The sequence below is a fragment of the Carcharodon carcharias genome, chromosome 9 (assembly GCF_017639515.1).
Source record: "Carcharodon carcharias isolate sCarCar2 chromosome 9, sCarCar2.pri, whole genome shotgun sequence".
NCBI classification, from domain to species: domain Eukaryota; kingdom Metazoa; phylum Chordata; class Chondrichthyes; order Lamniformes; family Lamnidae; genus Carcharodon; species Carcharodon carcharias.
The window spans coordinates 132,965,662-133,109,840 of NC_054475.1; the positions used below are offsets into that span (position 1 = coordinate 132,965,662).

The window sequence follows — 144,179 nt, forward strand, 5'->3', positions numbered from 1 at the left end:
ATGGTGGCGATAACAAGCAACCTTCACATTCACAAATGTTCTTCCCGCAAGAATGAGGTTATTAAACGGAAAGAAACATTGGAATGCAGGGATTGCTAAACAAAAAATGAGAAAGCTGCACCTAGTCCTTCTACCACCATCCTGGTAGTCACATAAATGCAACAATAATGGAGCTGCCGACTAATTCTAACAATTAAAGTCAGAATCATTGCAGCACAGGTGGTAGCCATTTGGTCCATCAAGTCAATGTTTGCTCTCTATAGAGCAATCCAGTCAGTCCCGTTCCATTGTAAACCCGAAGCAAGTTTATTCACTCATTATTAACAATTAATCTCTATCAATTGATCTACAATAGACCCAAGCGAATGTGGAAAATATGGGACGGTCTTTCGGGAACCATTAGTCCACAGCCACCTATCCCTCCCAAACATGCAACACTTACCATATATGTCTCAAATTACTCATATTCTGGATCCTTAAATGTTATTTGTGAAATAAATTTGTCTAATTTATATCTGAATTAATAAATACTATATTTCCACCATCTCCTATGTAGCCTGTTCCACAGTTTGACCCCTCACGCTGAAGTAATTGTTCCTACAGATCCAGAAAATCTAGAATTTACCTCATTTCAAATACAGGTCAGGTTCTCTGGCTCTTCTGTTATGGACAAACCAAAATAACTAGTCATGGTCTACATTATGTAGAATTCTCAAAATATTTCTAATGTGAAAAAATAGTTTTCAATTCTGATACTAAAGGATTACATTCATGCAGCGAGTGTATATAATGCTTCAATTTGAGGCATCACAAAACACTTTGAACACAATTTAACTGACAGGGCAAATGGGACCCACAACAGAAATACTAGCTCATACTCGGGCACCAGATCTGGAGTAGCCAGACCCAGAAAGACCATAAGACATAGGAGCAGAAATAGGCCATTCGGCTCAATGAGTCTGCTCTGCCATTCAATGAGATCATGGCTGATCTGATAATCCCTGACTCCACTTTCCTGCCTTTTACCCATAATCCTTGATTCCTTTACTGATTAAAAATCTGTCTCTCAGCTTTGAATATACTTAACAACCCAGCCTCTACAGCCCTCTGCAGTAAAGAATTTGACAGATTCACTACCCTCTGAAAGGAGAAATTCGTTCTCATCTCTATCTTAAATAGATGACCCCTTATCCTTACTCTTATGCCCTCTGGTCCTAGACTCTCCCACAAGGGGAAACAACCTCTCAGCATCTCTCCTGTCAAGCCATCTAGGAATCTTATATATTTCAATAAGATTGCCTCTCATTCTTCTGAACTCCCAACCTACTTAACCTCTTCTCATAAGAAAATGCCTCATACCCAGGATCAACCTAGTGAACCTTCTCTGGACTACCTCCAATGCCAGTATATCTTTCCTTAGATAAGGGGACCAAAACTGTTCACAGTATTCCAGGTGTGTTCTAACCAGTGCCTTGTATAGTTTTATAAGTTCTATATTCCCTTCCCTTTGAAATAAAGGCCAACATTCCATTTGCCTTCTCTATTACCTGCTGAACTTGTATGCTAACTTTTTGTGATTTATGTACAAGGACTCCCAAATCCCTCAGACTGCAGAAAGCTGCAGCATTCTCCATTTAAATAATATTCAGTTCCTCTATTCTTCCTGCCAAAGCGCATAACCTCAGTTTTTCCCACATTATATGCCATCTGCCAAGTTTTTATCCACTCACTTAACCTGTCTGTATCCTCTGTAGAATGTCATCCCCACCACTTGCTTTCCCACCTATTTTTGTGTCATCTGCAAACTTGGTGATAGTATATTCACTTCCCTCATCCAAGTCATTAATATATATTGTAAATAATTGTAGCCCCAGCACTGATCCCTGAGGCATTCCACTAGTTAGTTACAGGTTGCCATCGTGAAAATGCCCCCCTTAACCCAACAATCTGTCTTCCCATAGTTAGTCAATCCTCTATCCATGCTAATATACTACCCCAAACACTATGGGCTCTTATCTTATTAAGTAGCTTTATGTGAGGCACCTTATGAAACACTTTTTGGAAATCCAAAGATATTACATCTACTGGTTTCCCTTTATCTATCCTGCTTGTTACCTCCTCAAGAAATTCTAATAAATTTATCAGGCAGGATTTCCCCTTTATGAAGTCATGCTCACTGCTTGATTATATTATGCATTTTGAAATGCTCTGCCATTACATCCTTTATAATAGATTCTAACATTTTCTCAATGATGGATGTCAAGCTAACTGGCCTATAGTTACGTTTTTTGTCTCCCTCCCTTTTTGAATAAGGGTATTATATTGACAGTTTTCCAATCCTCTGGGACTTTTCCAGAATCTAAGGATTCTTGGGAGGTTACTACCAGCAAATCCACTATCTCTGTAGCTACTTCCTTTAATATCCTAGGATCCAACCCATCAGGTCCAGGGGGCTTATTGTCCTTTAACCCCATTAGTTTTCCTAGTACTTTTTCACTAGTGATAGTTATTGTAAAGATTGCACAGCTGCCAGTTGGAAGCACAGTAGGGATTCCACAGCAAAGTAAATAGTCAGCAACAATTGTCAGGAAGCACAATTGCAGGCAGAAGCAACCAATTTTGCACAAAAAGCAGAGAAGAAGCCTTGATATTTTTATATAGGGAGCATTTCAGAGGTGCTGGAGAGGAGGAAGCATAACTAAATGATCCCTGACCTTTGGGTGGGGTCCCAGAGTGGTTTCATGCAATTCCTTTCGAGCAAAATCCTGAAATTCTATATTTGTTTTCATATTTTGAGCCATCCTCTATTCGCAGCTCACAAGAAATGTCTCTTTTTTTTAAAATAAAGAGCAAGTATCACTAATCATCATAATCTGAACCCCACACAAACTCAACTATTATTCATGCCACAAAGTCTATTTCCTTCTCAACTTGTTTGTTGGTCCTTTTCTGTTCCCCCTCCCCTTTCTCTTTCCTTACACCAATTCTGTCCACTCCTCCCTTCTTTCCCTCGCTCTTCCATTTCACGTCACACTGGGGCAGCCTTAAACACTCAGGAAGAGCAGTAAAGTATGTGGATGGGCAGGACAGGAAGCTCTCAGGATGGGGAAGAACACTAACAGAAGGCAAATAGGCAAGTTCCTTCATCACTAAAAATCCTGTAAACTGCCTCTCTAACACTGTCAGAGTGCCTTCAACACACTGAACGCAGCAGTTCAAAATGGCAGCTTACTGCCTTCAAAGGAAACTAAGGATCGGTAACAAATGGTGGTCTTTCTAGCAATGTCCATCACCTTTTCAAAAAACACGCAACTGTGCAATCTGGTGCTACAACTGCACCAACCCTATAACCCAGTATGATGCAGTTACATCACACTGTCAGCATCATGCATGATGATTTTGAATTTGTTTCACTGTTAACTGTGGCATAATTCAGGTGTGAAATTGCCTAAAGCACAATTATCAAGTAGCATGGAACATTGCCATATATTTGTATGGCAGTCAAGGCAGAGGTAGGAAGGAAACTGGAGTTGAGGCCACAATCAGATCAGTCATGGCTTTATCAAATGGCGAAGCAAGCTCGAGGGACCAAATGGCCTACTCTTGCTCCAATGTTTATTCTGGTCAGGAGATAATCTTGGCTTCTACAATGCTGTACAAGGCTGCAGCTGGGCAAAAGTTTAGGCCAGAAGTCGGCAAGTATTGAAACAACAAATGAAACGGGTTGTGCTGTTGAAACAGTTTGATGCTGTGGTAGAAAGATTTATGACCATATCTAGAATATAACAAACCCAACACGTGGCCAGGTTTTGCAAGTTCCAAAGGCTCTCAAATAAATGTCCAAGTTAATAGTTCATGGTTTGTAGAAGGTGGGACCTGCAGCTCTATAAACGTTAAAGCTTAACTGGCATTTGGATACTGTGAACAAACCTTTGTTATAAAAGGACTTCTGAATGAAGAGATTAACTGTGTTGTAACATACTTACAAATTAGCAGTTGTCACAATGTGAGTGCAGTGCAACTTGTTTATTACAGCTACCCACAGGTCTGCCTTGATTGGATACCAATGCAAGGTACTTTACTGAAAGTGTGTCTGGGGAGAGGAAACAATAGGAATTCTACCACCAAACACTTCAGTTGGTGTCTCACATTAATTTTGCACACAATAGATTTCTTTCAAATAGGCCATATTGGTTAGGCAATTTACCTACATTATATGTTCAAGAGTTTAGATTTCTCACTAATTTGAGTATCTCAAGCTGCTGCTGAATACCCCTATTCTTCCTAAACTTGAGGCATTTTTGCAATAAAAGATATAAGCTAACGGTTTATATGGCAACTTTGAAGAATATAGGGCAAAAAGGCAGAACAGAATAGAAATGAAATGCTTAAATCAAGTTTAATCACTTAAGCTTCCATTTTGTAACGTCTGATATCAAATTGAGGGTACTCATGAGACATAGATTACTGTATTAAAGGACTTTCATTGTTAGTGAATGGGAGTTGATGTTTTAAATTTTAGAAATGTATAGCCTAAAGCTGTAAAAGATCTTGCAAATACTGAATTCATCATTTTTTGATTGGTTGATTCTATCCATCTCAGGTTTCAGCAATTAGAATGTTTATATGTTCAGACCAAAGGTTTGCAAAGCTTTCAAAATTTAAATTAAAATCAAATTAGGATGAAGAAAGACACTTCATTTTTCAGTTGGATACCTTTATAGAATTTTTACACACATATTGGCTTCCATTTATAATCACATTTGAAATAGATGTGTTTTTTCCCTTTCATTCAATTTTAAAAAAGACACCCAGCTGACAGAATTGCTTCTCTGAACAAATATTGAAAAGGGGGAGGCCTTCAAATAAAAATTTTAAAAAAGGTATAATCAACAGCTAGAAATTTGAAACAATAGCATATTTTGTCATCTACAATTTCAATTCTTGAAGGTAAAAATTGTAACCATTTCTTCTCCTCTTCCCCAACAAAACCATTGTGTAGTTCTGATGCAGCACCTTCAAGCCTTTATGAATTTATCAGCAATTTTCATAGAAATGCTCCTTGTTTTTGTTCATACATTCCTACCTCAGAAAATCAGAATTGAACATTTCACTTTCAATCAAAATGTGGTCAAAAGAAACAAGTTGTACCCAATAGTAACTTCATGCTAAGGATGATACCAGAACTGAAAGGATACTTAACAGAAAGGGCACAACCGGTTGGGCCTCTTCTCTGAGAGAGAGAAGATGGAGGGTGACCCGAACAAAATCCTTCAGAGAATAAAATGATTTGATAGTATGAAGGGAGATATGTTCCCACATCTGAGGGTGTCTGAAGTATATCTAGAGAGTTGTTAATATATCTAAAGGATTCAGTCGAAACTTGTTCATCTCCCCCTTCTTAATAAAACATGGAATGTGCTACCACAAATAGCCAAAGCAAATAGAAAAGTTGTATTTAAGGGGCACTTAGGGAGAAAAAGAATTTATGCTGATAAGATTAGAAGAGGAGGGCTGAGAGAAGACTCATGTGGAGCATAAACAACAGCACCGGCAAGTTGGGTCGAATGACCTGCTACTGTGCTGTAGACTGTGTAACTATAAACAGAGTAGAAATTGTGCCTTAAAAAAATGTAATTTAAGAAATTCTTTTGTGTTTGTACCCACTAGGTCACCAATGTATTCAATGTTTCGTGATAGGATAGTAACTGAAAGGAAAGCAGCCAAAGGTTCGTGTTCCTGGTCACCCAATTATACAGTCACCCAATGATAGATTTACGTACACTATGGACAGTACTGAAACTTGAACTTGTTGCCAAATCAAAGGCATTCCACTACTACTCACTTAAGCAACACCTCAAAGTACTCCAGCACCTTCAGGGCACAAAGGAAAAGTTTTTATAAGGATGAAAAGTTGAAGTTTGATACTCCACATCATTCAGATACGCTGTCGAAGTAATCCTTTGCCGAATGCAGATCACGAGGACAACCTGCTCCATGTTGTCCTAGATCCAACAGAGCTAGAGTCTTCAACAGCTGTGCCTAAGTGCAGCCTGTCCTAAAAGGCAAAGCTGTTGAAGTGCACGGCAAACCAAATTTATTCTAGATAAATTGTTCCGAACCATGCTAAATCCTTTCCTAACCTAGCTAAGCACATAAAGCTTAATGGCCTATTGACGGTGAGTCTAGTTAGAGGTATGTAACTTCTTGTACAGTTTCTCTGTTGCAATTTGGACCACGCTGATTGGGGGCCCTAGTAGTAGGGAACATGCATCATCTCCAGAAGCCATTCATTTTTGATTCTTTTTCCAGCAAACGTCAGAGGAGATTAAATTATAACAGATGAAGGTGTCATGCAACTTTTTGCATATCAGGTTGAGATGTACAAGATCCTAATTGCTGTGATACAGTGTAAGTGCTTCCATAGCTGAAGTGAGCACTGAAAAGAAACATGAGGGCCATTGACTGCACCCTAGATTTTGGGAAGCCAACAACCCTCATAAAGCTGCAAGGCCCTATATCTGCTGCTGTGCTACAATTCAAATCAAGAATTGACCTGCTTTCTTGCTAATAGCAGTCAACTAACAATGAGTGTCTGTAATGCTCCCTGACAAATGCCTGAAATGATTGATGAACCACAGAAGATGAAGATGGTGGTTACCATCATAACTACAAGACAGCAATACAGGCTGAAGAATGTAGCTCATCACAAGCGATGCCCTACTGCCCCCTGAGTGAAGTGTACTCTTTGCACAACTCATCCAATGTGGTCCTCATGTTATTATGCTGCCTGTTTATTCCATGGAGGACGATAATATTGTCACATCTCAGACTGAGAACTGTTGTAGAGTGGCCGAGTTGTACTATTAATGATAGAGTTGATCTGCAGACACTTCTTGGGTGGAAACATTAAGTTTATTTATAATATACTCAGCAGCAACTACACGTGTGCTTTCGACTCCAACTCTACACTGTCTGTGGATGTAGCCTATGCTACTCGCCTCTTGGTTACTACAGGTCATGTGATCACTCCTAACAAGTATTATTCTTAAAGGTACATTACACACTAAATAAAACCATAATTACTGCAGAACACAACACTCAAAGCCACACAAGTTTAACTGCAAGATCACTTAACCTACTATGCTAACTCCGACATGTGTTATTTGACCCTCAACCTCCCTCAGATCAGGTGACCCCATATGTAGTGCAGGGTGTATCTTTTGAGTATAGTATCGAATACACAAGTTCACAAACACAACCAGCTATCATGACATCCCTCCCTTATTAGATCAAAAACTTGTCCATTATTTTCTGCTCAGTATATGTAGTTAAAACTCCATCCCTTACTAAACATACTCCAATAACTTTTGCAAACAAACAAACTTAAAATCATTTCCCCAACTCACTGGAGTGAATGAATTCTTAAGTTCAGTATACAGTTCAATATAGTTTCAGTCTGAAGTATTTCATTTTCTGGACTGTTATTTCTCTTTCATTACTTAACTGTGGCATCTCTTGTAATAATCAGTAAGTAATTTGATGCTCCCCCATGATTCAATCCAATTGTTTTCTTGTGTACTTGCAAACATCACAAACAGGAACTTCAAGATTAAAGGCAATGTTTAGTGTACAGGCTTTTTGTTTTGAAAATTTAAAAATCACACCTAGGAGTATGTTTTGTATCAAGATTTGCTGATTTTCAGCTTAAGTTTATTTTTAAAATTTGTAGCTAAATCACGCAAAATCTTCATATCACTTTGGAGGTCTCCTCTCGTGCAGTGGTCTGCCTGCTGTCTCAGGATTAGGGAGTGTCATCTCTCCCTCTGGAAAGCAAGCCATCTGCCTGCCATCAGCATCACTTACTTGAACTTCTGGGTTCTGGATGTCAGCTTTGCTTCAGCCTCTACATCTGCAGCTGTGTCTGTCACCATAATACTTTTGACATGAAGAATTTCTGTCATACAATACTGCTTCTGGGGACTGCACGGTTATTGTTTCTCTTACTATTGACAACATACAGCTTGGGCAAAATGGTGTATTCGTCTTAGTTGGGCTCTCCTATCTCAGTGGTACTTCATCACCAGATCTCAGACTGTCTAGCTTCCTGTGGTCTACATAAAACTTTGCAGCGCCCTTTTTTTCAGCATCATGATCTTGAGCCTTCTGATCAACACTCATGTCCCTCAGCTCTGGTACCTTGTGTCCAAATAGCAGTTCAGCTGTTTCCATCGTAGTATAGAGCAACTTTATACACATGGCCACATGTGTCAGCAATGCCACCGTCCAATCTTTGCCCTCAGCCGGAACAATCCTAAATTGTAGCTCATTGTCTGAATACAGCTAGACTGGTAGACCGTGCCTTGCAAATGTGTCACTGCAGACACCATTTTCAGAGTATGTTTGATTAAATTCTACAACAGCACAGTAACAGCTAGTCAATCATTGCTAATGGGAGTGGGCCTAAGAAGTCAACTACTACATCCTCCCATGGTCCAGGTGGTAAGTGTGCTGCGTTAATGGTTCTAGTGGACTGGGTCTGCTGATGGAGGAATCAACATCTGACTTTTTAAAAAAAAATAAAAATAAATGGCTCCACATCGTTCTCTATCCTTGGCCACCATACTTTTGTTCACGGGAGTGGTTCCCATACTTTAGTACCAACCACTCCCATGAACCAAACAAAACCTAAGCAACATTCATGAGCTAGCATCACCAGTCTAGGCCTAAGATTTTGTGGTACTACCTGTGCCACAACTCTGCCATCTCTGAGAACACATTTCCCAATTGTGCACAGTTCATCATGTAAAGCAATGCAAGTCTTGACTGGGTAATTCTCCCAGTTTCCAGCTTGGATTGTGTCAGATATCATACAATTCTGGATCCTTGCCTGGCTCTCACCATCATTGCTCTGGGTATAGCATGAACTGCCACAAACCACAAATGATTCAGCTTCATTCTCTAGCGAGGATTGGTGTTTGATCCTCCCTGTAGTTGTGACAGGCCAGCAACATTCACCTTTCCAGCAAGGTGAACCACCTTGTACATGTATTTCTAGAGTCTCAAAACCCATTCTTTGACTCTGGCACATTGTTTGGATATGGGAAAATAAATCTTTAATGGACTGTGATTAGTTACTAATTCAAACTCAATGCTGAAGTATGCGTGTAATCTTTCCCCTGTCCACACCAATCCCAAGGCATCTTTGTTTCAGAGTAACCTCCTCCTCACACCTGTTAGAGATCCGCTTGCATAAGCAATGATTCTCAGGCCATCACTGTCCATTTGCCCCAGTAGTGCTCCTTATCGTATTGGACTGGGATCTGCCATGACTTTTGTTGACACATTTGGATCATAGTATTCCAGCTTCAAACACTTATCATGCTGTCTTTCAAAGCTTCAAAGGGTAGCTTTCTGTTCATCATATTTGAACCGTTCATTTTTTTCTGGTCAACTGCCTCAAATGAATCAGCCAGGGTAGAGAAGTTTGGGATATACCTCACAATAGTTCACAAGTCCCAGAAAACTTCTCACTTCAGTGGAATTTTTGGTTCACACATCTTCGCTATTGCTGCTATATTGTCTTTAGCTGGATTGATTCAACCACTCGAGAGTTAATGCCCAAACACTTGACTGCATTTACCACAAATCCTGCTGACTGCAATCTAGCCAATACTAATATCTCAGGCTCCTATTATGTTCTTTTCTTTTAGCTCCATGAATAATGATGCCATCAGGGACCGTCTCAGCTCTGCTACTTTCATCTATTTCCTATGTGGTTGGGCTTCTCTCCCTGTTCAGCTTTGCTTCTGCACTTCTTGGCAAAATAGTTTCTGCCCCCAGGTTTTCTTCTGATCCTTTCCTTGGCAGGGCAGCATACATCTCTTCCATACTGCCAAGTTGCCACATCTGAAACACACACAGACTTTTGACTGTTTCCATTTGGAACCTAGACATGTGGATTCTGTTGTGCCATTGGCAAAGGTGGGACCAGGTTTTATGCTGTGAAAATGTCCATTCATTGCTCCCAATGCAGCTCCTATTTTCAAAGTGTCATCCAAAGTCTTCTCTTTCCAGCAGCTTACACCTCAACTTATCCAATTTGTAATGTTGGACCACCTGATTCATTCTGATTATTGAGATCTGTCACATGATTGTATCCATTCAACAACGCCTGCCTCAAACCGGTCACAAATTGGGTTACTGTTTCCTCCCTTCTGTCTCATCTGACAGAAAACATTCCTTTGGAACATGGCATTTGACATCACCACATAACGGTCCTTCAAAGCTTTCACTAGATGTTCATAAGTTGCTTTTTCTCCTGTGTGAGGTAATATCTCCAACTACCTCATTGAAGTATATCAAAGGCCCATTGCTGTGCTTTCCATACCATTGTCACCCCATCCAAAAACAGACTGACAGTCAGCATACGCTTCAAACTCCTCCAGTCTCACTTTCCATTTCACCTTGACGGTACTGGTAACCCTATTGGATCAAACAGCTCAATTCCCCAGACTTCCGCCATATCAGCTCTAGAAAATGCTATGACACAATCCTAAATATCTCTTATTTTTACACTCATTGCCACATCTCGGGCTGAAAGAGCAACACAATGCCACAAATTAAAATTGTTGATTTTGCAGTTAAATATGCTTTACTAGCTAACTCCCTAACACGTGATATTTCATCCTCAACCACCTGATCCCTCAGGTCAGGGTGACTCCATATGTAGCGCAGAGCATACTGTACATTATCTAAAACTCAAATCCACCACACACAAAACCAGCCATCATGATGGAAAACTAGTGGGGTAGATCCTCCTCAAATGGTGCCTGACTGTCTGCAGCTCCATGTGCTCCTCGTCCTCCTCTGAGGATGGCACAATGGTATGCCATACTTGCTCCCAAGAAGCCCCAGTTCTAGCAAGGGGGAAAAGGAGATGAAAATGTCTGATCTGATGAGCATGCGGTGCAAAATGCGAGCATTTTCAAGTTTTAAATCCAATTAAAAGAACATTTCAAAATGTTTTTCTTAAAATACAGCTTGGAAGTAATATTTAAACTTGCAGATGTTTTAGGGTTACACACTGCTCACTTTCACCTGGATTAACAGCTGCTGCACACCTTAGTCTAATGTGCACAAAGTTCATTGCAGTACAAAGCCCCCCAGGAGACATGGGGTTCCCATTCCCCTGCTTCTCACTGGGGGATGCATGGAAGAGGCAGAAGGGACTCTTGTGGGCAGAATTTGGGAAGGATCAAAGAGATACTGGGAACAAAGCAGACCTCCACAAGATTTTCCTGGTTTTGAACATTTCCTGTACCGTCTGTGCATTGAGCAGTGAAGAAATTTAGCCCCCCAAATAAAACATCATTATTCTGCCAGCTAATTATTCAGGGTGAGTTTAGAATAAAGATTTTTTACTGCAAAATAGCAATTGGATTTCCTAACTGGGGTGGGTCTGCAAGGAGATCAAATCCTTTAAGTTCAATTACTTTATTTTGTCAACTTATAAATTTCTGGTTACTGTATTAATAAAAGCATATTTAGCATCAATAGCACTGTTTCCTTTTGGATGTCTAGCCAACACTGTCCTTTGGAAATTAAAGGAGCTACCAGACTGTCAATATTTGTAAGAGCTCCCCCACAGAGAAAACACATGAAAACCACTTTACTAGGACAGAGGATTCAAAAATCTACCGAAAAGGAGTAGTAAAAAAAGCAACCAAAACTAATGCAGAAATATGAAAATTTATTAGAGCAAAAGACCAAACTGAATACAAACCCCAAAAACAGCAAATAGTTTGTTACCGAGATCCCATTTGTTAATTGTTAAATAGGGAGTAGATTTCACTAGTGCAGAAGAAATTTACACTGGCCAACTTTCTATGTAATGTATAGAAAATATTCAAACCACTGAGAATGAGATCAAGCAGCTTTTCTCAATGAGCTGAAGAGCTCCATTATTATTGACCAAAGTTTCCCATTTCACAAAGTCATTGCAATGGATACCATGAAAGATCAACACTTGACTTGAACAGTTGTCTCCTTAATATAATACTGCACATTTCTTATAATCAATTATCCTGCAAAATACATGATGCATGGTTACATGATAAGTCTGCAAACCAATAATCTGGTTACAAAAAATAATTCTGCTCTTCCTACTTTGCATAGTTAAAGTCCAAAGTAACTACATCAAGTACATAATACTATTTAGAAAACAAAAAGCAACCAACTGCACAAGGAGTGATCTTGGTTGCAAATAAAATAGACATAGGCACGTAACAGATTTTTTTTGGCACTTTCATTTCTATATAAAAAAAGATTATTCAGCATTAAATGATAGCCCTTGGCAAGAGGTTCAGTTAGGAATATGAAGCTCAATAAAGTATGCATTAGCCATATCTCAAGTACTTCTGACCTTAATGTACAACTTAAAAAGGATTTCAGTTGAAGTTGAACAAATTTGAAATCTTGACATATACTTTAGAGCCATGAAATTAGGAGGGAAGCATTTTATTATAAATTTGTACATTTTTCCAAAATTAACTCTATTCACATGAAATGTGGGATTGCAATTACCCAGTGAAATATATGGTAGCACCATATCCTCCCAGGTACTGTGGACATTAAGGCGAAAACCCCCCTACAAGCTTAGCAATTTCTTATGAATTTAAAATTTTAGTGCAATGTACTCCAGTCACAGCTGAATTTTTTCAGCTTGAAAAAAATCGGAGGCCGAACCTCACTAATTTCAGCCAACTAAGTGAGGTGTGCATATAAATCTTTTAAAGCTGAATGTAAATTACCTCAGAAATGCAGGGATCTCTCCCCAAGTATTACTTACTTACTATAATATTGAATAAGAATTAGTTTCACAAGAATGGTTTTTGTTTGATACTTTTTTGTGATGGCATAACTTATCCAATCAAAGATATTAGATCTTGATAATCACTTGGCAATAATCATCGATTAAAGATGGTGAATACCAGTTAGATTCGCCAACTGTGAAAACCAACCTACAGGCTAAAGTGAGAAGACGAACACAACAGTTGTAAGCTCCCCATTCCAGGAGCTGTACATCTTTTGTGGTGAGGACCGCTTCTGTGAATCAACATCAACATCCTACCTAACTTGTATAATCTTTTTCCAATGCTTTTTTCTTAAATTAAATAGAGCTTAGGATTGTGAAGATTCTCATATCAAAGATGAGCCAAAATACATTACTTAAAATAACAAGCAGTACAAAAACAGTGGGAATAAAGCAAAGGCTTTGATAAAATTCTAATTTGTGTAATGGAGAGGAGGACGACAATCTTTCTGAACTTCATAACCAAAGATTACATTTGTGCCACACAAGAACTGAAACAACAATTTAATACATCTCTGTTGCTGATCTGCACAAGCTATATATTAATAAAAAAAAAAAGGGCTTCTCGGCAACTCCTAAATGGAACCAAATTCATTCCCATGTAGTGGCTTACACAGGTCACAGGAAATGGGGATTTACATGGATTCAAATTCGTCAATCCGCTGCTTGGTGTTGCCCTGCCGAATCTGTCTCAGGGTTTTGTATTTGTCTCGTCCTGCCTTCATGTTCTCTGCATGTAGCAGGTCATTCCGTGTTTTCTTGGTCTCATCTCGTGCCTGGGCCAGCTCAGAAGTCAATGCCTATGGGTGAAGTAGCGTTTCAGTCATCATGAAAAATTGTTGCACGTAACCGTTTCTCAGGTTAAATTTCTAGCCTGCCCCCACCCCAGAAAGTGTAAAATTAATTGAACCACTCCAGGATGCTTTGAATTATTGACCTTCCTAGTGTACAGTCTTGTGGTGAGGGAGACTTGAGCCATCTATACAGCTCAGAAAGCCACTGATTTCAATGATGAACAAGTCCAAATTTTCACGTTTAAAATGATAATGTAAAAGGTCTCATTTATATAAAAATATTTGACGATATTAATAATATACCCAAAATATAAAATTGGGCAGTAGCACTTAAAAGTAGTCTTAAAAGAGCACCATCCTAGGTGGTCCTCCCCATTTAGATGCGCTTGATCATAAAAAAATTCTGATTGGAATTCCATACAAGTTAAGCAGGAATCCAAACTGAAACCAAGCAACTCACTTTGAATCTAATTAACCCACAGTTGATTTCAAGTTATCACGTTACTGAAGCTTTAAGCTAAAAACACACTTTGCAAAAACTCCTTCGTAACATTTTCACACACATGTCTAGTCCAGGGCTTGGATCCAGCACACCGTTCCATCCATAGAGAAGATTGTATAATCAAACAAAGATTTAGGGATCAGGGTATGCGTTTAGAAGCTTGGTCAGGGAGGCATAAAAAAAAAGGCTAATGATATGCCAGCTTCATCACAAGCATATAAAAGCAATGAAGTATTTCCATTTACACAGCACTGTCAATCCCCACTGAGTAGCACTCAATTTTGGGCACCCTACCATATGAATACACTGACTTTGGAAAATTCAGCAATGATCATGATGAGAATATGACCCACGCTTACCCAAAAAGTAAGATTAAGGTAATCTAATTGTGGGACATAAAGAATGAGAATGGAAAGGACAGATAACATAGTTTTTCCACACAGGAAGAGGTGTATCAGGAAATAAAAAATGGACAGAATCTTAAATATAAAACCAATTAAATAAAGATCAAGAAAAAATTCATACCAAAAAGGGCTGAGCGTACAAATGTTGCACAAGCTTGGAAAACTAAAAGATGCAAAATCAAATGCTTTTAAAAAGTAAATACGGCATTGGGAAGCGCGATTACAAAAGGCAGAACAGCCCAAGTGGAATAGCTTTCTCTTGTTCCTGTGTTCATAAGTGGGTGGTGCTAGTAACTGCAGTCAACAAGAGAGTTTAACAAAAGACAAAAAAGCAAGAACATTCTCTCCACATTAGCTTTGCCATCTCCCCAAAAGTCCAAAATCAGACAGGTGTCTTCTGGTTCTTTGGTGGTGAGAATGTGACATAAACCTTATCCTTATCATTTAATACCTTCACATCAAAAATAGATGTAGAGGGAAAGAGGGATAAACAAACCTTTGTTTTACCATTTAGAAAAGCTCTAAACCCCAACTATAGGTCAGATTGGCAAGTGTACATACCTGTAGCTGTTTCTGTACACGCTGGTTTTTCTCTGCCTCAGTCAACCTCTCCTCCTCACTGCGATCTTGAACGGTCCCCTCCGAGCTGAGTTCAGCACTAGCCTCTGCACTATTCTCATCGTGCTCATCTGCATGCTCATTTTCTGCTTGTAGGATGGTCACTTGGATGGGTGGGGTTGTTGTGGCCATTTTAAGTTCCTCTTTGGTCTTTTCCAGATCTTGTTGTGCTAATGCAGCCTGTACAACAGTGCACAATTACAATTACTACCACTTCATCATATTTGACTTAACCATGAACTTTGATTATGCCCATTCTGGAGTCACAATCACAAGCATGACAATTTTATGATCTATACACATTTCCTGACTAAAGCAATGAGAAAACATGCATATTTTTGTGGAAGACTATTTTATTTGCTTGATTAGATTGCCCAAAAGCAAGAGACACTAAAAATGGAAAGGAAAACAAACTTGTAGAAAACTAGTTTTAGGGTGTATGGACCCTACATGTTTGGTGTTAGTGCTGAGTGGCTTTGGCATAATAATAAACTTGCAAAGCGGAAACCAGGTGCTGAGGCCTGAATTGATCTCAAAATGGGAGTGAGGACATGGCAGGTCAGGCCTAGACATTTGTGCAGTAAAACCACTGTCATCACTACAGTTGTATTGTAAAAATACACCTTTGAAAAGAGATGACTGCCCAAGCAGTGAAAGATACCAGATTCAAAAAATTGAAACAGTTGATTCATAATGCAACCAAGTAAATCTGGACAGGATTATTTGACTGCAAGTCACGAGCAAGCTTGCTGACAATCTCCCAAGAGATTCAAGCCAAAAAGAGACAATATGTTGCAGATGGTTTTAAAGACCAAAACAAAAACAGACGCAGCTCAGCCAGTATCATGCTGCAGACAATAAACTCCCGTGAGATAGTGTTTTTCCAGTGATGTTAAATGAATTGGTATTGATAAGAATTTGCTGAAAACTCACTCGGACAAAGGAAAGAGCCGATGCTTAATTGTACCATTCTTGAGCAAGTAACAGCATAGTAGCAAATGGGTACAATGTGGTGGGTGTGGGGGCAGGGGCAGGAGTGTGAAGAGCCCTCCATCTGTGGAATCCTTTTCAAGCTCACCTCCCATGTAGAAATCCCAGAGTCAATTATTTTCCCTACTCTAGAATTGCATAGCATGCCCACTGCCTCAGCTGAACCATTGCTCCTTATGTTTGGGAAGGGGGTGGGGGAAGAGTTTACAAAATAAAATCAGCTGCACCCATCAATACTCATATGCGCTTTATAAATTAGAATGAAGATAATGCAAACCAAATAACCCAACAATGCACAGACAATAAACAAGATTTTCAAATGAGCAGTTTGCGAACCCCAGTTATCACCTTGTTTCAATTATGAGGATTAAAAGATTATTCGTTTTGGGATTCTTTTTCACATTTAGGGTAAATGAGGAGTCACTCAGGGACTGTTCTGAAGTCTGCCTGATAGTAAGCCTCGGTGGTTTGAATGTTAGTGGGGGGGGTGAGGAGAATTAGATTTTTTGCCTGGAGGAGCAGCAGCAGGGTATTTACACTTGGTAAACCAGAGTTTGCTGCCATGGTCTCCATGAGCAGACTGAATCTCCCAAAGCCCCAGAAAGGGTGTTATAGCTATCTGGTTAGACAGTCTACTGCACAACTATTTACTTCTAAAGGTGAAAGGGAATTGAGATAAAAGATAGCTAATTAACATTTCTATCAGCATACAAGTTGTTTCACGTTGCCGTGCAGAGGAACATCGAGAAAGCCATTTTTGAGATCAGCGTACATGCTTTCCTATAAATCAATAAGTGCCACAGAAAGATATCAGAGGCTGTGTGGTCAGCAGACAGAAAAAGCTGCTTGACTTTGAGAGCTGCCACAGCCAGTTACAGGAGGGAGATGGTCTCTTATCGAAGAGACATATCCTTCTACATGTTCTGTTCTAATGTGGCTGGGGAGGAAATCATCAGGACAGGCTTTACTACTGATGGTGGATTTAAGAAACTCTGAGAATGTCTCTGACTATAGTTGAAGTACAAGTTGCCTACAAAGAAGAAGTAGTGTTTAGAAAAAAAGGTGTTTATTTTAATAAATGACTAAAATAAAAGTTTTTTTAGGTCTGATTAAGTGGAAGTTTGAATTTCTGTCTAAACATTATTGGCCTCTAGAGATTGTAACAACCTATTCTAGTGACAGAACAACCCACTTATTATCAACTTACATGATACTCACTAAAACTTTGTAATAATCAAATCTAGATTGTAACCATGCCCAATTTTCTTCTAGGTTGGAATCAGGGGCCCTACCCATCAAGCTGCAATATGACTACGGAAGCCCCTACATTCAATAGAACATTTCCCAGCAGGGAGAACTGTTTTGAGATTGGAATTTGGAACTTTGGCTGTTATCTCCGCACTGCTCTATTGCAAGTGTATATCCCAACTGCAGCTCTAGTTGACAGAGCTGCCTGTGAAAGGAGGGGCAGGAACATACTGTTTTTCTTGAAAAGAAAAAAAAACAGTATCTATACACAAAAAAATGAAGCGAAATAATGATGTATCATTTGCAAGGACCAGGCAGGAAAGCCAAACAATCCATTAATAGAATCACAGTAATATCCTTATAAGGGAAGAACAAATATTTGCCTTCCAAGTATTCTCTCCCATTCCAAATCTTATGCAGAATTCACAAACCACACCTATACTTCTAGTCACAATTGGCATATAAAATGAGACTCAACATTTAATCTAGAAACTGCTTATGCCAACATTTAAAATGGGAAACCCCTATATTAACATCACCATTCCACTGACTCTTCCGTGAAGGGGCTCCTGTTGGAAAGTCCCTACATGTAGGCATCGCAACAGGATGAGATTTGGTAGCACAGACACCTTCTGGTCAACCAGCATCCATTGTCTGCACTCATGAAGAACTGTATTTGGGCATGTACTGCTGGTTCACATGGAACTGTATCTCAGCAACTTTCAGGAAGGAGACAGGAAAAATATACCAGCACTTATGGTATTCTAATACCTCTGAATCATATAGCCTTACCTTCTGCTGCCACTCAGTGGCCTCCTCTTCCTTAATCTTCTTCGTTCTCTCTAATAGATTTATTTTAGAAGTGAGCTCTTCAAGTTCAGAGGCCTACAAATAAAAGGTAAAGTGTCATGGAGTGATAGTCCCATCACCTCTTTCAAAATGGAAGGAATGAACTTAATAAATCAAATAGTTTGTTTTAGTTTTATACTTTCTCTTTCCAAAAAGAAAACAGGAACAATAATGTTGCATCAACTCAATTAATGTTTGGGAAGCTAGAAGAAAGCAGGTGAATTTAAAATATACAGGAGTAGAGTTACTGCTTTGGGTTCAATCTGCAACCAGGACCCAAATTGCATTCGTTTGGAGAAGTGTTTTTTTGCCGAGTTCCCACTCACTCATTGCATACCACCGAACACAAAATCTGCAGACTCTGCTAGCTCAGCATTTTAGAATGTAATCTTTTTCAATTTTGCTTTAAAAATATTCCTAAATACTTGAACAGTAACCTAAAGCAATTTCATAACACAGCTGAAAAAGGATTTACCACAAAAAAAATTGAATTGGTGTCTAGTCCACTCGTGACTAATCAGATGTTAAATAATAAATGACAATAAAAAGTTATACAGAACCATTTGCCAGTTATATTGTATAATAGCCTATTTCTTACTAAATTAAAAAATGTATTCAAAAGCTTTAAAAAGTCCTTATGCCTAAAAGATAGAGTGCCTTTAAAGACACGCAAACAGGTGCGATTAGTTTAAATGCAGTGGCGATTAATTCAACCTGGAGCAGGGCCAACCTCTAGCTTGATTATTTTTAAACTAGAGCAACGGATTGCAGAAGCTTAAATTGCACTTAAAATGCTGATTTTTGTGCTGCTTTTGGGAAATCTGCACTGGAAAAATCCTAGCACAATCTAGCTGAAGCTCCACACCACAAGTTTATTTTTGTAATGATCAGCATCAATATTTAGCACAATGGAATTCTCAGCACATTACTCAACATTTAACTATGCTACACCTATTCAGGTTAATGCTTACACTGAGTACCTGAAATGACATGTTCCAATCCATAGCATCTTTGACCTTATTTTGGAAATAAGTTCACATCAAAAGATTGATTTCAAAGTTAAAATATAAACACAAACACAAAATTCGCAGTACAACGAAGACAAATGTTTCTGCAGGATTTGTAGTTAATAAATAAATGTTTGACATGAAATGGGTATGATTAAATAGTTCAAATTTGTCACATCAACAAGATGTAGAATGAGCCCTCAACTATCATCTGGAAACTCTTTTACATTTTGTACTTGTGGTTCAGAATAGCGAAAGCAACACCTGTGTACTAGCTCTCCACATTTGTATTCCTCAAACCTCCACCCTTATCCCTACTGTTGAGCCATTGCAGGTTTTAGCAATGCAGAAATGGTGAGAGACAATGCTGCAAATATTGCACTCTCACAATAGATGATGCCAAATGTAAAAATGCACTAACTTGCTTATAGTGTTGTCTGGTTCACGTAGTAAAGTATCATAGCTGCAACAGGCCACCAAGTAAAATGACAATGCCTCAGTTGTGCAGTACAGCCCTGTCCAATGGATATACTTTCAAGATCCAAACTAGCTCCAGCTCTGGATAGGAAAGTTAATTTTGAACCCTAATAGCACAAAGCATTTTTATGGGCATTGTCTCTCAGCGTTCATCAGTGCCAGTTATCAGCAGGTTCTTGAAGTGGGTTCCATGTCCAACACCTTCATTAACAGCAGTGTTTTTTTTTGTATACTGCATAGTTATCAAGTCACAGCCCAAGGAAGGATTTTAAACAAACTTAATTGCCAGTATTTTCAATCAAGAGAAAAAGCAGGCATACAGGCTGGGGAGATTTCCTTCATTAGAACACTGAAAAATTAACCCATCTTGTATTCCAAATGCCCAAAAGCAGTCTAACTCACTATTTTGTATGCACGTTTATTTCCAATGTTCACAGGTTTTCATATTTTAATGAAAAATTACTACACTACAATCATAGGAAAATTTTTCAGAATCTATTTCTCAAATAGAAAAAGGTCAAGAGATGAAAGTTCAGGACCAGAGGTCACAGGTCTCCAATTCCACCCACTCCGGGCAAAGCAGCATCTCCAACTACAACAGATGCAAGGCCGACATTCGCACTTACATTAGGCAGGAGATTATGTTCCCAGACCTCCCATCTTACTGATGTGGTTGGTCAGCTGAGTGACCATGCAGGGCACCAGAAGATGAAGTAGCAAGCCTGGGACCCCCCACCATCCCACATTTCTTAGATCGTGGGATCAAAGTGGGCAAGCAGTAGTGCAACAGGGATAGAGAATCGTGCATGCTTTTTTGTTTGGCAGATATCTAGATTCCTGAACTTTTAGCTATTGGGTTGAAATTCCTTAATGAGCATGTTGTTACAGAAATTAAAACAGAAAACGCTGGAAAAATTCAGTCATACGGACTCGAAACATTAACTCTGTTTTTCTCTCCACAGATGTTGCCAAACCTGAGTTTTTCCAGCATTTCCTGTTTCAATTTCAGGTTTCCAGCATCCGCAGTATTTTGCTTTTATGTTAATATGTTTAAATTCCTTTTATATTAGCAATGGTGCTATTTACCAGGTGCTCCTGATTTTTCATCTGATTTTTGGACTGCTCCATTAAGGCAGCCTTGGCCTCCTCTGCAGTCCTACGCTCTTGTTCCAGTCGCTCCGCCTCCTCCTGGGCAGTTTTCCTCTCTTGCTCCAGCTCCAGTGCTTTGCGAGTTTGTTCTTCCAGTTCTGAAAGATAACATGGAAGTAGGGGGTTACAACATACCCAGTATAATCAATCATTGTGTACAGCATGCACTCTGTCCACAAAAGCTCATTTTCTGCAACTCCTTTTCTGTCACTTTTTTAAAAAAAAACTATTACAAATGCTTACTGCAGTCATGTAGAAATGCAGGCCAACAGCCATTAGATGGCACCCATGCCTTCTCTCAGCTTTCCCTACTGGCCAGTTAAAGACAGCAACACAAATTACATATAGTTGCTGACTTTTTTTTTTTTAAAAATTGCTCCATTCCCCTTATGGACCAGCTTACCAAAAGAAAAATTCAGTGTAATAGCCCCCATGGTAACAACGTGGCTTTACGGCTTTCTGCTTATTGAGGCCCTAATGCCCAAATCAAAAATAAAATCTAACATTCATTGTCCATACACTGCTTAAATCACCCTGCTCTGGCTCTGCTGCATGTTCCACCTTTCCTGCTCCACTGTTTATTTCACGCCAATTTATATCATGCTGCCCTAAGTCAGCTCCACCTTTTCAAACAATGGCAGCCTTGTCAGCTACTGTACATTCGGACTTTTTCCTCTAAATAAATCAAATTATACCGATGATCCATGAATTCCTGGGCAATTCATCCCTGCAGCTTGGGACACTGTAGTAGTGTTTTTCTTAAAAAAGGCAGAATAGGCTTCAAAAAAAGTCAGTCACGTGGCCTCTTCAAATCCAGCGTAAAGAAAAAAAAACCCTGTCCAGCCCCACAAACCACCACCCCACCTCAACTCAATTAAAGAAAACTATGCTGCTGCCCCTAGCTGGACAGTTCCCCTTCCCTCTTGGGGGGAAAAAAAACAGGCAAGGGTTAAAGTAGAGGGTGAGGAGGAGAATGAGGGGTAAATATAGTGGTTTTATTCCCCCTTCTTCTCTACCCCACAACCCCCTGAGCAAAATCACTTCTTTATTTCTCAGTAGTCTGTCCAATATTTCCCTCGTACTACACTGAAAGATTTATTTCTGAATACCGTCTGGCATCTTGTCCAGTCTTCAGAGTTTAGATAGAATCAGCAGCTTATCTATCTATGGGGGATGCCAAAGTCAAAGCAGATTCTTGATCACAGCAGAAATAAACAATTTCCAGCTGCGCCTGCTCAATAGAGAAGCAGAAACCCTGGTCAGTTTTCTCCTCTGTATCACAAGGGCAACAGCAACACGTCTGCAGCTGCCCTGGCTAAGATCAGTTAACTCAGCTGCCAGAGATTCAATCTGGCATATGCTTGTCAATAGGTTTCCATTACGCAGTAGATAAAAGTTGCTGAGTTTCCAGAAAAGCCCCATTGTAATGTGTTCCTTGGTTCCTGAACAATGTAAGCTGGTGCAAGTGGAAGAATGCCTGATAATATAGTTTACCAAGGTGGAGGGCTCTACATTAGTTCTCAAATCTGTTCTTAAGCAGGTCCACAATACAAAGTCGCTCCATCAGCCAACATCATGGAGCAACCTTCCAGTGAAGGTCTGGGAGAGGACCACAAGAATATCAGTGCAGTACAGATCACAATTTCTAATCAGATCTTGAAAATAAATTTGACTAAATGGTCTCTCATTCTTCTGGTCCTGTTCTTCACTGAGGTTAATGTGTCTGCATGAAAGGTAGGGAGGTGTTGGGTATGTACGTCTTGGTTACCTGGAGAAATTCCTCTTGAAATTCTAAACACCTCAGCCCCATCCTGCCCCATGTCCCTCACTCAACGAATTGACCAACTTTATGGGCAGAATCTTCTGCTTGGTGTGCTGGGGCGGGCCCCGCATGCCGACACGTGGTGATGTCAGGCGTGCATCTCGACATCACCGCGCGCCATTCCGATCTTCAGCTCTGCGGGCGCACACTGGCCGAACTGTCAAAGGCCTGTTAAGGCCATTAATTACCTAATCAAAGTAGTGGTCAGGGCTGCCTGTCCAACTTTAAAGGTTAGCGGGCATGAGAAGAGCCCAGGCAGCCTTCACGTTTTTGGTGGAACCTCATCCATGGACAGGATGAGGTTTCATGAAGGGTTTATAACTTTAACAAAAATTAAGACTCAGACATGTCCCAGCTTATGTGACATTGTCACATGAGGGGCCATGTCTGAATAATTTTTTTAAAATTCTCTTGCCTCGGAGATTTCTGCGCTCTTTCATGCGCACGTGCGAAAGAGCGCAGGCCCCGACTCTCCCCCCTCCTCCTCCCGCCCAGGTAGCACTGAGCGCTTCCAGGTGCATGTCACGCTGGAGGTTTGGGGGGGGGGGGGGTGGTGCGGGCCTTAATTGGCCTGCCCACGTAAAATGGTGGCACGCAACCGATCGTGGGTGGTGATCCGCGCCCGCTCCTGACCAGCCCGCCCCATGGGGAGAAAATCCTCCCTATGATTATATAGCCAAATTTTTTTAAAATTTCTCCCAGGAGATCAAATTACTGGAGAGAAAAAATACTGCAGGTCTCTAGGCTTTTTTGCATCATGATTGCTTGGGATAAGCTTGATGGACCAGTCTTTTATATGTCTATAAAGTATAATTTCCATAAAAGCTATTCATTCACATGTACTGAATAGAATATTTTGTCCTATATAATCACAAATCATTGTTGAAGAATGCATCTGTCCCTCTTTTGTAAACTGCAAGAACTCACCATGACTCCTTAGACAGCACACTTCAAACCCACAACCACTGCCATCTAGAAGGACAAGGGCAGCAGACACATGGGAACACCACCCCCTGGAAGTTCCCCTCCAAGCCACTCACCATCCTGACTTGGGAATATATCACAGTTCCTTCACGGTCACTGGGCCAAAATCCTGGAACTCCCTCCCTAACAGTACTGTGGATGTACCTACAGCACATGGACTACAGCAGTCCAAGGAGGGAGCTCACTACCACCTTCTCAACGGCAATAAATGCTGGCCTAGCCAGTGACACCCACATCCATGAAGGAATAAAATATTAATGGAAAGAGGAGCTTCTTTAGGAAGTACTTACTGCTCAAACTCTTGTCTTCATTCTAACCCTTCACTTTAGAATCAATATTAAGACAAAGGAAGCAGCGATCAATTTGCTCCTCTGTCAATATTACCTCTTTGGGCTTTTTGAGTCTGCTCTTCGATCAGCTTCAGTCTCTCCATCAATTCATCCTTTTCACGCTCTATATTCTCTCTTTCTTTCTCTGCTTGCTCTCTCTTCTTTCTCTCATTTTCTAGCTGTGCTCTAGAGATAACAGTACACTTTTAGAAATCAACTTTTAAAATTAATTTTAATCGAAACAATGTCAAACTTATTTTAAAAACAGCACTTTAATTAAGAAAAAAGGGAGGGGTAAGCACATAACAGTACCATATTGGTTTAAATGCATCAATATATTCTACCTGAATTAATTTCTCTGGGTATGCGGTGACTTATACAGATAAACAGACATTAAGCCATAAACGTGTTATAACCATAACTCAGTTGAAAGGAGGAACATTCACCACAAGACAGTATGCCAAAAGTCTTGCTCCTCTTTGATCAATGGCATATTATCATCCAGTTGAAAAGGCAGCAGGACCTTGGTGTATGTTTCATTTGAAGGACGGGATGCATACTCAAAAATCTCAAACACACCGAGAAATCTGCAAGTCATACGGCATTATTCAATATGGATATATATACACAATCTCTTGTAGAAACAATGGAGTGTGTCCTGAGGAGAGAGTGCACATTGTCTGTCATTCTTTTAAAATCTCATTTCAAAGTTTAGAGATCAAAACCCACTACTGCTTCAAATCCTAAAATATTCCTGACCTTTCCAGCTGTTTCTGATGTTTCTCTTCTCTAGCCTGAGCCTTCATCTGCTGGACTTCAATAGTATCTGGCTTACGTCTGCGCATATACAGTTCGTGGTTCCCCATGCACAATGCCAGGATACGTTTGTTAATGCGGAGACGAGGTGCATAGAATATGAAATCCTATGAAAATCAGAAATTGGCACAATATTTTAATATTTAAAATTAATGCATGATTTAGTCTGTTTTTAATGCAGAGTGTGGCACAGAGTACAAGTCACGTCATTACCTGTTCACCATTTTATCCAGTGTTGCTTCCCAGCCTCAGCTAGGAAAGCTGTCTGAGCAAAAGCCACAGATTTCAACATATCAAGGGCTGGATTTTACATGCCCTTGCCGATTGCGATTCCCCATAGAGGAGCATGTAAAATATGACAGCTGCCTGGCCCATCACCTTCCTGCCCACCTCCAACTCAATCCCCATAATACGATGGGCAGATGTCAAAATTAGTAGCTTGCATGCCATATTTAAGTGAATAATTGCTTGTTAGCAAGCCTGTTGACCTGAATAATATGTTGCCCAGGCCATAACACAGTTGACATGGCCTACATGAAAAAAGGCAGGATGGAAGGGGGCTGCATTTCCATCCCCTTGCCCCCAACCCGCACTTCCTTGTGCAATGCCTTCACTACAAAAACCCCAACCCCCCTCACTGCACTTTAGAATCCCCGCCACACCCTAAAACCCCAGTACTTACATTTCTTGGGCAGCCACAATCCTCTTTGGGCTCCTTCCTGCTGCCCAGGCAGTGCCACTACCGAGCTCTGGCGCTACTAGAATTGATGGAGATGCTGGCTAATCAGATTGGCCAGCAGCTCTGGAGGGCAGGACTTCCTCCCACTGAGGGTCAGAAATCCCACTATTGAATAATTTAGCCTGCCCCCAGCCTCAACAGTTGCCAGTGCCTATTTTCAGCACAGAATGGAAAAATTGGCACAGAGGTGAACACTGAGTGGATACCAACTAAGATTAGCCACTTTTAAGTGGCTTTGTGAGCAAACAGGCAGGAATGAAAAAAAAAAGCAAAAAGATGATTGTATTGAATTGATGGGCACCTTCAGAGCTATCAACATTCAGTACAAATACAGTTGAGAGGGAACTCCTGAATCAGAATCTAAAACTCACTATCACTGCTTTCTATAAGAGCAAGTTGAACTCTTGAATTCAGAATCCTGGTCAAAATCAGGTGCAAATTCATCGTGATGTATAATCAAGTTCAGCTCATCATCATCATGCTGGCTTATTTGGAACACAAGCGCTCTTCCATTCTTGGGAGATACTGGGTTGCATCATCAAATGAAAATGTTCAAATCCTCAGAAGTCACGTTAATCTATAGAGCGCTCTGGTTGGCTGCATCCAAACTACTAAATTAAGGAGTAATTGATGACAGGTTACAGACTGATATCATAAACTGCAGGTGGTAAGATTAGCATGCAGCTAAAGCTCAACTGGGCAAAAGTCTTCTCCATCCGAGCCTATTTTGTGATGTAATATTTTCAGATTGCTGTACATATACTTACTGGTGCTTTTTTATCAATTGGTTTGATGATAAACTTCTTGTCGTTAAATGAAATATTTCGGATTTCACTCCATGGGAATCCGATCTTGGGTGTCAACCTTAAAAATCAAAGTAGAAATATTCTAGTTCAGCCACCACAAGGATACCCACACTTCCCACTCCTCACACCACATTCAAAATCGATTTCCACTAAATTTCTCTTCTTCCCCCTTTCCTCCATTGTAAACTCAGCGGTTTCCTTGTGGGTTAAAGCTCCGCTCCTGTGTAAGCAAGTCATTTAGATTAGATTCTTGGCTCAATGACTGGCTTACCTGGAGTTAACCAATTTCATTCAAAGCAGCAACTGGAGCATTACAATTTATTCCTGCATCCCTGGGATTTGGAAGAGAGAGTGGGGGATTGAGAAAGGGAGGAAGAAAAATTAAGGCTCCTGCCTTAAAACACATGGGTAAATGGCAGGGGAGGGCCGGATTGGATTTGGTTGTGGTGGCTGTTCAGAGCTTAATATCCAGCCACCCACTTGTCTAAATTATTATCCTACAGAAATTGCTGACCAGCCACAGGCATGACTATGACAACAACTGTTTTAGCTATATGCAATTTTTAAAACTAAATACCTAAAAAAGGTAAATGTACATTTACTCAAGAAACATCTACCACGCTAAAATTATCACTTTTCATTGAACTCTGCAATGATGGCATGATTTTCAGACAATATCGTTTCCAGCTTTTTGTTCAGCAGTTGAGTAGGTCTTGCTGAGAATGCGGACTCTAACAAGACTCATTAGAATGTTTTAGAATGTTTGAATGCTGCTTGCTCATTGCCCATGATGTTCCTTTTGGAACTGCTCATTACTGGTTAGCTTGCTTACTTCTGCTGACCTGGATCTGTTATTCTAATTGGTCAAGCTAACCATAACGATAGCTCCTCTTTCTGTGCACTACTGCTGCAGTTTCCATGGAACTGAATGACTGTCCACTACACTTACTAAATTAATATAATTAACAATATCTTGATGATTTTTAATTAACCATTTGCAGCTAGTGGCTAGACTTGCATCCCCAGGGCTCAGTGTAGGGTGGGATAGGGTAGGGTCCAAAGGTACTAAAATAGAGGAAGATTAGGTAAATTTTTATCATCTATTTGCTTACATTACAGACACCATTCTGCATAGAGGAATTTACCTATCATCATGTTCGTAGATGTTCAATCCAAGAGCATCAACTCCAAGCCACAGCTCAGAGCCCTTTTTGTTTTTTATGTTAAAGTAGTTAACACCATACATTTCAAGATCTTGAGCAATCTTCAGATATTCCATCATGGCATCCTCCCTGTTAATGAAAGCAGGTGTCAATATTAAACTCTATTACTGTTTAAGAATAACTATCTTACGACAGAGGGTGAAGAGACAAATAAAAGTTCCAGTTTTTTTTTAAAAACACATTCATGGGATGGGTGCCACTGGCTGGGCTAGCTTTATTGCCCACCTTGAATTGTCCTTGAGGTGGTGATGGGCTACCTTCTTGAACCGCTGCAGTCCATGTGGTGTAGGTACACCCACGGTGCTGTTAGGAAGGGAGTTCCAGGATTTTGACCCAGTGGCGATATATTCCCAAGTCAGGATGGTGTGTGGCTTGCAGAAGAACTTGCAGGTGGTGTTCCCATACATCTGCTGCCCTTGTCCTTCTGGTGGTAAGGGCTGCAGGATTGGATGGTGCTGTGGAAGGAGCCTTGGTGAGTTGCTGCAATGCATCTTGTAGATAGTACACACAGCTGCCAAGGTGGAGGAAGTGAATGCTAAAAGGTGATGGATGGAGTGCCAATCAAGCAGGCTGGATGGTGTCAAGCTTCTTGAGTGTTGTTGGACCAGTACTCATCTAGGCAAGTGGGGAGTATTCCACCACACTTCTGACTTGTGCCTTATAAATGGTGGAAAGGCTTTGGGGAGGCAGGAGGCATGTTACTTGCTGCAGAATTCCCAGGGTCTAACCTGCTCTTGTAGCCACATTATTTATATGGCTAGTCCAGTTCAGTTTCTGGTCAATGGTAAACCCCAGGATGTTGATAGTGGGGGAATTTTAAAATGGTAATGCATTAAATATCATGGAGAGATGGTTAGATTCTCTCTTACAGGAAATGGTCATTGCACCACACAAGTGCCAGGTAATGTTACTTGCCACTCATCAGCTCAAGTCTGAATGTTGTTCAGGTCTTGCTGCATATGGATAGGGACTGCTTCAGTATCCGAGTCATAAATGGTGAACATTCATCACCAAACATCCCCACTTCTGACCTTATGGTGGTGGGGGGGGGGGGGGGGGGGGGGGGGGGGGGGGGGGGGGGTCATTGATGAAGCAGAAGATGGTTGGGCCTCAGACACTACCCTGAGGAACTCCTGCAGTGATGTCCTGAAACACAGATAATTGGCCTGCAACAACCACAACCATCTTCCTTTACAGTAGGTATGGAGTTTCTTTCCTCTGCTCACCCCCTCCTGCCACCCACAATTCCCATTGGCTTCAGTTTTGCTCAGATTCATTGATACCACATTGTAAAATATTGCACTGCAGTTTGAACCTAAAACAACAATGATACTCTGTTGTAATCTACCTTTGCTACTATTTGGCTACAATGCACCTGCTTGAAACATAAATCAATACCTTCTAATTATGTAACCTATTTAAACTAAAACCTACCTATAAAATAAAAAACACAAACATTCTCAAACTGCTTTTTATAGTGAAAAAAGCAGTGGCGAGAGGGATAGAATAATGGAAAATGATACTGCTACTTAAAATTTCAAATGGAACAAGGACATTTTTCAGCTTCCTAGATACTCTAGTTCTGCTGGAGGTACTCAGCCCACAACTTTTCAATAAGCCTCATTAGCAATAACTGACACTAAAATAAGCAGGTTAAGCACAAAATATTTGGTTCTGTGTTGATCAATGATTTAATTTTGATTAAATTAATTTGGCCAAATTAAAGAAAAGGGAAAAATGTAATAGAAATCATGCTCATTTCCACTGCCTCTTATACTCACTCAGGTCCAGCACTTGAAAAAAAAACAAAACTATCAACCTATTAAAAAAAAATAAGCACACAATATGCTTGCATTATAATTAATTGCAGAATAAATTTATCCAGAACTAATTTCAGAAGTTTAAGATCATTGTACTGGGAGCAGAGCAGGCACAAGGCAGCCGCCAAACCAGATAATACTAAAAATTGTGAAGATGAGCCTCAGGATTTATTGTTTTAATATTTGGTATCACAGCTAGGTTTGTGTATTGATATTAATCTAAAGAAAAGGCAACTTCAGCAAATACATTGCAAGTTTTAATCACCTTAAATTTGTCATTACTGACCTAATGTAACCACCTTAGAAAAAATGATGAGCGAGGAAATAGGTGGTATGCCCAGGGTGTTCCAAATCCAACAGAGATAAACTGAAAGCTTGGAGACCCTCATTCAATGCAGAACTAAAAGCATTTTGAAGATGAAGATTAAGGCATATAGGCCTACATTCCCCCACTCAAATTGCAGGGCCATCTTTTAGCGTACCACACAAAATATGGTACAATCTCTTATTTACTCTCCACACAAATCACCAAGAAGCCTTATAAGTTAGACCAGTTACTAAAAACAGTCACAGCATGTAAACTCATGGTCATGATTGTGTTGTTAATATCATAGGTGTCAATGCATACAATTGGCATTTTGGCTCTGAACAAAGACATTTGCTGTAGAAGAAATTGCCACTCAGGTCAATATTAGAATTTTGAATGGATTGAATGGAAAGAACACCAGCTTATCATTGGCATGACCGAGTTTTTTTTTTGCATAACTGAGAAAGATTAACTGCAAATTATTCCAGTTTAGTTAAAAGATTAACCTTTCTACAAAAGGATTAAGCTGCCAATTCCAGGTATTACCTGATCATTCCTCGGTGCTCCTCATGCCAGATCTGGATCCGATCCTCCCACTGTTCTTTGTTTAACTTGTGCTGTTCCAGGACACTGAAGGGAGCAGTGAACAGTTGCATCACTATAAATCGTATACATAAAAACGGATTCCTACAGGATAGTCATCTCAAATAGAGAATGATTACTCAGTTTATATTGGGTTATTTCCATACAGATATTCCTGAAAGCCAGTTAGCATACACAAACTCTGATTATTTAAGATCCCTAGTAACTGAAAAAGCATCAGTTAACTGTATTCCTAAGTTTGTCTCATTAAATTTAACATCAATTTTAGCAGTCACACTAAGATTGATAGTTGCACTTCCAATTGAACTTGTACATTTCAAAATCCAATACCACTTTGCAAATTAATAAACCAAATCTGCTCATAGGACAGGACACCAGAGTTCAAGAATAAAATGACTACATAAACCTGAAAAGAGTGGTTAGGTGATGCTAAGCTTAAGCTTTAAAAACATTTTGACTGTAAGCGGTAGGATTGACCTAGGCAGGTAGCGTTTCACAGCAGAGAAGTCTTGAAAAGAAAATGGAGCAAGGAGACCATGTGATGCATTTATTTCAATGCAGAAAAGAATGTGGTGAGAAGGCAGTGTGTGCATTATAGCGTATTTGCAACTTATCCTTGGCTTTCTCCTATATAGCGAGTTCCCAAACTCAAACTGAAATGATGAAGCATTTTCTTTTCTTAGGGTTAGAACAAGTTATCCTGAATTATTTCGGCACCGCCTAGCACCTTTGTGCCAAATATTAGAAAAATATCTACATTTATTGGGAGTTTATCTTATCAGTACAAATCCTACCTGCCAGAAACAACAGTAAGCCTAAACCCAGTGTGTCAGAGGGAGAATGGAGAGGTATATTGGAACCAAGGCTCATTATGTTCAGACTGAAAGTCTCCTTTGTCTGCAAGTTGTAGGGACACAAAATGAACCAAGTCTGTGCAATCTCAATTTAGTTCTTAGTAGAAACAAAATATGTCCTTAATTCAGCAAACTTTCTCAGAGGCTATTGGATGACTAGTACGTGCAATGGAAAACATTGAAGCAGACAGTGTTTGAGCCTGGGGCCAAAATGCATTGTTAGGGAAAAGTAGAGGATGCCTTACTTGCCTTAATTTGTTTGTACATCTACAGTATTCAATGCCAGCATGAGCAAACTGAAATGGTAAAAAAAAGTTCTATTCTCAAGGACTAACATCCCTCAGCTTAAGCAGGCAAAGAGATTGGACAAGCTACTCTAGTTCTTAGTGATTATGCGTCCATAACAAAATCTCCCGTGTTAGTACTAACTGCCAAAATTTCTCAGATTCTACAAAATGGCTGGTGTGAAACATTAATACATTGGGGCAGAAGAAATTGGTGTTAAGATTTGTTGTTGAGACAGAAGAGAGAACTTTACTCTGGCATATCAGACCTGGAAGTTTTTGGGAGACATAGGGAAAGTGTTCCAATCCCTTAGCAGAAAAAAAATAAAACAAACTAGCATTAAAAATATCACCTGCGTCTCCAGGCACTGAAAAAAAGAGTGGATATTTAGCCCATTAAAAGTCTACATAACATAGTATATTTTAATAATCCAATTTTGTTAACAAATTTGATGCAGGAAGACTAAAAACTAAGTCAGAGAAAAGCAACACAACTTGGATTGCATCCAACCATCTGGGCATTTGACCATGAAATGGCCGAGAACATTCTTTGGCATGTGGAAAAAAAAAACGTAGCTCAGTTTCAGATGTTTCCACGTAAGTGGGGCGATGTGATTACTATACAGAATATAATCAAACACCAGAATTAGGCCAACCAAACCAGGCAATAAATATGACTGGCTTAGCTAAAATATACAAGAGTACGAAATACAGTTTAAAAAAAAAGTCAGTCTTTCTGCTATGTCAAAAGAGTAAGTAAAAGAGGACAAATACAAAACAATGAGGGAAAGTGTTCACTATGACAAAAGGGCACAAGAAGTATGCCTACATCAAAATAATTTAATTCTACCAAAATTTAATTATACAAAACTGTTCAAGTTCTTAGGAATCTATATCCATTTCAATATGGTGAATCAAAATTTCCAAGTGCTGTTCACTTTTCCAGCTAACTCTTGTTTCCCCTCTTTTCTCCCCCCTAGATTTCCACACCCCCACTTTAAGCTATAACTCAGTTCTACTGGCACCTTCCATTATTGATACTCTCTGCAAGAAATGACCTCCAGAAACCAATTACATCTCCACCCACCATCATACATTTCAGCATTGGTCTCTAGATAGGGATCAGGAGCAGGCACCATCCTTTGTTCCATCACCACCATCTCACCAAAATTTTTTAACTGCTGCTCTGGTACAGCTTCTAAATAAAACTTGGGAGCTTGGGCTGCATGGCTCATTACCACACTGACATTATAAAATCAGAAATGTCACCTTGATTAATAGGCTGCAAGTTGATTGTTAATAGTTAAATTAGTAACAAAGCAGCACTTAAAAATTTCAAGTGGAAAATTTCTGATTTTAGTCCCTGCACAAAATTGCTGAATTGTGTTTCTCATTCACCATTTGAATTTTGGCATTATAGAAACCATTTTACTAAGTTATGACACTTTTAGGTAGAGCCATTTTGCTTTGCCTATTTTAACTTTACCTAGTGATGCTAGACTATTTGGATTGATGCAAATTAATTTCGAATTGTGGCCATTATGGAAAAACAAAGACGTTTACCGCTGTGGGAGCAGACGATCACTTGACAAGTAGCCTGATTTGTGGGCATCTTTAGTGAAGTCCCCATATTTGACCTGCACAGCATAGGAAGCCAGGAGCACTGCAGTCTCTGGGGGGCAGTAGATGTCATCATTCAGAATACCCTCTTTCACTTGCAGAAAGAAGAGGCGTTGGGTGATCTCCTGAATCAGCTCCTCAGATACATCTTCTGGAAAGAATTTTGCTCTAAACTTGAAAAGCAGTGGACTTTCCTTACGAACATCCTGCTGAGTTACCTAAAGATACAGAACAGATAAAATTCACAACTTAGTGCATCTTAAGTCTGTGCAGAAATGTAGTCATCAGAAACAAGTACATTAATCCCATTTGAATAATTTCACTTGGAACATTTGGATCTTGATCTACTTTAATAGCTTCCATATGCAGTTGAACCACAAAGACTCAAAAGTTCTCAACTCAATTCTTTTAGACAACAGGATTGAATGCAGCCATGATGTTATGCTTGGATGTATAGTCCCTGAACATGTATTATATTAACAAAAACATATGATGTGACTTTGACCAAGGTACAGGACGGTCGCATGTGCCAAGCTATAACCTAGTAAAAGAAGAAGTAGTTAGCACTAGTTATACAGCCCATTAAGTTATTTTGTATTTTAGATTGAGAGCTACAACCTTTGAAAATGAAATTATATTGCACCTTTCATGCCCTCATGAAAAAGGCCAGGTGATGCTTACAGGGTGGGTAAAGTAGTAAAAAATTGGCAATGTTTCAATGGGCTCTTCTTTCAAAATTCCCAGCCGTGGGTTTAAAAAGACTGGCAGAGGTCTAGCAACAGATTGCTTGCCTCAATGAAGCACAACACAAAAGTGGGAAAAAAGTTATAAAGCACATTATCACATCATTGCAAATGTTTCAAAAACAGCTTGCAAGAAGGAATCCCTTTGATTGCATGAACTATTATTTCAGCAAATATAGAAGCCAGAATCATGGCATTAGACAGGCAGGATCTTGGTGTCTCACCCAAATGGTGGTACACCTGACAAAGCAGCATTTTTAAAATTCTTTCATGGGATGTCATTGGCAAAGCCATCATTAGTTGCACAACCCTAGCGGTCCTAGTGAGCCACCTTCTTGACCTGCTTCAGTCCATCTGGTGCAGCTACATCCAAAGGGAGTTCATTCCAGGGATTTGACTTAGCAAAAGTAAAGGAACAACAGTTTCAAATCAGGATGGAGAGAGACTTTGTACATGGTGGTGTTTCCATGTTCCCTTTCAATACATATACTGTATAAGCAGCTGAAAAGTACTTGACTGACCAGATTTCACAAAGGCACCAAATTATTTAACTTTGTCCAAAACCACAATGCAGTTCTGAACACAATACACAAAACAGATTTGGCAGACAAAGTAATACACATGCTTTAAATAACAGGCAAGATAGTCCTTCTAATGAATTATTTTTCTTTTACTTACTGGTCCTCAAAGAAGAGACATCAACTGCTCTTTTGAATTTCATCCAACATTGCACTGCCAGTCTTTGCACAATGCAGATCAGTGTGGTGGCTACACACCATTTTCAACTATACTAGGGTATTATGGGATTTAATTTATTAGGATTTGGCAAACAAGAGTGGAGCTCGCTTTGTTTATACAGCATAGAAAAACCCATGAGAAAAATGCGCACACAAGGCATGCTCCAGAAACTGGCCAAGTCAGTTTAGAGGCATTACCTGCTTGACAGTGAGGATTCCTTAGATCCCAATTAGAACTTACCACCTTATGATAATACTAGAGGTTAAAGATTCTGCTGTGTGCCACATTTACCCCACAGTTATAATGGACACATTCCTTTATTCATGCAATAAATGTGAATATTTAAAATTGTTTTACTTACAAGTCTTTTGTTGACTTTGAACAGTCTCATTTGATAAATTATTTTAAAAAGTAGAGGCCCTCAAAAGAAAAAGTTAAGCACTTCAGCTTCACAACCAGGAACACCCAGGATCAGACAGCCTAGTTGTCAGAATTGGTCTCAAGAAAGCCAAGTCAAGTGCCCGTGCCAATAGTTCAGGCTACCACCAAAAAATTAAAAAGCCTAAGAAAACCAGCTACAGTCAGAAAAAAAGTGACTGGGTGGGTGTCAAGCTTGGATTTTATAATTGCTAAAAAATTGTTGGAGGAATAGAAAGCAGAGTTAATGTCAGGGGTACAGGGAGGAGCACTTACTGGAAGAGGTTAAATAGCTAGTTTGAAAGTAACCTACTGGTGGGCCTGTGTTATCCTCATAGTGGCTCAAGTTATCCTAACAATAATTTGAATCTCAAATCACTTATTAGGATAGACTTTCTCCAATGCACCCAGTGCAGACAATATGCCCTGCTCAAAAAGCTCATCTCTTCGATCTCCCTTCCCAAAACTGATGGTGCTGGAATAGCTCCAGCTGTTCTGACAGAAAACTCTGTGCATTTTAGAAAATATTGGTCTGGATCTTGTGGTCAGAAGCAGAGGCCTATGCTGCTGATTGCATTTAAAATTACGTTCCTTTTATTCATAGGCTAAAGAAGGAACTTGCTCTCCCAGCTGGAGCATGAACCCAATGAAGTGAGCAGGGAGGCAAGGCACAACTCTGGCAAGGCAATGCCTCCTTTGACATCACACGCTGAAGACACACCCTTTGAGGTCTACCTTCAGCTCAATGACAGGTTAAGTGTTTTTAATCATTTTAAATGTTTCCATTTATTTTACTTTTAAATTTAGTTCCCCTCCCAGCACCCCCGACTCAGCACCCTCAGAACTACTTACCCCTGTCCCCAGCTGCCTCTTCCACGACACCAACAGGACCAAGGAGCTGGGGGTAGAGTTGAGCCAGGGGTGGGGATACTTTGACACTTTCCTGATTTAAAGATCTGCGTTCCTTACAGTCACAATGTTTCTTAGGAGCAGCCTTAAATGAAGTGTAAATATTGAGGCAAGTACCAGGCAAACAGCCCAAGTCTCCACACTGACACGTCCTGGCAGGACCATCAGCATGCACTCCCCCAGAGCCCATACTAGCAACCACAAATTCTGGATTCAGTCGCAAGTTGGCTTCCCAGATTTTGTGGCTCTGCTGCAACCCTCAACAGCGGTGAATGTCTCAGAATTCAGCACCATTGGGAGTGCATGACCCAGGCCATTAGGTCAATAAATGCACTTGTTGCCTTAATATTTGGAATATCACTGATAAACCCTACTAGAGGCAGCAAAGATCATTGGAAACCACCTTCTTGTATCTTCTCCTTTGGCTCAGCATCCATGTTCCTCGACACCTTAAGTGCCGCATGATTTTTATTTTAAAAAGGGATGCTATATTGATACAAGTTGTTGAGTAATATGCAATCCCAGACACTAAACAAATGTTAAAATCTTAACCCTTTACAGCAAAGAATTTACTTAATTATCCCCTGAACATTACTAACAGCAACTCTAATACATGGCACTTGCAAAGCATATTTTAGTAACAGACCTTTTTGTTGAGTTTCAGCCAGGTGGAGAAGCCCTTTGTATCTTGGTACTGAAGGCCAAAGAACCAGACCTCACGAAGCCCAATGGTCTTCACAACCTAAAGAGGAAAACAAACAGAGATGAAACAAACAGGGAGATTATCAGAGGAAGAAAAAAAAATTGGCTGCCTATTCACGTAAAGGCGGCATTTTTCTGGTGACAGGTACAAAAAAGGAAACTTGGCAACAGCTAATATTGAACAAAGCTGCATTGAACAGCTATTGCAGTTTTAGGTTGTGCGTGGTGGTGGGATTGAGTAGCAGCATTGCAGGGGCAGAAAATCACTCAAAGCTATTTCAGCTCATATTATTGACTTGAACAGACTAATCACAGAATCCAGCCTGTGTTCTCTTTCTTGTTCAAGACCAGCCAGGCAAGAGGATTCAATCCAAAGTGGAAACCATTTGCCATCCACATCAGCTAGTGCAGTTATTATTAACAGTCCATTCAGGACAGTATCATTCCTTTTCACTGGTCATATCCAGCTCATTTGAACACTTTTTAAAATAGGAAGTCTTAAATCATTTTGCAGAATATTTTAAAATCCAGACTGTACATATGCCAAATCATTCATCCAACTCAAGGTATTTCCCAAAACGTTAAAGGTTGCTAGATTTCTGATTAAGTATTCACCTTAAATTTAAACCAATGCATATAACATATCTACGGCAAAACACTAACTCAGCATCAATGCTCTCCTAGGTCTGCACAGGGATGCAGTAAAAGTCCCAGACAACTATTAGCACGACATGGTTAACCTTTACAAGAGAATGCATGCTACAGAGTACCACGGCCTTTAAATCCTTCTGTTTAATGCACCCAGAGGTGCACATAACACGGCACAAATCATTTCAGTCTAAAATGTAACGTTGGGTGTAAGTATTAGTTTTAAATTTGGAAATTGTAAATTTCAAATGTAGGATAGCAAGAAAGCTTGGTCTGGATAACTTATCAAATGACCCTGGTGTTGCAGATCAAAGGGGAACTCCATGTTACTGGGATGGTGGAGAAGGGTATTCACGCCTAAGATATAGTGGCCCTCTCTGAATCTCTCATTTAAACAGGCCGTCTGTAGGCATCTCTCGGAAGAAGGTTTGAAGTTAAAAGGTATAAACTGAAGGTAGTGGTTAATCTGGGGAAATTGCATAAATAAAAGGTTTGAAGGCACCTGATAAATAGAGGATTTAAAGTATCTATATTCTCAAGATTTAAAGATAATGAATTTGCATTTTTATCTGGGAACAGGCTGCGTGTGTATCATGTTGCCATAGCAATGGGTGGGTGATACCGTGGTTAGCAAGATTTTTTGGTCTATCTGTGCTGTATTGGGCAGTCAACATGGAAAGAAATTGGTCCAGAGCAGCTTGAAGGTGGCAGGGAGAATCTGCCAGCAGCCAGAATAAGCAGAGGGGCCATCAGGAACCAGGAGTGTTTCTGCTTTGGAGTCACGATGCAAGAATGCAAGTGAGGCCCATGCTCATGCTGAGGAAATCCAAATTCATGAGATGTTGATGTAAGCTAGCCATATGCTATTGGGTGAATCCAAGAAATTTCCCCATTTTGGGGAATAACTGGGAAGCTAAGGGGAAAATCCAGAGCAAATCCCTGGGAGCTGCGACACGCCTTGGTTTGGGTCCAGGAGAATTGAATGAACCCTCAAGAACCTGTAACATATAAAAAGGGATTTGTGGTTGAAAATCAAATTAGAACAGGAAGTGTTCTGTTCAAAATTGTGATTTAACATCAAATGCTCATTAGATATATAGTGAAGTTAATAGTGTTTGTTCTTTTCCTTCTGCCAGTAAAAGGTTTTTTTCCTTTAAATGTGAAACCTTGTTGCATGGTCTTTTCAGTTGATAAATGGAAACTTGAATTTTTTTTTTTTTAAAAGTTATTAGTCTCTGCCAAGATCATTATAAAAGTGAATTACATGAATAAGTGCAATAGATTTAAAACTCCAATTTCTTTTTTTAAATATTAAAAAAAGTGACTGTCCCATATCAATCCCTCCACCTGAACACCGCTACCAAAAAGTAGCCCTGCCTCAACCAGACCTGAGTTTTTCAGACATTTTGTTTTTATTTCAGGTCTCCAGCATCTGCAGTATTTTCATTTTGCTTTATTGAGCCTTGTAGAGTCTTGGTTAAGCTACACTTTTAGAACAAAGTTGTAGCCTCCATATTACGAAGAGGACGTAAAGGTACTGGAGAGGGTGGAAGAAATATTTAAGGATGATATTGGGACTAAGGATAGCCTTTTTTGATAAGTATAATCAGGCTTGGCCTCTTTTCCCTTGGAGGGGGGTGCAAAGATGGAAGGCTGAGGGGTGGGGGTCAGGATGATCGTTAAATGCTCACTGTTATTATGGAGTAAATTGGACAGAAGTTTCTAGGGTCTGCAGTTAAAACACAAGTTAAGGAGTCTGATTTGCCCTGCTCCTCCACAAGCTTCACTGCATCACACCTGACCAAGAGACCAGGGCTTCCTAACCCTAACCCTTCCTTCAGAACCTAATCCCTGGGAGATTAAAATACATTTTTTTTGGCACTTATCCCTCTTAATCCCAGCTTTCCCTCCTGGTATCACTTTATATACATTTTGCAATTAATTAACTATCTAATTTATGTGTACTGCCGCAACAGCTAGAATATTTTGGATTTGGAACACAATTCTCAGCACAGCACACCTGGCAGCTGCTCTTGATCAAAGCAAACCAATTGGCATCCCATCCCAGAGCTCCTTGGCCAATCTTCCAGGGGGAAGGCGGGGGGGGTGAATTACCTGCCCATCTTTTTAAAAGAAAGGATAGATTTCTAATTAAAGGGATCACGGGATAGCACACCACAGATCAACACCTTGAAGCTCCACTCATTCCTTTTCCTGTAGGCATCTCACATCCCCATCTCAGCAGCTGACACTCATTCACCTACAGCCTAATGACTTCGTGCACACATGCTTCAGGTGAGTCATTCTCCACAAATAGCGTCCTTCCCCTCCTCTACACACTAGCATTCTCACTTCTCTGCTTTCTCTCCTTGCAGTAGAGAGCACAGAAGTTGGCAAGAGGCAGAGACTGGGAGGGGAGCAACAGGCACCTCAAGTCACTGACAACACATGCTGACGTGGTTCACTGGAAAGGTAAGTCTTCTTCTAGGAGAAAGCCACAGATGTCAGCAATGACCTGCCATAACAGCCCAAGAGCCTCTGGTGCTCAGACATATTAAGAGAGCTGATTTTTTGCTGATTGACCCTGTGCTAAGGATCTCGCCTCCTTGCAGCCAGATCGGTGTTTCCATCCCGCTGTCCTGTGGAGGGGACGGGAGCGTCACTGAGAAGGCAGCTAGTGCCACTCCTGCAGCAGTTGGTGGTAGTGCAGCCTCTGCTCAGCAGAGGTGGAAGGCAGAGCTACCCAAGTGGCCTCCATGCTGTGGTGAAGGCTGGCAGCAGGGAAGCGCTAAACAGATGGAGTGCCTTCTATGCAGTTGGCAATCTGTCAAGCAGTGAAAGCACTCCAAGGAGTGCTTGAACAACAGCTTCTCAACAACCATGTGTAGGCCAAAGCCTTCCCAGCTTACAGGTTTCATTAAAGAAGCTCTTCACACTGTGGGCTTGCTTCAGTGACCCTGGCAGATCATAAACAGGTTTCAGGGCTGGGAATCCAGGAATCAGAGCAAAAGCACCTCAATTAGCATAACCTCAAAAAGCTCTTGACAGATCCAATGGAGCTGCCACTCACTTTCAATGCCACCCCAGGGAAGCCAGAAGAGAGAGTGGCATGTTGGAATCCCAACTAGATGTCACTTTCTGGGACTTGCCCCCAAACCTGTCTCCAGTAGCCTGAGAAAATTCTGCCCTGAGTCAGTGAGATTCTTCAGTTTGACTGGGTGATGCTTGCCCTGCCCACAGATCCCTACAGAGTGCATAATGCCAAAAAAAGGATCTGCAGGAATTGTAAATGGCCACATAGTAGCCCACAAAGTCTGGGGGCTTAGTGTAAAGAGAGGAGAACTCAGTTCCTTTCTCAACAACTGCAAAACCAGGCCAAAGGGACGGTTCAGTAGGGTAAATGTAGATAAAAATATTCTAACTTGCGCAGGAGACCAAAAAAAGGGCATCAAGTATAAATAAAATTCACAAATCCTATAGAGAGGAAACTCACCTGAAGAATGTGCAACGTGCTACCACAAGTAGTTGCAGCAAATAGTATTGGTGCATTTAAGGGAAAGCTGGATAAAACTTGGAAGAGAGGCAATAAGGATATGCTGAAAGAGTTACATGAAGCAGAGTGGGCAGAGGTTCATGTGGAGCAAAACAGCATAAACCAGTTAGGCCGAGCAGCTTGTTTCTGTGCTGCAGACTTGATACATGTCACCAATATTCTTGGTTTTGTAAAAATTAGAATTATAAACAAAATCACTTTTGATTTCTGATCTGGGTTGCAGCAGTGGGGGGGGTGGAAGAGGTGAAATTTTGAACAATATATATGAAAATTACTTATCAGTAGCTTGATGTTTGAGGAAACAAAAAAAAGGGGATAAAAATCACTAAGAATGGTGTTAGCAAACTATAGATCTCATTACAGCAAAACCACTTTGCAGTGGGTACACATTGCATTTTAAAAACAAGCTCGTGTAAAGTTGAGTCCTTCAACTGATTTCATTTTTCTAAATGCAATGGTTCCTCAGAGATCAGATTAGGTTACAAAGAAAAAAGCTGCACAGTTGAGCTATTTCCAAAAATGCATTTTTTGGGTGGTGGTGGTGGGGGGGGAGGGGGGGGGGTGTGGGAGGAAGAAGACCCAAGTATAACTAATTCATATTTCAATATTCACTGTTCAACTTGTCCTTCATATTCAATGTTTTCTTTCTGCCCTCGCCTACCATTTCCAGCTACTAATCATCAGCTCTACAATTAAACTAGGTGGGCAGCAGCAAAGGAAAGGATTCAATCTTACTCGACTACCATGTCCCTGCGACTTTCAAAACAATTGTTTACGCTATACATACTTCACAACTGACATTCCTGCAGGTTTCCATACCTTAATTAAACTTTGTGCAGATCAGTCATTGCTTTATGGTAACAGACCATAGTTTTTTGATGGGTCTAGATGGCCCATGTGATTTCAGGTACATCATGGATGTGAGTTTTGTTTTGGTGGGTCTATTTGCCCCTTTTCTGACAACTACCCAGCTATACAACATTAAGCAATCCAGGGTCTCAAGGGACTGTTGCATAGGCATGCCATGGTCTTCATTAAGCCTCCTTCTCTTCCTCTTCTGCCAACACAAGGCAGACAGGAAAAAAGTAGGTAGCTTAAAAATTTTCCAATTCATAGCAGTTATGTAGTTGCAATAATAGAGGCCAACTGAATGAGGGTGGGGAGAGGGCATGGCAAGGACAGGGCAAAGCAAATGTGCTGAAATTTCTTAGCACACTAACAGGAAATGTTCACATTTTTAACTCAATAATATTTATTTTTCAGACTTCAGATTCCACTCAACTAGATTCAAACATCAAAATGCTCATCAATTCAGCAAAATGAAGTTGGACATTAATAAAACCTTCCTGAACATTGCAGTCACATTTCAAAACTCGAGCCAAGTGACCTCGAAGACCGCAAGCTCATTACGCTTCCCCTTCACTGCACCACTGATCATTGCCTACCTACAAATGCTTGCTATGCTCACATGAATAAAGGCAATATTGAGGGCTTCAGGTACCTCAGTTTGAATAATTGAGCAAAGTAAAGGAATTGAAAGTTTAAAAAGTAACCATTACCTAGTGTTGCTCCAAGAAAACATTGATCCAAAATCCTTTCCTTTTCACAACAGGCTTGCAAAGGAGTTAATGAGCTGTGCTTTGAACACTCAAGTCACAGGTTTCATTCACACTGTTCCATGGCAATCTATATCAACGCTGAAATGCAATGATCTACACAAGCCCATCATCTCATTCAGACATAACACAAGAGACTGGAATGTCTGTGGTCACTTTGGCAGGACATTACTAATATTCTTGGCTGAGGTAGTCAAAAAGTACAAGGCCATATATGGCCACGTTCAATCTTTTGGACTTACAGAACACTCCTGAGCATAAAGACAGGAAATAGTTAGCTGCTGTGCATGAGAGGTGCTTCTTGGTTATGTAATCTAGACAGAAAGATGCAATGTCCCAAATGGTCTGTTATGTACATGTCGATTTGGGAGACCTGGCAACTTATTTAATCTCAACAATCCAACACCCAGGTAACAAAAAGGAGCAAAATTGCCCTGTTCATGCTGATGACAGCATTGATTTAAGAGCTATGAACTGCAAATATATTAAACATAGCATGCCCAGGCTTGTGTAAAATTCTAATATAAAAAAGTCAACCAACACACAGATCAGTATATAAACTGCCACAAGTACCTCCAACAAGGTGCTTTCAGTATTGACAATAGGCTTGGTGCACAATTGTCAATGCAATAAATTCGAAAAATGTTATGGAATTTAAAAAAATGTAAACTATTCAAGGACTCTCAAGTTGCCCCATTAACAAAGCATTACCTCCTGATCTGATTCACACAAAATTTACCTTTGTACCGCCAGATCCTTTCTAAGGTTCAAGTAGGTACTGTATACATATCTCACTCATCATTACATTTTGTCTAGTGATGCTTTTACTTTTTTTATGCTTTTACAGTGTTTATTCTTAACTTGTAGCCCAAATGATATTTATTTTTCTCAAACAGGGCATGGGGTGTGGGAAAGCAACTATATTCTAAAATTGATTAGCATTAAGAAATTTTCCATTGGGATTCTAATAGATAATGCTTAGAGAAATGTTGCACTGTTTTATTAAATAGAATCCATCTATTCTAGTATTAGGTTCACCACTGGTAAGCACTCCACTTGTACCAATTTGTTTTCCCAATACACCCATTATGCCACCCACCCCACCTTCACATTAGCATTTAAATACGTGCTAAAGCCATCAACCCAACCACAGCAGCTTTGTATGAAAGTTATGTTTTATATTTGGTTTCTACTTCTCTCTCATACACAAGTCGAATTCCAAGGCACTCACTATCTTACCCAATGGCCTAATCTTTGCAAAGATGCTGTTCAACTGTAGATCTTGGTCACACCAAACATGCACATTTTCTAGTAGTTAATATTAATGAGAGGAGAATCCTGGCTATTTCCCACAACACCCCACAACTTCTAAACCAGGAAGAGTGAGGCACAACAGTTTTAGTAACCAATTGCTAGACAACCCTGGCTAAGATCAGCTAACTCGGCACAGAGTCTGGAACCTTCTGTTCTGAGTGGCTCAGCACTATTAGAGGTTCTATCTTCATTAAATGGGCAATCAAGAGTTGCCAAACCATCCACTAATACAGCTCTTCAAACAGGAGCTGTAATTACAAGCAGTACACTTTGTTATCGCTAAAAAGAAGACAGCATGGTATTAGCATTTCAATAACCAATTTTGATAACCATTGTCTACAGCAGAATTGATTTTTAAAAAAGCAAATTTTGGAGCAGTTGATGCCTTTCTATCAGAAGTCACGGCCAGATACATCCTGAGAAATTAGGCATGCTGCACAATTCAAATTCAGTCTGTAGAGTCACAGCTCTGGGCAAAAAAATAAAGAATTGGGTGCAACCCTTAACTCATGGGGGAGCAGTAGATGATTAGCCACTAGACTTTATTTTCCTTTGAAGCTAACCCAAAACTGCTTATTTATACTCCATCCACGATGAAAAGTTTCTTGCACCAAGTCCAAGTCGAGGCTTTTAGAAAAGGCTGAGACTCCAGGAAAAAAAAAGTTAAAGCATTAAAAAGATTGAATTCAAATACATTTAACAACATGTTACTGTGATTTTCTTGTAACTTTTGTTAAAAATTTCTGTGACAAAGGAAAAACTGGCAGAGAAAAGAAATGAAATCAAACCATTGAGAAACCAGCAGCTTGACTGCTTAATCACAAGGCAGCATATCCTCATTAAAATAACAGCTAACAAGTACTTCAGTATCCATTGAAAAGCACAACCATGCACCAGGTTTAATATACAATAGAGATAAAAGCAAAGAACTGCGGATGCTGGAAATCCAAAACAAAAACAAAAACCCTTCTATTGAAGGGTCAAGAGGACTTGATACGTAAACTGTGCTCTTCTCCAACGATGCTGCCAGACCTGCTGAGTTTTTCCAGGTATCTGTTTTTGTTTAATATACAATAGGTATGTAAACAGCTAGGCCAAGTAGAAATGTGGCAAAAGTCCATCTTGTACTTCAGCAATGAACAGAGATCTTAATTTCAGCTCGGTCTTAAGCGAAGGAAGGATGGACATGGTACCTTTAGGGGCACCAGAGGAAAAATGTATAAGAACTCCTAACAATAAGACAACTTTAGAGAGGGTGCAGAAAAGATTTGCGAGAATAGTTCCAGGAATGAGGAACTCAGTTACATGGATAGATTGGAGAATCTGGGAGTGTTCATCTTGGAGAAAAAGGTTGAGGGGAGATGTGACAGAGGTGTTCAAAATCATAACGGGTTTAGAAAAGTTGATATAAAAAGAAACTGTTCCCATTGGAGGGTTAAATGATTGGCAAAAAAATGGCATGAGGAGAAACCTTTTTAAATACAAAGTAGTTACAACTTGGAATGCACTAGCCAAGAGTAGGGCAGGGGAGGGTTCAACTGAGGCATTCAAAAAGGGAATTAGATAAACAAAGAAAAAAAATTTGCAAGGTGACAGCAAAAGGGCAGGAGTGTGCAACAAGCTAAATTACTCCTGCAGAGAGCCAGTACAGATCAAAGGCCACCTCCTGTGCTGTGACTATTCTAGGAGTAAAATTAAATGCTGCATTACACCATCTTTCTCACCCTGCAAAACATTTCTTCAAATATCTATTCAATTTCTTCTCAAATGTACTAACACTATCCACTTTTATTGCTATCCTGGGCAGCCTGTGTAACACATGTGTCACAATTTACAACAAAGAGCCAACTTCAGCAGCAAGAGCATTTCTGCAATAGAGCTTTCTGCAATAGAACAGCTTGTAAACTTATTTGTATAAGACCAAGAATTTGCAAGTCTGTTGCTCTGTTTAACAATCCCAAGTGCACAGGAAGTTCTCACATCCTGCCCTTGACTAAAGCACAGGGCAGCAGACAAACCCCTTTGCTGGCTTAATCACCTTATAATCTTGTCATAGCATGCTGCAGCATTTGTATCCAATAGTGTTGCATCTACAGGCTGCTAAAATGCCTTGGAGGTTTTTTTTTGACAAGCTTTTAAATTTTTTAAATTTTAAAAATGGCAAGCAAAAAAAAAAATGATAGCGCAGATCATTAAAATTGTGCTGGCACCATGACTTGGGAGCTCAACTCAAAAGACTGACAATTTACTAATGAAATGAGCTAGTATAGCTCCTGTCCCTTTTACGTCTTTGTTATGCCATGGATTTTGTAACCTTAGGATGTGTTTTTCAATTTAGTTTTCTGAGCCATGAAATGCAGACCATGGGAAGTAGTCATTTTATTTTCCTGTCCTGCAGGTGCAAGATGTGCACCAATAAAAGTAATGTTCCTTAAATAACTCAGGACACTGAACTTCACCAAATACTGGTTACATAAAAATGCTATTTGGAAACATTTCCAAACTACACACAAATTAGGATTTCTTTGCTACCCCATCTGACCACAAATTGCTAAGACTTTAAGCAGAACAATACATTTTAAAAATTGTAAACTTTTTAACATCTTTTCCTCAGGATCTTTAACATCATCCATATATAACCCAACATAATCCCTAATGAACAAATCAAAATGCCTCATCTCTGCTCACTCAGAAAAGAGGGGACTCAGAAGGATGATCTAAACATTAAACCAGTAAGGTTTCTTAGATACCACTTTGTAAGAAAACAAAAATGCTTTGCTTACCAATTATACTGGTTCTGCATGGAGGAGGAATGGCTTTTCATTTGTAATATATTATATAATATTTATTTTGCAAAATTTGAAGTTTGAGAGCCTAACAGTACAATACAACATTGCCTTTAAAAAGGAAATACATGGAAGCAGTTTAACATAGGTCTGTGGGCAGCTATTTTGTTGTGGCACACCCAGTCATGAGCATAATGGATCAGAGTTATATTCAGATAATTGTTTTAATTGGGGCGTCAGCAGGAAAAGAACATTTAAAGCGTTGTACTACAATATTCTGGTCATTGTATCAATATACTGAAACTGTACATTAAAATCAAGCTGTTCTTTCCAAATCAATAAAAGACAAACATATTCCTGCAGGATCAGGACAATATAGGGTACCAGCTGTTTAGCAACTTGGCTTCATCTGATCACCTAAAGTGTTTTGGTTCAACATACCTGATCAAAGAGCTGTTTGCCAGTGGTATTGGGCTGGATAGCAAACTCCAGCTCTGCGTCCATGGTGGTAACCCGAACATTGATCTGGTGAAATGAGAGAGAGAGAGAGAGAGAGAGACTTTTGTTAGGTCTAAAACAAATAGGTTAGCAACTTTTGAATGGAAACTAGCCACAATAAGTCAAATTTCTTACTGACAGACATCAATAAAGGCAAAAAAAACAAATTCAGTATGAAAACAGATTCAACACAGATACAAACTCTCAAGATGGGCCTAAAATAAAATGTTTCATCTTCTGCCTTAAGGGACTGACTGATTTGGAGTACAGTCACTGGGCATGGCCTCCAATAACTTACCCAAGTAGCCAAATTGCCTAGACTCTGGATTTTCATACTATGATCTCCAGGCACTCGAGGCTAGATTTAGTGCTCCCCCACTGGCGGGTTGAATGCAAGGAGGCATGTTAAATACTCTGGGCAGCCTACCTGCCTACCCCAGTCCCCACAGAAATTATACTAGTAGCAGCGGTGGCATTGGGTGGCCAATGGTATTGGGCTGGATAGCAACTGGTGGGCCAGTTGAAGCTCTTAGTGAACATTAGCAACCAACCGGATTTCTCCGCACAGGCTGGTGGTTGAGTGCAATACTGGCTGCTGGTATATTGAAAGTTTGCAGCCAATCCAAGGCAGGACTTCCCATCCCTGAGGATGGGAAGTCCTGCCTCCAGCCTAGTTGGCCATTTTTTCCACTGGGTGGTTCTCTTAACAAGTGGCAGACAGGGCAGGGCACAGCAACCCATATATTTCAGCCCTTGGTACTTCATGGGGGTATCCAAATAGTGAATATATTCACACACTAAAATATATTGACAGCTAACATTGTCTTGAAAAAAAAAATGTATTAATAGTTGCAACATAAAAGGCCCAAACAGCAAAGCATCAGCAGTCTGGTTAATTATCCGGCCTCCTCCAAAAAAAAAGGCCAATCTTCAGCCAATTCAATTCACTCCATGGACACATCAAGAATAGCCATGGACGTATCAAGAATAGCCATGGACGTATCAAGAATAGCCATGGACGTATCAAGAATAGCCATGGACGTATCAAGAATAGCCATGGACGTATCAAGAATAGCCAAAGACACTGGACATGGCAAAGGTTATGGGTCCTGGCAACACACTGGCAGCTGTACTGAAGACTTCTGCTCCAAAACTAGCTGTGCCCCTAACCAAAGTGCTCTATTACAGTAGCAGCGCTAGCTTTTCCTAACAATATGAAAAGTTGCCCAGGCTTAGTCCTGCTCACAAAAAAAGCAGGTCAAATCCAAACCTGCCAGTTACCATCCCATCAGACTACTCCCAAAGCAATGGAAGGTTTCACTGACATTTCTATCAAGCACCAGTTACTCAACAACCTGCATACAGACACTCTGCTCCTGACCTCATTACAGTCTAGGTCCAAACGTGGATTAAAAATACCCAAATTTCCAAGCAAACAGGTTGTGACTGCCATTGACATCAATACCAGGTGTGGCATCAAGGAGTCCTAGCAAAACTGGAGTCAATGGGAATCAGGGAGAAAACTCTCCACTGGTTGGAGTCATATCTAGCACAAAGGAAGACGGCTGTGGTTTTTGGAGGCCAATCTCAGTTCTAGGACATCACTGTATGAGTTCCTCAGAATAGTGTCCAAGGCCCAATCATCAATGACCTTCTGACCTTGTGGAAAGAAGTGGGGGATGTTCCCCGATGATTCAGCAGAGTTTGGTGATTCCTCAGATAATGAAGCAGCCAATGACCATACGCAGCAAGTCCTGGACAACATTCAAGCTTGGGCTGTAGGGTGGCATGTGTGGGGCAAGTGACACACAGATGCCAGGCAATTACCATCTCCAGCAAGAGTGAAGCTGACCATTCCCCTTGACATGCAAATGCATTATCACTGCTAAATCCTCCCACTATCACCACCCAGGGTTGGGGGGGGTTGGTAACCACCAGCCAGACACTTAACTGGACCAACCATGTAAATACTGTGGCTACAAAGAGCAGATCAAAGACTGGGAATTCTGTGGCAAATAATCCACTTCTCCAAAGCCCATCCACCATCTACAAGTGTGATCAGGAGAATGATGGGATACTCTCCACTTGCCTGACAGCCCCAACAACACAAGAAGTTCAATATCCAGGACAAAGCAGCCTGCTTGATCAGCACCCCTTCCACCAATGCAGTGGCAGCTGTGTACCATATGCAAAACCCACTGCAACAACTCGACCAGCTTCCTTTAATAGCACCTTCCAAACTCTCAATCCCTACCATCTAGAAGGACAAGGGTGGCAGATGCCTGGGGCCACCACCACATGCAAGTTTTCCTGCAAGCCACACTGCATCCTGACTTGGAACAATCACTGCTCCTTTACTGTCACTGGGTCAAAATCCTGGAACTCCCTTACTAACACTGTTGTAGGTATACCTACACCAGCTGGACTGCAGCAGTTCAAGTGGTTCACCACCACCTTCAAGGGCAATTAAGAATGAGCAATAAATGCTAGTCTTGCCAGTGATAATTACATAAGAGATTGGAAGTAAACATATGGGGCCTCAAATAAGAGGTAGGAATATCCAATTTTTTCTGCAAGCACACAGATGGACAGACTTTAAACCTTCTAACCTGCAGCACGTGGACTTGTTTTAATTTCATTAATATACAACCAATGTTCACAATTCAGAAAAAAAATCCAAAGTTAATTAATATTTTACATACTCCAAATAAAAATCACCCCACAGCCTTCACTCTGCACTATAGAAACTTTTAACTTGTCTTTATAGGTTAACCCGAATGTTGATAAAGAGTAAACTCAGCTGTGAACAACTCTGGTGGCCATCACTTAATCAGCTCCTTCTTCGAAGTTTAGTACAATCATTACAGTCCCAGTAAAACCATGACAACCTAACACAATGCAATAATGGCACATTTGGATTTTTTATTTTAATTCTTTCATAGGATAGCATTGCTGGCCAGGCCAGCATTTGTTGCCCATCCCCAGTTGCCTTTAAGTGGCTTTCTAGGCCATTTCAGAGGGCAGTTAAGAGTCAACCACATTGTAGTGGGTCTGGAGTCGCATGTAGGTCAGACCAGGTAAGATTGGCAGATTTCCTTCCCTAAAAAAAGGATATTAGTGAACCAAATGGGTTTTTACAGCAATTGATGATAATGGTCACTATTACTGAGATTAGCTTTCAATTCCAGATTTATTTATTGAATTTATTATTTTTTAAATTCATTCATGGGATGTAGGCTTCCCTGGCTGGGGGAAGCATTTATTGCCCATCCTTATTGCCCTTGAGAAGGTGGTGGAGAGCTGCCTTCTTGAACCGCTGCAGTCCATGTGGTGTAGGTACACCCACAGTGCTGTTAGGAAGGGAATTCCAGGATTTTGACCTTGTGAAGTGAAGGAGCAATGATATATTTCCAAGTCAGAATGGTGAATTTAAATTCTACCAGCCGCTGTGGTGGGATTTGAACCCACTTCCCAATAGTAGCAGCTGAGGCCTCTGGATTACTAGTCTAGCAACAAAACCAGTCTCCTCAGAGTCCTACTGCTTTCATCCACATGACAGTTCAACAATAACCTGGTGCTTAACATGTTATGGAAATGATAAAGCCAATTTTTTAATTCAATGTCAAACAAATGTCACATTCCTACCAAAGCTAGACTGGGCCTTAGGTGTGACTTACTGTGCACTACAGGAGTTTAATACTTAAAATCGCCACAAGAATGTGAAATCTGAATATTTCAATTAACTTGGAATTTTAGCTCCCTAGGTGGTTCAACATAGATGAAATTAAAGTGTAAAAAATTTGAGCTGAACATATAGTTCAATTTCACTATAGCTTCGACTTATGAAACTCCCAAGGCAGAAAAACAAACTTCTTTCCGTACATTTGAGAATCTAAATAAAGTTTTCACCAACTAGCAATGACAACATTGCATTAAAAGAGAGACCAATCATCAAATGTGCAACAAGCCATACAATACAGTCAAGTATTTGCATAACCTTGAGAGCCTGGGTGACTTGGTAAATTGCAACATTTATAACACAGGTCAAGGACTTCACTGTTCTTTTAGACTTGATATAGGTCAAAGTTACGAAATAGATATAGGTCAAAGTTACGAAATAATACCGAGACAAGTGTCACATCTTAGTCCTTACAATGGCAAGTGACTTAAACCCAGGTGGACTTACCACTCAAAAATATTCAACAAGACAACAATTTACCTGACTCACTGAATTCTCCCCCAAGCCATTACTTCTACTTTGATCGCCTAGCAGAGGTGCAATTCTCAAATGTAATCAATCTGCAGTTCAAGTTTGAAGATCAAGATTGGTTAAAGACTGACAAATTCTGTACTCATCACAAATAACTCCTAAGTACTTTACATAATTATTTCATTTAATTTCAAAAACCTATCAGCAAGCTCAGTTAAATTTTGCCAGCAAAGTCCCACAAACAGCAAGAACAAGCGACAGCCAGTTAAACTGCGGGGAGGGAGAGCCAGGCTAGGACACCAGGAAGTGTCATTACTCTTCAGTGTGTCATGGGGTCTTGAATAAATCACTGTGAACCATCAGAAAAGAGGGGACCTCAGATTAGTATCTCAATTTGTGCAACTCCTACACACATAATCAGAATTAGTTAAAATAAGATAGTTATATCAAGAAATCCTTTCCCCTCACATCCACCCCCAGCCCACATCAGCATTGTTCAGTTGGTCGAGTGTCTAAAATTAACAACATTTGAAAAACAATCACAATACTCTCATGGGAAAAGCACTGAAATTGAGAGCATGTAGCATTACATGGAATTGTGGATGAAGAAAACTTAGTTCACAGCTTAAAGAAACTTGTAGAAACTTGGCAGTTTGCTAGCATTGCTAAATAGGCTTTCGAAAAAGCCCATCCCCTGTGGAAAAATACCCAACTAAATTGGACTAGTAAATTAGATTGCTGGTTGGAAATTAGTAAACTCTGCTCACAGACAGGACATGGAAAAACAAACCAGTCAAAAAATTTTGAACTATTACCAGAGGCAAAAAAACAGGTAAACTTTTCAGCTGAAAAGAAGAAGTGAAAGGCTCCATAGGTTCAGTGAGTAGAATTTCCCCAATGCCCTGCTGTAACTTCAGGAAACCACCATTTCTCTGGAGTTTCTGATTCTCTCAGAGCTGGAGATCTCTGGAGATTACCAGAGGAAAATACCGGCAGTGTCAAACTAAACCCTTGCAATGTGGCCCAACCCCAGTTGTTAGGAAAGGTAGACTAAATAGATGCTCATGAAAGAGTAAAATCTTATACTGGCAGTTTGAAGTAATGGAGGGTCGAGATGGAGTTTGATTAAACGAGCACAGCACTATTTCAGGCAACATGGTTCTATAAAGCAAACTAAAACTGGGAATAAAACAAGTCAAGCTCAAATACTTTACCGTGAAGGGCTTAAAATCATGGCAGATGTCTGCTATGAAACACAATGCAACAGGCAAATTTCAAGCTGGCTGCTGAACTCTAGAGCAGAGATGCCCCAATCCAATGCTTTGTGACCTACTGGAAAGCACACTGGGATGGAGTCATTGGGAATTTTGAGTCACACATACCAGCCAAGGAGGGTGTTATGCAGCTGCCTGATTTGTGGGGTGGGTTGGGGGGGAGGGGGTGGTGGGGAAGAGAAAGGAGGCAGGCAAAACAAAAACTTCATTTGGCTTCAAATCAGTGGAGTGTTCAAAGTCAAGTTGGACAACAGGATGACTCATTTTAATTTCTTTTAAACACATAGATCAGGCCACTATCTGTTCCTAAACAATTAGTCTCAATTTGTAAAGTTATTGGATGGTGGGTAGAAAAGGTAAAAAAGAGTGGAAAGAAAAAATGCCTACCAAACATAGGCAGGATATCGAAGTCTTAGATTTCACACAGCAGACACCTGCAAGGGGGTCAAAGGGGACATTTCCCCAACCCAAAATGCTGCCAAGCTTTGTTTTGCATTCTCAGCTTGACAGTTTCCTTAGGGAAAAAAAAAGGTAGATTTAGTTTGGTTAGGAAATGACTTTGTAGGCTTCAAGTTTAAAACAGGAAATGAAACAACACTTCTGTAGTTTGTTATCGAACTGCAGAAAAAAAAGGTAGAAGAGTGGAAAAAATATACTCCAATGTTTTTGATCTTTTGTAGATCATTACCTACAATGTGGACAGGAGGGCAAAAACTCCGACCTATCTATAGGTCAGCATATTAGTTAAGGTTGACCTCCCCCCCCACCCTAGTGTACAAATAGTTCAGAAATTCACTTTAATAGAACTTGAAATATTGACTTATCCATTTAAATAACTGAAAAACTTCCTTTATTCATACAAATTACCCCAGTTACGTATTATATTATGTAATATTTCATGGTATTTTACCAAGCAATACACAATCCCTTCTATTCTCAGTCCACAAGTTAGTTGAACTGAATCTGGTGTGTGTTCAGACAGAAAGCAATCCATTCCACCATTTCAAAAACATTCACTGTCCACCACTAGCAGCAGTGTGCATCATCTAAAAGTTGAAATAAAGCAGCCCATCAAGGCTCCCTACAAACCTTTGGTCTCTTACCACCTAGAAGAACAAGGGCAGCAGGTGCATGGAAACACCACCACCCACATGTTCCCAAAGCCACTCACCATCCTGACTTGGAAATATATCGTTGTTTCTTCACTGTCACTGGGCCAAGATCCTGGAACCCCCTCCCTAACAGCACTGCAAGTGTACCTATGCCTTACTGACTGCGGCCAAGGTAGCCCATAAGTACCTTCAAGTGCAATTGGGGGATGGGCACCAAACACTGGCTTTACCAGCAATGTCCACAGCCCTTGACTGTTTAAACTCTCATGGGCCAAGTAGCTAACACAGAATACACAGTCACAGGGCCAAGATCCTGAAGAACAGTTCCAATCACTATTTTCAGGGTAGTTGGTAGGACACGAAAAAAAATGATTTCACTACTAGGTGCCAATTCTAAATTCCTCCATGGACATAGGTAAGACTTCAGAGAAGTTCATATTTTCAAGTACTATTTAATTCAACTTATTTCACCCAACCCTGCCCCACCCTGAAAAGATACACTAATAATAAAAAGGCTCCCATCCCTCCATTCAAATGCAACCCACAGTCTACAGCAGCATTAGTAAACTTCAATCCTCAAAATGTAACATGACCAAGTACCATAGCGCTTGTTTCATTAAAGCAATTCAATAAACATCTGCAGGAAAAACAAAGTACAACTGTTGTAGGGTGGCCGAGTTGTACCATTAGTGACAGAGTTGATCTGCAGACACTTCTTGGGTGGAAACATTAAATTTATTTACAATATACTCAGCAGCAACTACATGTGTGCTTTAACTCCAACTCTGTACTCCTGTGGGGGCAGCCCGCACTACACTCCTATTGATTACTATTGATCATGTGATTGTTCCTAACAAGTATTACTCTTAAAGGTACATTACACTAAATAAAATCATAATTACTACATTCCTACCCCTAAGCTATACGTATTTACACATTTAAGACCATATACTTACACTGGGTAAGGAATTTACAAATCCAGTCTTTCAGGTGGTTTCCTGGTACATGTGGAACATCACAGTTCCACAACTTCAGATTAGTCAGGAACCTCCTTTTCCAGGAATTGCCTGAAGATCAGGTGCTCCGATGAGCACTTTCAGTTCTGTACCCTCATCTCTTACAGGATCAGGCATGTCAGTCCTAAGTTGAGTAACCTCAACAGGAAATGCAGGCCCGGCCATAGTCACTGGTGAAACCAAATCGGATTTCTCTCTTCCTTAAATGGTCCACATGTTTATGGATGATCCAGCCTTCCATCTCCACATGGTGAGACAAAGAGGCACAGTCGCCACACTTATTTCACCCAGTAACCACTTTGCTACTTCCCCAAAGTTCACATATACCAGCTCTCCCATAGTAAGTTTCCTCTCACAACTGTCAGTCGTGTCTAGTTTTCTGGCTTCCTAGACTCCTTTCCACCTTCCCCTCTAAATTCAGCATTAAACTCAACCTTGCCCAGAGACAGTGTTCCAACCATAACTCTGCAGATGTGACACTTGTGCGAGGGGTAGTCCTATAATGAAAAAGGATGCTAGCTTGGTTGCCAAGGAATAGTTAGTGAGCTTTTCATGCCTGCCTTGAACATTTGAACTGCCCTTTGCCAGTCTGTTTGAGGAAGGTGGTATGGTGCAGCTTTCACAAGTGACGCTGCTGAGGCTGGTAAACCATTGAAACTCAGCACTCATAAATGCCGTGCTGTTACCTGAAACTACTACTTCTGGTAGTCTGTGAACTCTCAGTTGTAGCAGCCAACATTGGTAACTTCACCTCATACGCCAAACCATTTTGAATGGGCATTGACTGAGCAGAAACATTGTTCCCAGGAAAAGTCCAATGTAGTCAATGTGTAACCGCACCCAGGGTCTACTCGGCCACTCCCATGCCACAGTGCTTTACTAAAAACTCTATTTCGCCATCGATCCCAGGCCACCATAGATAGCTGCATACTATGGTCTTCATTTGAGAAATTCCTGGATGGGCACTTGCAGTTCAATTAAAAAAGTGGTTCCCTTCCCTTTGGAGCGGCTATCACTCATGCTCCCCACAATAAGGTGCCTTCCTGGCTGGTTATTTCATGTCTTCTGTCAAAGTACGGTTTCATTTAATCAGATACAGGCTCCTGTGGCCAGCCATGTAGCACTTGTTCTCCTACTTGAGTTAGGACTGGGTCCTGACTTGTCCAGTCTCTGATCTGTTGAGCACATACTGGCAAGGAATCCAAGAAATTTATCAGTAAAACAAGTTCCGGTGGAACTGGGACACACTCATTTTCTTGTAAAGGCAAACGACTAAGGACATCAGTGTTTGTGATTTGATTGCCTGGCCTATGTACAAAAGCGTATTTGTATGCTGCAGAATCCCATTATTCTTAAAAGGTACATTAGACACAAACCATAATTACTACAACAATATTTATACTAATATTTGCTGAGACACAATAGTGATCACCTTTTAAGTATTGAGACTCTTTCTCTTCACCATCCCCCACCTACCTTATTTTATGTCAGCAAATGAATGGATTTCTAGTCGGCTGGTTATCAGTGACAGGCAGGCAGAAAGAATTTAAGAGATCATTATGCATGATCAAATATTGCCCCCATCCCCCAAATAATAATGTTTTAATCACCAGCCTCAAGCATTCAGCTACTGAAATTCACAAAGTGCAATTAGAAACTACAATAAAGCTTCACATTCAAGAACCAACCAATTCTTCAGACAGGGACTTGCCAAGTGTTTCACCTCAATGCAGGAAAGCTTTAATTTAAAAAAGGGCACTGAAAGAAAACATTCCAAGATATTGAATTAAAACTTGCCAGACAAGGGGCCATATTCACCCACATAAATTGAGGAGATGGTTGTTCACATGACATCACACCCATGACAAGGTCAGCAATTTTCTTTTAAAAAATCTTCCGGCATTTGGATCAGTGCACTGAAAAAGACCTGGTGTTTCTCTTCAGTCTCTCTTTCCCCCACCCAAGCTAATAAGATGTAGTAGCATCACTTCATGAATCAAGGAATGGATGAATGTGACTTTTGGGTGTGGAACCAGTGTGTAGGCACTTCTGCTTTGTTTTTCCTGTGGTGTATTACAGCAGATCATTTCATACCATTAATAGCAGAAGGAAGTTCAATGGGCCAAAGAAACACAAAGCACAACAGGCCCATTAGCATTTGTAGAAAAATATAAGAAGGGATAAAGTATTTTTCAGTGAAGTGGTCTAATGAACAGTCCAGGATTAGAAGATTAACCAATCTTCTCTTGGATGATGAGACTCTTGTGCATTTCCAATGTTTCATTTCAACTACCAGTGCTTTTTGTACAAGTACAGGGGGAGATGGCTGGAATTTGAACAGGCCTACAGTTCAAATGACAAAATAATTTTTAAAATCATCTAGAGTTTCTAGCTTATTACTATTTAGAAAGAACATAGATGAATAGTAGACCAGACCAAGCCCTAGGGTGTCCTGCATTGACAAATAACTCAATTACTGCCCAAGATCATTTGAAAAGCATCAGTAGCACTTGGGGAAAGCACTGATACTTGCAAGATAAATGCTTATTCTTGCCATACATAAAGAGGATTAAAAATAAAACCATTTTCCTGTGTCTATTGCAGCCCAGAGCACAACAGATTATGTCCACCAACCACAGAATTGCCAACTCAACTTAAGAGAGGTGTGCACAAAGAAAACGTGTGCGTGCACATGAGACATAAGAATGACTGGGCCTGAAGTAAACATTTTTGCTAAAAAGCAGAAAGTTTAATATATTAAAAAAAAGTTGGTATTTGAACCTTTTAGATGACAACAGCTCCAGTTGAAATGGTCACCTTCAAGCAAGGATGCTAAAGAAAAGTTCCCTCCCATTAAGCGTACGGGGAAGATGTGTCTGGGACCCTGTCCATTCCCACCTGTGGTATTGCTATAATGGTGCTTAACAGACTACACACTCACCTCCTTAGTTACAGGAATCAGATCAGGTGGAAAGAGAAAACAAAAAGTTAAGCCCAAAAAAAGTTGAAGTCACCACAACATAGACAATGAAACTTTAAAATCAAAAGATTAACTAATACTCCAAAATGCCAGTGACTTCTTCATAGAAGAGTTAAAGCCCATCATGTCTGTCCTGGCTCTTCAAAAGCTACTCAGCTAGTCACACTCCTACTTTTTCCACATAGCCCTATATATGTTCTCACTCCAGATAATGATTCAGTTCCCTTTTGAAAACACAAGAGATGTCTTCCTCCTCACTCTCCCAGGCTGTGCATTCCAGATCCTAACCATTTACTGCATAAGACATTTCCCTCATATTTACTTCTTTTGCCAATCACCTTAAATTTGTGTCCTCTATTTCTTGACCCTTGTGCTAACAGGAAGGATTTTCCCCATCTATTCTGCCCAGACCCCTCATGATTGAGCAACTGTTAGCAAATCTTTTTTAACCTTCCCTTCCAAGGAGAACAACCACAGTTTTATCAGTCTATCCTTTTAGCCGAAGTCCCTCAACCCCAGAACTAAGCAAATCTTTCTTTACCTTCTCCAATGCCTTGACACCCTTCCTAAAGTATGGTTCACAGAACTGGACACAATACACCAGTTGAGGTCAGACTAGTACAGGTTCACCATAACTTCCTTGCTTCTGTACTTTAAGTCTTCGTGAATAAAACCCATGGTCCTATATGCCTGCTTAGCCTCTTTCTCAATCCATCCTGCAACCTTCAATGATTTGTGTGCACATATACCCGTCAGGTCCCTCTTCTACTATCCCACTTCATAATTGCTCCTTATATTGCCTTTCTTCATTCTTCCTACCAAAATATATCACACTCTCCCCTCAAACTGGAGCAGATAATCTTGTCCTTGTATTACAGCACCAAAACATAAACTAAAGATACAATTGCAGTTAAGGTAAAATGAAGGGAGTCATGTGACCTGTTCTGGACTTTGCCTAACAGCAAGCCACGAATGGTTTGATTGAGAGATTAAAGGGGACCCAGAATGTTTCACTGGGAAGAAGGTGCACGCGGTTTACAAGAGACAAGTGGCAGCATCCCATGTTCTAACACTGGATAGACAGGGAGTCCAAAATTCCAGAAAAAAAATGTTGAGAATTTTAGGTTAACAGTGGTGCATTACACTATCCATTCAGCTCCAAGATAAAGAGTTGGGCTTTCAGGAACAGCTAATCAGTATTTCTACCTGGATACAAGGCCCATGCAATTCACACTGCCATGAAAATAGAAATCCTTCCCCTCTCAAAAAGCCAAAAATATCCTTAAAAACTCAGACAAGGTTAGGCTGCCAGGATCAGGGAGAGAGGAAGAGCAGCTATAGGCAGCAGGACGCTGTGGTTTACCACACAGGAATACAGGTGGGAGCTTACACTTGGATTGAAAATACCAAATTTATGGAAAGCTTAAATAAGGCTGGAGGATTTACCTAGCTTTAGCTAGGTAGAGAAGTCTCCAAGAAAATCCACAGTGGAAGACAGTGGAGTTGTTTTCAGACTGGGAAAGGAAAAGATTGGAAGTAAACACTTGGGTGCCAAGAATCATTTTGGACTGATTCTGGGAGAATTGAATGTTTATACAAGAGGACAGTGTAATGTATATCTGACAGTAGGTTTTCTCACCTGTGTTAAAAGTTCAGTTCTGTAGTTTAAAGTATAAGTGGCCTTCAAATAGTATTTAATCAATAGTGTTTTTAGCCTGCTTTGCCTCAAAAGCATGAAGTCTTGTTGTGTCATCCAGCTATTAAGTGGAAGTTAGAATTTCTTCTTGTTTTAAAAAAGATTTAAAAAAATGAGTCTCAATAAGGATCATAACACTTCGCCCACATCAGCATTACCACAACTGCTCTCCCAGAGACCTATCAGGCAACATGTATACATGTGCAAATTCTGGTTTCACTCAAAAATTAAAATGCATTTGAATTGAGAACACCAGATTCATTTGAATTATTGGGTACATTACAATTCTGACTTATAAAAAAGGAAATATGTATACATGTATACTAACAACTCAAACCTTTTCCATTTTATAACCTGGATTTTATCCAACTTAATCTTGTATTGACAGTTCCTGCTTCACTTTGCGTGAAGAATTTTTTCGTACTTGTTCTACAGCTCTTAAAGATAAATCGGTACAACATGAAATGTATTAGTTGTGGGTTCTAAAACAAGGGTTAGTCTGCTACCATCTACCCTGCCCCATCCCTAACTTACTGTCCAGTAATCTGTACTATAATAATTTTAAGCCCCAATTTTTCATGCCCACATTTGCATTTTTATTTCCCAGCAGCATATCACATCCTAGGGAATCTGTTATATTCTCAATACCTTTCCCTACAGTGGACCACAACAAAAGCATGTGGCACACAAGGTCCTTCCAAGATTTGAGGCTGAGGAATAAAAATCTAGTTTTGGCTAAAATTTTTTTTTTTTAAACAGCCCAAATAACTCAATATCAAAATATACCATCTTGCACTGATACTGAATAACATCTGCTGATTTAACCAGTTTCCTGCACTTCATTATTAAAATGCCTTTGCAGCTTCCTTTGATCTTCAAGAATTAAGTTATTTCAATGGCACTCCATCTAGGTTTATATCTGAATATAGATATAGAAATTGAGCAATTGTGGTCCCAGAACTGAACCCTATGGGGTAAATTTCCTCAGTTCTAACTACTTTTGTTTCTCCCTTCTAATATCTAATGCAAATTTCTATCGTCATCCCAACTCAATATCCAATAATCTTCAAAAGGTTACTGCATTTCTCCCATCTATAATCTTCCCAAACAAGCAATTTGATCAGATATATTGAGCATGGCCATCTTTATTGAAAGCCTTACTGGCCAGTTCTAACCATTTTTCTTTCATCTTGATACCCAAAACCTCATCATCCAAAACTAAAATTTTCTCCAAAACAACACTAACTTGCCTGGAGATTCCCCTCCAAGCCACTCACCATTCTGACTTGGAAATATATTGCCATTCTTTCACTGTCACTGGGTCAAAACCCTGGAGCCCCTCCCTAACTGCACTGTGTGTGTACCTACACCACAGGGACTGCGGCAGTTGAAGACGACAGCTCACCACCACCTTCTCAAAAGGGCAATGAGGATGGGCAATAAATGCTGGCCTCGCCAGTGACACCCATATCCTGTAAAAAGAATAAGGATTCACTGTAATCCTTTTTAAAAAAAGGGAAACATGTCACTTTCCAGTTCTCTGGTGCAAACTCATTAAATATAAAACGGCCTAAAAATATCTTGCGGCTAAGCAAATTCCTCCCTGAAGAGCCTATAGGATGCTTCCCATTATGCCCTGGTGCTCTGACTTCTTTCATTTAACTAACTTAGTTAAAAACTTTCCTCTTTTATAATTATTCAGCTTGCTCCCAACCATTTCAGGATTCACCTCTCAGATGATATTCCTTTCAGTAAAGCCAAATACACATTTTTTTTGATCAAATACAAAAAATGACAATCCTCGCCTTTGTAATATATTTGTAACGAACTCAACTATTATTTTCCCTAGTGTTTTGTTTGATTAACACAGAAGCAGGTCGTACTAAAAACACAGAAATTTGCAGCAAAGGCATATTTCGCTTTCAGAAAACATAATGGTGTTTCAAGAAAAAAAATAAATTGCCAAAATGTTGGAAGTTTGGTCTAGTATTCCCAGAAGAGAACACAAGCTTGCAGACCAGCTCAGGTCTCAAATTAAGTCACATGAAAGGGCTTGCAATTTTTGTGAGGATTATGTTTAATTAAAGCCATGCCCCATTTTGGCTTTGATTAAAACACACCATTCATGCCTACAAATCCAGTCCAAAAAGGAGGATTCTACTGGATACAAGCCCCCTAGGCTAAAAGCAAGTGGCCTATAACACAGCTGTGGGAAACAGTCATGGCTACGCTGAACAAACTTCTTCCCATCATGGACTGCAAGATTATTAAAAAATCAAGCAGCTAGATGAAAGGATCATGACATAAGCTAAGAGAGTTATATGAAAAATTGAGGTAAGGAGAACAGTTAAATTCAAACAGAACTAATGTAGCACCTTAAATAGAAAGTTTGACTATCAACTGCACATGAAGCTAACCATAATATTAAAAATATTATTTAGGTTTTACATCCTGGAAGTTTTTTTTTAATTCATTCATGGGATGTGGGTGTCGCTGGCTAGGCCAGCATTTATTGCACAACCCTAATTGCTCTTGTTCAGAGGGCATTATGAGTCAACCACATTGCTGTGGGTCTGGAGTCACAAGTAGGCCAAACCAGTTAAGGGCAGTGAACCAGATGGCTTTTTGCAACGATCAACAATGGTTTCATGGTCATCAATAGACTTTTGAATTCAATACAAATCTGGAATCAAATTCCACTATCTGCCATGGCAGAATTCAAACCCAGGTCCCCAGGAGCATTACCCTGGGTCACTGGATTAAAATCCAGGGACAATACCATTATGCAACCACCTCCCGAGTGAAGAATATTCACTCCATAAGTGGCACTTAAGTGCAGCAATCTGGTCCATAATCAATGCCTTTACATACATTAAAAAATGGAGTGCCCTATCAACCATTAGTAGGGGAAATGACTAAGACAACATCCTATGATAAATACAATGATGCCTACTGAAGATGGACTTCCAGGTTTCCCCTTACTAATATTCCAAAAATCAGTGTTTCCAAGTACTATACTGATGTTCTACTTCTCTCCACCCACCCAACAGTGAAGGAAATTTATTTCTAACTGGTAATGAGAACTGATTTTACAAGATAGCAGATTCTTAAATTTTAAGTTGCCAGTAAGCAGAGCTAAGTGCCAAGAAACAGCTGAGTTGAGCGAGTCAGTTGGATACTTGTATTTCTTTCAATGTGGAGAGTGAAAAAGGCAAGATGTCAATTTCAGCTTTAATCTGCAGGATTGTATAAATACCAGTTAAGGGAAACATGGATTGGAACACCTGAGAAAATATCCCCTCTTAAGTCTTGGTGCGTTAAAGTCACTTGCCAGACCATTAGAAATTACCAATAGGCAGGTGCACAGAACAACCACAGGAGGTGGAGGCGATATAATTATGATTAGTATTCACAGAAATATTTGGATATATTAAATCACTGACACACTTGACTATTTTTGGCCCACTACCATGATCAATATGCTCAGGTGTTGGTCAGAACCAACGTGACAAATGGTGCCTCCCCAATGCCAGTAGACAAAACACATACCCAAGTTTTACCACTAGCTCCCCACTCATCCTGCAGAGAAAAGCACCATTAAAAGGAATCCAGCAAGAATAAGTGTAATCCGATTGGGATCCTGCTTTGATGATCCATCATCCAATTAGTGTTCAGTATGCCCACTGGTCAAGTTTAAGACTTCAATCGTCCCAGAGGGCACGATCTCAGATGTTGATAAATCAGCTGGATTACCATGTGCCCTACTCTCCCGTCCTATTTTTAAGAAGGAAAAAAAAAATGAATCTTCTCTCTTCCAGTTCTCTTGAAGGCGTGGATTCACTTGGGTGGAGTTTTACAGTCCTCAGTAAGATTCATTGACTTTAGTTTAGCAAAAGAACAAGCTAGAAACTCAAAACAGCTCAGCAGATGCAGTGTGGTAGAACCTGAGAGTTGTATATCTGATTATGTTGTGTACACTACAGAGCAAATATGAATGTACAACATAAGGGCAGGGGGTGTTTGTACAATGTAATATCAATGATACACACACATTTCTCAAGAACCAAATGAATAGTCATTAGAAGTTGAAACCTCAACTGAGACCATTTATAGCAATCGAACTGCTGTCCTGCCTTGAGATCTATTCACCTGAGATCAAACCACACCAGTTGAATCTAGGGTCCTTAATGTTTGGAAAGCACCTGTTCAAATGCAATTTAAATATTAGGCTTCACATCAGCAAATTCTACAGAACTGGAGGGAAGGAATAGACCAACAATATTCAGAAGCAAACAAAGTTACATTTGATAAAGACCATTCACTTCATCTAAACAGAGTGATCCTACTAGTTCTGCACTTCACGATCCAATGGTCTCTGAAAATATTCCAGGGTCTATGTCACACATTATCCAGCATGTAGAAAAATTTAGAATCATAGGAAGTTTAGGGCACAGAAGGTGTCACTTGGCCCATTAGTCAGTGCAGGCAGGCAAGCACAAAGGAAAAAAAAGCCACCCAGCCTAACCCCACTTTCCAACATTTAGCCCATAGCCCTGCAGGTTACAGCACTTCAGTTGCACATCCAGGCACCTTTTAAATGAGATGAGGCCGCCTCTACCCTTTCAGACAGTTGAGTTCCAGACCCCTACCACCGTCTGGGTGAAAAAAAAAACTTGCCTCATCTGCCCTCTAATCTTCCTACCAATCACTAAATTTATGTCCCCTAGTCACTGACCTCTCTGCCAAGGTAAATAGGCCCTTCCCATCCACTCTATCCAAGCCCCAAACAAACTCCCCCTCAGCCCCCTCTGTTCCAAGCAGAGCAACCCCAGCCTACCCAAGCTTTCCTCCTAGCTGCAATTTTCCAGTCCTAGCAACATTGTCGTAAGTTTCCTCGATACCCTCTCTTGTGCAGTTACATCCCTTCTGTTATGAGGTGAGTACTGTGCACAATTCTGGTCAAGTTGTGGCCCAGGGAGTGTGGGGGTTGCTTATTTTTTATCTTGCTTCCAATTAGGTCTCTGCTAAACTGCACATTTCACCAGATCATTGTGAAGTCAGAGCCAACTGCTCCTTTATTTTACAACAATTGAAATTTAATAAAATAGTTTGTATTAAGGTACCTTATTCTGGTATACTTTGAGCAGCTGGTTATATGTTCTCTTGCAATGTACAGTGCTGGCCATTAAAAACAGGAAGTTCCTGCCATGGTCTTGTGGGTGAAGATACAACCACATTGCGTTGACTCACATTAAGCTGATCCATCAGATCAGAGGCACTGATGACTTAAAAATGCTTATACTCAAAAGACTTGGGTTTGGGTTGCTAGTATTCAAACTATGCACCAGCAAAAGTAAGTTCCTTAAATAGCACTGTTGGAAATTAAATAAACAAAACTCAATATTATATCATCAGTGTTACTTAGTGGCAGAATAAAGGCGATGAGCCTACTTCTTTGAAATCACTATATCAGATCATTGTCTGAGTCACATCCTGTAAAAGGGGCGGACCTATTTAGAAATTACATCTGAATCGATATCTGACAAGGTCACTCGGCCACCTGACTAAAAAAAGTGTCTCATTACAGGAAAGCAGAACCAAGTAGCTCCACATTTGAAAAAGCAGCTTTGGGTGGAACACTACACTATTTGTGTCACGGGAAATCCCAAAATAATTTTGACCATTGGAAGTGATTCATGAAGTTAACAAGGGAGGGCAGGGGAAGAAAATTCAGAGAGATTTGAAATGCTGATGCCACAAGAAAAAAAAGTGATCAGCTTGGCCTAATGGTAGCATGAGCCACAAATTAAGGGACTTAAGAGCACAATTCAAGATGATGAAAATGCAACCTTGTCAAAAATGTTCATCAAACCTCATTTACTCATTTCAGTAGATACAGAACATAATTTGGTGGTGGAAATGTGTGTGTGATGTTAAGTAACTTTTTTCATGCAGAGGATAGTGGGGGGCCTGGAACACATTGAAACAGTGAAGGCAGAAACACCCATTACTTGTACAAACACTTGGATATGCACACCACAACCTACAGGGCTACAGACTATTACCTGGAAATTGGGATTGATTGGACAGCTCTACACACACGCACTATGGCAAGAGCAGAAAATTTTTCCAACTGTCTTATTCACCAAAAACAGATTAACTGAGTTTACCTTGCTATTTGGGAGACTTCAGTTTGCACAAACATCCACCTACAAAATAGCTCAAAAGCATTTCATGTATCTCAGGATCTCATGTATGTGAACCAGATAAATGCAAGAATTTATTTTGAAAATCCGAAGTTTAAAATCAAACACGGGAAAAGCATACAATAGATGCCCCTCAGTCTCTCCAAGATTGGCTTTCAAAGCCAATTTCTCCCTGCCTTCCTGTTCGGCACCCCTATCCAAGCTGTTCCAGTACAGCTGCAACACTCATTTATCCAGCAATGCAGGAAATTGGCCAGGTATGTCCCAACCACAGAAAGCAGGTCAAATCCAACTTGACCAATTACCACCCCATCAGTCTACTCTCAAATCATTAGTAAAGCACTGGAAGGGGTCATCAACATTACTACCAAGATGCAATTGCTTAGAAATAACCCGCTCATTGACACTCTACCACCAGGGACAACTCAGCTCCTGACCTCACTACAGCCTTGGTTCAAATATGGACAAAAGTGAACTCCTGAGGTGAGGTGAGGACGACTGCCCTTGACATCAAGGCAGCATTTGACTGAGTGTGGCATCAAGGAGCCCGAGCAAAACTGGAGTCAATGGGAATCAGGGGGAAAACTGTCCACTGGTTGGAGTTATATCTAGCACAAAGGAGGACATGGGAGGCAATGGTGTAGCAGTATTGTTGTTATGCTAGTGATCCAGAGATCCAGGGTAATGCTTCTGGGGACCTGGGTTTGAATCCCACCATGGCAGGTGGTGAAATTTGAGTTCAATAAAAATCTAGAATTTAAAAAAGTCTCTTGATGACCATGAAACCATTGTCGGTTGTCATAAAAACCCCATCTAGTTCACTGATGTCCTTTAGGGAAGGAAATCTGCTGTTCTTGCCTGGTCTGGCCTTCATGTGATTCCAGACCCACAGCAATGTGGTTGACTCTTAAAATACCCTCTGAACAAGAGCAATTAGGGACAACAAATGCTGGCCAAGCCAGCGACACACACATCCCATAAATGAATTTTAAAAAAGGGAGATGGTTGCAGTTGTTGGAAGTCAATCTCAGTTCCAGGACAGCGCTGCAGGAGTTCCTCAGGATAGTGTCCTCAGCCCGATCATCTTCAGCTGTTTTCAATGACCTTCCTTCCATAAAAGGTCAGAAATGGGGGTGTTTGCTGATGATTGCACAATGTTCAGCACCATTCGTGAGTCTGCAGATACTGAAGCAGTCCATGTCCAAATGCAGCAAGACCTGGACAATATGCAGGCTTGGGCTGAGAAGTGGCAAGTTACATTTGCGCCACACAAGTGTCAGGCAATGACGATTTCCAACAAGAGAGAATCCAACCGTCACCCCTGATTTTCAATGGCATTACCATCACAATCTCCCACTATCAATATCCTAGGGGTTACCATTGGCCAGAAACTGAACTGGACTAGCCATATAAAAACTGTGACTATAAGAGCAGGTCAGAGGTTAGGTATCCTGCAGTGATTAACTCATTGCCCAACTCCCGAAAGCCTGTCCACCACCTACAAGGCACAAGTCACGAGTGTGATGGAATACTCCCTACTTGCCTGGATGAGTGCAGCTCCCACAACACAAGCAGCTTTAAACCATCCAGCATAAAGCCCACTTGATTGGCACCCCATCCACACTCCCTCCACCACTAAACAGAGTGGCAACAGATACAACATCTTCAAGATGCACTGCACTGCAGGAATTCACCAAGGCTCCTTAGACAGCACCTTCCAAGCCCACAACCACCACCACCACCTAGAAAGACAAGGGCAGCACATACATGGGAACACCACCACCTGTAAGTTCCCCTCCAAGCCACTAACCATCCTGACTTGGAAATATATCACCATTCCTTCACTGTCGCTGGATCAAAATCCTGGAACTTCCTCACTAACAGCACCAGTTCCAAAAGAAGAATCATACAAACTCGAAACATTAACTCTTTCTCTCCACAGATGCTGTCAGACTTGCTGAGTTTTTGCAGCACTTTGTTTTTGTTTCACTAACAGCACTATGGGTGTACTTACATGGACTGCAATAGTTCAGAGGCAGTTCACCACCACTTCAAGGACAATTAGGAATTGGCAATAAATGTTGGCCTAGCTAGCAACACCCACATCCCATGAATGAAAAGAAAATTCTCCATGAGATTGGATTCTTGGATTAAGCAGAGACATGTTGACAAAATAAACAGCCAAGCACAGCACTATATAAAAAAAATTGATATCCATCCTCACGACGTTCTAACATTTCCAGGGATCAAAAATAGAAATGATGACTGATTCTTTCCCACCACCTCCTATACCATTTCCTCCTGCAAAAAGATGTCTGTTTTGTAATGACCCAGCATTTATCCCAGACAGGATCAGTTATCCTGGAGAATTGGCAAAATACTGAAAAATTAAAAATTTTAATTTGATCTCAAATGCAGTTTTCTCCCCCCCACCTAATAAAATAATCACAATTGGTGAGATAAATGTAGCTCAGTGTTACTCAATGTTGAAGGTCACAATCCTAACCAGTAACTCATAAGGGCCACTCTAAAATACAGCATCACAAAACAATGGACAGTCTTGTACAAATGATTCCAATATGATTTGAAATCATCCCAATACCAAATGTCTGAGGTCAAGCATTTTCCAATAAGTTCTATTTCCAGGAGGCCTGTATTAAGAGGGTCCTTGGCCCAGTTTACATATAGCAAGGTAAATCTTACCTCCTAAAAGTATTTTCTTCCTTCAATTTGCTAGCAACAGCATAAATTATTTACTCAAAACAAAATCCCACAACTAGGAAGATCATGAATGTCCAGAAGCAAGAGAAGCTGATGTGCCCTGAGGGTTAATGGATGAGCCATTTCTGTACAAGATGGAAGTTAACCTTTCATATAATGCCTTCATTGTAGAAGGCAAGACAACCTTAGGCTTTGTTTATTGTATTGCCACAAAATGATTACAGTTAATCAAGATTTGTATCAGGTTTGAAGCCAAATCCCAGAGAAATTTATGGGAGAAAGAAAATGGACCGTATTCACAGGGACAGGTACAAACCTCTAGATAAAAAAGGGAGGAAAAAACCCATGCCCAACATCACCCTCATCATTTGGCCACCTCTGTGTATGCAGCTGCATCTAGTGTACACACTCTGGGTACACAAATGCCAATGGTCACTACATGTCCCCAGTGTTGCAAAGGATGGTCCTGCCCACTTCATCACGAAATGGGCCGTTCTGTGCTATCTATACCAGGTGGAAAAGTTTATGCAGAAAAAAACACCTTCAACATCAGAAAGTGGTCTGCATCTAATGTCCTAGAGGCCCTACAGGAAAAGGAGATGGTAGATCCTGTCAGATGGTTTCCTAAACAGGTTGTCAAAGTCATTCGGTAGAATGTCTCATTGCTGAACTTAAGACATAACTTGTCTGGTGGCGAGATATGCCCTCCAGTCAGATCCTCCCAACACACCCTTAGTCTCACCCCGCTCCACACATTGCTTGAGGTGGCTGTGGTGGGGAGAAGGCCATTATTCACCTCTTCCTGGAATGTGCCTTTGCAAAGAAGGTCTGGAGAGAGATGCCGGTGTTTTTTGTTGAGGCTCACTGCGATCAGTTCTCTGACGCAAGACTCTTCCCTACGGGTTGTTCCCAGGGCACACAGATAGACATTGACTGCAGCTGGAGGATCATCAACTCTGAATGATGCCCTTTGGTCTGCCCAAAAAACTTGGTCAGTTGAGTTGTCTTCAATTGAGTGTTGCAGACTGGCACATTCCAAAGTTCAAGGCTATGTGCTGAGGGATGCAGTAAAGCTAGGGGCAGCTGTCAGGAGGTGCAATTGGGAAAGGTCACTTCCAGTCTTTCAACCATAGTCTACCAAGGGGCTGGAAAATTTGCAGAATCCCTTGGGCTGTATGCCTGAAATTTGATATTTGCAAAAGTAGAGTTTTGAAATTGTATTGAGGCACCTCAGAGAGAAACATGCTCTATGAGGAAAGTTGAATTCTATTGCACTGTAGTTTTTCAATTTGAAATGCTACACCCCAGGCTGTATTCCTGATATAGAATTGTCTTGATGTTTGGAATATACATTCCAATTGCATAGAGGCACCAAGAGTGGAACGTAACGTATGGAGATAAGTTCAATTTTATTGCACTTTGTATAATTTAAGTTAAAATGTCTCACATATATTTACAAATTCCACAAATAAAGTATATTTTTGGAAAAAACATCTACTAATTCTCCCTTTTCCCGTGAAGATTTGCAAACTCAGCAGAGAATCAAATCCTGGAGCTGGGCAGTGCTTAGCAGTTAACAAATGTTAAATTCTGAAAGCCATTCAGTATTCAAAAAGGTCAATCTGCAGTTTTATTTCATTTCAAAAACATTTGCTTTGCTTTTTTTGTTTGTTGCATTTCACTGTTGTTGCTACTAGTTTAGAAATATCATAGCTCTAATCTGTTGGGACACAGAAATGTTCTATAAATCCAACAAAATTCTCCCCTTCCACTTTTGTCATTACTTGCAGGAGACCTAAACTTCTGGCTCTCCTACAGAAACAAAAAAATACATGCCAGGCTGTACAGAATGAAACTAGAATATTCAAAAGTAGATGAAGGGCAATAATCACTAAAATAACAGAGTAAAAATGGTCAAGTTATACATGCTAAAAGGACTTTTTTTGTGGGGGGGGGGGGGGGGGGGGGGGGGAAATCTACTTCTAATGGGAAACTCAGTCACTCTAAGCAAGGGAAGTTGCAAAACATGTGCTACTGGATGGCAGAACAGCTGCCTCAGCCAGATGGCAAATCCATTACAACATGTGCAGCACTAACAATTGAATCTCTTGTGAGAACATTTGTGACGATTTAGAAGCCTAGGATACATTGCTTCAGCAGTTAAAGAGAATCTTGTTCCTGGCTTTCAATGAAGTACTGTATTCTGAGCTATAGGCTAGCTCTCAGTACATTGGATAATGTCATCTATGGAACTGGAACAGAATCAATACAAAAATTCATACAGCAATGGAGAGCTAAGGGAGAAAGATCATACAGCTTTGCAGATGGCTACCAAGTTCCAACAAGGTCCAAAGTTCAAACTTGGTGATGTGCCAAGTTAATTTGTACTGAGGGAGAGTGAGAGGGAGAGGGGGAGGGAGAGGAGAGGGATCTGACCGTCTCCATTGTGCATGTGTCTGGGGTGGGGGAGCGAAGTGGGGGTTGAATAAAACATTACAATTTAACTAAAATTATACAAATTTAAGTGTTATTTACAATACAATTGTATAGTCTATGATACACAACACTTTCAATTGGGCCACATATAAACTACATATATGAAATACTAACCTCTGTTACTTCAGTGACAGAGTATGCCGTTCACAATATTATAGGCTAAACACAGCAACAACCAACTATTCTAATCAGATGCTAATATTCTCAGAACTCAACAGGGATGCTGCTATTCTCCAACAGCCAGGTAGCCATTTTGATTTTGGCACAGAAAAAGAATTCTAAAAATATGAACCTATTTGAAGTGAACATTTTTGTCACATTTAATATTGATGGACTTCCAATTTACCTCTTTCCCCCTCTGCTGATTTACACAGCTGGCTAGGGAGCCTATTACTCATCCCACATGGAAGAATGCTAAACCTTCCACTGGCAAGTTTTAAAAACTGAAAATGTTCAGTGAGTGCTGCACGCTTACACATTATAAAAAAAAGTTCTTTGCCAAAAATTTACAAGTTACAACTAATCCTAATCAACTAATTTCAACCCACTGAATTGAAACAAGTGTTTAGGTAATACCTTTAATATACTAACACACCTCAAGGTAACTCTCAGGAGTCTTATTAAAAAACATTGGCACTGGGTCAGAGAGATATTAGAACAGGCAACCAAAAGCCTGATTTAAAAAAAAGTGGGTTTTAAAAAGGGGCATTTTTAAAAAATGAGGAAAGAGGGGTAGACAGGCAGGAGGTTTGAGGAGGGAAATCCTAGAGTTTAGGGTCTCAGCAGCTCAACAATGGAGCAATTAAAAAATCAGGGATGCACAAAAGGCCAGAATTGAAGTAGTGCAGAAGTAAAGGTTTGTAGGAGGTTACGGAGATAGGATAGGCAAAGCCATGGTGGAAACCAATGGAAAGGCTGACTATGCTTAAGAGTGGATAAGCACTGTGGTCTGGATGGCTTGCAAAGGTTAATAGGAAATGGAGGTGGAAAGAGCAGATGGGTTTGCCATAATCTTCCCTAGATACAATGGCGGTGCCAGAGAATCAGTGGCAAGCATGTACTTTTTTTTGACTGAGGGTGACAAGGGCATTACTAGTTAAACTGACCAGTCTATGATCAGTAGCGGGCAAGGTTCAGAAACAATATGGGGGCGGGGGGGAGCGAGAGAAACAAAGACAGACAGGAACTTGGCGAGATTTAAAGTTAATGGGGAGGGAGGAAAGAGAGAATCAGCACAGATGATTTGTAAAAGGCAAAAATCATGCTCCACTATTGCAACTGAATTTTTTTTTTGCAGAAGTAACAGATACAAATGGTTGATGAAGGGAACATCATGGATGGGGGAGGGGGACTATAATATGGTGTTGTTCACATGGAGGTGAGGTCAGCTGAGTGTGACTGCCCTTGACATCTAGGCAGATTTTGACTGAGTGGGACATCAATGAGCCCTAGCAAAATTGAAGTCAATGTGAATTAGGGGGAAACACTCCTTTAACTGGAGAAGATATATCTAGCACAAAAAAGATGGTTGTGGTTGTTGGAGCCCAATCATCTCAGCCCAGAACAGCCCTGCAGGAGCTCCTTGGGGTAGTGTCCTAGGCCCAGCCATCTTCAATGACGTTCCTTTCATCATAAGGTCAGAAGTGGGGTCGTTTGCTGATGATCGCATAATGTTCAGTACATTTTGAGATTCCTTAGATACTGAAGGAGTCTGTGTCCGCATGCAGCAAGATCAGGACAACATTGAGGCTTGGACTGACATGTGGCAAGTTACATTCATGCCACAAGTGCCAGGCAATGACCATCTCCAACAAGAGAATCTAATCATCGCCCCTTGATATTCAATGGTATTACCATTGTCGAATCCCCCATTAACATCTTGGGGTTTACCATTGACCAGCAACGGAACTGGACCAGCCATATAGATGCTGTGGCTACAAGAGCAGGTCAGAGGCTGAGAATTCTGCAGCAGGTAACCTGCTATCTCCCAAAAACCTGTCCACCATCTACAAGGCACAAGTCTGGAGCGTGATGGAATACTTCCCACTTGCCCAATGAGTGCAGTTCCAACAACACAATAAAGCTGACACCATCCGGAACAAAAGCAGTCTGCTTTATTGGCAACCCACACACCACCTTCAACATTCACTCCCTCCACCACCAACACAAAGTGGCAGCAGTGTGTACCCTCTACAAAATGCACTGCAGCAACTTACCAAGGCTCCTTCGACAGCACCTTCCAAACCCACGACCTCCACCACCTAGGACAAGTGCAACAGATGCACACCGCCTGCAAGTTGCCCTCCAAGCCACTCATCATCCTAACTTTATATGATCATATGACATAGGAGCAGAAATTAGGCCAATCGGCCCATCGAGTCTGCTCCGCCATTCAATCATGGCTGATAAATTTCTCAACCCCATTCTCCCACCTTCTCCCTGTAATCTTTGATCCCCTTACCAATCAAGAACTTAGCTATCTCGGTCTTAAATACACTCAATGACCTGGCCTCCACAGCCTTCTGTGGCAATGAATTCCATAGATAAAGGATAACTTTAAACTATATTGCTGCTCCTTCACTGGGTCAAAGTCTTCAAACTCCCTTCCTACCAGCACCAAGTGTAGCTCCACTTATGCTGGACTCCAGCAGTTCAAGAATACTGCTCACCACCACCTTCTCATGGGCAAGCAACAAATATCAGCTTTACCAGTGACAATTGATACCCATTTTTCTTCATGGAATGCAAGCAAATGTTTGACCAAGCACTGCATAAAAAAGGTTGGTAAACAAAATACAAGGGTCATACAAGGGTTGAATAGAAAATTGGCTCAGAAAAAAAAAAGGTCAGAAAACTGAGTAGTGGGAAATTGTTTTTCAGACCAGGGGATGGTAGACAGTGGTGTTTCCCAAGGGCCAGTGCTGAGACCATTATTGTATAAAAGTTACTCAGTTCTTGGAATAGATTAAAATTTCCAAGTTTGCTACACCTCCCAAGTTTGGTATCAGCAAACAGTAAGGATGATAGCAACTGACTGGAACAGGACAGAGACAGGCTAGCAGGGTATACAGAAAAATGGCAGATGAATTTAGTAGAGAAGTGCAAGGTGATGCATCTTAGGCAGAAGGAATAGGGAAAGGCAATTATAGACTAAAAAATGGTACAGTTCTAAAGTATGCAGGGACAGAGGGACCTAGGGGCTCATGTAAATAAATATTTGAAGACCGGTACATATTGAAACTAAGGATGTTATGTTTCATCTATCTATTTATCTATCTCTGCCTTTAGAAATATTCAATAACCATGCCTCCGCCATCTTCCTTAAATAAGGAGACCAAAATGGCACACAGTATTCAAGGTGCGGTCTCACCAATGCCCTGTATAATTGAAACATAACACCCTTAGTTCCAATATGTCCTGACTTGAACTATTTATTCGCATGAGCCCTGGGTCCCTCTGTCCCTGCACACGATAGAACTGTACCATTTTTAGTCTAGAATTGCCTTTCCCTATTCTTTCTGCCAAAATGCATCACCTTGCTCTCCTCTACTAAATTCCATCTGCCACTTTTCTGTATATTCTGCTAGCCCATCTTTGTCCTGTTGCAGTCAGCTGATTGAACATAAGAAATAGGAACAGGAGTAGACCATTTGGTCCCTCGAGCCTGCCCCGCCATTCAATAAAGATCATGGTTAATCATCTTGGTGTTGTGATTCACACATTCCCATCTAACCCCGAACTTCTCCGCTGATGTTGCCAGACCTGCTGAGTTTTTCCAGGTAATTCTGTTTTTGATTTCCAGCATCTGCAGTTTTTGGTTTTTATCTGTGTTTAATTGACTGCCACTCCTCTTCAAGAAACGCCTACCTTGAAGAAGTTTTGTTCCTCTCTGCGATATTTCACCCCTCTTCTAATATTCAAATCAGTTCTGCTGAAGGGTCATGAGAACTCGAAATGTCAACTCTTTTCTTCTCTGTCGATGCTGCCAGACCTGCTGAGTTTTTCCAGGTAACTCTGTTTTTGTTTGGATTTCCAGCATCCGCAGTTTTTTGTTTTTAAACCTTTAGATTCTGGTTAGGCAAGGGAATCATTTATCTATCTCTGCCTTAGAAATATTCAATAACCCTGCCTCCACCACCTTACTCAAATAAGGAAATCAAAACTGCACACAGTATTCAAGGTGCGGTCTCACCAATGCCCTGCATAATTGAAGCATAACATCCTTACTTTTATGTTCAATCCCTCTCATAATAAAGGATAGCATCCCATTAGCCTTCGTAAGGCTTAGGATCTTATGATTACTCTTAGCAAAGATACCCAAAAAATTTGTACGCTAACAGGAGTAGATATCTTGAGGGATAGGCAAAACAGAGCAAAAAAGTCACATGCTGTACATATTACTACCCTGATTAGAAAAAAATAATTTCATTTATGCTGATGCAGGCAGTCATTTTCCCCTCTTCCCCCCCATAGAAAGGTAACAAAAGTATAAGGCGAATAAACATAACCCATCTCCAATCTACAAGCTTTCAAAACAAGTTTGATAGCCTTTAAACTAATTTATTTTGTAGTCTTACTCTTTTGGCCCTGGATTTTAAGATTGGATGCTCAATTAAAAAAAGTTTTGAATGTTGTGTAACATACTTTAGCAGTAATCCTGATTCATCCTTTCAAATTTGTTCCCATTACCAGTGACATTTGTAGTCATCATTATTTCTACTGTTCAGCAGCACAAAATGCTCACAGGTACAATCCAGATTTGATGGGGCAGTATATTTAGTTATGTACTTTGTGATTCACCTGAGCACAAAAATGAAGGTGACACATTCAACATACATGCTATTCCTGGTAACACCAAAACAGCTTTTAAATTCCAATTATTTTAAGTTCCTACAAAAATTTACCTTACCAACATAAGTCATTCTTTGTGAAATGTAGTTCTTGAATATACCACAACAGATACAGGATTTTATACATAGAAATATCAGATTGGCTGGTTTTCCTCACTTAAATAATGTGGAAAGAATGCAAGCTTATCAGAATTACTGCACTTTGCCAGTTTGCACCTTTCCCACCCTCTTCTGTAAAACAAACATCCCCCATTGTGCTTGAAGTGCTAAGGACCAACATCTAATCTCAGTAGCAAATGCTATACTGGCCTCATAAAAATGCAATAAACGTCTGCTGACCTCAGTTTTACAGTTATGCTGAGTCATCTACTTGTACAGCAAGTGTACTGTCAAGCAATTTGGTAGGAAGTACTAAGAAGTAAAGTTTAAGATATATGCAGATGACACAGGCTACTTCCAAAGAAGAATTAGAAAACACAGAACATGTGCAGAGCAGGAAAGGAAGAGAGCAAAGACATAAGTACACGTGCATGCTAGAAATCCAAGTTATTTTGAGACAGGATAATCGCAAAGGGGATGTCACTTTTTCTATTAGCAACAGGGAAGAAAACATGTAGGCCTCAAGCCAAGATTTCCACTTTTCCAGAACAGATACAAGATGAAACACAAGGTCAATTTTCTTCAGCATGACAATCATCTCACCTTCAGCAAAAATGAAACCTTTGTTCTGTACCACCTTTAGATTAAGGAAATTATATCTTTACTGTAATAACTCAAGTTGTGCAATTTGAACACGGAGCATGCTATAAATTTCAAGAAACATCCTTAACCTTCAAATAATGGTAAATGCAAAATATTTGTATTGCAGATGAAGATCACTTCCATTTTGGCAGAGAGCCGAGGGTCAACAGCACCTATTACCATTACTTTGTGGCTAAAACTACAAAACTAGTTCTATTACTGCTGGTCCCAATGCACAGGTCATAAAGCCAGCTCTGGTTTGAAAGTTAATTTTCCTAATGCATATTTCCCTTTTAAAGAAATATTAGGAAATATCAGTAGAGATAGATTTGGATTTTTTTTCCATTCATTCGCAGGATGTGGGTGTCACTGTTACCAGAATTCCTTGTACACTCCAATTGCCTTTGCAAAGGGTGGGGCAGAGCAACCACTTGGAAGTGAAGTTACTCCCACAGCAGTTAGTAGGGAGCTCCAAGATTTGACCCAGCAATGAAGGAATCTATATTCAAGACACAATAGTTTGTAACAGAGGTGATGAGATTCCCATGATTGCAGTCTGATACAGGTACAGTGGTATTGGAAACATGCTACTAGCACTGGCCTTGCACAACGTAACTAATACATGGATACTGCATCACGAGCATTCATTCTAGTGCTTTGATGATGGTGAACAGGGCTTGGTGTAGGATAGAATACAAGTAGTAGAGTTTTGGTCAAACTGAAGTTTAGGGAGGATGGAAGACAGGAGGCTGCCAATACTGGAGTCTGAAGCTAACAAAAGGTGCGCTTGATGGGTTTTGGGAGCAGGTGTGGAAACTGAATGTCTAGCAGTGGCCTTTATGATGGCAAAGATACTAAGTCTCTGCAAAACAGGGGAGATTGCCGACAGTTCCATTACTCAGATTAGTGTATCTGCTGGCCCCAATTTCAATTCTACAGTATTTGCGGAGAAAAAATACATTCCTTTTCAGTTTTGTTAAAAATCTTTCGCTCTTAAAAAACCAAAATGAAGGACACCACCAAGGAAAAAGACAAGGTAATGAGTTATCACTTACATTCTGTTCTGGACTTTTGTATGAAACTCTAATTTTCAAAGAAAATCATTAAAAATCTCAAAATATACCTTAAATTGATCTCAGAAAATGGATTAAACATTAAAATGTCTCCAGCTCACATAATGCTATTTAAAGAGGGCTTAAACCAAGTATTTGAATTAAGCAGCTTGGGAATTTTCACATTTGTACAGTACTTTTTAAAAAGTTATTTTGCAGCTTTAATCTACCATTGCTGTAATTTTTAGAGCAAGAGAAAGTAGTTTTTTTAAAAATGGTCTTGAACTCATTTCGAGGCAAAGATCAGCTTCACATCACCAAACATTCTGCAGCAATTGTGGTTCCGAAAGATTACATCACTTCTGAACAAGCAGGTTTACACCAAAAGTGGGATTATCTGGCCCCAACCACCACCAGGATTGACCGATCCTGCTGAAAGTCAATGGACTTTTGGCTGGGCTGCCAAATTTCCCACAGGAGGTCTGGAAAATCCCACAAGTATCTGGTCCAAACCAAGCTTTTTTTTTAAAAAAGTTTCATATAATGCACTTTGCTTCTGCACCATTTGAAGTTTCAAAGTCATGGTAAACTGTATGAGATGTCCATGATTTTATCAAGTATCTTTGTTCAGCCAAGTAAACAGAATGTTCATTTACAATTAACTATCTAGGAATCACCTCATTATGACAAGTAATCTGCTTAGCACTATTGGTTACAGAGAGCCCCTGTACTTTCGTCAAAGTTCTGTATTACTGGTGCATTATTCCTGGCATAACCAAATGTTTTTTGCAACAATAGCATTGTTTCGTTTAAGCAACTTCCAAAAGATTGTATCGGCTAAGACACCAGCTTCACCCTCTCCCCAACCAAGATTTTAATCAGCATTTGCATGGGCCCCATAATAAAATCCAAGTTAGCATTTTACTTCTCAAATCAAAAGATCCATCAGCACTAGCTGCTTACATTGTAGATAAACCTTCTTAAATGGAAGAGCAATTGCTTGAAATTCTCATAAGCCAAAAAGATAATAAACCACTTGTGAAAATATGCACTACTGTGCATTAAAAGTTAAAATTGAGTTCAGTAACCAGTTGCCATATACTAATTGATATAGAATTCTTCATCTATTTCCTTCCTCCCAAAATATACAGCCATCTTTCACCCAATGTCCAAGATTTAAAATAAAATTAACTCATTACACAGTTCTCTTCCACCACCCCCCCCTCTTCTTCCACCCACCCTAGACTCAAATACAGAATTCCTTTCCTTCCTCAGAGTCTGCAGTTATCAAATCATTAGTTTTTGATTTATATTACTTCAATTCTTTTCAACTTTGGTGGTGCCCCGCATATTGGGCTTTGCTGTTTTCATATTCAGAGAAGGGATGCAAAAGCTTCGGCAAGATCTTGAAGGACCAACAAGTGAAATTATTCAAATAACACCACATCTCAAATCAAAGATCCATCAGCACTAGCAGCTTATATTGTAGATAAAGCTTCCAAACCAAGCAACACATTTTTTTGCTAAGTAAAAACAAAAACTGTATTGTTTGCAAATTTCTGCCTTACCCTCAACAGAAAATGAACAGTAAAGCAGATGCCAGGTAGCCAAAGGAAAAAAGGTAGACATGAGATTAGGGTTATTGTTAGGAGGATAGACCAATGTTGTGATTTTTCTGCTCAACTAGCCAATTTCCTTTCCGTAATGTTAAGAAAATCAATGTTATTCAGTCTACCAAGTTTGCGCCAGTGTTTTTCTCCACACGAGATAAGCCCAGGTCTCAATTTGCTCTCTATAACTTCAAGGACTTTTACATTAGTAAGACAAATGTAGAACTACAAAAAGATTTAGGTTATAGGTTTTTGTTGCATTTCTCCATCTTTCAAGGTCACTAGTGTAATCTGGTCTCATTGGTTGCAGCCTCAAACAATCAATGGTTACAGCACAGGAGTTAGCTTTTTGACCAGTGTACCTGCCGCCTCTCAATGCATTTAGGACTAAGATTGGAATCAGGAAGTAATGAGTTCAAGTTCCATTCTAACACTTGCGCACAAAGTCTAGACAAACTTGAAGGCACTATTGAAGGAATACAACACTGCCTCACAGATGATACATCAAACCAAGACCCTATCCATCTATTCAGATGCAAGTAAAAGATTCCATGGTATTTAAGACCCACAGGTGGGTGGGTTGTGGGGATGGGAAGAGAGATGGAATTTTCTTTACAAACATTTATCTTACAAACATTTATCTCACAACCAACAAAAAAAAAATCAACTGGGGTATTCTTGGGATCTTGTTTTGAGTGCATTTGTCCTACATAGCAGTGACCAAACCTCAAAAATTCATTGTTTGAATATCCCAGTTATGTGCACAACCAATGTGAAAGGTGCAATAGAACTACAAGCCCCTACCCCTCCTTTCAATTTTGAACAGGATCAGTTTATTTCCTCATTTCAGACCTTGTCTCTGGTTTAGTATCTTGGCCTTTGAGATACTTCAAGTCTTTAATAATCTCCTAGCTCCATTTTGAATTTGCTGAAAGTCCCTCTTTCTGTTTGGACCTTCTGTTCCACATGGTCGTCATGCGAGTACAAATTAAATCCAAGCTTCATTTAGAAAACAAACAAAAAGATTTGCTGAGGAAAGAAAAGAGCAGGAACTCTCTCAAAGATGGATCAAAACTGTGTTCAGTATGGACTAAATGAGGCAAGTATGATGCAACTTTGGGACATTATATTAATCAATTTGCTGATCTCCCAGAGCTTCACATTTTAAGCTGCAAGGCACATGTGGTCAGAAGCTAGGAAAAGTCACATTTTAACTGTATTTTTTCCCTTAAATAATAAGTTTGATCTGAGAAGTATTGTACTATGGAATAGGACACTTAGTCACTAAAGGAACAGTGGCAAGATATAGCACCATCAGATGCAGAGTAAAAAGCATGCACTAAATTGTTCACTAAAATGTGTCTCTGTGCTACTTTGTTCAAGGTCAAATCATAAGTACAATTGAAAATTCACCCAATTACATACTCCTATCAAATAATGAATATATGCCCAGAACAAACAGGTTACAAATGACTTAAATTGCACTTCATTTTAGAAACAATATCCGTAATTTGCATTCATCATGAGGTACTTTTCTTATAATTTAAGAAGTTGATGCCAAACCACAAGTTTTAAAATAGTAGCCCTGTTGCCTCTTGAGGCTACAATTCAGAATTTTGGCTCGTCAAGAATACATTGCTACCCACAGCTTTCTTCATCCAGTTGGCCCAGCTTTTTAAACTCTGCTTATTAATTTTCTCCAGTACCAAGACTATCAGCATGCCAACAAACCTGTCACTTAAGTCTTTGCAACCCCTACAAATCCATGATAGAACTCAATTAAAGTGCTGGTTTCTATTAAGCAAGGCATTCAAAAGAAAAAGCAGTTTGTTTGATCCAACAAAGCTGACCTCAATGAAAAAGGTTTTATTGTTTTCCATTAATGCTGAGTGCAAGCTTTCAAGATGGCTCAGCAAGTTTCTGGTCAGCACGCTTAATCTAGGATGTGTAACATTACTTTATCCCAGCAGGTGAGATATGTGGGTTTTGGTTGGTTTGGGAGAGGAAATAAAAATCAAGATTCTCAATTAATATCCATTCTACTAGTATTGAGTGCAATTGAAAAATTGTTTTTGTTTGGATTTAGTGGGGCACGAGGACTGCTGATTCCTGACCTGCAAGCCTCAAAGCTGGTGGAGGTCCCAATTTAAGTTGTCAGGTTCAAAGTCATCCATTAAGATATAGTTTACTGCGTTATCTTATTTCCTTTGCTACTAGCCTCAGAAAATGCAAGTTTACTTTGGGGTACCACCAGCTACTTGTACATGGTCAGTGTTAGCACTCAAACTTGATGGCTTAGAACAGTATGCCTGTGCATGTAATTTCCAGCTCTGTGACCATTTAAATAAAAGTGCCTGTCAACAGACTAAAAATTAATGACACAGTTTTGGAAGCTTCATACCAAGTTACTCAATTAATCAGCTTAATCTTAAGCCCATATGGAGAAACATGAAAATATCTACCAAACTTTCTTTTGGCAAAGTTAAAAACTAGTAATAGCAACTCATGTCGAAAGTTTGAAGTGAGGACCTTTTCAAGGCAAGACAGACTTTTCCTCCTCCCCCCAAAAAAAACCTAAAAATTTTCGTTCCCTTTACACAATGCTTTTTGTTTTGAAAAGAAAAATTAAGTTCTCTGTACCTCTGAAGAACCGCACTTGCAAAATATTTGCTAGACTTGGCAAGATTTAAGGTAAGGGGCAGGGAGGTTTAGAGGGGATGTGAGGAAGAATTTTTTCAACCAGAGGGTGGTGGGAATCTGGAGCTCACTGCCTGAAAGGGTGGAAGAGGCAGAAACCCTCATAACATTGAAGAAGTATTCGGATGTGCACTTGCGATGCCATGGCATACAATGCAACGGGCCTAATGCTGGAAAATGGGATTAGAATAGTTAGGTACTTGTTTGACCTGCACTGACTTGATGGGCCAAAGGGCCTTTTTCTGTCTTGTAGATCTCTACGCGTCTATGACTAAACAAAGAGTGTAATATCAAAGTATTTAAAAACGAAGGAAAAAATAAAATTCCACAAACAGACTTGAAAGCAGTGCTGTGTATTTCCAGTGTAATTGGACAAAGCAAGAAAAGCCCTGCTTTACAATAACCTGCACAACATTGGCCTATTCTCAAAGTATAGGCTGGTATTGAGATGCAACTGGGAACTAAACAATAACGTCCGCAGCAGTTTGAGCTGGTTAAGCCAACAAAAGAAAATACGTTCCCAACTAAATATGCTCAAATGCCAATACAATGACCAGATATATAGTGTCCACAAGCTGGGTTATTTTAGCCTTACACCAATTTTTAGGACAGGTGTAGAAAAACAAAAGCATAAAGCAACATCTTGGAGTTGCACCGACCCAGCCATATAAATACTGTGGCAACAGTAGGTCAGAGGATGGGAATGACCATCTCCAACAAGAGAATCTAACCCATGGCATGCAATGGCATTATCACTGCCGTAGCCCCACTGACATCCTGGAGTTACCATTGACAGAAACTGAAATGGACTAGCTATGCAAATACTGTGGCTACAAGAGCAAGTCAGAGGCTGGGAACTCTCCAGTGAGTAACTCACCTCCTGACTCCCCAAAGCCTGTCCACTATCTACAAGGCACAAATCTGGAGTGTGATGGAATACTCCCAACTTGCCTGGTGAGTGCAGCTCAACACCATCCAGGATAAAGCAGACTGCTTTATTGACATCCCAACCACCACCTTCAACATCCACTCCCTCCACCCCCAACACAGTGGCAGTGTGTACCATGTACAGATGCACTGCAGCAACTCACCATGCTCCTTTCGTGGTACCTTCCAAACACAACCCCTACAGTCTAAAAGAACAAGGGCAGCAGACTCATGGGACTATCATCTGCAAGTTCCCCTTCAAGTCAATGAGCACTTTTAAAACCAACTGCATTTCTATATTTTCCCAGTTCAGCTGAAAGGTTATTAACCTGAAACATTAACACTGTTCCTCTCGCCACAGATGCTGCCGGGCTTGTTGAGTACTCACAGCATTTTTTGGTTTTTATTTCGGGTTTCTAGCATCTGCAGTATTTTGTTTGTGTTGCCATTTGGATTTCAGTCAAGGATATAGTTGGGCTTCAATGGAAGGTTCTTTGCATAGTCTATCAAGGTTTACACATGGAGTGAGCTTCTCAGCCAATGTGACCAGTACCCATAGATTTTATAGCCTTGAGAAAGTTGTACCAATGCTGTTAGGATATTTCAGTTGCCAAAGCTATCCTCAATAACTGAAACGTGTACCCTGACCTGTTGTCCAAGGTTAACAATTTATTTGTTTTTAATCTTTAACCTACATCATTCAGGGTCACCTCAGCAAACTTCAGACCTTTGTATGACAACTAAAGGCATTAATTTCTGAACTAGCCTCACTACCAAGTAGTAAGTAAAATTTTAATCCTCATAACTACCATTTGTGTTCAAGGAAAAAGACATGGGCAGGACTGACAGTGAGTGTTCCACATATTTCACACAAAAAAAAACCAGATGTAGCAACACCTTTTATTTGGAGGAAGTGAGTAGAGTTGAAGGAGAAGTTGTCCAAAGCAAGAACAAATTTTGCCAGGCAGTGGATAGGCACTGGCTGGGCCTCCATTCAAGGAATAAGCAGAGAACTCTTAGGCTGTCCTGCCTAGGGATGGAGGTACAGAGAGATTGGACATCCATGTGAAGAGAAGATGATCAGGGACAGGAAACTGTTAAAGTGCAGTAGGGCATTGGAAAAGTCACAGATGCAGGTAGGAAGAGAGTGGAAAAGGAGGATTTTTAAAAAAAAAATGTTAAGATAAGAAGTAGTAAGTTCAGTGGAGCAGGAACAGACTGAGAGTGGGTCAACCATCAAGTCCAAAATTCATTGAGGTAAAGGGATGAAGTGGAGGCATTTGCCAAGGACAGATCTTTCACAGTCAGAGAGTGAAGGGTATCACAAATGCACAGCAAAAGGGCAAGATTTGAAGGAACGGGATTGGAGGGAAGGACGGCCCGGAGGGTTGTTGGTGAAGCTTGCGACACTTCGCATTTACAAGTGAGAAAATATTTGTTAAAGCACCAAATGAGGCAAAGGATGAAATGAAACTATGGACCAGGACAGGTTTAAAGTCAGAGTCGTCAATGCTGCTTAAGGGAGGGGTCAAAAATATGCACACGGCAGTGCGAGTAAATCTTAGGATGCAGCAAGAACAGCGGTTTGTGGAATCCTGAATATTTCAAACTCATCCATAATCGTCAACAGATCCGAAACATGAAAGGTGAAATTTCAATTGGAATCCACCTGGAATAAGTTGGGGCTGGAGATAGTTGATAATGAAGTAGATGTGGGTTTTAGTAGATGCTTGATCAAATAAGTGAAGGGAAATAGAAATCAGTATTTTACTTTGTGTTTGTAAACTGTTTCCTGTTAGAAGTCAAACAAGGTGCGTGACAGCAAAAAAATACCAAACAGAGATATTTTCTGCAAAAACACTTCCATGATTAATACTGGCAGGCTGACAAAGAATAATTTTTCAAGCATATCTCTCTCAGGAAAGCAAAGTATTATCCATTTGACACTTATTAAAAGCAGGAAGCTAAAATCCGAATGAAGAAGCCCACTGCAGATACCAACAAGCAATTTTAATACAATTTCTGCAGAATACATGGAAACTGCGGAATATTTGGGAAATGTGCCGTGATGTAATATTTAAGCACTACATCTACCTAGAATAGGATGCCACACTGTTTTATACCTTTTTAATAGGTGCAAAACATTGAAAAGCCAAGTGATAAACTGACACTTGACAACTTCACAACCTGCAAAGTTCCCCGAGGAAACAACAAATAGAACTTTTGTTCACGTCACACAGTTTGACTTGTCTGCTACTTGTATTTCTTGATATAAAACACCTGTCTTTATTCATATGGATGATGTTCTGCTTCACAATTCATATGTTTGTATGACCATGGCATTAGGAGCAGCAGTAGGCCACCCAGCCCTTTGAGCCAGCTATTCCATTCAATGAGGCTATGGCTGATCAGATTTTAACCTCAACCCCACGTTCCCACCAACACCGATAACCTATCAGCCCCTTGCTTATCAAGAATCTATCTAACTGCACCTTAAAAATAGTCAAAGACTGCTTCCACCACCTTTCGAGGAAGAGAATTCTAAAGTCTCATAACCCTCAGGAAAAAAAAATTCCTTATGTCTTAAATGGGTGGCCCCTCGGTTCTAGATACTCTCAAGAGGAAACATCCTCTCCACATTCACCCTATCAATACCCATCAGGATCTCTGAAAGGCTTCAATTAAGTCATCTTTTACTCTAAACTCCAGTGAATACAAGCCTAGCTTGTCCAGCCTTTTCTCATAAAGCAACCTGCCCATTCCAAGTATTAATCTAGTAAACCTTCTCTGGACTGCTCCCAAAGCATTTACATCCTTAAATAAAGAGACATCAATAATGTACACAGTACTCTAGATGTGGTCTCACCAATTTCCTATATAACTGAAGCATAACCTTCCTATTCTTTTATTCAATTCCCTCAATAAACAATAACATTCTATTAGCTTCGCTAATTACTTGCTGTACCTGCATATTAACCTCTCAATTCATGCGCTAGGACACCCAGATCCCTCTGCAATCTATTACATTAATATGCATCTTTTTCATCCTTCCTGCCAAAATGGACAATTTCACATTTTCCCACATTATACTCCATTTGCCAGATCTTTGCCCACTCACCTAATATATATCCCTTTGTAGCCCCCTTGTGTCCTCTTCACAACTTACTTTCCTAACTTTGTGTCATCAGCAAATTTAACAATCATATGTTAGGTCTCTTCATCCAAATCAAGTGGTGGGGTGGGGTGGGGGTGGGAAGAGGGACGATGGTGGCAGTGGTAATGTCACTGGACTAGTAATTCAGAAGCCCAGGCTAATTCTTTCAGAGCATGGGTCAAATTCCACACAGCAACTAGTGGAATTTAAATTAATAAAATCTGGAATTTAAAATTAGTCTCAGTAATCGCAACCATGAAACTATCATTGATTGGAATAAAAATCTCAAGTTCACCTAGTTAGAAAACGAAATCTGCCATCTGGGCTACATGTGACTCTAGACCCACAGCAATGTCTTTGACTCCAAAATTGCCTAGTGAGACCTCAGGTTGAGGGCAATAATGGATGAGCAACAAATGCTGGCTTTGCCAGTGATGACCACATCCCATGAAAGAATAAACTAAAATCATTGATATAAATTGTAAAAGTTGAGGCCCCAGCACTGATCCCTGTGGCACACCACTTGTTACATCTTGTAAACCAAAAAACGACCCATTTATGCCTATTGTTTGCTGTTAGCCAGCCGATCTATCCATGTTAATATGTTACCTCCACACCATGAGCTTTCATTTTCCACATTAACCTTATCAAATACCTTATGAAAATCTAAGTACAGTGCATCCACCAGTTCTCCTTTATCCACAGGATGTTACATCTTCAAAGAACTGGTCCTCTTATCAATTGACTATTCATGACTTGTTTTCAGGATTTAAATTGTAAGAGACCTCAGCACAACTTTCCCCAATAACTAACTTGAATAGCAAAGGCAGCATTATGAAACTCTCAAGTTTGATACTTAGTCTTTGTTGAGCAAGCCGGTTTCACGTCAGCAAAGACAAGTATTAAAAATTGGCTCAACATCTGAGCCACTGATGGCAACACAGGCAAGGTTTGCACCCAATTACCACCCAGAAATCTCTCCTAGGAAGTGCACAAATATAAACTTCAGACCAAAGCAACATCTAGTTAGTAACTTTTCCTCCCACGTTTAAAAAACACCACTGTCACCACAGGCTCAATTTCAACCCTCTCAAAATCCATTCACAGTTAAAATTGGGCCCTTCAGGTGTCTAGGCTCAAACATGGTGCAATGGCAACTAGCACATCTGGAAAAGCAACCTAATAAAAAGGAACCAGAACTTTCAGGAACAGACTATTGTTGAGGGAAAAAAAAACTCTCAAAATGGATTGCTCAGCAGTTTAAAATGGAATACATCCAAAATCATATTTTAAAAAAATATAGGAACAATTCTTTAGTTCTGTTTTTATATTTGGATGTATCACAGATACAAAACTCATCATTTACATGCTAAATATAGAACCCAGCCAACAAGTTGTTGGGAGTGGAGGGCCAGTAGGGGAAGACTAAGTATTTCAAGTTTGTGCATGTCTCACATCTGCAGTTTTTTTCTCCCCAAATTTCAGTTTGGCAGAGAAAATAGACCATTTGAAAATGTTTTGTCCCAAATGGATGCTACAGCTACAAGGTTACAAAATACTGCATGTTCCATGAGTTTTCTATATAAAGAGGCTGGTGGGAGTAGAGGGAGTAAGTGGATACAAATGTTCTTCCCCCACATTCATGATGAAAACAATTGAGCAAGCAAGAGTTCCATTTGATTATTCTCCTCCTTTCCTCTATCTCACAGGAGAACAGTCACCTTCTCAGCCCATCACCACACTAGATCAGCTTGTATTTATACAGAGCTTTTGACTTTAATAAAATGCCCCAAAGCACTTCACAGGAGTATTATGAAGCAACATTTTACACCAACATAAAAGGCAATATTAGTGCAATTGGCCAAAAACTTAGGTTTTAATGAGTACCTTATGAAAGGAAGAAAGAGGGGTAGAAAGGGTAGAGAAATTTCAGGGTGGGAATTCAAGAACTTAGGGCCTAGGTAGCTGAAGACATGACTGCCATTGGTGGAGCAATGCAAATCAAGGATGTTCAAGGGGCCAGAATTAAATGAGCGCAGGTATCAGAGGATTATGGAGCTGAAGGACATTACAGAGATAAGAGTGAGGCCTTCGAGGGATTTGAAAGAAAGGATGAGAATTTTAATATATGGAAGAAAAAAAAAAGGAAGTGTGTCTGATTAGTAGCCAGAGGTCAGCTAGTACAGAGATCATTCAGGACCAGGACTTGGCACAAGAACACACACAACATAGTTTCTGTTGACAAAAACAGAATTACCTGGAAAAACTCAGCAGGTCTGGCAGCATCGGCGGAGAAGAAAAGAGTTGACGTTTCGAGTCCTCATGACCCTTCGACAGAACTTGAGTTCGAGTCCAAGAAAGAGTTGAAATATAAGCTGGTTTAAGGTGTGTGTGTGGGGGGCGGAGAGATAGAGAGACAGAGAGGTGGAGGGGGGGGGGGGGTGTGGTTGTAGGGACAAATAAGCAGTGATAGAAGCAGATCATCAAAAGATGTCAATGACAATAGTACAATAGAACACATAGGTGTTAAAGTTAAAGTTGGTGATATTATCTAAACGAATGTGCTAATTAAGAATGGATGGTAGGGCACTCAAGGTATAGCTCAATGGGGTTTTTTTTTTTTTATAATGGAAATAGGTGGGAAAAGGAAAAATCTTTATAATTTATTGGAAAAAAAGGAAGGGGGAAACAGAAAGGGGGTGGGGATGGGGGAGGGAGCTGACGACCTAAAGTTGTTGAATTCAATATTCAGTCCGGAAGACTGTAAAGTCCCTAGTCGGAAGATGAGGTGTTGTTCCTCCAGTTTGCGTTGGGCTTCACTGGAACAATGCAGCAAGCCAAGGACAGACATGTGGGCAAGAGAGCAAGGTGGAGTGTTAAAATGGCAAGCGACAGGAAGGTTTGGGTCATTCTTGCGGACAGACCGCAGGTGTTCTGCAAAGCGGTCGCCCAGTTTACGTTTGGTCTCTCCAATGTAGAGGAGACCACATTGGGAGCAACGAATGCAGTAGACTAAGTTGGGGGAAATGCAAGTGAAATGCTGCTTCACTTGAAAGGAGTGTTTGGGTCCTTGGACGGTGAGGAGAGAGGAAGTGAAGGGGCAGGTGTTGCATCTTTTGCGTGGGCATGGAGTTGTGCCATAGGAGGGGGTTGAGGAGTAGGGGGTGATGGAGGAGTGGACCAGGGTGTCCCGGAGGGAGCGATCCCTACGGAATGCCGATAAGGGGGGTGAAGGGAAGATGTGTTTGGTGGTGGCATCATGCTGGAGTTGGCGGAAATGGTGGAGGATGATCCTTTGAATGCGGAGGCTGGTGGGGTGATAAGTGAGGACAAGGGGGACCCTATCATGTTTCTGGGAGGGCGGATCTCCTGCGCATCCGCCCTCACTCCTTCTCCTCCCTCCCAGAAACATGATAGGGTCCCCCTTGTCCTCACTTATCACCCCACCAGCCTCCGCATTCAAAGGATCATCCTCCGCCATTTCCGCCAACTCCAGCATGATGCCACCACCAAACACATCTTCCCTTCACCCCCCTTATCGGCATTCCGTAGGGATCGCTCCCTCCGGGACACCCTGGTCCACTCCTCCATCACCCCCTACTCCTCAACTCCCTCCTATGGCACAACTCCATGCCCACGCAAAAGATGCAACACCTGCCCCTTCACTCCCTCTCTCCTCACCGTCCAAGGACCCAAACACTCCTTTCAAGAGAAGCAGCATTTCACTTGCATCTCCCCCAACTTAGTCTACTGCATTCGTTGCTCCCAATGTGGTCTCCTCTACATTGGAGAGACCAAACGTAAACTGGGCGACCGCTTTGCAGAACACCTGCGGTCTGTCCGCAAGAATGACCCAAACCTCCCTGTCGCTTGCCATTTTAACACTCCACCCTGCTCTCTTGCCCACATGTCTGTCTTTGGCTTGCTGCATTGTTCCAGTGAAGCCCAACGCAAACTGGAGGAACAACACCTCATCTTCCGACTAGGGACTTTACAGCCTTCCGGACTGAATATTGAATTCAACAACTTTAGGTCGTCAGCTCCCTCCCCCATCCCCACCCCCTTTCTGTTTCCCCCTTCCTTTTTTTTTCCTAATAAATTATAAAGATTTTCCTTTTCCCACCTATTTCCATTATAAAAAAAAAAAACCCCATTGAGCTATACCTTGAGTGCCCTACCATCCATTCTTAATTAGCACATTCGTTTAGATAATATCACCAACTTTAACTTTAACACCTATGTGTTCTATTGTACTATTGTCATTGACATCTTTTGATGATCTGCTTCTATCACTGCTTATTTGTCCCTACAACCACACCCCCCCCCCTCCACCTCTCTGTCTATCTCTCCGCCCCCCACACACACACACACCTTAAACCAGCTTATATTTCAACTCTTTCTTGGACTCGAACTCAAGTTCTGTCGAAGGGTCATGAGGACTCGAAACGTCAACTCTTTTCTTCTCCGCCGATGCTGCCAGACCTGCTGAGTTTTTCCAGGTAATTCTGTTTTTGTGTTGGATTTCCAGCATCCGCAGTTTTTTTGTTTTTATCTCATAGTTTCTGTTGATCTCAGGGTGACAGAAGATAGAATGTGCAAAGTTGGTCAAGAGTGCGTTGGAATATTCAAGAGGTAACAGAGGCATGGATGAGAGTTTCAGCAGCAAAGAAGCTGAGGCGGGGCAGAGTCAGGTGGCAGTAGACATAGGCAGTCTACAACAGCACAGATGTGTTTGGAAGCTCATCTCAGGGTCAAATACAATATTACAAACAGTCTGGTTCAACCTCAGTTGCCAGGGAGAGGGATTGAATTGGTAGTTAAAGAACAGAGTTTTTCTAAACAATGGCTTCAGTCTTACCAATATTTAGTTGGAGGAAATTTCTGCTCATCCAGTATTAGATATTGGACAAGCAGTCTGATAATTTAGCAACAGTGGAAGAAGTGATGGTGAAGTACAGCTGGGTGACATCAGTATACATGCTTTTTCAGATGTCACCAGGGGGCAGCATGTGGATGAAAACTTGGAAGGGGTCCAAGGATAGATCCTTGGGGACAGCAAAACTAATGGTGTAGATGTGGGAAAAGAAGCCATTACAAAATGATACTCTGGCTACAATTAGATAAAAATTAAACCAAGTGAGTGTGTCCCACCCAGTTGGAGGAAGAGGGTGTAGTTCAACCATGTTAAAGGCTGCAGATAAGTAGAGAAGGGACAGTTTACTTTGTCATATTGGAGGTCATTCATGACTTTGAAAAGAGCAGTTTTGATTCTGTGGCAGGACAGAGACCAGATTGGAGTCAAGCAAGGAGATGGCTATGGACTTGAGAGGTAAGGCAGCTTGGAGATAGGTGACTGTTTACAAGGATTTGCATTAAAAAAGGAATTGGGACTCCACCTATGTTGCTGAAGCCTTCATGCACAAGGCTGTTCATATGAAAATTTTTTAAAAAGGTGTGGGACTTAGGGATTGACTGACTTTAGCAATTACTTAAGTGAACTTCAATTAAAATCATAATATGATTATTCATGAGTCAACATTTTTACTAGAGTAATTTGTACTACTTTCCTCTGAAGGCTCATTCAATAAATACACTACCCTGACTTGGTAGTGAGCCAGTTTCATACTTACATTGGAGCTACATTAGCTAATATTAGCCACTGGAAACGTGTGCTGACGCTCAACATCAAGACATGCGCAAGAATTGCCCCTTGGGTGAGGCACCAGACACTATATGCAACTGCACCCACTGTGAACACATATCCTGTAAAGGGATCCATTAACTTAAAAAGGGATCCAAACACAATGTGGGGTTACAGCAACAATCAATGATGTCAGCAGAGCACAGGGCAGTGACAGAGATAGCAAACAAATTCCAAAGTGGAGGAGCACAAAAGCTCAAAGCTCACAATAGCCTGCTCTTAAAACAGGAACCAGTGCATTGCAACTTTATTCCCATTCAGGGTAGTCAGGGAAAAAATTGTTTCTCAACACATTGCATTTTAATTCAATTCTATATTAAAAGCAGTCAACACAAATTAGACATGCCAACTTCCAACTACGTAACAATCCTTATGCCTTGCCACCACCCAGATTTTTAAGTTTACAGCTAGAAAAATAAATTTCAAAAAACTTGGAAATCGTTTAAGTTGCTGCTTTTAATCTTCTTTTGAGTTGCCCATGAATATCCACAAGAGAATTTCCATTGGCCTTTTCTGCCACTGAAATCATGGTGACTATATACACCTATAATTGAAAAGGACGCCAGATTATAAGGTTGCATTACTTCAAAATTAACGTTTTGTCCTTGACCTTATTTAGTAGGAAATTCAAAAGTTCACAAAACGCACAACACGTTGCCAGTTTCAACTCAAAAAAATCCGAGTGGGTGGTTCACGAAAAATTGCTTTGCTGCATTGAAACAGGACTTGACTAAGCTAACTTGCTGAGGGCGGGGTGACAAGCAAGGGTGAATGATTGAGCGGAGTTAAACTCAGATAAAAACAGGCCATTGTCCTCAAGCTGCAGCCTTACAGCGCAAGCAGCTACTAAACTGCCAAATAAGGTTCTTCCATTGCCCACTAGACTACTTTTAGGAAAGAATTCCATACATGACGCATTGCAGGAAGCTTTGAGTCATTTTAGTTCCGTTAGAAGTTGGACAACATCCAAATATCAAAGTAATTAAAAGATAAAAAAAGGTACTTCCAAATAGCTGGAAGCACGTTTGAAACAAGAAACTTGTTGCCCTCCTTGACGAAGAGGAAAGATTTAAGTGGGTAACAAAGAGAATTTGACCCAATGCAAATTAATAACCGCTACCAATCGAGGCAGTTTCGTTTCCAAAACTGTCAAGAGTCGAGCGGGTGTAGAAAACCTCGTTACAAAGTAACAGGGCAGTTCATCGCTGCACTCCATTTGAAAGGCAGGCCGAGATTGGCAGTGAGCCCAGCCATTCACCGTGGCACTACCGATTCCGAAGCATATCACAGAAAGAGCAAAGTGGATCAGGGCTGGCAACTGGTGAGTTATTCACGATCAGCCAATTTAAACTATTTTAATAATCCGGAGGAGCTTGAGCGGAAATTGAAGTTTCAACATAGTTGCAAAGAGGGAAGGAGACGAGAAAAGAAACTTGCAATGAAACCGAGGGAAGGAGACGAGAGAAAAAAAAACTTGTAATAAAACCATTAGCAAAACTCAGGCCATACCAGTTTTTTTTAAAAAAACACAAAAGTTACTCCAAATACCCAGTTATAAATTTGACATTTTTCAAAGGAAGATAAACGGTTCAATTGTACAGGAGGCAGACATTACAACACATTTATGCAAACGCAAATCGATATTAGTGGTCTGCTTACCGTTTTCGGCATTTTGTTTTCTTGCAAGCGTCCTCGACTTCCAGCTGAAACGTTGTTAAAATTACCAGTTTTCCCGTCTACAAATTACCGGCTTCTGTTTTAAAACCAGATGCTTCTTCTGCCCATCGGCTTCTGGCAGCTCTGCTGCGATTCAGAATGGAAATCAGTACAAACGGATCAATTACACGCTCTTCAAAGCGGATGGACAGCAAAAGGAGCCTTGAGCTATATTATCTACACGCTGCTAACTGTCTCCACTTGTATTTAGTATTGAACCACAACCCCAACTTCCTGCTAACGGAACTTCAATGTCTGAATCTGACACCACACCCAGGAAAACGCTCACATTTTAAGTGATGAGGAAATAGACCCCGCCTCGCTCCGTTGTAATAAATAGGCTTCTGGGTTATAGCAATTTTTCAGTACACAAGTAGACAAAGCACATTTAACACATATATGAAACGTTTTCGTACTTTATATTTCACTGACAAACTGATCTTAAAGACAGATAAAAAATGGTTGACCTTGAATCAATTAACACATTAATGGGGAACTAAAAGGCATTTCTTGAGAAGCGGGATGTGAGTTTTTAAAAATATCAATTACACTTTTTTCTTTGACTTGGAGAAGGAACTTCATGTTCCTTAAAGTTGGGCGTTAGCAGTTGGGGTGTATGTAAAAATGATCACCCATGAACTGTGGTTGGATCAAATTAAATAGAACCAATGGCCTTCACTCTGTGGACCTTCACAAATGCTTATAACCTTTTTCCCAGACACCATCGGACATGAACGTGGCGGACTGAATGGCCTCCTGTTATGTAACCATTCTATGACTATCAGATTCACACGCAAAATTTGAGAAACAGTCATGTTAGTGTTGGGATCGTGATAAGGCATTGTATCACCAACCACTTCTACTCTGTAGCATATATTTTAATCAAAATTTAAATTATTTTGCTGGCTATCTCCCATGAGATAGTCATCTTGTCCATGAGACCCTCTGCCTGCTCCCTTGACCATAGTTCGACTAAACTATTAATTACCCAACTTACCTTCCTGGCTCCCAAATTAGCTGATACTGTTAACATTTTTCTTTCCTTAGGTACAGTCCCTCTGCAGTAAACACCTCTCTGTTTGACCAACCCGTGTCCGTATGGTTGCCAAACCCTCCAGGATAGGCCTGGAACCTCTAGGAATTGAAGATCAATCTCCAGGCCACTGCTATGTGCAACCTTGGATAAATATTATTGGGACATTTAAAAAATTGCTCTTTGCATAATTTTTTCATCATTTTCTTTGAACATTTCTCTTCCCCAGATAAAAATATTGAAAATGGGGAAAAAAAGGTGGTTTGGCTGACAGTCAAGCATCAAGCAATTGGGTATTGAGTCTTTTTGCTTTCCAGTTAGCGTGGGAAGGAAGTGTGCCGTAGGGATGGATGTGTTGGCTGACTGATAGCTGGATTGTGGGGCATGCCATGTGATGAAACCTCCAGGAATACATTTAATCACAGTTGCCAACCTTACCTGCCCTTCCAAATCACAACCTCATCTCCAACATCTGTTTCTTGTCCAAAGACCTTGAACATGTTGCTGCCTCCGAAATCCATGCCCATCTTTCGAGGAATCCATGTTTGAATCCCTCTAATAAGGTTTCTATCTTTGCCATGGTACCAAAACAAAGTGGGAGGTCAGCCAGCAGTGCATTGGAATAGTCATTCTAGAGGGAGGTCTTATCAAAGTCCCAATTCTTATGTGACTGTGATAGTGATAAACTATCGCTCAATGTTTTTCTTGAGCTGTTTGGAGCCTTTGCCACAGTTGACCACAACATCTCCCTCAAACACCTCTCTGTCACCATCCAGCTGGGATTGCACATTTGCCTGGTTCCATTCTTATTTATGCAATCAGAGCCAGAGAATCACTGTTACCCCTGGTGTCCCTCAAGTAGCCTCACTTGGTGCTTGGCCCCTATCTTTGGTCTCCATCACAAATTCTGTTCTCTAGCTATCAGCTCCACCCTCTCCCTGGCAACTGTCTGAGGCTAAAAAAGAAAGCTCTCAACCTTCCTGTCATATTTAACCCTGAGGTGAGTTTCTGACACATATCCATGCCATCAATAAGACTGCCTATTTCCTCCTACATAACTGATTCTGCACCCCCCGCCCCCGCCTCAGCTCATCTGCTGCTGAAACCATCTTCAATCCCTTTGTTACCTCTAGAATGATTATTCCAACGCACTACTGGCTGACCCATCTTCCACCCTCCATAAACTTGAGGCCATCCAAAACTCTGCTGCCCATATCCTAAATCGCGCCAAGTCCCATTCACCCATCACCCTTTGATTGCTGATTTACATCAGCTCAAACACCTCCATGGCCATGTCCCTCCCTATCTCTGTAACTTCCTGCAGCACTACAATCCTCTTAGGTATTTAGATCTAATTCTGGCCTCTTGTGCATCCCCTATTTTAATCATTCCACTATTGCCAAGACCATAAACTCTTAGGTCCCTCCCTAGGCCTCCCCGCCTCTCTACTTCTCTTTCCTCCTTTAAGGCATGCCTTAAAACTTACCTCTTTGACCAAACTTTTGGTCATCTGCCCTATTGTATCCATATGTGGCAAGGTGTCAATTTTGTATAAATACAAATTGTTGTTGTTGTTGGCTGATGGTATTTTGGAACTGATGCCTTATTTCCAACTGACAACAACAGTCACCAACAACTTTTTAAAGCAAACGACCCCAATATTATGAAGATTATCAAAGCGCCCATTTACCAGTGGTCTTTCAGGGTGCATCTGATGGCTGAATTGTGCATTTGCCTCAGGGCCATTGTCGAGGATCTGATCTTTCAGCACTGACATCAAAGTTAGTTATGTGTGGTCTCCAACAATGGCCTTTCCAAACCATCCCTTGACTTAAAAAAAAATATGGCAAATAGCAAAGTCAAAGATGACTTTTATACTAAAGCCACATGAACAGGATTCTCATATCAACATCCTGGGGACTACCATTGACCAGAAATTGTACTGGACCAGCTGCAAAAACACTGCGGCTACAAGAGCAGGTCAGAGGCTGGGAATTCTGAGGTGAGTAACTCACCTCCTGACCCCTCAAAGCCTGTCCACCATCTACAAGGCACAAGTCAGGAGTTTTTTTTATTCATTCACGAGATGCGGGTATTGCTGGCTAGGCTGGCATTTATTGACCATCCCTAATTGGCATTGAGAAGGGGATGGTGAGCTGCCTTCTTGAACTGCTGCAGTGCATGTAGTGTAGGTACACCCACAGTGCTGTCAGGAAGGGAGTTCCGGGATTTTGACCTAGCGATAGTGAAGGAACAGCGATATATTTCAAAGTCAGGATGGTGAGTAACTTGGGGGAACTTACAGGTGGTGGTGTTCCCATATGTCTGCTGCCCTTGTCCTTCTAGATGCCAGGGGTCGTGCATTTGGAAGGTGCTGCCTAAGGAGCCATTGGTGCGTTTCTGCAATGTACCTTGTAGATAATACATATTGTTGCCATTGTGCATCAGTGGTGGAGGGAGTGAGTGCTTGTGGATGGGGCGCTAGTTAAACGGACTGCTTTTTCCTGAATGGTGTCAAGTTTCTTGAGTGTTGTTAGAGCTTCACTCATCCAACCAAGTGAAGAGTATCCCATCACACTCCTACCTTGTGCCTTGTAGATGGTGGACAGGCTTTGGGGAGTCAGGAGGTGAGTTACTCACTGCAGGATTCCTAGCCTCTGCCCTGCCCTTGTAGCTACAGTATTTATATGGCTAGTCCAATTCAGTTTCTGGTCAATGGTAACCCCCAGGATGTTGATAGTGGGAGATTCAGTGATGGTAATGCCATTGAATGTCAAGGGGCGATGATTAGATTTTCTCTTGTTGGAGATGATCTGGCACTTGTGTGACACAAATGTTTCTTGCCACTTGTCAGCCCAAGCCTGGATATTGTCCAGGTCCTGCTGCATTTGGACATGGACTGCTTCAGTATCTGAGGTTTCAAAAATAGTGCTGAACGTTGTGAAATAATCACTGAAAATCCTCACTTCTAACCTTATGATGGAAGGAAGGTCATTGATGAAGCAGCTAAAGATGGTTGGGCCTAGGGCACTACCCTGAGGAACTCCTGCAGTGATGTCCTAGAATTGAGAAGATTGATCTCCAGCAACCACAACCATCTTCCTTTGTGCTAGGTATGACCCCAACCAGTGGAGAGTTTTCCTCCCGATTTGCATTGACTCCAGTTTTGCTTGGGATCCTTGATGCCACACTCAGTCAAATGCCGCCTTGATGTCAAAGGCAGTCACTCTCACCTAATGGAACACTCTACATTTGTCTGGATGAGTGCTGCTCCAACAACACTCGAGAAGCTGAACGCCATCCAGGACAAAGCAGCTCACTTGATCAGCAACCCATCTGCCAACCTAAACATTCACTTCCGCTACCACTGACACCCAGCAGCAGTGGTAACAGTGTATACAATATACAAGGTGCACTGTAGCAACTTGTCAAGCCTTCTCTGACAGCACCTTCCAAACCTGCGACATCTAGCACCTAGAAGGGCAAGGGCAGCACTCGGATGGGAACACCACTGCCTGCAAATTCCCCTCCAAGCCACACACCCTCCTGACTTGTAGCTATATGCTGTTCCTTCACTGTGTCTGGATCAAAATCCTGGATCTTCCTCCCTAACAGCAGTGGGTGTACTTACACCACATGGACTGCAGTGGTTCAAGAAGGCAGCTCATCACCACCTTCTCAAGGACAATTAGGGATGGGCAACAAACGCTGGCCTTTCCAGCCCAAATCCCATGAAAGAATTAAAAAAATATACACAGTTGCTTTATTGCTTATCTGTCTCATTTCTTTGCTAATGTAGTGGAAAGGGGAATTTCAATTAAATCCTTTGTGTTCTTATACAGTGTAATGCAGTGTAATTTCAGACTCATTATGTAGGTTAAAACATGAAGCCTGGTCACTTGTTTGAGGTACCAGAGAAACTGTACCCAAGTCAGAACCAGCTCCTGGAAAAGAGAAAATACATTCAAATTAATAACTGCAAGGATTTGGGTCTGGTTTTAGCAGAATCTGAAACCACTCTGTGAAACCTTTGAATATAATATTCAATGTTTTTTATCACAGTACAAACCAATGACAGTAAATTGTTGCTTAATTGTCCTTTATCAAGAATTTTTATCATGCCAAATCTTCATTGTAAATAAAGGTCAGATAACTGTGGGGCCCCAAGTGGAGGCCAGTGCAACTCATCTCTCTGGGTACACCAGCCACCACTGACACACCAGTCCCTGTTTGAGGCCCAGTAGCAAGAATTTCCAACTTAGGGAATCCTTCCCTTGACCCCCACCCCTGCTGATTATTTTCCTTATAAGTGGCGTAAAGAAGCTTAATCCTTTACAAGGGAATGGGTAAGCTGCCAAAAATAACAAGGTTGGATAAAATTAGGTCTCTCCCACTATTTTTCAGCTAACACTACACAGGACATCATTGGTGGAAAGAGAAACAGAGGCCCAGATCTTCGGATTCCGGATCGTCAGAGACTGGGTATACACCCCAAAATGATCTTCGGGATCCTGCGAAAGTCCTGATGCAAGGAGTCTGTGGGAATTGCCCAGGAAGTTTGAACTTCCAATGGGCAATTCCCCTGCTCCTTGGGTCTCCGAAAAAGTCTCTGACTCTGACTTAGAGTCAGAAACTTTGGACAGTTCCAACTTACTCACCTGGATAGCTACTCAGGAAATGTTAGACAGTAAAATCCTAGCCTAACTCCTGGGTGACTATACAACTGACACCCGCAACTCTCCCCTCAACCCCCTCACCCCTGCCAACACCCCCCCACCAACTGCCCCATGACCCACATGCTCCTACCTGACCTGACCTGACTATCCCCACCACCCAACTCATTCCTGACCCAACTGCCCACTCCCCTGACCTGATCTGATTATCCCCAACCACCTGACTCTTCCCCAACCCCACCCGACTCCCTCCTAATACAATCCACTGCCCCTTTATCCACCTACACTCTCATCCAACCTACCCACCTGCCACCCTACCCAGCTGCCACCCTACCCATTAACTCCCTACCCAGTTGCTACCTTACCCACTCACCCACCCTACCCACCTACCACCCTACCCAGCTGCTACTCTACACATCTACCCAATTTCCTCACCTACCTACCTGCTTACACATCTTCACACTCACCCATTAATTCACCCATTCACTCACAGACTCATTCACTAACACACCGAGAAGTTTGGGGACCTATAAGAAACACTTACCAGGCTATGGCAGCGAGTGATGTAAAAAGGGGGCATGGCTTCTGAGCAGATTCCCTTCACTGCTCTCTGCGAGAAGTCCTGCACTGCACGAGTCCTGCAGGATCCTTCATCGGGAGTCAGAGCCTTTTCAACATATGCAGGTAAGTGGGTAGTTTTCTGCCTGAAGAGAACCCTGGGCACAGGGGTTCCGGCTCTGATCAGAAGTTTTGGGCCAGAGTTAATGTTTCAGGCCTTTGACCTTGCATCAGAACTAAAATATCTGTGTAAATTCAGTAATAAAATGTTTAATTGTGTTACATAGAAATACTTTTGATACTCTGTTTAGAAGTTTGGTATTCAACAAGGCTCCATAGTCATTGCTTCAAGTGACACTTTTAACATCATATCTGTACTCAGAAAGAGTATTACATAAGGTTGCACCCTTTACCCTGTTGGTATTGGCATTGAAAACATTGAGCAGAATCTTAATTGGCAGCAGGAGACAGATTTGAGTGTGAGCAGAGGTTAAACCCCCCAAAATGCTGGCATGCACATGATCCCACTCATTCCAGTTTTTACCAGGGCACATTTGGAGACATGCAGGATACTCCTGTGGACATATTGGATCTCTCATTTAAATATGCTAAGAGAAAATTAATCCTGACTTTAACCCAGCAATATGCTTTGAATAGCCATAGGTTTCCCAAGCATTGTGAAACTCGCCAGGGTCAACAAGGCAAGAGCACAGCGGGGCTCATTGTTCTGTGAAATTGAGAGGCAATTTACTGTATTCAAATTGGCAGCCACTTTTCTCTACATTGCAACAGTAAGTTCACTTCGGACCTATTTAATTGACCATGAAGTGGTTTGGAACACCCTGTCAACGTGAAAGGCACCATATAAATGAAAGTTCTTTCTTCATTCTTTACAAGAGGCTTGCATAAGGATTGGATATTAGAAAAAGTGACATTTTAAATTTCAGACCAATCAGGGAGTCCAAGCTACAGGGGCAACATGCACTTTTACATGCTTGTTGTAGTCTAGTAGTGGTAGAGGCTCCAACTTTCTTTGCATCACATGGTTGGGTAGCAATCTTGGCCACCCTTATCCCCTGCCATTGGCATGATGAATGGATTTGCAGGTTCATAATCAACCTGTTTGACTATGTTATGGACACATCTTCCTTAGCCATCAAGTCCTGGGGTGTGACTTGAACTCAGAGCATTTAGTTCAGAGGCAGGGATGCTACCCACTACACCACAAGACCTCCTGTTGTTTGTTTTCTGTAGAAGAAATTAGGCAGTTATTTTGAGACAAAAACATTCCACCACAAACCTCTGCACTTTGAAATATGAAATTCATGCTGCAATATATAGACATTTAGGCACATTTCTTGTTACATAGAAACATAGAAAATAGGAGCAGGAGTAGGCCATTCAGCCCTTCAAACCTGCTCCACTCATGGCTGATCATCCAACTCAATAGCCTACTTCCGCTTTCTCTCCATATCTTTTGATCCCTTTCACCCCAACAGCTATATCTAACTCCTCCTTGAAAACATACAATCACAGAATCACAGTGCAGAAGAGGCCCTTCGGCCATCGAGTCTGCACCGACACATGGGATACCTGACCTATCTACCTAATCCCATTTACCAGCACTTGGCCCTTAGCCTTGAATGTTACGATGTGCCAAGTGCTCATCCGGGTACTTTTTAAAGGATGTGAGGCAATCTGCCTCCACCACCCTCCCAGGGAGTGCATTCCAGATCGTCGCCACCCTCTGGGTAAAAAAATTTTTCTTCACATCCCCCCTAAACTTCCTGCCCTTCACCTTGAACTTATGTCCCCTCGTGACTGACCCTTCAACTAAGGGGAACAGCTGCTCCCTATCCATCCTGTCCATGCCCCTCATAATCTTGTACACTTCGATCAGGTCACCCCTCAGTCTTCTCTGCTCCAATGAAAACAACTCAAGTCTATCCAACCTCTCTTCATAACTTAAATGTTTCATCCCAGGCAACATCCTGGTGAATCTCCTCTGCACTCCGTCCAGTACAATCACATTCTTCCTATAATGTGGTGACCAGAACTGCACACAATACTCCAGTTGTGGCCTCACCAAGGTTCTATACAACTCCAACATGACCTCCCTACTTTTGTAATCTATGCCTTGATTGATAAAGGCAAGTGTCCCATATGCCTTTTTCACCACCCCACTAACATGCCCCTCTGCCTTCAGGGATCTATGGACACACACGCCAAGGTCCCTTTGTTCCTCAGAACTTCCTAGTTTCACGCCGTTCATTGAATACTTCCTTGTCAAATTACTCCTTCCAAAGTGTATCACCTCACACTTTTCAGGTTTAAATTCCATCTGCCACTTATCTGCCCATTTGACCATCCCGTCTTTATCTTCCTGTAGCCCAAGACACTCAGCCTCACTGTTAACCACCCGGCAATCTTTGTGTCACCCGCAAACTTACTAATCCTATACCCAACATAGTCATCTAAATTTTTTATATAAATGACAAATAATAGGGGCCCAGCACAGATCCCTGTGGTACGCCACTGGACACTGGCTTCCAGTCACTAAATCATCCTTCTGTCATCACACTCTGTTTCCTACAAGTAAGCCAATTTTGAATCCACCTTATCAAATTACCCTCTATCCAATGTGCCTTCTTTATAAGTCTCCCATGTGGGACCTTGTCAAAGGCTTTGCTGAAATCCATATAAATGACATCAACTAAACTACCCTCATCTACACACCTGGTCACCTCCTCAAAAGATTCAATAAAATTTGTTAGTCATGACCTCCCCCTGACAAAGCCATGCTGACTATCCCTGATCAAACCTTGCCTTTCCAAGTGGAGATAGATACTCTCCTTCAGAACTTTCTCCAATAGTTTCCCTACCACTGACGTGAGACTCACTGGCCTGTAGTTCCCTGGCTTATCTGTACAACCCTTCTTCAATAGCGGAACCACATTAGCTGTTCTCCAATTCTCTGGCGCCTCCTCCGTGGCCAGAGAGTGATTAAAAATTTGAGTCAGAGCCCCTGCGATCTCCTCCCTTGCATCCCTCAGTAGTCTGGGACACAAGTCATCTGGACATGGAGATTTGTCCACTTTTAAGCCTGCCCACACCTCCAATACCTTGTCACTCCCTATATCAATCTGCTTAAGAACCTCGCAGTCCATCTCCCCGAGTTCGATACCTTCATCCTCATTCTCTTGGGTGAAGACGGATGTGAAACATTCATTCACCGCTCTAGCAATGTCCTCTGGCTCCACCCATAGATTGCCCCCTTGGTCCCTTATGGGCCCTACTCTTTCCCTGGTTATCCTCTTCCCATTGATATACTTATTGAATATCTTGTGATTTTCCCTACTTCTACGAGCCAGCGTTTTCTCATATCCCCTCTGTGCTCTCCTAATTGCTTTCTTAAGCTCCACCCTGCACTGCCTGTACTCCACTAATGCCTCTGCTGATTTGCTTCCCTTGCACCTGCTAACAGCCTTTCTTTTCCTTCTCATCGTAACCTGAATATCTGTGGTCATCCATGGCTCTCTGGCTTGTTACTCCTTCCTATCGCCCTAGAGGGAACATGTTGAGCCTGTACCATCCCCATTTCCTTTCTGAACGGCCCCCACTGCTCCTCTGTAGATTTCTTCACAAGTAGCTTCTCCCGGTCAACCTTGGCCAGATCCTGTCGTATTTTACTAAAATCCACTATCCCCCAATCCAAAGCATTTTTTTTACAATGTTTTGGCCTCAACTACTTTCTCTGGTAGCGAATTCCACAGGCTCACCATTCCCTGGGTGAAGAAATTTCTACTCACCTCAGTCCTAAGTGGTCTACCCCGTATCCTCAGACTGTGACCCCTGGTTCTGGACGCCCCCACCATCTGGAACATCCTTCCTACATCTACCCTGTCTAGTCTTGTTAGAATTTTATAGGTTTCTGTGAGATCCCCCTCATTCTTCTGAACTCCAGCGAATACAATCCAAACCGACTCAATCTCTCCTCATGTGTCAGTCCCACCATCCCAGGAATCAGTCTGGTAAACCTTCGCTGCACTCCCTCTTTAGCAAGAACATCCTTCTTCAGATAAGGAGACCAAAACTGCACACAATATTCCAGGTGTGGTCTCACCAAGGCCCTGTATATTTGCAGCAAGACATCCCTGCTCCTATATTTGAATCCTCTTGCTATGAATGTCAACATACTATTTGCCTTCTTTACCACCTGCTGCATCTGCATGCTTACCTTCAGTGACTGGTGTACAAGGACATCCAGGTCTCATTGCACATTCCCCTCTCTCAATTTATAGCCATTCAGATAATAATCTGCCTTCCTGTTCTTGCTACCAAAGTGAATAACCTCTCATTTATCCACTTTATACTGCATGTACCATGCATTTGCCTATTCACTCAGCTTGTCCAAATCACATTGAAGCATCTCTGCATCCTCCTCACAGCTCATCCTCCCACCCAGCTTTGTGTCATCTGCAAATTTGGAGATATTACATTTAGTTCCCTCATCTAAGTCATTTATATATTGTGAATATTGATTTTAGCTGCAAATGAGAGCCCATGTTTGTATCAACTGGTGATTTAATCCCTTTAGCCATGTAAATCGACTCAAGACTACCTTCCATAAAGACAATGGAGAATCACATAGGGTTTGTGTTTTTGTGACCGAAGCTAATCACATCAAATTGGGTTTTAACTTTACCATCACAAAGTAACTGCTATGAATAACTAAAAAAGACAAAAGAGGGTTTGTTTTCTTGCTGTAGTTTTGGTCAAAATACAAGGAAAAGCCTTTCACCTGGTAGGTAATTCTTCTCCCAGGTATTGGAGTTAAAACATCTGTGGTGAACTTGGTTCCCTGTTCCAGCTTTGCCACTAGTTTCTGCAGCCTTTGCGTGAGCTTCCTTATTCCTAGCAAATCTGGTTCCTTATGATATGTATGTGCTTCTCCAATTCTGGCCTTGATTTCCATCGTTCCATCATTGGTGGCCATTCCTAGACCCTAAGTTTTATCATTCCTTCTTCTCTGCCATGCTACCCCTCTCTCCTCCTTTCAGTAGCTTCATAAAACCTGTTAGATCAAACTTTTGTTCATCTGTCCTTAATCTCTGCTTTTCTCCTTAATATCTGCTTATATTTAGTTTGATAACACACCTGTAAAATGCCTTAAGATGTTTTACTACTTCAAATGTGCTATATAAATGTACACTGTTGCTGTTATGTAGGGCTGTGCTGTAATTTCAAGGGGACAACAAGGCAGAGCATGTGCCATGCATTTGCTGCCCAATTGTGTCAAGTGGTAAAGACAAAATTGCTCCAAAAAGGTAATTGAAATATTATTTTCTTGGGGTCAGAGTGAGTAGAGCACTCTTCCAAGCTTCACAAGAGTAATCTAAACGTCTGGCACCCCAGTCTCCCTACTCCAGCATTAATTGTCCTCCTGGCCCTACCTTCCTGCCAGCCAGGTCCGATTCTGGGCTGCCCAGCATCACACCGGCCCATATTAAACTCCAGAAAACATGGTAGAGGATAGAACTGGAGCCAATCTTGACATAATTTTATAAGCTTTTATTTACAATGATGCACATTCTAAATATGCAACTCCTCACCCAACAATTGTATTTAAATTCTGCTCCTTTTTATAATCTCCAGTTAATGCCCACCACCTGCCCAGAGCAGGACATCCATTCTCACTGACAGCATGGTGATGTGGCCTTGCCATCAAAATGGATTGGATCTTCCACTTTCAGGATTAGCCTTAGTGCTTTGTTTAATGGCAAACTGAGAGTTAATATCCACCCTATAGTCTGTAATCTCCCTCTCAAGTTACAATGTGTGTATGCACTACTTTTAGCACACTGATTAATACATATGTGTTAAATTCTTGTTCGCACTATTTCAACAATGTAATCAATCTGTTCAAAATGATGCATTAACTAGTATGCTAAAAATAATGCTGGTGGAATTAATCCACTTCTCTCTGTTTTATCATTTCTACCATGGTCACTGTTCTTCTGACCTTTCTTCCTTATTCTCTTAACTCCAAATAATCTTCCCCCTCCTTGCAATTTGCTGTGCTAATCTTGTGACTCACTGCTCAGCACCCAATGCAATTCATTCTTTCCCAGGTTCTCAAAACCATAGAACTCTTCATGTCCTTCAATCATTACTTTCTCCTGCAGTCACATATTTAAAACACAAACTTGACATATCTAATCACTATACCTTGATTTACCTTGTATTATTTAACTCTTTTCAATCTTGCTAATATCATACCTCTAAACCTTTGATCTTGCTTTTTCAAATCAATTATAAGCATTTGCAGGCATCTTTCAGATCTGAGTTTTAAAAAAATGTTCTGTCATTGTTTTGCAACTGTTCATTGCCATGCATCCTGCTTCAGTCAGGAAGGCAGAAAAGTCTAAACCACCGTCATCTCTAAAGTCCTTGTAAATGCTCCTCCACCATTCAAAAGGCTACCATTTTTAAACAGAACACTTCCTGCTATTGTCTTTTTAAAAGGTGCCAACATATCATTTCCAGCTTTTAAACTACAAATGCAGACATGGACCTTATCACAAACAAAACATTTCCTTTTAAAATTAGAAGACATAGGCTGTTGTTTCTGAAGCACAACATGTACATCAGTGCAAGTTCCAGTAAGATGCTCCATGAATTTTATATTTATATCACATTTGAAACATATGTTCCTGCATTAATTGCATTTTGAAGTGGTTTACAAATTTGTTTTATAAGTAGAAATTGTGGATTTAAGTCCATTTCAGCTGCTAAATTTAGTAGCCTTACAGTTTAGACCTTCAATTAGAAGGATTTTTTCTACTAATTTTAACAGACATGCACTGTCTAATTAGAGTATTTTTTTAACTTTTAATAATACAAACGTTTCATGCAAAGGAAATTTCTGACTGATATAGCCCATACTCTATATTGATTCATTAACTCCTCTATAATCTGCTTCCCAGTATTGGAGTTTCTTCATTTAAAGTCAATCTCTTTTAAGTCACTCCCAGAAGAGTTCAGGATACAACGTTGCTTTTACTTAAATGGCCTGTTAATTTTTAATTCAGTCTCACTGTAGTTTAATTTAAAGCATGTTACTTACAATATTCCTCTAAAACTGTCAGCGTAGCATCTTATACATTTTTCCTACATCCCAAAATGCTAAAATCAAAACTCAACAAATATTCTCCTCATGCCCCAAGCAACTATGGATGTCCTCTTCGTCAGTGTTTTTTTCTCCTACAATCTTAAAATTCTAAAAGCCTGGACATATACATGACAACTATCAGCAACTGACATTGCCAGTAAGGGTTTGATTGGTGGAACTGGGCATGCAATTGAAATCATCCAAGTGATTTATCCTCTTGGCAGCCCCCAGGAGCAGGTTGGTTCAGATTGTCAACTACCCTATTGAGCAGGAATTGAGGAGATTCACCTAAAACTGGCAGAGTGCATTTTAGTTTACACATGTGGGTTCCCAGGATGTAAACAGTGCTCAAATGCAATGCTAATTTGGCAGCCTGAGCAGGAAGCAGTGGTTAGATTCCTGCCAGCCAATCCTATTGCAAAGCAGTTTGGGGCAAGAAAAGGCTGAAAAAGGTATGTTGTTATATTTCTTTAAACTTTCCTGTACCCCGCAGGGTCCCACAGAGAAAGCTTAGGCCTCCCTTGCCACGTTTGATTGGTGAGTACCAAGACACACCTGATATTAAGTTTTAGGTCCCATTTCCATGGAGCTGGTTAAGCTGCGGACGCTATTAAGCAGTTCACTGTTAAAGCGGCATTGAAAAGTGTTTACTCAGGTAGTTGCAGCAGCCATCAGGCAAGCGATGATTGGAAGCATCCAGGAAGGGGATAATCATGAAGAAGATTAATTTAGGAGGGGTGTGTGATCACGGGGAGGATGCAATTTGGAAGGGGGTGGCAATTGGATCAGAAAGGAAGAGATGCCCAGGGGAAAGATAGCAAAGATGATCAGGGCAGCAATCAGGGCAAGGAGACAGCAGCAGCAATCAGAGAACCCTGTGGTTGGCAGCAGTTTGTGCTCTTTGTATCTGGGTCGGGAGGTACAAGCTTGCTACTCCCAATTTAATATTCAGGTGACTATATTTTAAAATCTCTTTTTAATTTATTCTTTCACGGGATGTGGGCATCACCAGCTAGGCCAACGTTTATTATCCTTCCCTAACTGCTCTTGAGAAAGTGGCGGTGAGCTAAATTCCTGAACTAATGCACTCCATGTGGTGTAGGTACACCCACAGTGCTGTTAGGAGGCGAGTTCCAGGATTTTGACCTAGCGACAGTGAAGGAACGATGATGTAGTTCCATGTCAGCATGATGTGTGGTTTGGAGGGGAATTTGCAGATGTGGTTCCCATGCATCTGCTGCCCTTGTCCTTCCAGGTGGTAGAGGTTTGGAAGGTGCTGATGAAGAATCCTTGGTCAGTTGCTGCAGTGCATCTTGAAGATGGTGCACACTGCTGTCGCTGTGCATCAGTGGTGGAGGGACTGAATGTTGAAGGTGGTGGATAGGCTGCCAATCACACAGACTACTTTTTCCTGGATGGTGTTGAGCTTCTTGACTGCTGTTGAAGCTGTCATCCAGGTAAGTGGAGAGTATGCCATCATACTCCTGACTTGTGCCTTGTAGATGGTGGACGGGCTTTGGGAGTAAGGAGGTGAGTTACTCGCTGCAGAATTCCCAGCCTCTGACCTGCTCTTGTAGCCACATTATTTTTATGGTTAGTCCGGTTTCTGGTCAACGGCAACCCCCAGGATTTTGATAGTGGGGGATTCAGCAATGGTAATGACATTGGTAACCACCTCAGGGGAGGTGGTTAGATTGTTTTTTTGTTGGAGATGGTCTTTGCCTAGCACTTTTATGGTGCAAATGTTACCTGCCATTTATCAGCTGTTACTTTGTTGGTTTTGGCCTACAATAGTCCCTTTAAGGTCTGCCTGTTAGGTCACATGTGGACTCGTTTCTTATTATTACCCTGAGGATATTAAAAGTCAGCCACATAGTACGGGAGTCATATCAAGTGAGACCAGATGAGGTGAAGTGTAGTTTTCTTCCCTGAAGGGTGCAATGCTATGCCACTAACTACTTAATGGGCCAGAGCTTCCAGTATCGAGAGTGGCGATACAGTGCAGTGAAGTTAGGTTGCTGGTGTGTGTCAGGACCTTGAGGAAATCCTGACACATGCACAAGTGCTGTAATTGCCTGGGAAGTTTAAACTTCCGATGGGCAGATTAGCACTCTGTGACCCTCCACAAATGTCTCTTACAATCATCTCAGTGTCTGAGACTTGGGCCAGATACACGTTACGTACCCTGGAATTATTACACTGTTTAATTTCTGGTGTAACTCAGTAATTAACAGCATAATCTAACCCGCCAGTGCCTCCCCACCCCCCCCCAGTTCCACCCCAAATACACCCCACCCTCCCAAGCAGACTATCCACTCCTTGACCCAACAGTCCACCCACCCAACTCAACTTCCCACCCCACAACACGGTTATCCACCCCCTAGTCCAACTGCCCAACTCCCTGACCCGACTACCTACTTCCACCCTCGACCCAACCCGATCCCTAACCTGAAAGTGCACAATAAGGTAAGCATGCAATGATCTCTGCAGTCAGCAGGGATACACATGGTATCACTGCTGATCAGAAGATCTAGCCCATTGAATTCAGTTTCACAATTCACCACAATGAGGTTTGAACTCTGGTTTAAAAAAACAGCACTGTAACCACTAGGATACCCCTTCCTCTCATTGCTGATTTGAAAGATGACTGTGTTGAATTCCATCAAACTACAAAGACCATATCCACGTCAGTATTAACACTTTTACAAAGATTTGTTTCTCACATGTGTTTCTCTTTTGTTTTCCCTCTTTCTGCCAACTTTCTTCTCCCTTCCTTTAGAAAAGATGTTGATTCCTTACTGGAGTGCAATTTTACAAATGCTTGACACACTTCACTACCCTGCCCAGTAGCCATACTTCTTGCATGACCCTAGGCAGAAATACACCAGGGGAAATATCACATTTAAGCCTGATCCAGTTCCGACTTGCACATGCATTTTCTGAATACTGAGCAGGAGGGGGATCTGGCCAATTATCCTTGATCCAGGGTTTCTGAAGCCAAATGCGCTACTTCTATTGCCTCGTGGCTGTGATCTGTTAACTCAGCATAGACTGGAAATGGGACTGCCCTGTCTGACTCTGTGCTGACTTTCAGAGGCAGCTGACCAGTGGAAGAGCCTTTCCTTTCTGCATTTGAATATGTGACTATTACATCAAACTATACTTGTAGAACATTTCAAGTCTATCTACATTTTTCAACATTCAGCAGAAACAAGTTCGTCTAGTAAAATGGTATGTATCCTTTTTGGAATATGCATTGTTGGAAAGGTTCAGAGTTCGATGAGGAGATAAAATTTGCTAAAGATTCTATTCAATTTTCCAGCTTAACTGTAAAAATTCATCTCATTAGACTCTCTGGTTTCAGTTTGCGGCTATGCATTGGCAATGAGAAAATGTTATTGCAAATTGTTTGTACTGCCTCTGAGCCAGATGCCCAGTTGGCCTTGCTCACTTAAAAAATTACCACTGCTTACTTCATTTGCACTAAATCCTGTGCCCAGCTTTCAAACTAAGAAGAAAGTGCCAGAAGGTTAGTTAATGAGGGGGATTGAAGAGTTCACCTTAATGAAATGGGAAAATTATATGTTCCGAGTTCCTCTTGATTTTCTTCTCTGTTACCAGGCTAAGTCATTGATTTCCCTACTTGGATAGTCAGGAGTTTTGGTTTGAAATGAAGATTTGGGCATATAAAATTAATATTTTAACTGAGTGTTTCAGCTGTGCAAATTAGCGCAATGCATGAATGAACCATTAAGTTAGAAGGCCAACTGAAATTAAAAACCATTCACAGGAACGAGAACACACAATGAGGAAAAAGTACATCCCTCTCTTCCCCTTCTTAACTTCACCTGGTTCAATGCTACAGATTATTACAGTTACACAAGATCATCTGCAAACTGGTCCACTCCCAACATCTACATCAAAAGCAAAAACCTAACCCTTTATTTCTTAATAGCCGCAATTTTTCATGCAGTGTTATAGTGACACTTAAACTCCTTCCGTGCGATAGTTTTCTGTTTATACTTTTCCGAACCATTTTGTTTCCTTGCTGCTTCTTCAATCATTTCTAGTGAAACTATTGGGTGCAATGATTGGCAGCTTTGTGTAACCAGCTAAGCTCTGCTAGAACAACGGTAGTGGCTGGGATTTACCACTCTAGGTCTAAGTCCGGTGGTGGGAGCAGGAACTGGGAGAGAGGGACTCCCACAAGAGAGCGGGTCAGGTGAACAGTCCGAATCATGCACTGCTCACCCAATTAAGTATGCAACCAGAGGTAGTACATCAAATCACGAGGCGGAGTGGGCAGGAAGTCATGCGCCTCGTCATCATGTCCGGGTGCCATTTTTAAAAAGCACCCAGACAGCCATTCATTCATCGCACCAGGAGTCCAAGGCTGCAAGAAACAGCAATCACCAGCTCCATGGTTCAGTCATCCCTCCCTGGAGATTCTCCTCAAGGCTGTGGAGGATAGAAGGAACGTCCTCTTCTTCAGAGATGGAAGCAGCAGGCCCCCCCTTGACTCACTGCAGCTGCCTGGGAGTAAGTTGCCAGGGTGGTCTGCAAAGGCCTGCAGTGTAGGAAACAAATGAGCAACTTAATCCACACCACCAGGGTAAGTGAGTACTCTACTCTCTATCCTTACCTCACCATTCTCTGAATCGGTCCCGGGGTGTGCGTGTCAATGGAAAGGCCAGCATCTGTGCTATCCATTCCTAAAAGCCCTTCATAAGGTGCTGGGGTGCTGTCACGTTGCCCCACTGCAGTCCATGTGGTCTGCTAGTAGGGAGGTAACTATGGGTTGTTGACCCTGCCACATCGAAGGCACAGATATTGTATGGAGAGTGGTGGGAAATGGTGGGAGTAGAAGGCAACTTGCACATGATGCTGATGCCATGCCCTGTAGCCCTTGTCCTTCTAGCTGCTAGAGTTTGTGGGTCTGGAGGGTGCTGCCGAGGTACCCTTGGGGAGTGGCAGCAGTGTATCATATGGCACACACAGCTGCCGGTGGGTGAGTGGTGGAGGGACTGAATGTTGAGGGTGCTGGATGGGTTGTCAATCAAGCAGCCTGCGTAGTCTTGCATGGTGTGTAGCTTTCTGAGTGCTATTGGAGCCACACTTATCCAGGCAAGTGGACAGTATTCCCTCAAATCCCTAACTTAAGCCCTGCACATGGTGGACAGGATTTGGGGATTCACAAGGTCACTTTCTAGACACAGAATTAGCTGCATGCAACCTGCCCCTGCATCAGAAGTGATCACAAACCATCTTCTATCTTTACGCAGGGAAAGACAGCACGTAACAGATGTGAGATGGAGAAGGCGGGAGGGGCCATGCCAAACAACCATTCCCTCACACAATATGAACAGCGGACAGTCGAGCTGGAATAGGAGAACCATGACTGTGTCTGTGGCAACTGCAAGGCTGGCCTTCCCCAGCCATCCAGTGAGGATGCATGCTTATCCTATGCAAGTTGAAACCTGAGGGTGAGGCTCTGTGCAGTGTAGGAGGCAGGCTACACAGTCACACATTCTCTCCTCTTTCCATTAGAGGTGCCAGCAGGAAGAGGGTGGAGCCAGCGCCCACACCTCAACTCAGCCCCAGCCCACAGTGGACCTCAGAATAGGTTGGGAATGATGATTTTTCACCTTTAGCACCGTCACAGCATTCACCTGCACCCTCCACCAGCCCAGAGGCCCTCACCTCAGTGGCTCATAGATCTCGTTTAGGCTCAGGCTCACACTCTGTTGGTCATCTCACGGACACATGTCCACAGCAGGAGGAGGCAGTGACAGCCAAGGTCTCTGGCAGACTGCAGGAAAAAGACACTTGCTAAGCCTGAGTCAGAAGATGAATTTCTGGAAGCAGTCATGGAGAAGATGCTGGAATATCAGCAAGACGCAGGGAAACAGCAGGCAGAAGTGCCAGAGGCCCTCAATAGAGTGGCATGCAAGACGGAGAAGTGCATCCGCGTGCTCTCTGATGTAATGGCTCTGACTTGTGAGTGAATGGAGGTCTCCATGGTAAGGATGGTGGACACCATGGAGACCCAGGTCTAGGAGATGCCCAGTTTCTTCTGGAGATGTGCTCAGGCGTGCATTCCATCGCTGTTGCCATGGGTGAACTTTTGCAGTGGCGACTCGATAGGGGTAGGGGCACCTCAACCTCCCTCCAGGTGCCCCTTCTCCTCAACCTCCCTCCAGGTGCTGGGGCCCTTGGGCACACAAAAAGAGGGGGAGTGTCAGGCGAACGCCCCTGGGGCCTCCACGGTGGACTCTCCAAGGGTGTTCAGGCATTGCAGCACCTTCTGCCTGTGACCCCATCAGCTTCAGCTCCTGAGACTGGTGATGGTGCACCTGCCCTAGGGCAGGAGGCCCAAAGAAGGCCAGGGCCCTCCAGGCCTCGGGACTCCAGAGGATGCCCGCCAAAGTAATCAGAGACAAGAGGGCATAGTGGTCAGCAGGCTACCTCCACCAATGCTGCAGAGCCAGGGAAGCACCTAGACATGGTGCAGGGTAAGGACAATTAAGAAGTATTAAGTCCACTCTGGCTGCACTGGCCTCTACAGGCATTGCAAATAATTGTTTCATCTTTATAAATATATTAATCATTGTACTTGATGGAGTTCTCCTGGGTTTGCTTGCTGCTGCTTGTGTTATTAACTATACGCACCTACCCCACCTCAACCCCTTTCAAGGCGCTGGCCCAGGCTGTGTTTATGTCCTCCTGAATAGTGCCTGCGCATGGAGGTATCGATCTTTGCCAGGGCCCTTGTGAGCCATGTGCTGGAATTCTCCTACGCATACTGTTCCCTTTCCTTCCACTGCCTTTCTGAGTTTATGGAGAGACCTTTCTCTTGTCAGGACAGATTATCAGGGTTCTACTTCAGTTGCCAGTTGAGCTGACCTTCAGCTCCGCCCACCTGATGACCCTCCTCTCAACTAACATTTCACCAGCTGGACATTGAGGGTGTGGACTCAGTGCTCTCGCTTCACATGAGGATGGTGCATGTGACTTTTGAAACAGTATCCAACACCTCTACCCTCCTCCTGTAACCCACCCACTCCCCACTATCAGCAGTGACCGCACCCCCCCCTTTCAATGTTACCTTCACCCTCCCCTCTGTCACCCTTGAACAACGCCCCCCCTGCCCCCCATCACCCTTCAGCCCATCACCACCACCCTTCAACTGCCTTCCCTCCTTGATGAGCCCACGCCTATCATGACCCCCATGCCTACCCTGATCCTGCCCTCACCTCAGATCCCTGTACACCTCTGTATCCCTTCTAACCACCCAGGCCTATCCCACACCCAACCCAGATGGACCTTCACCCTCCTACGCTACTGCATCCCACGGTCCCCTCTAACAGTTACAGTGCCCTCCCATCATCAGTACCCTCAGGTTGTCCTCAAGGTTCAACCATCGACACAACAGACCCCTTCCACCAAACCTTCTCCCACCTTTAATGCTCCCTGGTTGCCCCGCTGCACTGTTCCCTGGTTTCCCATGGCCCCTGCACTGCTCCCTGGTTTCTTCCCCCACATGTCCCCCTCACCCCCACAAGGCTATATGGCTTCTTCTCCCCCACTTTTGTCTTCCTACACCCCCTTGCGTTCCAGCACCCAACTCCCCCTAATAGTTGTTGCGAACCTTACCTCTGTGTGGACCATACTGCAGCTTTCCAGTAAGTTCTCTCTCACCACCTCAACACTAAGTTGGCCCAATCGTGGTTCAGGCCAGCATGAATTCCCACCATTGGGGGGGAACGATATGCGGGGTTGGGGGGGCGTGGGGGGCGTAGGGGTGGAGCATTCCAGTGAGCTGCTTATTTGAATTCCATTAATGATATGCTAATTGGGTTCTCAACGGCTTTTGGCGGGAACGGCGACCCTCAATGACAATTGGGACCATAAGTTCCCGCCGCCATTTCTTGCTGTCGGGGACCCAATCTTTTTCATTCCCTCGCAATCTACACCCCCCACCCACCAAGAACCTCGTCGCTGGCGGGAGGGGAAAATTCCAGCCTATGTTTGAGGTAACCATATAAATCACAAAACATAGATTTGAATAATTATATGAAGAAATCAAGGCTGCTAAACTGGTCTTCATCACCAGTAGCTATAGCTGTGGCCCATGTCAATCACTGTGTTGTGGAAGGTGAAGGCGTGGATGTGCAATGCATGTGCCCGAAGTGTGCAGTGTGGGGAGATCGTGACATCAGTCAGTGTGTAATGCTGGTTTGACATGTCAATAACTTCAATCCCATTGCACTGTCTGACTGTCTGTAATGACTGTATTGAAATGACTGTAATATTCATTGATTGTATTGAAGTACCTCGTGATCTATGTGTAAAAGTTGAATCTGATTGCACTTTTTGTGATGGCCATTTAGAAATTTTTGTAATGTTCTTTCAGATGTTTTATGAATAATGTATATTTTTCCAAAAAAAAAATGCTGATTTGATGCCTGACCTGCTTTTTCAGAGATTCCTGGTCTGTTAATGGTCTCTCTTAAGCATGCACAATGGAACATGATTTCAACTGCACAAGGGACCCCCCCACCAGTGTTATTTAAAGGTGTCACCAGACAACTTTCACGTGAAGTGCCTTTGGCAATCTACTTGATGCTGCAGAGCTAGTGGAAGCACTGTGTTGTTGGAGGAGTTCACAGAGGTCCAGAAGGGAGTGGTGCTGGAACTTTGGGAGGAATTGGGTGGTTTCCGCTCATGGGGAGAAAAGTTGCAGTTCCCCTTACGTTGCAACATTGCAGGGAGATATTGCTGAGCCAGCAGAGGAGAGAAGTTGTTTGCAGAGGGAGGAGGAGGAGGAGAGCACTCACAGGAGGCCTTACCCACCGAGGGACTTCAGACAGCACTTCCCCTGTGTGCACCTGAACCAAGAGCAGTGTCTGCAGCAGTTATACTTCAGGGGAGGTGGTCACAGAACTGTGCCACACTCTCAAGCCGGACCTGCTGCAGCAGAGCAAGGCAAGGGTGGCACTGCCAGTGCTTGTCAATTTTTATGCCAGCAGAGCCTTCCAGGCTTGAGCCAGCAACATTGCCAACATCTTGCTGTTTGCCATGCAGTGTAGCATGTGAGAGGTCAGAGAGAACCTGTACACTAGGATAAGAGGCTTCATTGTCTTCTCGGTAAGCAGATGCAGGAGAAACGGGCACATACCTCACATAGCGCTGGGAACATCCACTTAATGCACCTAGCTTTGCAGGAGCCACATCCCAATGGAGACAGAGACCACAACTGCAAAGGTTTTCATTCACTGAATGTGCAGTTGGTGTCCAACCATGCACAGACCATTAAGTTGGTGAATTCCTGCTATCCTGGCAGTAGTAATGACATGTTTATCCTGCAACAATCAGCCATTCCAGCCATCTTGGAGGCACCATGTTGAAGCAGAGGGTGGCTGCTCATTGACCAGGGCTATCTGATGTGCATGTGGCTCATGGTCCCCCCTCCATCACCTGACTATATGTGGTTGGTGCTACTACAATAACAGCCATACTGCAACTAGGAACATTGTGGAGTAGGCAATTGGTATTCTGAAGCAATGGTTCTGCTGCCTGGGCCACCAGAGGCCCTCAACTCGTCTCTCAACTTGTGGTGTCTGCTGCATCCTCTACAACCTGTTCATCATTATGGCATAGCCCTTGCAACTAAGGCTTCCATGACCACCTCAGCAGAAGGAAAAGGAAGAAGAAGAGTAACAAGATGAGATGGAGGAGGAAAGGAGGCAGCCATTACATCCTCCTTCCAGACAGACTGTCCAAGAGCATCTCATCAGACTCCAGTCCCATGAAAAAATCCACAGACCACTGTTGCTCCATTTATTCGCAAGTCGCAGTGTCCTCTTGACCTAAATCCTGAAACTAAAGACACCACAAAAAAAAACAATTTCATGCCAAATTTATCCAGCAACAATTCCAATAGGACATAAAATACTCAGCTTGAATACTGCCCAAAAGAGAGTTGCCGAAGCTTTATGTCTTGTATCATCAGGACAAATGCAAGAATGCCAAATTTCAAATGATCACAACAATTTATAACAAAAACATAAACAAAAATACCTGGAAAAACTCAGCAGGTCTGACAGCATCTGCGGAGAGGGATACAGTTGACGTTTCGAGTCCGTATGACCCTTCATCAGAACTCAATGCTGAAGGGTCACGCGGACTCAAAACATCAACTGTATCCCTCTCCGCAGATGCTGTCAGACCTGCTGAGTTTTTCCAGGTATTTTTGTTTTTGTTCTAGATTTCCAGCATCTGCAGTATTTTGCTTTTACAACAATTTATAATATAGGAGGCAATGGTGTTGATTGATTGGCAAGTCAACGCTGATTGGCTGAGGTGTTGCTGTGGAGAAAGCAATAGAGACTGTAGGCTCCCCAAGCTCCTGGGTAATTCAAAAAAGGTGTAAGGCTTGAACATATTCCTTTTGTTCATAGAGAACGGGTCCCTGCATATGAATATATATCGTTCCTAGCAAGCATAAATGAGCCGTCTTACAAGCTTAGCTGATTATCTTAAATTGATTGTTAGTGTAGCTATTAGCATACTCAGGATTGTTTAGCAAGTGCTGCCAATCAGAGAATCACATCTAACAGGAGACGTTTTGTTCTGGGTTTTGCAAGCACAGGTTGGTTGAATACAATCTGTACTCTGGCTATTATGAACAACCGGAAGAACATGCTGTCTAATCAGCTAATCCTTGGGACATACAACCTCCGTACCTGGCATCACACTGGCACTGACGTTCATACAACATTGTGTTACTCAATTGTGTTGTAGACAGAACATCTTTTTGGACTTATGCAACATTGTGTGTGAGTTTCAGTGCTCGACACCATCCAAAACAAAGCAGCTCAATCATTTGGCACCCTGTCCACCACTTTCAACATTCACTCTCTCCATCTCTACAGATAATGGCAGCAGTGTATAACATCTACTAGGTGCACTGCAGCAATGCAATAAGTCTCCTTCAACAGCACCTTCCAAACCTGCGACCTCTATCACCTAGAAGAACAAGGACAGCAATTGCATGGGAACATCACCACCTGCAACTTCCCCTCCAAGCCTCAGGCCATCCTAACTTGGAACTATATCGCCATTCCTTTACTGTCGCCAAGTCAATATCCATACCAAATTGACTGAAGCAGTTGAAGAGGGCGGCTCAGTACCACCTTCTCAAAAGCAATCAGGGATTGGCAACAAATGCTGGCCTAGCTAGCGACACTCATATACCATGAAAGAATAAACAAATAATGGGCCTTCTCAAAATTTTAGCCCAAAATCCTAGCAGGAATTAACGCTATCTAAAGGAGATGGAAACAAACAGAACTTCAATTGATTGGAAAATAACCAAATAACCAAACCTAATCAAATAATGAAAATATTTGATTTGCCCAACAAACTCAGTTATTGTTACTGTTGTGTGATAAGAGGCCTGCTCTCATTTGAAGTTTAAACATGGGCTTTCCTGTAATAGCAGCATATAAATTTGGCAAATACTTTGGGTAATCAGTCTTGAAGCATACACAGATAAGGCCCTTTTTTTTGCTTTAGTTAGCAGAACCATATAATACCTGTGACTATGTAATGCTTTTACGTTGCTAGAGTACAGACAATGGAAAATGTAAGCTTCCTGCCAGCTGCCTCACTCACAAATATTAATGACCTGAGCCACCTTGTTCTGGTGGTTATTTTTTTGATGGGTTTTATGAGCTGCTTTGTAATTAACCAATTCGACTTCTGCCCTTCTAAACTATTGAAGCTAGGTTAGCGCATCCTATGTCATGGTCCCAATAGTCTATTGGCAGAATGCAAGCAGTTGAGGTGACAAAGTATCCCATTTGAGTGAGATGACGTAAAGTGGCATTACGCATAGCTTTGTTGATGGGAGAAAGGTTATCCACAGAATTTTTATGAGGCAAACTTCCCATTTTATTTTGCAAGTAGGAAGATGTGAGAGTAGGAATAGATTGGAAGTTAGGCAGTTCTTCCTTTCCCAGCAAGTGGCAAACCATTGAATACATTGCCTCTCCCAGGATATTAAATGGCTGTGGGATGTCGGGTTGTGATGGGGGAGGTGGGGTGCAGAGGGTTGGGTGGAGAGGTTGAGAGGTTAGGGAGTATTTAGTCATGATTCTCCAGACAGCATGGTATGGGGACAGACTCAATGGACCAGGTGGTCTTTTTCTGACCATCAATCTTGTGTGAGCCTGCTCTATTCCTAACTAAAGTATATAATCAGAGGGCCAGTTAGCTTAGTTGACTAGATAGCGAGCATGTGGCTCAGAATGACACCAGCAGCACTGGGACAATCCCTGTTCCAGCTGACATAGACTTGGGCCGCTCCTCCTCACCCTACCCATGCAAAATCACAGCATAAGGGAATCCTTAAATAATTAAGGATGCTGCCTGAAGAAGAAGGAGTATATAATCATGGGCTAAAACAAAGTAAATTAGAAAGTACACCCTGATCCACTACTAACATCTTTCCTTGTTAACAACAACCTCCATTTGCTTTAAGTCCTCTCACTCACTCCACAGCTCAGGAAATAATTAGAAGTATTTGTCTCTTTTTCTTAAAGTGCTGACCTCTGTTAGGATACTGTACTTTCTGCTACCCAGCTGTATAGTCACTACTCTCCATGTGTGAGCTTGAAATTTTCTTGACATCATTGCTAAAATATGGGGTGGCACCGTTAGCAGATGACTAGATTTTCCAGCTGTAAAAAGATGGCTACCGCTGAAATGGCCACAGGCATTGAGGGCACCAGCAAGCTCTGCAAATGATATGCCTTTCTGAGCCTTGCCCCTACATACAGATGGGCCCACCATTCTAGAGGGTGGTAGCCCTGAATCCTTCTGGATAACTGCAATGCATCAGTGACATGCCATACAATACAGTGGGTTATCTCTAGGACTGGAAGTAAGAGAGAAACTGAAGTTGCTATGTAAAAATGGATGCTAAATACAGTTCCTCTCAGCCCCACCTTCTCTGTTCTCTTTGAGCAGTAGAAGATAAGCCATAACCAGCGAGAGAGGGAGAAGACGGGAATGGGTCAGCCATACCTGAAGGAAGTGACAGATTTTGAGGCAGCCCAGCTGGCAGGGGTGGATCAGGACTGGGCCATAGCAGATGAAGAGATTGGCGTGTGGCCCCCAACCAGTAAGGATCCATGCATGTCATAGAAGCCTCAGGGCCAAATGTGCCTCCATGTTGGAGGCAGCTCGTGCTGTCACTCGCTCTGTCCTCCCTCACTTATAGGGTCGCATACTCTGGTGGCCACTGCACTGATATGTATCTGCAAAAGGAGGAAGCAGGGTTGGCCAAGATCACTAGCACTTAGAGGAGTGCTGGGGAATAGGGATCTGTGATAGCCGAGTCCAATGATGAGCCTCTGGAAAAGGCCTTCCAATTAATAGGGGACAGCCAGCAAGAGGAGGAGGAACATCACACAGAAGTATTGGAGGCCCTCAACATGGTGGCACACAAGGCGGAGGAGTCCGCCTGCCTGCTGGCTATTGAAGTGCTACTGACATTTGCACCCATTGAGGTCTCCATTGGGAGGATGGCAGGCTTCATGGAGATTCTAGTCCAGCAGATTCTGCCAGAGACGTGTGCAGACTGCAGTAGCCATGGGTTTGCTTCTGCAGTGGCTACACGAGATGGGGACAGGGCACCTCGACCTCAACTCTAGGTGCCCCTTCTCTTCAAGGAGTCAGGCAGGGGCCTTCGGGATCCAAAGGAAGGAGGAGCAGCAGTTGGACATCCCTGGACCTCCACTCAGGACTGTCAGATGTTGTTGGGCCCTTCCAAATCCCCTTTGCCTGTGACCCCTTCAACCTCATCCTTTGTGATTGCAGAGGGAGCATCTGCCTCACAGCAGGATTGCCAAAGTAAGCTGGGGCCCTCCAGACCTCGAGTCTCCAGGGAATGGCCACCAAAGTCATCCAAGACAACACAGCCAACTGGTCAGCAGGCTGCCTCCACTCTGCTGCAGATGTTGGGGAAGCACATAGAAAAATTGGCACGGAAAAGAAAATTAAGGAATAACAAAGTCACAATTGGTTGCACGGGTGGACTATTGAATGTCATAAAGATCAAATTTTTGTAAATATATTCACTTTCACTTTAATAATGTGTAATATGAAAAGAAAAGGCTTAGCACACACCGTCCTCTATTTCATCTTTCTGGGAAGACCCCATCCCCCAGAATGAGGCATCTGCAGGGAGGCAAAGGTATATGCTGGGGCTCTTGTGAGCCACATGCAAGCACTGTCCCATGAACATTGAGCCTTCATGTGTCCCAGGGCCCTAGCATTGTGAACACTACATGCTGGTGTTCCCTCTCAGTTGTTCACTTGAGATGACCTGCATCTCACCGACCTTCAATGACCCAACTCCCATGCAGCATTCGAGACCTCCGCCACGAGGTTCTGCATAGTTGCGACCAGTCCAGCAATGGCGGTAGTGACATTCTACCTTAGCTTCAACACCATTTCCCCTTCCCCAGTCACATACACCCTATACCCCATAAATATTGACCTCCCCAGTGTAACTTTCAGCCTCCCCAACATCACCCTTCAACCTCTCCCATCACCTTTGGATATGTGCAGTTTAACATTGAGGTCCCATTCCTCCCCAGGAATTCCACCCCCATTACCATTGGCTTGCCCACCCTCATCCTGTCCACCCCTGAATCTGTGTCCATCACTGCATCCCCACCAACAACGCTCAGCGTCCCTTCACGTGACATCATCGCGCCCTTGTGCTCCCACCCTACCAGCTCCCTCTGTCCCCTGTAACTCTCACCATACCCTCCTACCATGGTTACCTGCAGTTTGCATCCCAGAGTCCACCATTGATTCCACCGACTCCTTCCTGTGACCCCCTTCACACATCTGCCCCTCCCTATACCTCTTCACACCTCTGCAACTCCGCATATCCCTTCACACATCTGTAACCCCCATAACCCTTTACACACCTGCACCCACCAATACCACTTCAGACCTACACAAGCACCCTCCACATCACCACCACCCTGCCACCCAATAGTACCTCCTGCAGCCTTCTACCTGCAGCTGGAGGATTTGATCCCTGTGTGAAGTCTCTGGATGAAGGTCCGATCCCTGGGCGAAGTCCCTGGGTGAGGGACTGGTCCCTGGGCGGAGTCCCTGGGTGAGGGACTGATCCCTGGGCAGAGTCCCTGGGTGAGGGACTGATCCCTGGGCGGAGTCCCTGGGTGAGGGACTGATCCCTGGGTGAAGTCCCTGGGTGAGCGACTGATCCCTGGGTGAAGTTGCTGCGTCATGAACAGCCACCTCCTGTATGATGCTGTGCCAAGAAGATCCACATTGTTGATGCACCACCCACCCAGTGCTTCATGTGGTATTCCAAGGTCCAGTCACTGGAGGCCTCCATCTTCTCTTCCTTTCTGCGAGCTGCCCAAGGCAATCTTAAGGTAAGTGTCAACTTTTACATGCCACATTGGTCCAGGTCTGGTGTGATCTCCTGCTGTTGTCACGTATGTGTGTTGGTGGAGGGCGGGGGGCGGATTCCGGCTGGGCCTTCATCTGCATTCCTTTAGCAGGATGCAAATCGGTTTCCCACTGGCTTTTGGTGGGAATTGCAACCCGTCATGTCAGGCAGGAGCGGAAAATCCCACCATCATTTTACACTGGTGGGAAACCGATTTTTGAGCTCCCGCTGCATTGTACCTCCCACTCGCCGTTAAACCCGCTGAAGCGGGGACTGGAAAATCCGACCCCAAGTCACGCATAGGGTATTGAGCCACTCATTAAGCCAGAAGACCATACACGTAAAGGGCAACAAGCCAAACTATGATGGCAGCCCAAATCAGGGGCCATGGTAGTCAGCAGCAGCTTGAACAGAAGAGGACCACTTCTGCTCCTATATGTTCCACATACAGGCAAGTATATATTAAATTCTTAGCTTATTGGTTGCAATGACCAAGATTTCAGGGACTCAGCCTCTAAATGATCTATAATTCAGGAAAGTGGCATGGATTGGTTGGGCTGAATAGCCTGTTTTTCTGCTGTGTATCATCTGTAATAATTCTCATATGCAGGAAGTGGAAATAGTCTCCTCTCAAATGGTGCAGTTGATGCCAAAGGTGGAGAAATCCTCAACCAGTACAATATAAGATATGAGAAGGTATGATGAACCCCTTTTGATTGTGCAAATCCAGGAAGTCAGTGCAGCTTCAAAACAGGAGGAGGCTCTATGGGTTGCTCTATTTGTCCTTCCATACTTATCCTGAAGAGCACCTTAGATCAGGCCTTAATGGGACAATTTGACTTGCTTTCATGTAGAGCCTAACTGAGCCCCTGCCCAGCAGTCATGGACAGCAAGGAATGGATGGTGATGTGATTTCCTCTCAGGGCAGTAATAATGCATCTGCATTAGTGTAGCCCCTTTAAACCATGACAGGTGGGAATTTCTGGTCTGGACCCAGTTTGCAGTGGACATGCAATCGACATGACACTGGAAACAGGTCCTTCAAGGCTATTGGCTTCATTGAGATGATTAATATCTCAAAGCTCAATTAGTTCTGTATCTAATGACACTGAGATAGCGTCATGCAGGAGCATGAGATTAGGATCACACATGTAAAGTGTTTTGGGGCAAGGGTAATCATAGTGATAAGGTAGTAATGAATAGTGGGTCACATTGCAGGGACAAGAAGGTAGCAAATATATACATTTCTGACAATTCAATGTATTTGCATAATGTTCGCAGGTTTTCCTCCTGTTATGGTTCTTACATAGCAAGCTATGTGTGCAACTGTCCTCTCCCAGACAAGATATTATAGTATTACAGATTAGCTGATGTTATGATCTCCATAGAGACCAGGAACCTTTAAAAAGAGATATGGGTTTCCCAGTGACCTTTGCAAACCCAACAACATTTCACTTATTTTCAGACTTTTACTGTAACAAACAAACTAAAATCTACAACGACTAAACATTACTTAGCAGGCAACTAATACACTAAACTACAGAAAGACTATTCCCCATTAACTTCTTAACACAGCCAAAAATCCCATGCCAGCTTTATATATTACACCACACTCTCAGCGGATATGTAATCTTGTGTTTAATGTCCCAAGCTCCTCCCGGCTGAAACAGGATCTCTTCTACCTGCCCCACCAGGGTGAATCTTCCAGTGTCCTTTTAAACAAAATCCCCTTCATACAATCTGAGCATTCTTGAATGGACTTCCAGTAGCAAGGCACTATCTGGCCACTCCTTGGCCTTTAACCAAAAGGCTTGTCTCATTGAACCGGGGATCTGCCTCTACCAATAATCTGCTTTGTGGTTAACCCAAAAGCATTCCTTTTCTTCTGCTGGTTGTAGCAGCACCTTTTGTGGATCTTTTTCCCCAAATCTCTCTGTCTGACTGACTCTGAGAGTCTGTGATTCTCTACACAGCAAGACCAGCAGCCTTTTCCATTGTGTCCGTTTGTTAAAACTTGTACCTCTCTTTCAATAAGTTTCAATCTGAGTTTCTATCTCAATAACAAGCAGGTCACATGGATTTGTCTCCAGGTAGATTTGGTAAGAGGTTGCACCCCCCTGTCCAAATAATTCCATTTTACTTTGAATTATAGGAGACAGTTTAAAACACAACAGCCTTACAAAGCCCAGCAGGCATAATACTGAATGGCTCCTTGAGAGCAAAGAAAGGATCATGAAAGGCTTTGCTGTGCTATGTGGATAGAGAACATGTTCTTTATTGTAAGATGCTGGTGCTTAATGGCACATCACATTGGCAGCGGCAACTCTTGACCCAGCTCCTTTCTCTCCTAAGTTTGGCCTTCAGTACCTCCTTCTTATCCATTTTGTCTGCTTGGAAGGCTGAGCCGTTGGTAATGGCTGAATTATGCAGGATGCCACTACAATTCTGGAAATCCTTACCAGACAAGATTGCAGGACAACCTCTGATCTGTCAGGAACTGGAAACAGGACGTGAGATATCCGATGGGTTGGCCTACAATGGGCCTGGCAATACCAAAGACCTCACTGAACCTGTTTTCATTCTCTGTCCTTGGATACTGAAAAAATGTCAATTGGGTAGCCTTGGTCTCCTATGAGACACGCTCCATATTGCTGTGTGTGAGCAGTGTGGGTATCCTAAATTGTCTGAAAATAAATGAATTATGGCAACTACCTAATATGACATGTATTAACATGCATAATTGTGTGGCTAGCATCACACACTATGGATGGAATCTTGATGCGGGTTTCAGCTGCCGGTTGGAAAGCCAGTTGCAGCCTTTTTAGAGAAAGCCTGCCACATCTTGTTCTACTCAGGCACGTGATAGGTCCTTAAACAAGGACCCTAGGGGCAGAAGTCTTGCCCGCCAAAAGCTACTGGCCAATCAGAGGCCGTCAGCTTGACTGAATGGCAGCACCACCAGTAAGGCAGTGGCTTCTACCAGTACAACACCTGCCCAAGGCCTAGCATTGTCGCCAGGTCCCAGGCCAAAGGTGAATGATGGTAGGAGGGGGACATGGGGTGGGGGTACAGGTCATGGGGAAGGGGAATAAAAGGGACTGTAGCAATGTGGATACAAACAGAGAGTAACGGCCAATGGGAAATATTTCGGGCTGAGGAAGGTTTATAGTAGAGTTCCCCAGGGGTCAGTATTGGGACCCTTGCTTTTCCTGATATATGTTAATGATCTATATCTTGGTGTGCAGGGGACAATTTCAAAGTTTGCAGATGATACAAAACTTGGAAGCATTATAAAGGAGGACAGTGTAGAACTTCAAAAGGACATAGATATGGTGGAGTGGGCAGATAGGTGGCAGATGAAGTTCAATGTGGAGAAGTGTCAGGTGATGCATTTTGATAGGAAGAACATGGAGATATAAAATAAGGGGTACAATTCTTAACAACGTGCAGGAGCAGAGGGACCTGGGTGTATATGTGCATAGATTATTTAAGGTGGCAGGACAGGTGGAGAGAACAGTTAATAAAGCATACAGTATCCTGGACTTTATTAGTCGGGGCATAGAGTACAAGAGCAACGAAGTTATGCTGAGCTGTAATAAGACACGAGTTAGACCTCAGCTGGAGTATTGTGTGCAATTCTGGGCACCACACTTTAGGAAGGATGTGAACGCATTGGAGAGAGTGCAGAAGAGGTTTACGAGAATGGTCCCAGGATGAGAAACTTCAGTTATGAAGATAGATTGGAGAGATTGGGACTGCTCTCCTTGGATAGGAGAAGGCTAAGAGGAGACTTGATAGAGGTGTTGAAAATCATGAGGGGGCTGGATAGAGTAGATAGGGACAAACTGTTCCCGCTCATAAAAGGATCGAAAACGAGAGGGCACAGATTTAAAGTGAGTTGCAAACAAAGCAAATGTGATGTGAGAAAAACTTTTTTCACACAGCAAGTGGTTCAAGCCTGGAAAGCGCTGCCTGAGTGTGATGGAGGCAGTTTCAAATGAGGCTTTCAAGAGGGCAATAGACGATTATTTGAATAGAAACAATGTGCAAGGGTATGGAGAAAATGCAGGAGAATGGCACTGAGTCAACTGCTCATTTAGAGAGCAAGTGCAGACATGATGGGCTGAATTATCTCCCTCTGCGCTGTAACAATTCTGTGATTCTGTGGGTCAGCAGCAAGGCCAAGGGGGTCGCTCTCACCAACACCCCCCCCCAGATAATCTTCCCAAGGTCGGGTCCCTTGATCAGCCACCGAGTGCCATCATGCCTAGTAAAGGCATGTCATATTCTGAACATTCAGCCAAAACTTTAAAAAATTGGACACAAACAAGCTGTTAAGATGACTGCCACAAATCATGTGACTTTTAGCAATTGGACTACAGACAATATCAAACCTCTGGTGATACCTAATTAAATATGAACATAGGTGAAGGTACCTCACAGCCATTTGTGAGAATCGTATGTCTCATTGTTTAAGGATGGACCAACCTCTAAGGCAGAGGTTCTCAAATCTGACCCACAGTGGGATCACAAGAAAAGCAATTAGATTCACGAGCTCCCTCTCCTCCAAGGCAGCAATAGCATTTTGGAGCTTTCACTCTGGTATGTCAGCCCTGGCATTGGCTCCAAGGTCCAATGATGTCCACACAATGTTTTTTTTGGCCTAATTAAAATGAGCTCTGAGGCCAAACCACTGGATTGCTGCATGCAACAGAGCCTGCAAAATGGTAGGGGCAAAAACATTGCGGTCTGCTCTTCAATCATCCCTCATCCTGCTCTCTCAGCTCTACTCATCCCCTGCAGCTCTCACAGCTCTACCAACCTCACAGCTCTACCTCCTCATAGATCTACCCCCTCATAGCCCTATCCCCTCACAGCCCTACCCCCTAACAGCTCTACAGCCCTCCCCCACAGTTGTCACAGTTCTACTCATTCACCCCCACCCCCTCATCACAGCCCTGAAACCAGCTGCAGTTCATCAAGCGGCCAAAGTATATACTGTGTTCCTATTTCAAAAGTCACCTGAGAACCAAACTCCTAAATATTCGACTACACCCAGCAACTTCTGTGAACCCTTCACTTTACAAGACTATCAGTTCAACTTCAAAGCATTGAATCCATTCAAGAAACTAGAGGCCTACCACATGTGAGACCAAAAATTGTAAGTCAGAGACTGAAGTAACTGTAATCTGTAAAAGTGCATTATCTTTATCTGTATCCAATGTGTGTGTATGTGTGTGTGCGTTTGTATTGTGCGCATGTGTGAGAGTGTATGTTGTACTGGTAATTAATTGAGAGAGTGAGAATAAACAAACATTTTTATTTTAAACTCACAAAAGCTGGCTGCTGAATTACTTAATTGGAATACACACTCCAAGGATAAGGAAAAACAACTCTTTTCATACAGAACATACTGATTACGGGCTGTAAGAGAGTAAATACATTATGTCTATGACAGTGCCTTTAAATAAGGAAACCTCCCTACACAGATTTGCTTGTAGTGCTCTCCGCATGGCAACCCTACTGCCTTCTGCTGAATTAATACAGTGGCAGCGGGTGAGACCCTTGATTGCCCACTTAAGACCTAAATTTGTGGCGGGGTGGGAAGTGCGGGACTTCTGACCATGGACTTAATTGGAGTGGAGTCGGGAAGGTGGAGGGGACCCTACCTGCCCCTCCTGCCTGATTAAATGCCCTCCCACCACTAAGCCCACCATGGGGGATGGTAGACGATTCTTACCTTTAGTTATATTGAGGGAATAAAATCCCTTCATGAAGTTGATGGAAATTTCAAACAAGCTGTTTCTAGCCACAAGGTTGGGTTGTGGGGGGGAGATGGGGTGGGGGGGTTGCTGGTGGTGGTGGGTGGGCGGGGGGTGGCACCAGTGATATCCTGCACTTCTGGGAATCCAAACATTCAGCAGAAGTTAATGTCTCCACCTCTGTCTCTTTGCTTTGCTGGGTTTATGTGAAACTGAATGAACTCAGAGGGGCACGCCTGAACATGGCATCCGTGACCTGTACTGCAGCAATGAACTGCTGATGACTCATCTCATCAGATGCTGCCTAGAAGTATGTGATTGTGTAAATGTTTGGTGCAGTTGTCATATTTATAGTCACAGATCAGACAGTGCCTCTGGTGGAAAGAAACTGCAAGTTAGATTCTAACAGCTGGCAATGTCTGTGGTGGTGGTGGTGGGGATAAATGCAATGTTCTCTGTTGTAGAATGTGCTAAGGCTGGGTACGATCAAGGGAGTGTCAGGGTATTAACTTAAGAACTATTTTATTTACATTATTTACAATACGTACGTAATGGGTTACAGGGCTACCTGTCTGCTATCTAGACTGCCTGGTGCCAGTGCAACATCATTATGTATCTCATTGATTAGCATATCCATTCTGTTAACTATTTATACTACATTCTTGGACGCTCCCTATAAAATCAGTCTGACATGGCCTGTTGAGCCAGCAGCTTGACTCCTTGCAGGTTAAATGTTGCCTACATGTGTGATGTTGCACTCTTCTCTGTGTCCTCATCAACTACCTCCTCAAAGCACAATAAAGATAGAATCTCCAGTGACAAATTCACTATTTCACCATACAGAGATCCCTTTTAAATCCTCAACAAGTTTCACAAAATACCTTGAAATGCTTAGAACACAACTTCAAAGTACTGGAAATGACTCCCAGCAGCTCCTGTGCACCTTTCAGCTTTCTGCCTTATCCCTATCTGTGGGCTACCATACATCTCAGTACTGCCATCTTTACAATGGCAGTGATTCTCAGAAACAGTGGGCAGGGTTTAATGCTGGCCCAGGGAGCGAGGAGTGAAATGGAGGGGACTTGAGTCACGTGGGAAGTGTCGTATCAGGAGGAAGGGCAGGACCGAATTATCCCAATGACTGGGAGGACGCAGGACAGCAATATCGCCATCACACAGCAGGGAGGTAACAATGGCTTTGAATGTCATTAGTACTCACTAAGCTTCAACTTTGAGCGATTCAATGGTACCTTTAGCAATTAAGCATGAGGTGTACAGAAATCACGGGTCTTCCGTTTCCTGGCCGGCTAAAGCTGATGGTGAGCAGATGACTCAGTCTTTGAGGTGGAAGGCGAGCCAGTTGAAGCAACCTAGCACCACTTAGAAATTTTCTTGGAAGACCAGAAATGAGGCTGAGAAGCATCACTGGGGAGGTTGAGTGTCACTGAGGAGAGGTCATGGGGCGGTCGAGGGTCACTGCAGGAGGACAAGGGTCGCTGAGGCGAGGACGAGGGTGAACTTGGGGAGCTTGAGGTCCTTGAGGTTGGCGACTGTAGAAGTGGCAAATCGACCACAGGCTCAATATTTTTGTTGAAGGTCAGGAAACCATGGGAGGACACAATTTTCCAGGGTTCTGATCTCTGTTCAGCCTCTGGAGGCAAAATAAGTCTTGCCCACCGAATGTTCCTGGAGCCTTGGGTGGAGGAGGAGCGGCGCAGAGGAAAGATGGAACTGGGTCCAGATGAACATGTGGCAGAAAGCTATGAAGGGACACAACCTTTGATGGGATCAGATGTTGGGCATGATCAGGAAGAAGGCAACCAGAGCCAGTCCAAAGGCAATACCACATTCCAGAGTCAACTGCTCTCACCTCAACTACCCGCAGATGGTGGACAGGCAATGCCAATGATGGATGAGGATGTTTAGGGAGGCAGTAGCTGACCTGGGTGTTCTACTGCAGGACGACCTGCAGTCTCTTGGACACAGAGGGAATCCAATGCCAGTGGCTTTAAAAGTCACTGCAGCATTAAACTATTACATCAGTGGCTCCTTCCAGGACTCCAAGGGCACATAAGTGGCTTCTCACAAGCAGCCACCTACCCATTTCAGCATCAAAGGAGTGATGAATGCCCGCTTTAAAAGAGCCAGAGAGTTTGTACGATTCAGAATGGTATCAGTGAGCCAGACAGACATCAGCGGGCTTTGGGGCCACTCCAGTGCAGGGAGTTATCAACTGCATGCATGTGGCAATCAGAGCTCCCTGGCCTGCCTGTATCATTTATCAACAGAAAAGTGTTCCACTCTATTAAAGTTTAAGTGGTGTGTGACCACAGGAGAGGTATCCTCCAGATATTTGCTCGGTTCCCAGGGAGTTCTCATGATGCTTGCATTCTTCACCATCCCAGGTGCCATAATGCTTTGAGGACTTTGCACACCTGCAAGGTTGTATTCTGGGTGATGCAGCGTTATCCCCTCAAGATCTGCCTGATGACACCGATGAGGCACCTTTGGACTCCAGCCGAGGAATTCTACAATGAATCCCATGGATCGACAAGGGCTACTGTAGAGCTGACCATCAGATTGTTAAAAATGCTGCCTAGACTGCTCTGGCTGAGTTCTCCAATTTGCACCTTAGAGGATTTCCAGAATTATATTTGTCTGCTGTGTGTTACACAACATCGCGCAGCAGAGGGGGAAGGCCTGGCCAACCATGGATCTAGAGGACCCACATTCTTCACCTGACGGGGAAGATGGGGAGGGTGGATCAGAGCAGACGGCCTGCATGTTGGGTTTCAGCACCAGATGTAAGGGTGATGGAGAAGAGCACGAGGGAGGGCTCATTCTCAACACATTCCAGCAGGCATGATGCCTTTGAAAAGCCATCAACTCTAGGCCTTACTTCCAAGGGGCCTCTGCATCTCTAACCAACAGCAAATCACCACAGTCTGCCAACAAGCCACTCCATCCTTGCCACCTCAATCATGGAGATGCCCATACTCTGTACTCATACAGTCTTGCTACTTATTTTGCAAGCAATTGCACGGCTAACCAGCTCACTAGAATAAGACCACCAAAGAAAGTGAACAAGACAATTTAATTACACACTAACAAAGACTGAAATATAATGTTTGAACACCCATGCCACATTGGCACACCTACATGCTCTTTCTTTTACGCTTATGGTCATTACTACATGGTACAACTCTGACATCTACAGCTGAGGTGGAGGCAGGCTGCTGAGTGCGATTTCCCATTATCTCAATTATACAATTATACAAATATGATACTAAACACAATAAGCTTGATCCCTGCAATCAGTTTAGTCATTCTCTCCCTCAGGGTGTACTTGTCAAACAGATACTCTCCCATCCCATTCTCAAGGGCTCCCAGTCTCTTCAGGTTGGTGATGTAAACTCCAAGCTTCTTGATCACCTTCATTTATCCATCCATGTAGTGAGGCTCCAGGAAGCCACAAAGATGAGGATCAATGTCACCAGAGGAAAGTTTGTGCAGATTTGGCATACTCTGGTTCACATTCTTCTCCATCTGAAGAGCTGACTGCATTGCCTTATTAGCAGCTGTCCTCTGATTGCCTCAGGCCTAGAGGTCCATGGAATGCTGAGGGGCTCCTGCGCAGGTGCAGTGGTATCCTCTTTTGCTTCAGTTACTGGGGGCACCGGGGTCACTGGCAGGGAGGAGCAGCTTTACACCCTTGAAGTGCCTGAGAGGAGTCCCTAAGAGTGGCAGGCTGACTCTCTTTTTCCCTCTTGGTGTGTAATGGCAACCCTCTAACTACCGGAGGCGAAGGGGCACCTGGATGGAGTTGCCTTCTTGCCTGGCCACTCCTGCATACAGCCCCTGGCTAGAGCAATGGCATCCGAGCACATATCCAGCAGCCATTGCCCGGCCTGCTGAACCTGGCTCTCCATGATGGTCACCAACCTTTCCATGGAGGAAGCCAAGTGCTCGCCCACCTGAGACAAGGCAGAACCCATGGCCTTGTTGGACTCCTTCATCTTCCGTGTATGTCTGCACAATACCTTTGGCAGTTCCACCAGATGTTACCCTGCCTGTTGCTGCATCTCCAGAATGTTTTGTGTGGCCATGACCTGAGACCAGTTGTTAACATAGGGCTCAGCATGGACCTGGCCTCCAACAATCCTCCAACTGTCAGGACCCTTGACTGTCTCAGTTTCATTCAGCTGCCTTTGCTTGTCTGTGATGTGCTCACCAGATTGTGACCCCGTTTCTAACCGAGGTGGCAGACTCAACATGGTGAATATATCTACATTTGTGGAGGGTGCAGGGAAAAGATATATTGATGCATCCTTTGAGGCTTTGAAACTCTGCCCCTCAGAGGTCGAAAGCTGGGTCATGGATGATGGAACAAAAAGTCCCTCTGGAATGTGAACACCTGCATTGGAGAGCACAAAGAAATAGGTTCCCGTTATCCATAATCCCTATTCCCATCCCTTCCTGATGCATGTTGCCTTTCTGCCCAGTGGCCAAGACCAAGTTGGAGGCCTCCTCACCCTCTTCTTTCTGCACTCCTGGTTCTCCGACAGCGATTGCCTGGCCATCCTGCTCTCCGGCCAATTGTACTGCTTCCTCCTCTGGAGGTGTAAGCATCCTAATGCACTTCTCCACCCGTCGTTTCCCGTTTTTTGGCATTATGTGAAATTTTCTCCTGCACACAGAAGACGAGATGAGTCTCGGCGCTTTGGACAACTAACCCCTGATCAGCATGCAATCCTCTGACAGGTAATGAGGCCACCCAGGTAACCCGGCCACACATCCATTCTCACGCCACTTGTACAACAATGGAAACACGAGCTTGCAACTCCTCACCAACAGACTCCAAGCTTCATGGTGCATCTTCTTTCATTCACCTGCCCACTCACTCCCCTCATTGAGACTCAAGACATCCACATTGTTCTAATGACAATGCAATACTCACTTTGGCAGTAGGATGAAGGTCATTGACCCTCTCTCCGTATTGAACACTGGTGCATCTGTTGACCCCATAACTCCTAATCTCTGCTGCAATCTCCATCCAGGCTTCCTTGGTCAGGTGGCAGGGTCTCCTGTGCTGTTTGTGGGGAAGAACACCTCCCACCATTTCCAGGCAGCCTGGAGGAGAACATGCAGGGCGGCATCGCTGAACCCCAGGGCCGCCCTTTGGCTGCTCTAAGCATGTGCTATATGGATAATCCCCTTTCAGTGCCAATCACAGATCAGGGCAAACAAGGCTGAGCCTGGAGGTCAGGGTGATGATCTTGGGCTCCTATCAGCTTCTGCAACACCAATGCTGCTGCATTATTGGCACTCTGGCATGTCTGGGTGCCACTTAAAGATGCTGCCTGGACCTCCAACCCCATCAGCTGATGGCAGGCTCGGGGATTTCCTGTCCTTCCCTGCCTCATAATTGGCCAAGCCCCACTCCTCTGTCACTTTTATTGGCTGGCCATCACATAATTGCAGTCAGTCAGCCATTCCCGCCATGAGTGGAAGTGTCGCCCACTTCTGAGTCTGTCATTGGAACTCACACCCAGGAAACTAAATTCCACCCAATATGTTTGTGGAAATCCGGCACAGTACAATTTCAGGATAAGGCCACAGCGAGGTCATAGCAGCTTATGTTTCAATTAAAAGCCTCTTCATCCCATTTACTTTGTGGACAGTCTCTACAATGGGTGTTTTTTGTAAAAGGAGAATCCAGACCTGAGTGTCAGCAGGCAATTTGATCATTCCGAACAATCAAGTCTGATCTGATCCTAACTGGCCCAATGACCACAATTGTCTGCAAAATTCACTGGTTAGCAATCAAATTATTTTCTTATGTTAATCCAGGTGTGGTGAGCCCTAAATTAGCACTGATTGTCTCTTGAAAATGGAGCTTTTCTGTTTGAACAGTTGGTATTACATTAGGCAGTGTGATTATCAATTAAACAATTGGGGAAATATATGAACATACATAAGAACATAAAAATTAGGATCAGGAATAGGCCATCTGGCCCCTCAAGCCTGCTCAGCCATTTGATAAGATCATAACTGATCTGATTGTGCCTCTACTCTCCTGTCTACCCTTATACCCTATATTCTCGACTGACAAGGAAATCAATCTAACTTAGCCTTAAAAATATTCAATGACCCTGCCTCCACTGCTCTCTGGAAAAGAGAATCCCACAGACTTACAACCCTCTGAGAGAAAACATTTCTCCTCATCTCCATCTTAAATGGGAGACCCCTTATTTTTAATCTGTGTCCCCTAGTTCTAGCATCTCCCAGAACGCTCTCCCATAAACATCCATCCTAGAAGACAAGAAAGTTTACATGGCAAAAGTGGAACTGAATACATTAATTAACATCTGAACTTCGCACTGACTCTTTTCATATAAACATAGTAGTGTAAATGGAAATGTGGAATTACTGGATGATCCAAAATAGACTGGGTGTGTCATTATCAAGCCCGTACTATTCATTATGTGTTTTGTACACCCAAATATCTCTCTCCCATAGAAATGATGTGTGTCATTGAAAATGGACACAAACATAAGTGCTGTATCTGACTAATGTGGAATAAATTAATCTCTAATGGTCCTGTGTTAGCCAAGTGTTACACTACTGATTCACCACAAAATAGATAAATTGACCTCCTCTGGAAATATATCTTATACCTGAGTGGTGAGCTCTGTCAAAGACGGTAAGATTGAAAAACTGAGTTTAAAGCAATCACTTTTTTTAGGCCCTTCACATCTTCACCTGCCAATCATGTTATCCCATTGAAGATTATTGCAGTGAGGGTTGGAACCAATGACCAATAAACACATTTTCTGTTTTCAGTGGTATCTATTGAAATGGTTCTGGAGCAATTTGAATTTTTGTTCCAGTTCAAAAGGATGGCAGATTAAGAAAGAGCACTTTGTTAATTGTGTAGAAAATCCCCCTTACTGACAGAAATGAGAGCATGATTATTTTCAACCTGACATTTGACAGATCCACATGAGTCCTGTTGGATGTCTTGGAAAGGAGCACAGAAAAACTAAGGCGCATTATTTTCCACCTCTTTGTGACTTAATAATTTGTTACAGATCCAACATGACATGTTCACAAATTTGTACAGGATGTTACAAGGTTCAAATAAGCATTAAAAAGAAAGGGCAAGAGCAAGACTGCCATTGTTCAACAGGTTCCCTCCACCCAGCATTCAAAAGGCCTAAACAAAAACAGAATTACCTGGAAAAACTCAGCAGGTCTGGCAGCATCGACGGAGAAGAAAAGAGTTGACGTTTCGAGTCCTCATGACCCTTCGACAGAACTTGGGCAAATTCTGTCGAAGGGTCATGAGGACTCGAAACGTCAACTCTTTTCTTCTCCGCCGATGCTGCCAGACCTGCTGAGTTTTTCCAGGTAATTCTGTTTTTGTTTTGGATTTCCAGCATCCGCAGTTTTTTTGTTTTTATTCAAAAGGCCTAATTTGTTTTCTCCACAATTACATTTTTCTTGTGAATCACAAATACTAAGAAATACATTCACATTATGAATCACAAATGTTGAGAAAGCTGTTTGCAGACACAATTGTTGAATGAAGAGAATCATGAGCACCCAAGACAGAATATAATTTTATTTTTTTGAATTGACACATACATTTTTTATTGGGTACTAAAAATAGAATAATTACTAATCAGGATCAAGTGTTGTCTTTATTTGAAGTGGAATTAGAAAGGAAAGGATAATTTGACCACTGCATATAGACATCATTTTAGTGCCATTTTAAAGTCATACATTGTCTTTTTATATTTCCATTTAAATGGCTTTGTCCACATTTATAACAGAAACTGCATACCTAAACTTGTCATACTGTAATTACAATTGCTTAGTGGCACTGCAGAGCTTTTGCTGGTGGGAAAGGGTAATGGCAGTTTGACAAATACATGGAGCCCAATTTTAACTCTATGTAAGTGAGTGGGTTTTGAATGGGTTAAGTTCAGGCTGCATGGTTTCTGTTTCAAATGTGCACATCATAATTCATGGAAAAGAGTTGACAGTATGTGAATACAGATCTAAGAGTTTTCATATTTGATTAAACAATTTCCTGTGGCATTGCATAGGAGTAAGTTAGACAATATGGCCATCCCCCTCATTTAAACAGGAAAATGCTGGAAATACGCGTGTCTGGCAGCATCAGAACCTGCCCTGATGAAAGGTCATAGACCAGAAATATTAACTCTATTTTTCTCCCCACAGATGCTGTCAGAACTGCTGAGCATTTTCAGCATTTTCTTTCAAATTCCCAACATCTTTAATATTTTGTTTTTGGCCATTCCTGTCTCTGCTGATTCCATGTTGCTGTTACTCTCTCTGTCTCTCCTTTTCTGCTATATAAATACATGTTGCTGTTGTTATGCCTCTTTTTTTCAGTTCCTCTTACTGCAATTCTTCTATTTTGCTTTCCTCCATCCTCTTTTTTGCTTCACCCTTTTATTATTCTTTCAGATGGAAGATTGTGGGTGCTATGACATGGTTATTGGGGAAAAGAGTTATCAACGGCTTCAGATTACATTTGCACTGGGAGTTCCAGGTAAAATAGCCTCAGCAGTTTCTTTCCCATCATTTCCCCTAACCATTCACGCTTTTCCCATTCCCATTTCCCACCTCTTCACCTTTTCACTGGCCCTTCCTCTTCTTATCACTGCATCACCAACAACACTACCTCTATCTCTTCCCCCTTGACCTATCACTCAATCCCTATATCCACCCCCCAGCCCTTTGCTCCACCTTTAGTCACCTGACTCTTAGCTTTCCATCCACTATTGCCCACTCCCACTTGTTTCCCCAAAATGTCTAGTTGCCAGTACCCCGATTATGTCTAGCCTGTTCTCTCCCTTCCCCACTTCTCCTATCCTCCCTTCCTTCTGTCCTCTTTTTCCTCGACCTACCTCTCTCATAAATGTCCTCACTTTTCCTCAATCCCCTCTCTCTGTCTCTCAACATCTGTGTACCTCAACTCCTTTCCCTTTCTCACTCAATATGCCTGATTTCTCTCTCAATCCCTTCTCTTTCAACATCACCCTCTCTCTCTCTCTATCACCTCTCTTGCAACCCCTTTCCCTCTCTCTTAATCCCACATCTTTCTTGGAATTATTTCTCTCAGCCTCACTTTCCAACTGCCAACCACTGGCTGTGTTTCTCTCTGAACCCTTTCCCTCTCTCAAACCCTTCTCTCTCACCATCTGTTTTTTCAATCCAGCTCTCTTCACCCCCATGACTCCTAAATGTTAGAAATTAGAATCTTTTCCCTATGGGTGTAGGTGCATAACATTAACACTCTTCAAATAAACGTAGGTGAATAGATTAGTTTTAATTTTTTTTTACAAGTTATACTAACATTAAATAAAGATCCCTTTTTCTCCCCTCTCATTTCTCTCTGAACTCAGTTTCTTTCTGACTCTCCTTTTCCCTTGCCCTCATCTTATTATAGTCTGAATTTTATGCAGCATGAAACAAAACTTACAACAGATGTATAATAAGTAAATTTACTTTTTTCTTACTTTTCCACACACAAATTTCTGGCACTCCCTCCTCTCAGCCCCTTTCAGTAGCACCCTCAATACCTTCCCCAATTCTTAGCACAAGCGAAGAGTTGGGGTGCTGGGAGGATCAAACTTGTAGCCTGTATACAGGGTTGTCATTCAGGGATGTACCTGCAGGGTGTGGCATTTGATGGGACTAGAGTGACAAACCATTAGCTGGTCCTCCTGGGAAGGGGTTGCGAATCATCTTAACAACCTGTCCATGTAAAAACAGAAACAATCCAGCGCACTCTGCTAAATGTGAATGTAGTGAAAGGAATGGGTTGCCTTAAGTGTCATAAAGATCAGAAGAGAAAGGCTCTCTTTTCTGAGAGCAATGATTCTTGGCCTGGGACTGATTGGTGGGGCAAATGGCTCAGTACGTGCCTGACCAGACAGAATGTTGCTGACCTGACCCTAGGTCCCACCGAGGGCCATCAAATCTTTCATCAACTTCCATCGATGGCTTTATTGCCAACAAGCATTCCAGGATATTTTTTAAAATTAATTCACGGGATGTGGGCTTCACTAGCTGGGCCAGCATTTATTGCCCATCCCTAGTTGCCCTTGAGAAGGTGGTGGTGAGCTGTCTTCTTGAATCGCTGCAGTTTGTGTAATGTAGGTACACCCATAGTGCTGTTAGGGAAGGAGTTCCAGGATTTTGACCCAGCTACAGTGAAGGAACAGCGATATGTTTCTAAACCAAGATGGTGGTTGACTTGGGGGGGAACTTCCAGTTGGTGGTGTTCCCATCTACCTGCTGCCCTTCTCCCCTTCTTGATGGTAGTGGGTGTGGTTTAGAAGGTACTGTCTAAGGAGCCTTGGTGTATTCCTGCAGTGCATCTTTTAAATGGTACACACTGCTGCTACTGTGCGTCAGTGGTGGAGGCAGTGAATGTTTGTGGATGGGGTGCCAATCAAGCAGGCTGCTTTGTCCTGGATGGCGTCAAGCTTCTTGAGTTTTGTGGGAGCTGCACTCATCCAGGGAAGTGGAGCATATTCCAACACACTTCTGACTTGTGCCTCGTAGATGGTGGACAGGCTTTGGGAAGTCATGAGGTGAGTTACTCATTGCAGAATTCCTAGCCTTTGACCTGCTCTTCTAGCCACAGTATTTATATGGCTAGTCCAGTTCAGTTTCTGGTCAATAGTAATCCCCAGGATGTTGATAGGGGGGATTCGGCGATGGTAATGCCATTGAATGTCAAGGGGCGATGGTTAGATTGTCCCTTGTTGGAGATGGGCATTGCACTTGTATGGCGCGAATGTTACTTGTCAGCCCAAGCCTGGATGTTGTCCAGGTCTTGCTGCATTTGGACATGAACAGCTTCAATATCTGAGGAGTTGCGAATGGTGCTGAACATTGCGCAACCATCAGCGAACATCCCCACTTCTGACCTTATGATGGAAGGGAGGTCATTAATGACGCAGCTGAAGGGGGTTGGGCCGAGGGCACGACATTGAAGAACTCCTGCTGTGATGTCCTGGAGCTAAGATGACTGACCTCCAACAACTACACCATCTTCCTTTGTGCTAAATATGACTCCAACCAATGGAGAGCTTTCCCCCTGATACCCATTGACTTCAGTTTTGCTAGGGCTTCTTAATGCCACACTCAGTCAAATGCGGCCTTGATGTGAAAGGCAGCAACTCTCACCTTACCTCAGGATTTCAACTCTTTTGACCATGTTTGAACTAATGCTGTAATGAGGTCAGGAGCTGAATGGCCTGGAAAAACCCAAACTGGGCATCAGTGAGTAGGTTATTGCTAAGCAAGTGCCGCTTGATAGCACTGTTGATGACCCCTTCCATTACTTTACTGATGGAGTGGTAATTAGCCGGGTTGGATTTGTCCTGCTTTTCATGTACAGGACATAGCTGTGCAATTTTCCACATAGCTGGGTGTTGTAGCTGTGATGGAACAGCTTGGCGAGCAGCAAGTTTTGGAGCACAAGTCTTCAGTGCTATTGCCGGAATATTGTCCGGGCCCATAGCCTTTGTAGTATCCAATGCCTTCAGACATTTCTTGATATCCCATGGAGTGAATCGAAGTGGCTGAAGACTGGCATCTGTAATGCTGGGGATCTCTGGGGGGGGCCAACATGGATCATCGACTCAGCATTTCTGGTTGAAGATCGTAGCAAATGCTTCAGCCTTATCTTTTGCACTGATGTGCTGGTCTCCTCATCATTGAGGATGGAAATATTTGTGGAGCCTTCTCTTCCATTGAGTTGTTTAATTGTCCATCGCCATTCACGACTGGATGTGGCAGGATTGCAGAGCTTACATCTGATCCACTGGCTGTGGGATCAATTATCTCTGTCCATCACTTGCTGCTTATACTGTTTGGCACACAAGTAGTCCTGTGATGTAGCTTCACCAATTACACCCCATTTTTAGATATGCCTGGTGCTGCTGCTGGCATGCCCTCCTGCACTCTTCATTGAACCAGGGTTGATCCCCTGGCTTGATGGTAATGGTAGAGTGAGTGCTATGTTGGGCCAAGAGGTTACAGATTGTGTTCGAGTAAAATTCTGCTGCTGCTGATGGCCCACAGTGCCTTATGGATTTCCAATCTTGAATTGCTAGATCTGTTTGAAATCTATCCCATTTAGCACAGTGGTAGTGCCACACAACACGATGGAGGGTTCTCCCAAGGTGAAAGTAGAACTTCGTCTCCACAACATCTGTGCGGTGGTCACTCCTACAGATATTGTAATGGACAAATGCATCTGCGGCAGGCAGGTTGGTGAGAATGAGGTCAAGTATGTTTTTCCCTCTTGTAGGTTCCCTTGCCACCTGCTGCAGACACAGTCTAGCAGCTATGTCCTTTAGGACTCGGCCAGTAAGTGGTGCTACCGAGCCACTCTTGATGACGGACAATGAAGTCCCCCACCTAGAGTACATTTTGTGCCCTTGCCACCCTCAGTGCATCCTCCAAGTGATGAAGCACTGATTCATCAGATGAGGGAGGGCGGTACGTGGTAAATCAGCAGGAGATTTCCTTGCCTATGTTTGACCTGATGCCATGAGGCTTCATGGGGTCCAGAGTCGATGTTGAGGGCTCCCAGAGCAACTCCCTCCTGACTGTATACTACTGTGTCTCCACGTCTGCTACATCAGGACATGCCTAGGAATGATGTGGGACATGATCTGTAAGATATGATTCTGTGAGGATGACTATGTTAGGCTGTTGCTTGACTTGCCTGTGAGGCAGCTCTCCCAATTCTGGCACTAGTCCCGAGATGTTAGTAAGGAGAACTTTGCAGGATTAACAAGGCTGGGTTTGCCGTTATCATTTCCAGTGCCTTGGTTGATGTCAGTTCATTTATCCATCCAGTTTCATTTTTTTTTTGAGGCTTTTTAGTGATTTGATACAACTGAGTGACTTGCTTGGCCTTTTCAGAGTATGTGCTGTGGTATGTAGACCAGGTAAAGACAACAGATTTTCTTCTCTAAGGGCATTAATAAACCAGATGGGTTTTTACGACGTTCAACAATGGTTTCACTGTAACAAAAACAGAATTACCTGGAAAAACTCAGCAGGTCTGGCAGCATCGGCAGAGAAGAAAAGAGTTGACGTTTCGAGTCCTCATGACCCTTCAACAGAACTAGGTGAATCCAAGGAGGGGGTGAAATATAAGCTGGTTTAAGGTGTGGGGGTGGGTGGGTTGGGTGGGGGGAGAGAAGTAGAGGGGGGTGGTGTGGTTGTAGGGACAAACAAGCAGTGATAGAAGCAGATCATCAAAAGATGTCACAAACAACAGAACAAAAGAACACATAGGTGTTAAAGTTGGTGATATTATCTAAACGAATGTGCTAATTAAGAATGAATAGTAAGGCACTCAAGGTATAGCTCTAGTGGGGGTGGGGGGAGCATAAAAGATTTAAAAATATTTAAAAATAATGGAAATAGGTGGGAAAAGAAAAATCTACATAATTTATTGGAAAAAACGAAAGGAAGGGGGAAGAAGCAGAAAGGGGGTGGGGATGGAGGAGGGAGCTCAAGACCTAAAGTTGTTGAATTCAGTATTCAGTCCAGGAGACAGTCTTCTGGACTGAATACTGAATTCAACAACTTTAGGTCTTGTGCTCCCTCCTCCATCCCCACCCCCTTTCTGTTTCTTCCACCTTCCTTTTGTTTTTTCCAATAAATTATATAGATTTTTCTTTTCCCATCTATTTCCATTATTTTAAAATATTTTACACTCCCCCCACCCCCACTAGAGCTATACCTTGAGTGCCCTACCATCCATTCTTAAGTAGCACATTCGTTTAGATAATATCACCAACTTTAACACCTATGTGTTCTTTTGTGCTGTTGTTTGTGACATCTTTTGATGATCTGCTTCTATCACTGCTTGTTTGTCCCTGCAAGCACACCAACCCCCTCCACTTCTCTGCCCCCCCCCCCCCGCCAACACACACACACCTTAAATTTCACCCCTTCCTTGGATTCACCTAGTTCTGTTGAAGGGTCATGAGGACTCGAAACATCAACTCTTTTCTTCTCTGCTGATGCTGCCAGACCTGCTGAGTTTTTCCAGGTAATTCTGTTTTTGTTTTGGATTTCCAGCATCCACAGTTTTTTGGTTTTTGTCTAATGTTTTCACTGTCCTCATTAGACTTTTAACTCCAGGTTTTTTTTTAATTGAACTTAAATTCTACTATTTGCTGTAGTGCGATTTGAACTCTAGTCTGCAGAGCGTTACTGATCTAGTGACAATACCACTACACCATCGCCTCCCACTAAGGGGGGAAGGAAAGGGGTTTGAGAGATAAGGTGATAATGTGGGAAAAGGGAGTTATAAGGTCATGTTTGTTTGGACTAACAGCCTTTTCCTGGTCCGAAAATTCTTAGATTCCCCTCCAAAATTAAAAGTTTGATGTTTGAAAAAGTGTTTTTCTAATTTTTTTTTAAGTTTTGGCGCAAATCTGTTTGTTGAGTTTGATTAGTTTCCCTAAATTTGTTGGACTGCTAATATAGACTGCCCTCTAATGGCCACATGTGTGTATAGCATATGCTGTACATACAAGTTACATACATGGGTGAAGATTCTTTTACATATTCCTTTGTAGCTTGGATATGCTACTATTTGCTTCATTCAAAACTTGAAGAACAGGGAATTGCATTAGGTGGCATACTGGCTTGGGCTTGGATACTTACTTTATTTACTGTAGAAAAATATTGAAAATTAATAAACTTAACCCTAATGCTCCAAATTGAGAGATGCAAGAATATATGCAATAAGTTACACTTGTATTGTTAAAAAATTGTACATTTAGGCCCTTCTATTACCTTGGGAGACATGTTAGAAATGAGGGGGTGTGTGGTGGGCTGGGGGATGGGGTGGGGCCTAATATCAAACCCAGAAGAAAGTTTAAAACAAAAACAGAAAATGCTGGAAAAACTCAGTGGGTGTAACAGCAGCTGTGGAGAAAAAAAAACCAGAGTTAACGTTTCGAGTCCTTATGACACTTCTTCAGTCCTCTTCTTCACTCCTCCTTATGACTCCTCTGAAGAAGAGTCATACAGACTCGAAACATTACTCTGTTTTTTTCCTCTCCACAAATGCTGTTAGACCTGCTGAGTATTTCCAGCATTTTCTGTTTTTGTTTCAGATTTCCAACATCCATAGTATTTTGTTTTTACCAGCAGAAAGTTTAGCATGTTTGCCAGTGGCTTTTTCAGCCAGCTCGGCAGCATTTTACTTCAGAGCTTGGTGTCCAATATGCGACAGTGAGTGTGATGAGGACACTCGTGATGCAATTTCAACTCCAATATTTAAAAGGTCAACCTGAAAATGGAATTTGGAGTAGCTGGGAGTTGGCAAGAACAGAAGAGAAATTGAGACAAAAGCAAAATACTGTGAATGCTGGAAATCTGAAACAAAAACAAAAATAGCTGGAAAAACTCATCAGGTCTGACAGCATCTGTGGAGAGGAACACAGTTAACGTTTTGTTCTGATGAAGAATCAGACGGACTTGAAATGTTAATGGTGTTCCTCTCCGCAGATGCTGTTAGACCTGCAGAGAAGTTGAGACAATGGATTTCAGACAGTCAAAGTCTGTGCTACCATTCAATGATGCATCACTAGCTGTACTGCTGGGGTCAGTGAGGATATTCTTCCCTAGAAATAGGAGGAAGAAACCTGCTGCCAATACTAAGAAAGCATAGTTGAAGGAGCATTGTGCTACACCCCATGGATTCAGGACAGGAAGTGTGTTAATGATCTGACTACAGTTGCACAATTACCTATACCCTATGGTGTGCTTGAGCATCACCCAACCCCTCATTCTGCCTTGTCAAACCTACTCCATCACATCACCCCTCACACCTTACCTTGCAAGTGCACCCATCCTTTTCTTTCTATGCACTTCCTCACACCACATCTATCCATCCACCACTGCCATTCACCCTCATTCAAATTCAATTTCATGCTCTCCCTCATCAAATGTACTGCATGCATTAGGTGAACACATGCCATTACAGCCACTCACAGATCTGCTTTCTCCCATTGCAGAAGAGAGGACAGAACATGAGGAAGATGGAAAGAACCATAGGTGGTCCTTCACAGATTTCCCAGATCATAAATGCAGAGCAGCAGGGCCAGGGAGAGAAATCATAGGCCATGGTGCTTTTCCTCTTTCCAGGCCCCTTATTCCCCATCCCCCTCATTTAACTCTCCCCTTTAATCATGCGTGATA

The 144,179-nt window shown here is 42.1% G+C and overlaps 1 protein-coding gene across 1 annotated transcript; it reads right to left on the reverse strand.

Annotated features, from left to right (window-relative positions):
• Window positions 1-11,735: 11,735 nt before the first annotated feature.
• msna (moesin a) lies at window positions 11,736-93,465 on the reverse strand. Its single transcript, XM_041195160.1, has 13 exons — window positions 93,146-93,465; window positions 46,987-47,070; window positions 36,573-36,668; window positions 33,063-33,337; window positions 30,305-30,388; window positions 27,554-27,700; window positions 26,370-26,466; window positions 24,807-24,970; window positions 24,103-24,233; window positions 20,850-21,010; window positions 18,223-18,315; window positions 15,136-15,372; window positions 11,736-13,674 (listed from the first exon to the last, which is right to left on the reverse strand). Exons 1-13 carry the CDS (start codon window positions 93,155-93,157, stop codon window positions 13,510-13,512), a joined length of 1,746 nt encoding a protein of 581 aa, XP_041051094.1. The 5' UTR covers window positions 93,158-93,465; the 3' UTR covers window positions 11,736-13,509.
• Window positions 93,466-144,179: the final 50,714 nt, after the last annotated feature.

Coding starts and splice junctions, on each gene's coding strand:
- msna (XM_041195160.1), bottom strand. Junction 26,467..27,553: donor ATCTACGAACATGATGATAG/GTAAATTCCTCT, acceptor TTGATTTTTAAG/GTTGACACCCAAGATCGGAT. Junction 13,675..15,135: donor GTGTACAGAAACAGCTACAG/GTATGTACACTT, acceptor CTTCACCCATAG/GCATTGACTTCTGAGCTGGC.